The sequence below is a fragment of the Phytophthora infestans genome, genomic scaffold (genome assembly GCF_000142945.1).
Source record: "Phytophthora infestans T30-4 supercont1.1 genomic scaffold, whole genome shotgun sequence".
NCBI lineage: Eukaryota > Oomycota > Peronosporomycetes > Peronosporales > Peronosporaceae > Phytophthora > Phytophthora infestans.
Genome location: NW_003303758.1, coordinates 3,433,252 through 3,572,769, shown reverse-complemented (window position 1 = coordinate 3,572,769; position 139,518 = coordinate 3,433,252). Strand labels below are relative to the sequence as shown.

Below are 139,518 nucleotides of genomic sequence, written 5' to 3'. Positions count from 1 at the left end.
TGATGTCATGTAGCAATAAATTATGAGTATTTACCTACTCAAACTGGAACGGAGCTTTCCGACAGTGAACCTGATTGGGAGCTGCTACGACGGTTGCTGATAAAAAGTGCCCGTAGTGCGCCATGCTGTGAATACGCGTCACGACATAGAAAACTTTGTAGTTCCCGAAAAAGAACTTGATAAATGAATTACTTTGTTTAAATAATACGTGATAGAGATGCGTCGGTACGTGTACAGATCTTGTGTATTTTGCAACAATACAGCTTCAAAAATATTGGGTCTGAAGTAGGAGATCTCAAATACGGTACTCCACACGTTGCTCGACCCCCTAACCGCGACGATGTCTTTGCTTTTAAGCTGTACTGAAAAGCTGTTTTATTTATATCATTTAATTTCACGACGAGCTTAGCCAAGTGCTAAACAGCATAGTTTAATCATCAGGCACAATGCAGTTGTGCTTGAGGGAAAGACACTGAGCCGTTCGCCCCGTGAGTAAGGGGTAGCGCTCCTTAAAGAGCCGATTCCACCCCTCGCCGATGCTTCCTCCGCAACCAAGTAGGCCCAACGCTTGCGCTTTTCCAATGATCACAGAGGGACCGACAGGATGACCGACAATTTGTCGACCAGCCACCCAATTGAAAAGCTGCTGCTCGGCCACCTCAGAAAAAAACCGGTTTAAAGCCAGCACACAATGACCTTCCTTCTGACTCTGCATTCAGCCATTTCAGAATTGTTTTTTGATAAATGCCAGTAGCAGTGGAAACAGCTGCAGCAGCGCTGCCTTTATCTATGGCGTGTAAGCGTTAACCATTGTGCTGGTTTGGAAATTACAGCTACCATGAAAGTCGCTGCTTCTCCACCACTAGTTTACAGAGTTCCCGCCAACTTAGTTACTCTTCTCGCCAAACTATAAAGGATTAGTTTGTATGGGAGCTCATGTTTATTGTGATTATACGAATGGGAAACACAAACGCGCACCGTAGTCTGCTCACTGGTCAATATACCATGGCCTCTAATCGACCAAACGGCTTCAAATTGACAGTTTCCCTCTTACATTCACTTCTAATATCTCATTCATGCCGTACGTTGCCCAGGCAGCTCTGGATATTATCAAAAGTACTGCTCTTTCTCATTGTTGAAGTCGCTATCCAAGGCTCACGTAATAAACGTTCATTACTAACGCCACAGTCCAACCAAACGTGAAATTGAGCTCAAGCTAGACGGAATACGTAGGGTTTAAAATTAATTTTCAGAAACTTCTAAAAAGCAAAAACGTCGTGGCCGTCCATGGCTCCTGAAATATGGGCAATACGGCCCACCGCCCATTTTTTCCTCTCGATCGTGACATACAGAAGGGCAACTGGCTTTGTCGTACCACCAGCATTTATTCTGCCAGACAAAATGGTATCTCTCGGAATGTTATACAAGTGTGATGTGCAAGGCGAAACGTATTACGACGTCACCATTAGGTTTAATAAACGGAATTCTTTTTGAAGATTCGCATGTGCTTCTGCTGCCTCTGTGACATGCCTTGTCAAACGACCACTCCTGTTTATTTCAGACGGATGCTCGTCTCGGTTAAGATTGTCGATTCCGCTGCGCGCCTACAAACTTGCTCGTCTTATTACCTCTAAACGCGACGCATCTCCTACAACCACTAGATATGCTTTGTTCGCCACGCTAAAAGACAACATTCATCGACTGAAAAGAAGCCTTGTGGAAGAAGGTGACGACAGTATCGTTCTTTCAAATATAACGATGCACTTATGGTGGCAAGTCTGATTTGGCGTGGTGCAAAGATTGGCAGTAATTTAGACATGGGCTCAAGGCTGGTGGCCTCTTTCCTCTCAATAAGGTGAAGATGAACTCACGACTAGCAAACTTGACGCGCAACGGAGCACACCAGCATGTCGAGCTGACGGTTTGGCTACAATGAAGACAATGGATAAATATGAAATTCTAAGGCTGTCTGCGACTCCTAGCAAGAGAAGCGGCAAGACGCGTAAGCGGGTCACGGTAGGCTGGCACTTTCCAGCACAATAAGAGCTGCAGGAAATTAAAGTTGCAAGTGCTCCCTCGCGCAAAAGAAGCCAGCGCATTCAAATATTGTAGTACAGAGCGAAACTATTGTTGCATCGATGTTAGTATAGCAAAGAGTGATAGTGTGATCTTAATGTTGCTTCAAGCAATCGGAAAGGACACAATGTTTGGTATACTATGGTAAATGATCTCCCTTCTGCATCCTTTATAAATCCGGTAGCATATCAATGGCCCTACCGGGTCCTTTAAGCTAACAGCAGAAGGTTTGCCGCAGCAAAGGACAATAATCGCGAGCCTGGTCAGGTGCACAGCTGTAGAGCAAACTTCAAGCCCCAAGGGTGCGGTAGAGCCGACACCCCGCGTGCTATCCTTGCCATCTGCGCTGTCGTCGCGTACGCCCTGAAAACGCCGCTCGAAAACTTGTATAAACAATATCCCGGCTGATTGCATAGTCACTGCGCGTTATGCACTTTGACAATATGCCAAACCCGGATCTGACAAAATTGTTTTGGAGATCCCTCAATCGTACTAAATTTAGGTCTAATATTGTAAGCTCCAATCATAATTGCGCTTTTGGGCTATTTGATTCTGCGAAATGTCTAAGCAGCCCACGTAACTGGCATAAAAATAGTGGTTCGCTGGTTACCAAAACCCTATTGGTGTAGCCATTAAAGCAAAAGACCATCCATCTCTCAGAGTGCTGGTTGCACTTGCTGAACTCCACGCGGTGCAGTGGGACACTCCATCGCATGTACGGAGCCAGTGCACCACTGTCAGCGTGTTCAAGGTCAAGCCTTTCAGATTACGATAGACCACCGCCGCGAGCTACGACTGGCACGGTGTCATTATCTCCGCACCGAGGCCCCTTTGAAAGACTCTGATATTAGCTGTCATCGGTTGTTCCGATGCCGGCATGGCCCACCAACACGATCAGCTTTGAAGCTTGATGACGGCGAAGTGGACGGCGGTGAGGTCGCATCAGACGATGCTGCTGGGGGCGCTAGACGCGGGCATCTTCTCGCAGTCGGAGTTGGAGCAGGAATTGACGTCGCCCGTGAATCTTCACTAGATACTGAGGTAGTGATGTCGGAGGTGCTGGTTGAGGTAATCTTATTGCAGTCGCAGCTGGAGCAGGACTTGTCGTCGCCAGTGAGCTTTCACCATGTAGTGGGAGGCGTTAGTCAAGATGATCTTCGCGGAGCGGGAGCTGGTTACCACACATAGGTAGATCGATGTAGCTGTACTGTGCTCCGATATGTGCATAGGAGGAAAATCCGTCAGCCGTAGAGATACCGAGCGTGCCGATACTGCTTGATGGCGGAATTGCCAATCTTGCAGATCTTCTGGCGTTTAGAGAGCGGACTGGAGATTGGGTTGGACGACCGTAAAGGCACATTGTATTCGATACTGATAGATGCAAACCTGTAATGGAGGACGCGATGATCCTTCCTCTACGAGGACGGAGAAACAAAACACAGTGATTTAACTGCTGATTAGCATATGCATTCGCATGGGTCTGTGATTTGACGTTGACAGGGCATGATCTATCCGCGACCAGCCAATTGGAGTTAAACTCACAATAACGGCTCTGAACTGGCCACATTCCGTTTTTGGGATACTACGCATTACTACTCACTCTACACATCATTTTAAATTAATATATGAAAAAAGCACACAGTATTTTAATAAGGGGGTCGACAAAGCACATTTTTGGATTGTCAAACCTTGTATTTTCTGATGTATATCGCCTTCGTTATTGCGTTAAGCGTTAGGTTATTGCCAGCCGGCCACGAATTGACCATTCCCGTTACCGTACTCCATGTTAAGCGTAAATGAAGAATTGCAATGAAACCCGGCAAGAAAAAATAATTTACACTCGTAATTAAAAAAACTCAAAAACCGTCTACGAACCAAATTTCTATTTTCACCCCGCCTTCGCGCTCTTCTCCATCCTACGTGACATTCCGTCTCCTCTTTCCTCCTATGAATTTATCCCTGCATTACACAAATTTAATTTCCGATCGACATGTCGACGCGAGCGACTCCAACAAGATATCGCTTCCTAACAATAGTCCTGCAGAGTTGAAGTGCATGTACCGGCATACACAGCGGTTGCTGTGCATGCCGCACACATGGACGAATGCCTTTTCAACCCACGTGGGATGCGTCTTTCGCCTTTATGGCGCGCTATCAAGACACAACCCTTCAAGGCTAAAAAAAGAACTTCGACTAGTGCTGCGGCGCGGGGCAACAAACTTCGGGCGCGTGAGAAAGTATCATTATTCCCAGCGAGCTCGACAAATAAAACCGACGCTTCGTTTGCACACATGGCTAAAACAAATTCTGAAAGGTCCAAGGGGCAACAAAATAGATATCCGCAAAGACAACACAGTCTGACGCTCAATTATCAGTAACAGCTCTTCGGATGCGTGATCGCGGTTTTCAGGTGAAGGTGTCTAAGTAGGTAGCGACACATAATCGATTAATTGCACCGGTTCCCTACGTCAACCACCCTGCCATCTGCCGCGTTGAAGACACGGCTGTAATCAGCTTTGTCGACGGGCCATAATCTGATGGAACAAAAAAGAAGATAATCATGCAGTGTCTTAGGCGACGGACAGGTAATTCCCAATTCACACTCTGTTTTGCCGCTCATTGCTAACTAATTAAAATATGTAGACAACCATGTCGCTATTCGCGACGTTCACAATGTCCTAGCTCAAAGCATCTCGCCGAGGCCGGCCTAAAACGGAAGACAGGTTGGAGCTGCAGTTGGACAACGTTTGTCGTGACAAAGGCAACACTGCGACGATATGCGTCGATAGATCACTCTGGTCCAAACTGTCCCGTTCCAGACACAACAAACGAGACGCGGTTTTGATGCTTTCCCCGAAGTGCTCATGATGGATGCTACTTCAGCATCAGCGATGCCCGCTATCAGAAGTTCAGTTATATGATTCACGATGTCTTTGGTCACGTAAGTAAACGACATTTTGTGTGACTTTACAGCTATGAGTGACTTTACCAGCGGGTTGTGATGGTTGTGTGGCTTTTACTAGCTTATGTGCTATTTGTGGCTGCATGCTTAATAATGTCAACTGGATATGATCAGCATTCGTTGATGGCAAACTCGTGCAGCGTTTATGAGTGACGCGCTGAAGTCTTTCAAGACGCACAACGACTCGTGGTATTGAGTGCGCGTCATTATCACCGACAAGGACTTCGTAGAATTTTCGCTTTTGCGAGATGCCTTCCCAGGCTCAAGCGCGCAATTGTATTCTGTCTTGCCGCATCTGCTCGCAAAGTTAAACAAAAAATCTCTGTCGCAAAACCTGTTTTTACAAGCATCTCATCGCGATATTGCCGGCCGAGAAATCCCTGAAGCAAGCCTGCGAGATGCATCGATGTTAGGATGATAGGCTGTAAGGAGGCCTTGGCAAAACAATCTAGAGACGAGCTTTCGCTCACAATGCAATAGGGTTTAGGTGAACGTACAGTATCGGCCAACTCAATAACGACTTTTTATTTTAATTTGAACTAGATTCCACTAATGAAATGTAATCGTCCAAAGCCATCGGAAATCCGTGTACCCAGACATTTTTGTGCCAGATAACATGTCCAAATAGTATATGAGCCTGCAAATCTCAGAAAATTGGGGTTTCTATCGCACGAACCGCGCCAAAGTGACCACCTCAGCGTCTAAGTGTATGCGACTACTTGTAGTAATATTACAACAGTCGTCATAGCTCTAAAAACACCGTATACATTCAACTGGATGACTTGTCGCAATAGCCTTTTGTTCAGCTCGTTCAGGTAGCAAATATCGGATGTAGCATACTTCTGTCACTACGTCAGACATTATGGCGATGTTGTCTGTACTGTGGTAGTCAGGAGAACCTGTAAAAAAGGTTGAAGAAGATCGGATTGTTCATAAATGCCAGCTTGGTCGAAGCGTGCTGTCATTCGACCACTATTCAAGCCATAAAGGCGAATTCCGGTAAGTGGACGTTTTAATGTCGATATCATGTTGTACATCAAGTGAAGGTGACCAAGGCCAATTGTGTCTTGCGGATATTTTGGCAGAACGGGCCATTGGTTCTCAAATTTACAACACAAATTATACGATTCCTCATATTAAGTTTTTGACTATGCGGCGAATTTTCGGTGGCGCGCTATTTCTCTCATGCATGTACATAGACTTGATGTATGCGTTTCCAGCGATAATCCGCGCCAAAACGGCGCACAATCTTCCGCGGGATAGCCTTTTTCTCGAGAACGGGATAGTATTAGAATATAAGCCACCGACCAAGACAGCAAGCTGTTCTCTTGATGTTTTGGACGGGGTTGCGCGCTATGTTTTGCCTTTCTATCTATATGAGCTACATGATTTTCTTCTTGATTACTACCCTGGGCCAGAAAACCCAACCACTGTCCACTATCTACCGTACTCTCAAATTCAGCTTTAGTCTTACATGAAAGATAATTACACGAGCAGCTAGCGAAAGTGTCCTCGTCGACGTCAGTCTAATTTCATTTTGACATTTATTCGTATTAAATGGTTTTTGCTTAAAACAACACAAAATCTTTGCACGTAGAACCTCAAACGTTACCTTCGTTTTTGTTTTAGCTAATGCCGTGTTTCAGTTGAATTTGCAAAGAAAGCAAAAAATCGAATGAAATTAATATTATTCCTGTAAATACCTATAATCACGAATATATTATTGAAATAAAGTCTGAAACTGAAAAAGAAAATTTGAAGTTCATTTCACATCCTTAATGTGGCATAAATTATATCAGTCGATTTTAAAGCAGCCATTTATCAAAAACGAGTACCAAATGTTGATCACTGCCAATACGATAATGACGAACTTCGTGAGGCGCTTTCATAAATTGCAAATTCCTAAATGCATACGACTGCTGTTAGGATGCATGTTTTTTTCTGCATCACACATTGATACATCTTATTCTAAATAGAAGACTACCCCAATACGAGTTTTAATCCGGGTAGAGCTCATGTATCTTAGCACCATTGCTTTCAGCGGGGCTATTGCAACTCTTGCAAGCGATAATGTGAAAACTTCACATCTTTGCGCTGAAAAGATGCTTTGATATAAGTCAATTTTACATCATGGCACCGTGTTTTTAGAATCAGCATTTGATCTTCAAGAGCACATATTTGTAGCACTTTTTTTATTCGTAAAACTTCGAACTGAGGTATGCAAGAAGTGCCTGGAAATTTAAAGCTCGTAAGTAAAACGTGCTTCTACAGCTTGCAATGGCTAAGTTCGCCAGTGACAGATTAGGGATTCTAGCAATAACCGCTATTACTGTACTGCGTGGACACGGTGCGAGGGTCACCACCAAAATCCAACAAAGACGGTGGAGATAACAAAGACGAGTGCCACAATGGCACAGTTACTGAATGTAAATTCTAGAGTGTGCACTTTAGGAGAATGCGTTGGCCAAGAAAAAATATTCTTCATGATGACGTTGTACGGCGCGCATTCCTAGAAACAATACCCACCATGTTGCAAGGTGTGAAAAAATCATGAATGCGTCGTTGCTCCCGAACTTAATATGATTGGAGCTGAACAGTAGCAAGGATAACCGAATAATCCATCGCCCTAATTGCTGCTACAGCTGGTAGAGATTTACTGAAATTCACCCTTTGGTCCAAAAGAGATATTTGTTTTCCCAGTTTTTATTATTCGGATAAATGTTATCCGTGGCCGCCACAGGCCATATTCTTATGTGTTTTTGGGATGTTCACGGATATTGGTTATAAGAGTTCGAACGATTTATTTTTGGTACGAAGTGGTGTATTCATTTGCATATGGGTACGCACGAACGCGTTCAAAGAGATAATACCACCACATTTTCTGTGATACAAGAAATGATACCGGAGATAATAGGTTTATCAAATTATAGAAGACTGAAGAAACCGTCTTCTTCCAGCGCAAGTATTTACAAATTAATCAGATAGAAAGTTAGGGTTTTTGAAGTCGAGTGCGTCCCTGAAGAAACTCTGGATTAAAATCCATGGAATGTTGCTACCTCTTCTTTATTTTCGATCGCACCTTTGCGAGCCGTCACTTTACCGCTCTGCTTTGCATCGCCGGGAATTTCGTTACAGCCTCATTGACGTGGAGACGTCCTGGGCAGAATACAAATTGGTTTTGTACTAGTACACTTTGAAAGTCATGATTCCTCTATTAAAGAATTGAATTTACACTTGTTGTTCGCAGCTGTTAATACTATCTACAAAAAATCATGTCGTAGCAAACATTTACAAGATTAAGAGCACATTATACAAGCAGCGGTGATATTAAAACGTACAACGATCGAAGTAGTGCAAATACTGTGCAACCTTTTCAGGCTCTTAGCTTTGATCACCAACACACCTCGTTCGATGCTTTAAAACAGGGAGCCCGAAAATGCAATACTTAGATTAATACATCGATGGTAGCTGAGCAAATTAATAATTCAATTATTTGCATTACTCCGCAAGTCACGATTGTAGTTCAGAAACATTATCATCTCGAGACTGGCTGGAGATATTCGCTTCCGTAGATCAGACAGCACCAGCTTAGTAAGAGAGAAGAAGCGCTCACACTCGTTGAGCGTTGGCGGGATGTACGCGACGTCGACGTAATGCGCAGTTGCGTTTCTTGAACGCCGCTCTCACAATAGAACATTCTTCGGCGGCTCTTGAAGACGACCGTTCGAGATCAGGCGACCTAAATTCAGCGCAGACTAACTTTTCCGCGACGCTCAGCGCGCCCCCATGCTGTAACTTGACTAGACCTTACTCAAAAATGGGGCTGTTCACTTAAGTTACCGTTGTAGACAGCCATAAATTAATAATTAAATTAATGAAAATTAGACATAATTTTTATGCATATTATTTTTTCGGGAACCCTGCCTTAGAATAATAAGAATGTTAGCAAGGTAAAAACATAATGTGAGTGCTTAACTAGAGCACAGCACACCCGGTAGAATCATCAATCAGATTATATGTGCTCTTGCGTAGCACTTGTCGTGATCACACAGCTTCCGCTCTTTGATGTACCACCAAAATGACTTCTATGCTTCACAAAGACATATAGATGCCGCGTATATTGGAGTTAGTATAATAAACACTGTAATTTAATCGAGCAATTCTGTTGCGAGACCCTTATAGTTCATAATATCAGAGAAGCGCTTCTTGGCGACTCACGTTTCCCTTGTTGTGATCTGATACTGTATCGTAGCTGACATACCGCGTTGGGCTAGCTTCACTAAACACCTTTGCCACCTTGTGGCGACTCACCTGCAGTGTCGAGTGAGGGGCGGGGGCTGAATAGACGGGCAAGCCTTCGTCGCTTAATAACTCTTTTTAAGTGGTTGGATCTATATATATAGCGATAAATCGCGAAATAGTCAAACAAATTACGGTCTTCCCCAGATCAGGTTCGTAACTAAAAAAAGACGGCAAACCTTGCGAGGACAATAATCCCTTCGATTGTCTTATTCCAGTGATATTCTTTATGAGCTCCTTTGAACTCCGTAGCATGCGCTATACGTGCAGCTCTCAAAGCATGTCGCTTGATGTTCATTTTCACATAGAGACTGCGTCAAACATTTTCTATATCTAAATAGTCAACTGCAAGAAGCTTAAAGGCATGGTGTCTTTCGAACCGCTGTCCTGTAGCCTGCCAGCATCGCAATATCAAACGAGTGACGGATTGTTTTGGTCAAAGCGATCCTTCGAATCCTCCACAACCACCTGAAAAAGTGGCGAGAACATCCTTATACATATATCCCATTTTTGCGTGGCCTCGTATTCGCTCGATCTCAAAACCAGGATACCAGTCTAGCCCTGTTGCCGCGACCGAAGTAGCAAACTGGACGATACAGTCAATGAATCTTCAATTGTGCGATAACCGCCTTCTTGTACATACGATCAAAGGAGAATAACGTACCGCGGGTGGGAGAATGTTACGTCTACCCATTTTTGTACACACGCTTCGACTTCAACATAGAAAGTGACGGCATCGAGCTCGGACCCGCGCTCTCATTGCTACTTTTTCCCTGTTGGGCTCGCTGTGCAATAACTGTCATTACAATAAGATTCTGCCAATCATTATACTCGCAGATGCAGCTTTACCCAATCCGGTACATCGTATAATCAGTAGTCAAGAATATATATATTAGAGTCCGAGGCATCCTCTTTCTCTACAACCGCACTTCTTGTTTGTGAACTCTGTGATCGTGTCTTCTGTGGGAGTTGACAGTACTTTCAGGACATCAGAGAGAGGGAGAGAGTAATTCTTTATTAGTAGGAAAAGCTCAGCTAAAGGAAGATTAGCGACATCTGTCAGCTCCTCACTGAGGTTTTCGGACTATCATTGAGAACATAAAAAGCATGGGCACTGCAAGCCACTACCACGCCCCCACCAAGACCGACAAATCCTTCGAGCAGTAGAGAAAGATCGCTTCACCAGTGCCGCGCTTGCCGCAGAGGTATCTCAACAAATGGGTGCGACAGTGTCATGCGATCTTATTCGGGACAGGATTCATGCTGTTGGACTACACAGGAGTTCAGAGTTTTCACCAGCTGTACTTTCATCTCTGATACTACCAGCTACTTTGGCATCGAAGGGATTTTGATGGCACCTCAGTTGTGTCAATAATCGGAATGTCACATGGATCCGACAAACTGTGTCACCACCTGGCTGGCGATAAGTTTAATAACTCGACTGTTACTTCAACGGAATTTCAATTAACGTCATAATGGAAAAACTTAAATTATACGCTTTTTTGCTCAGCGGATGCCATACGCCCGACCATCGTAATACAGATAGTTGAGATCACGTCGTAACATTTACAATAGTCTTTTTAGTGTCTAGAGCGACGTAGTGATAAGATTTGACCGTTTTATTGGTGCCTTATGTGGCCTCAGAAAACGAGACACAGAATAAAACAAGAGCAACATCAAGGACAAGTACAGGTACGAGCCCCCCCCCCCCGACTCTGAAGTCCTAGAGCCAATCGGCCATTATAGAGAGGAGCAGTATGAAGGCTAGGTCATTGGGCAGTGCCGAGTCACGGGCGAAGTCCAGGCAGTCGTGACACGGAGCATCCGCTAAACGGTAGAGCCAAGGGGATCTAGAGCACGTAGCTCAAACATCCTGAAGAGGAGGTAGGCACGATGATGAACGGCCGTGTCTTCGACGTCACCCAGCCGTTCGCTCGAGAGCTGAAGATGGAGCTGTCGAGGCATGGGTTGCAGCCTATTATATGAAGTTCGACAAGCTCATTGAGGATAACGGCCTCACAGTCATGCTGGACCGGAGCATCGCTGTCGACAAACAAGGCCGCCAGAGGATGAAGCTTCGGTACAAACTGCTGCTAAGTAACGTGACACCTGAGATGCTGAAGGTCGATCTGACCAGGTTGGTCAAGCTGACCCATCGTGAAGCGAAGGTGAACGACCTTGCCCTGCACGACTTGATGATCGCGCGGGCTACAAGGTAACCGCAATACCATCTCATGCAAGAAGAGATGAAGCAAGCCGCTGGTTCTCGACTTAAGGATACCTCCGCCGTTGTAGTGTAAAACATGCAATGTCCAGCAAGGCAACGCCAACAGCATCCCGGTGATCAAGGAAGTGGATGCAGTGCCGGAGACCACAAGAAGCCACCCCGCGATGGATGTCTTATCTACAAGGGCACGCACTTGGCGCGAGACTGTCCAACTGAAACTTCTGAGCGGAAAGATGAAGTAGCAAGGCCACCCATCAAACTGAAACAGTCAAACGTGTCACAGCTGACGAACCGACGTATCGGACCGCACTTATTAATAGAGTGATGAATGTTCCGTTCTGCCGGACACAAATTCGGATGCGAACATAATTGGCCGGCCTGTGCTAGACAAGCTGGTCAGTTTGGCAGCGGGCCTGCACATGGTGCAAGTGAAGCTACCTGTGCGCGTCATGGCGGCCGGCAGTAACAAGATGTTCTGTCACGAGAAAGAGCATCTGAACCTATCGATTGTAGCCGCAGCAGGGCCTCTAACGCTGACGAATATCGATCGTTTGGTGCTTAGTGCTCCTGAGCAGGAGCTGCTACTGAGACGAGAAACGCTGCAGTCGATCGGTGTAGATCGCGATGGTAGTTTTGAGCAGCGGAATCTGGAAAAGGCCGACGCAGAGGCAGATGACGTACCTAGCGAGCACGTTGAACAGCTTGGTGCAGCTGGAGCTGATGAGGTTAAAACGACACTGGAAGCAATGGTCGAGGAGGCTGTCGAGGCAGGTTTTGATTCCTCGCATGCCGATGCCCGTCGCGGTATTGTTATGGACTACTCTGACGTGTTCCGTTTGTGACTTGGACGTGAGGAGCCGGCCACCGTTTAGCCACTCGAGGTGTGGTTGGTGGACGGTGCCCGGCCATATCGTAGCGGTCCACGTTGCTATCGCGAGGTACAGCGGCAGTTCTTGAGGGAGTACGTCCACGAACCGGAGGACGCAGGACTGGTAGAGCGCAATAATCATAGTCGGTGGGCTTGTCCTCCACTACCAGTCACCAAGCCAGGTACAAGTGAATTCCGGATCACGATTGACTACAGACCGGTGAACAGGATGACAGTGCCTATACCTGGTGCTGCCCCGAATCAAGCAGTCGGAGCGCAGGCAGTAGAAGGTGCTTACGGGTTTAGGACATTCGATTTCCACAAAGGCCTCTGGCAAATGCCATTACACCCGGCGAGCCGCGAGATGTTCTGCTTCGTAACAGAAGACAGCGTATTCACACCGACACGCGTACCTCAGGGAGCTAGCGATTGGGCTGTCCATTTCCAAGCACCGATGAATGATGTCCTAAAACAAAGTTGCTTTTCAAGAGCGGCCTGGCCTGGATCGATGATGTACTCCTGTTCGCTGAGTTACCGGGTGCGTACTTGCACAATCTAAGGCCGTTTTTCGCTATCCTTCGGGAGTGCAAACTGAAACTGAATCCCAAGAAGTGTAAGCTGTTCGCACGCCGTGTGAAATGAAGCAAAAATGTTGTTGGCGGCGAGGGCGTTGATCGTGGTCCTGAGCGTCTTACGGCGCTCCAGAACATACCGCTAGCGCCACCAGGAGTGGTGTTGCAACATTTTCTGTGCGCATTAAATTGGCTACGTGACTCGATGGTGGACTACTCAAGGACTAGCTGTTGTATGAGACGCTCAAACAGGTGAAGAGGGCCTGTGGTCACCGAAAGTCCCAGCTGAGTAGGGCTACGCTGAAATGGACTGAGGATGAGGCAGCGGCGTACAGGCAAACCCTTAAAATGGTGGAGCGTTCGTGCAAGTTCGCTTTTTCGGATAGGGGTGCAACGCTACGCATGTTGTCGGATGCCTTACTCACTGGTTACGCTCTCGTGCTAGCTCGAGTGCGTAACAGGCAAGAGGACGTCCCCGTCGACCAACGACATCATAAGCTTTTGATTTGTCGTGGCGGACTGCTCAAAGGTGCGCAGAGGAATTGGTCCATTGTGGAGAAGGAAGGCTATCCTATAGTGAAGTTTTGCGGCGATTTGGACTACATGTTGACTAGAGAGGAAGGCTTCCATGTCTATTGTGACCATTCCAACTTTATCAACATTTTTGCACCTGACCACAAGGTGAAGAAGCATGTAAAACGAAAGCTGCAGCGCTGGGCCCTGACTTTGGTAGGCTGTCGGTATACTGTCCACCACATCTCCGGAGAGAGACCTCGGGGCGGATAACATCTCGAGGTGGGGGCAACCCTCGTTTTCATTCGCGGGCAAGGCTCTTGCGGTCACGCGTGTCACCACCAGGTCAGCGCTGAAACTGGCATGGCTGAGGCCTCTGCAAGATGATCAATTTGTTTGGCCGATTCGCGATATAATCGTTCGAGCACAGAAACAGTTTCGGGCTACAGCACCTGCAGCCGCCACATCGATAAGTGAGACGACTGCAGCTGGTGGCAACCTACGAAAGCAAACGCTCTGGTGCAGAGGCCATTTCTTGTGGTTCATTGTGGACCGCAAGGTCATCGCGGCGTGAATGTAATAGTGGAGCAGTTGGAGCGGCGATTATCACTGGCTGACTAACGGCCGGCTGTCCCGCGATTAGCGAATTCATGCTTACTGTACAAGCATGTCAAGGTGTACTGGTGATACAGCGCGACTGGACGGCTGAGCGATCCACTGCACAGCGGAACGAGTGTCTACTGATGGATTCCCTCTACTAGGGCGAAAGCTACGGTACCTCCAAGTACGTTCTCGTACTAAACGACGAGCCCACACATTTCGTAGGACGGGTAGCAACCGATACGGCGGACAGTCACACCGCTGTGGCAGCGATACTTGACTGAACCAAGCGCTTCGGTGCGCCACCGTCGTGGATTTCGGATAACGGCTCGCACTTTAAGATTCAAGTGATGGCACGTTTAGCAGAGCGAATTGGTGCTGGCCACCACTTCGTCTCAGTTTACACTCCGTGGATCAATGGGACTGTCGAGCGGGTAAGCCGCGACATCAAGTACTACACGTAATCCTACTTGAGTGCCGATTGGACACTCGGAATTGGATATAATTGCTACCCGTCGTTCAGGCCAACTTAAATCACACGCTGGTACCTTCGCTCGGAAACGGTGCACCCGTGGAGCTTCTCACTGGGCTTCCTGCAGCCTGCAGCCTCGATACTACGTTGTTGGCCCCTCGAGTATCCACTCGACCCTCCTCAGAAGCTGCAATCTGTCGGGATTCCATTTCATCGTCTGTCGCAAATACGCCAGGTTTAACCTTCCGTAGTATGGTAGACCCATTGGTACACTTTAAATCACGCCCACGTAAGAAAAACAAAGATTTGTTAGCCGTGTGGACTCAGAGCGCTGTTCGAGAAGAGATGCTCGTTCCCTCCGTTCGGTTTTGTGTGCTGTCCACGCTCATTTCCTGTGCATATGGTCCCTTTACGTACCCCTCTCTTTCGACGGCATAGATGAGTTCCCTTACTAACTTCTAATCTGAATAATTGCTACCCGGAAAGCGATAGGCACTGCACTATAGTAATCCGTTAAAAACTAAGAGTGGGAAGATTGTTTTCCGGTGAAAAAACTAAACGTCCGCTTCGCCTATAACAGCCCGTGTTTTTAAAACTAAAAACGGCATTTCAATCACACCATTACGTGATGGCACACATCGCGTTGTTCTTTCCAGATAAATCGATATCCTACTTCGCTTGTGGTAAGATGGAGCACGCATGATTTTTTTGATTAGGAATTACAAGTAGCAGACACCAGCATTAATCATGCAATAAACGATGCAAGCTACGTCCTCAGTAGCTAACACTCTATGCCCTTATCTCCCTATCCTCTCCTTCACCCTTGTTGTCTCAGATCGTGCTTGATGATAACCACGGCTACCCTACTGCAGCCTCCATAGACTTCGGGAAAGTCAGGCTCAGCCGTATCATTTACAAAGACACGGAAACATGACCGACCAGATCACTACTCCAAAAAGTGCTGATGTTGAGTTACCAGCACAGTGAGATGCCTATAATATTGCAGGTCATACTATCACCACGAAATGTACTGCCAAAAGCCACTGATCATGCTAATAAAACCAGGAACCACGAGCGTGGCGGTCGTAGGAAACTCATCAGTTTCAACTGTTTAAGAGCGCCGGATACATGTCCATGTACAGTCCAGCGGATACTTCGTCGATCACTTCTACTAGAAGTAAAGTTATCGTACTATATTTCTTTGGAGAGGCCACTTGGCGGGATATTCAAAACCCAAATTCGTGTCCTTGCGCAACCGCTGGACGACACCCGCGTCGTCGACCTCGCTCGAATACGTCTTTCGCCTCTTTGACGCGTTTGCAGGAGCTTAAAATTTCGCCCGTTTCCTCAGGTGATCGAGATTGGCCATCGCTCTTGACCATCTGGCTTGCCTGTGTCGACGCGTCATCCAGGCTCCGCTCCCCACAGTACGAGAACGATATTAGGTTTCACCGCCAGGGTCTCCCAAATTTCCGAAGCCCCCCCCTGAGAAAGTCCTTTCTGCTCACTGGTGCCAAAGCGAAGTACCGGAAATGGGTCGGCGCGTAAACGCTGCCCTACCGGGATGCAGCCAACTGGGTTTCCACTCATCAGCTTTAGTGAGTGGACGTCTTCAAATCGCTACTTGTCGTCATCATTGTTTATACCCCTACGTCGACCATACCTGCACATTCTATCTGTTTGCACTGGATTGTCGTTAAGCACATAAAGCAAGATGGCTCGAAAACACACTGATTTGATTGATTGATGGATTTGACGCTAATGGCTACCCGTCGCCAATCCCATAGTAGTGCATAATTATAATTGAATCCCGAGATTGATTCTGTAGTCGCGACTGTATTGAATATCCTCAAGCTAATAGCAAGGCACTGGGAAACAAATACGCTTTTTATACTTTTCAATCATAGCTTTATCTTCAGTTATATACGCAATATATTTCGCATTCTTAAAATTAGTTTTTTTTCGTGTGCAAACGCGGATCACTAAGTGTTGATTATGCTCCGGCGGATCGGTGGATACGACCAAAGTGGAAGACCAGATGAAAACATTGTAGCAAAGTGCATAATGTGCAACATAATGAGAAATGCTCTTATCTTAGTGGTGGTGTACCGGCCCTGTTCAAGGTGACACTGGCATAGCTCGCCGAGCGGGGTAAACGTACAGCTCGTGCTGTCTTATGGAGTTGCAAAGAAGCACTGTGCATTTTTTAGCAGCTACTCTGTGCGAACAGCCCAAATATATTGCTTTAGGCTCATACGTGCAACACTTTGCTTTGTATATTTTGAGAGACTGCCATGCGCTAATTATACTTGGGTTATGCGTGCAGAGCTGAAGCAACGCGTCAAGCGAATTCGGGTTACGTTATGAAGATTTCACTCGCACACGAGGGTTACGTCAAATTAAATTGTAGCTTTGTGGTGATAATATTGCATCTCAAGGGGTGTCCAAGAACCACCGATCGCAAGAAACGCGAGCACAAGCGTAGCAATTTCACTAACCGACACAAGATATCGGTATCAGTGGCAATAGCATAAAGCAGACGATGCGAACGTTTTTTACCCGACTCTTGGTGACGACGCCAAGAACCAGCGGCAGTAACTGGTCTACAAAGGTCGCCATTTCCTTCTTGATATTAGTTTTGCACACGTCATCAAATCTTGCTTTGTTATGCAGGCAAATTGGCCGCTTAAGCTGTTTTCGGGGCAAGACCGCCGCAATATGAAGTACTGTACCCGGGCCAGGTCAAGGTTTTACACCTTGTTGGATTATCCTTGTCGGCATTCGCTTATGTTGGTATCCCAAGAGTCCACTAGCAATTTTGTTTATTCTGATGCCTAAGACCGTTATTTTTGAACCACTTTTAAACACGTAAGTATGTATAGACATTTGTTATCGTACACTTAATTTCGTTAAAAGCTACTATCAAGCAGGTACTCGCGCAAGAACGTTCTTCTATCTTCACTTGCACCACTTTAAAGTCGTCCGACGCATCTTGGTCGTCATTGTGCTCTCCTGTAATCCATTCCTTCGTAACAGGGTCGTGAATGGCCATGCTGTAGAATTATTGCAGCCAGAATAAGTTCAATATTTTTAACTCTTTTGTTTTGTTTCTTAATCTCACACGTATTCGTTTAAGCAGCGGAAATCTACCTTTGAGACGACCAATACAATGTTCAACACAAATTCGTATCCCACTTGTCTTGAAGGATGCGATTAGCACCGAAGACGACTGGTAAGCCGAATCGCCAAGGGTGTAGTCACTGTCTCAAAAACCGATCTCGTTCCCAAGCGCTAATTTACAGTTTCTCCATACACGGTTATCATGAGTAGACCCTGGTCAACCGGTATTTTTATAGCGAATACGTCCAAGATGGTCGCAAAGAAAAAATAATTAGTGAGTTATTAGCATAGCATACTTTGCGAGAAAAAAAGTGTTCTCCATAATATTTACGCCGTTGGTAGATTGGAATGAGCGTCCTGTCTATCAAACCAATACAATGAAGAAAGCCAGAATTTTGTTTTATCCTTTCGGAAATTTCACAGCGCTCATCAACTTCTGGTCACTTAATCACGTCCGCTTTGAAGCTGAGCAGCGCACGCACTACACGCTTGGCTAAGAGGTTTCTGTTGTCTGTCCCCCGACAGACAAGAAGTCAGCGAAGTGTCCTTGGCTATCCATCAAGCCAAGAGCCTTAAGAAGAGCCATCACATGCAGCTCAACGCTGCACATTTGTTGCTTGTCGCCCACGCCCTGAAGCACAAGATGCCCAGCAATGAGTCGGCACACAGCAAAACAAAATTGGGTCTGGACACTCGGAAGTGGATATTGAACTCTTTCTTGAGCATCCGGCTCAGGTAGAAGTTAACTCGTGAGCGTGGGCGCTCAACCTGTTCCCGACGGGTGATGTAGCGCTGGGTACCAGTACCAGATACAGCGAAGAAAATTGAGACTCTCGTCCTCGTCACCGTCTTCTGCACCAATTGATATATGATTTCTCCAAACAGATCGAAGACCTGCCAGCACAATCTTCTTTCTACTCTTCGTCGGCATATTTCCGTCTATGGCCGCTGAGAATATCTCTTTTCCACCAAGGGCTTGAAAAGGTCGTCAGAGCTGGATATATTTTATTGGCTAAATTTCTTACCTTTTCTATCTTGGAAACACCTCTTGCATCCAAGTCTGACTACCACTAATTGCACGAATGCTTTGCCTATAACTTAATGTTTGTCTCTGGTAGCGACTTACCAATCGTTCTCGTAAAAATTACAGATCCGTATCTAGGGTCTTCATTGCTGGAAGACATATCCAATCTAGTACCAATCCCGCCGGAAAAAACTTAGGCGAGTCATACCGTTACGATTAGCTTATACCATGACTGTTCATAAAATACAAAGACTAACCTGTGCACACGTAGCCTTTTATTCGGAGTCTATACCAAACATATCATTTGTATACGTAGCGCTTTCACGTATAAAGCATCGCAATTTTATCGTAATAAATAATCGTTTGACATTAGAAAAATATACAGGAGCCCCCGAACAAATAGCCGTTTTCCGGAGAGAGGAAGAGCGCGTTTCAAAAGCCGTTTCTCGAACTACACAAGCTAGTTTATCGCCTAAATACAGATTGAAGCAATGACTCGTGCCTCAGCGCGTCTGTGGTGTCCCGGCGTGGCCACATGGCAAGGACGCGGGCGAAGAATTTTAACAGGTCTAACCCAAAACGGTACTATTTGCTTCTGCCGTGTGAACAGAGGTATTGTGCTGAAACGCGTATCGCAATGCTTAGATTGGCAGCCTTATGATATAGTTAATCGGCCATACAAGGAATCACGAGTAAAATTGAAGTCGTTGTTATCGTCCAATACCACGTACTGTTACCAATACGAGCTCTTGCAGAACAGTGCTATCATCAGTAAAAAATAGCAACACTAACGCGCACACATGTGGCTCTGTTGTATTGTAAACAGAGTCCGACAAATGTAATTTCACTTTGTTTTCTCCACATAACGACGGTCCTCTACTTTATCAAATGATCTTCTCGTGTCTACCGACAGAAATAAAAACGGATTATAACGTATGATGGAGGATATATATATAAATATATCTGTATCTACAGATACCGCTCCCACTTCTGCTATCATCACTTTCTAATACCCTGTTAATATCGATGCTTTACATTTGCTTAATTTACTGCGTACTGTATATATTTTAGGGCTAAAAATGGATCTTGCACCGACCTAAGAAAAAACACCCATCATATTTGATATAACACCCTGATGGGTTCTTAAGCACGCCACGTCATGCCATGTCACGAAATGCTGTGATCCGATAAGGTAAACGTTTACTAGGGGTAGAGTTTACAGTAAATTTAATGGCAGGAAGTGCCACGGATAGCATCCGTAAGTGCCATGACAAAGTGCAATGGCCATGTGTCATGCTAGTTTTTTTTTTTTTCTAAACATCAACTACAGTAGCGTTATCCGTCCGTCACACGAAACGCTTAGATTTTATAGCTTTCTCATTGGCTGCCGAGCGGAGTGAAGGCGGATCCGATTGACCAAAAAATACCTGCTGTCGAACACAGCGAGGTGGCACCTGGTGCAACCTTGCGTGACCGATGGGCCCGCCCCAGCCACAACTTATCAACTAACCATGCGAGTAGTGCAGCGAGTCCGTGGCAAGCGGAACGGAAGCGTAACAAGTGATATAGATTGTAGTTGAGGTATGCTAAAATAATATGTAATGGCCGCTCCGTCCGTACAGCGTGTAAGCCCGATGCACTACCAGGATAAAATTTCGATGTAACGTTATCGGTATTTTGCATACAAAGTGCAGTAACAATATTTTGTGTAATGCACCATCTTATGACAGCTTAATTCTGGATCGTTGTTCAATAAATGTCGCGTCCGATTCAGCAACTTCCGGTATTTACCATTAAAATTTAATTTAAACAAATTGATATTTGGTATCCAGATCCACGCTTGAAATGAGCGCATTTGTATCGCAAATATACACCATTAAAACCCAATTATATAGCGGATTGATTTAATAATACTCGCATTTTTCCAGAAACATCGATTATCGTAACAAAGTATGATAAAGCGACTCTCAAAACGCTTTTTTTTCACGCTATTTTGTGCTGAAAAGGCTGGATGTTCTGCTGTCAAAATCACTCAAGCTTTTAATGTGACTAGCAGCTTTCTTTTGTCTATTTGTTTACCACTAATTTATTGAGTCTCACCCCCGTCGAATTACAAAAAAATTAAAGACGGACAACTATTGTAAGAACCGGCTAGTTTGCCTTGACAGTTTCGAAATCAGCCGATTTATACGTTGATTTATAAACCTGAAAATAGCTAAATTGGTTAGCATACTCAAAATAACATCAGTATACTCAGGTTTATTCACGTAATAATGCCACCTATTAATAGTAGCAGCAAGCTTTACAGAAGAATGCCCATGTCAGACCTGATAGTCTTTTTCGGATAAACTCTCTACTGCTCTCTCTTCAACCTTACTGCAGAAAGTATTGTAGCTATCTCTTTCGTTATTAAAGAAGAATACGAGGTCCATCACTTGCACTTCTGCTCTGCTAGACTTTGTGACCTCTCTATACTAGCTGAGTGCTTGGACGAACGCCGTTGTCGAAGTGAGCAACTACATTAAGCCAAGTCAGACTGCACGCCAGCGAGATTGGGTTGCACTAACAGCAGACAATTTCGCGCTACTAGTTGATTCAGCCTATACTAACTACCAGAAGCGCACAAAGGACTCCGGCCCCTTTAAAATTGAAGTGTTTGTTCTCGCTGCGAAGAAGGAGCGCCACACGCTCCCAGGGACCCTGCGTGCTACTGCATCACGAATTCAACGAGCTACAGCTACTATCGATGGGTACTTGGCACAGAGGCCCAAGCTCCAAGTTGGAGAGATTGCCAGAACCCACTGGTCGATCTCCCATGCCCGCCAGCCAGAGAGCTGTATTCTTACACCGCCGGACACTGCTACCTTCGCTCAAGCTCAGCATCTCGACGCTATGCTGGCTGAAGAGAAGGTTGAAGAGGAGAGCGAGTACGGCACAGCCAATGTACGGATTCACGGGTCGCGAGAGATTCCAATCACATTTAACATACAAGAGTTTCGCAGAGTTATGCCGGTGCCCAACTACAACCTATTGGCGAGCGGGGTCTTTTCGTCCTTTGTGCCTCCACAGGAGCCAGACGAAGACGTCGAAGACTTTGATCACGCCAGTGATTAGCGCTCCATCACATTCAAGTAGGTGAAAACAATGCATTAAATCTAAAATTTGTCTCGCCACGCTCGATAAAATCTCATTTATTACCTGTTTCTTCGAACCTATACTCAAATCAATCGCTGGAATTCGGCTTCGTTTGACCTCACTTTTTTTAAAAAGGAGCAGCGGATACTAGCCTCAAAACCATGATAGTAGTAGCGGTATTGATACTATCGAGACTAATTAAACAGAGCTATGCTGAAGCTAGTTATCGAAAGTTAGGTACTCACAAATAGTACCCTAAAGAGTATAATTGTATCGTGTTGAAGATTACTACTACTACTACTCATATTGAAAACAGTACAACATGATAGCTGTATGACAGCTACTATTAGGGGGAGTCGAACATTAAGAAATGATCCAAAAAAATAAGCAGAGACGTGTCCAATTTGTAAGCGGATGAGAGCACAATTACTGAGCAGAAACAGTAAAAGGGAAGTCGAACATTGAGGCTCAATTTCGCACTTAAGAGACAATTTGCATTTTCTAAAGCGACGACTCGCACGGACACTACTGTGCCACAGTCTGTGGCGCCGCAATAGGCTACAGGGGCGCGTGCCCTGGTGCACTGTCGCCGTGCTATGGGTGCAGCCTTCTGTGCGGCATCTATCTCCAACATGTGTGCTGCACGCCGCGCCTTGGGGCACCCGACTTCTGGCCGGAGACGGTTGCAGAGTGGCGCAGCCATACACGGGCTCCTCCATTTTCATGCCGGTCTGGTCGGTGGAAGGGAGGATTATTTAGGAAATAAAAGGGCTAGCTCATTTTGAATGTGAAGTGAGCAGCTTGTTGTCAAAAATGTGAGCGTAATCCGAATGAAATTTGAGCACGTTTTTTGCAATGTTCGACTCCCCTATTATCTATCGGTATTGTGCTCACCTTCGCTTTTGTAGCATCTCCTGCTATATGTTTTATTCCTCCCTTCCGACATTACAGATACCGCTTCCACTTCTGATATCCTAACTTAGGATATATATTTAAGAACCACCCTCACCCTGAGGGTGGCTCTTAACCACTGCCACGCGTGCCATGCCATGGCACTAGAAATTGAACCATGGCATGGCGTGGCTACTAATAGATTTGCCCTGCCATAATACCATCATGAGAACTATTTTTAGAACATACATTAATGAAGATAATAGTAGCATGGCACATGGCCTTTGCCATGGCACTTCCTGTCATTTTATTTACTTTAAACTCTAGCCCTAGCAAGCGCTCATCCAATCGGATCAAAGCATTTCGTGCCATGGGCAAAGTGCAATTGCCATGTGCCATGCTACTATTATCTTCATTAATGTATGTTTCTAAAAATAGTTCTCATGATGGTATTATGGCAGGGCAAATCTATTCGTAGCCACGCCATGTCATGGCTCTCTTAACGAATAAAATCGCCCTGTCATCGTGCAATCATGAAAAATATTATCGAGAAACACCACATTGGCGAAGAGTAGGCGTAGCTGCCGCTGCTTCGCGGCAGCGGCAATGGGATGCTACTTATGATGCGGCTACCTTCACGAAGCCAAGGCTGTTCTGCCCTCGCACAAACGTCTTTTATACATCAGCCACTGGTTAATCTAGCCAAAAAGACCTAGCCAATAAATTGAGCGGCTCAAATCAAATCGCTTGTACAATTTACGGTTGATTTGGTTACAGAGGCCACCGCTACGTAAAGTCGATTTCCGTAAAGCACTTCAATGACTTTGTTACTGCATCACGTGGTCCACACCTCTGTGTGCTGAAGTTTTGTAACGACCAGTTTGTAATCGAGGACGATGGCGCCGATGACTATGAGTGACGACGCGTGCCGCGTGTGCGGCAAGGAGGATGACGAGGAGTTCCTGGTGCTGTGCGACGGGTGCGACCGCGCCTTCCACACCGCTTGCGTTCAAGGATGCACCTGCTGCAACACGAAACCGCGTAACAACTTTGCACGCAAGCCAGCGGTGCCCGAGGGCGACTGGTTCTGCAAGTTCTGTGCTGGTCGTATCCCTGCAGTGGGTACGTGGTGCTGCTATCCTGGATACTGCAACTTAATGTCGAAAACGCCGCAATAAATGGTGGATGGATGTCTTACTGTCTGTGGCTTTTTAATGGACTTTAGAGGACGGGAAGGCGCCTGTGTCTTCTGTTTTCGTGTGGGGGGACAACGAGGATGGACAGGTTTGTCATTTTTCCGGTGTTGAAGGCGATTAATGGCTACATTCTCGTAGTCGAAGTGATGATTGTTCGTGTATTTGACTCTGTATTGAACTGGTGATTGTGTAGCTGGCTCTCCCAGATTCGGACGCCAAGGTGATCTGGAAGCCCACCAAGGTGCACGAGCTGGACGGTATTGGTATCTTGGACATCGCTTGCGGTGAGACGTGCACGTACGCGCTATGCAATGATGCGAACCTGTACTCGGCTGGAACGGGCCTGAGCGGCCAGCTGGGCCACCAGGATATCATGCACGAGAAGCTGGTTCACTTCCGCATGGTGTGTTCTTGCTCTCAGAAAAACAGTAGCAGTCACCATGAGGACGGTACTCGCTAACTAGCTCCCTGGTCCTTGTACGTAGGTGGAGTCCATGACGGAAGACAAACGTTCCAAGGGCGAAGGAAGGTACGATTTTTTAAAGATTGGGTCTATAAATGCAATATCGTTTCAGCCTTCGACTGTCTGACAAATTGTCCTGCTGCAGATTCTCGCAGATCCACGCTGGCTCCAATTTCGGTATGGTCATCACGACCGAAGGACATGCTTACACGTGGGGAAATGGAGAACTTGGACAGCTAGGCCACCAGGAGAACAAGAATAAGAAAGTGCCAAAGAAGATTTCTGCGTTGAGAGAGCTTGAAGTGCCTGTTAATCTGGGTAAGGTCTGCAATTGCTGTGCATCGACGTGCCTCGCTATGATACGCTAACACATACATGTCCTTAGCAACTTGTGGGAGCGACTTTGTCATCATGACAACCAAAGACAACGGCGACGACGACCAGTTTAACACCAAAAAGCCGGGCGTTTTCATGAGCATGGGGTCTAACACTCAAGGGCAGTTGGGCGATGCGTCTAACAAGAACCAGTGGGTCCCGCAGCTGCTCAACAACGACGCTCCAGAATTCACGAGCGTAAGATGAAGAAGACGCGATTGGTCGATCAAAGTGAAGGCAGCAGACTTCTCACTCGGAAATATGTGAATGTGTAGCCTGAAAACCAGGATATCGATGATCCTGCCGAGTTCTTGCTTGGTCGCGACATCACGCAGCTAGCTGCCGGGAGATCTCACGCTGCCGCGGTCGTTGCTGGGTATGTTTTTGTTTTGTTTAAACTGTGAGCCCACAGTGTGGGAGATCTAACGAAATGTTTCTCTTCTCCAGAACCAAGAGCCTCTGGACGTGGGGCTACGGTGATCGCGGTATGTTTCTACATAGTACCATGTTTGGCTTTATTGTTAAAGAAGTACTCATAGTTGTTTGTCGTTTACCGCAGGTCAAATCGGACACCCCAAGCCAGCTCCGATTGCGGGCCAATCGAAGTTTTTCCGCTCTCAATTCCGTGTTCCTCGCCCTCGGTTTGTCCAGGTGTGTACATGCAAGTACGGTACTTTAATGGCCACAGCAATAACGTCGTTTCTTTACAGGCATTCAAGAACGACGTGGTCAAGCTCGTCGCATGCGGTGCTCAGCACACCCTCGTGCATTTGACGGATGGACGTCTGTTTGCTATGGGCGACAACGAGTTCGGCCAACTCGGCATTAAACGTGGCGAGACGTCGGAGGAGAACTGGGTGGATACGCCCGTGCATGTCTCCACGTTTGGGGCTGAAAAGGGTGTTAAGCAAATTGGCTGCGGCGACGACTTCTCGGTGGTTTTAACGACGACTAACGACGTGTACACTTGGGGTCGAAACCAACTGGGCCAACTTGGACTGGGCGACGCACAGACTGAGCCACTGGACACGCCCACGAAAGTGCCCGATCTCCCGCCCATTCAAAAACTGGCGGTCGGTATCAACCAGGTCTTCGCCATTGAATTCACCGACGGTACGGCAGTCTGAACGTCGTGCGTGTAGTGAGTGTCTTTAACAACTAACTCTTCTTGTCTTGGTTAGTGACGCTCCCACCCCCGATCGTCCGTGCTGCTGCCGGTAAGCGAGGAAGAGGTCGTGGCGCAGGAGCAAGCACCAAGAAAGCAAGAAAGTAAATACCGCAAGGAAGAAGAGCGAAAGCAAAGATGGCTTGTCGCTTTGTAGCAACTTAATCTGCTTCAACAAGCCTTAAGTTGCGCTAACTCATCTAAGTACGAAGTACGTTTTAGCTTTTTGTGCTGTCTCATTTAGATTCATCCGCCCCTTGTAATCATAGCGCTTCCCCTCTTATTCGTTGCTTGATGAACCCCCAGCACTACGCCACGTACAACCCGCAGCAGCAGCAACAGCAGTTCTATGCGGGGGCGGGGGCTTATGCGACGCAGAGCGGCGGCATGAGCGCTCCATCGTTGCACACGTGGGTGCCGCCGTCTCCCCAGGAACAGCAGTACTACGATATGCTCTTCGCCCACGTGGACGACCAGCGTCGCAACGCAATCAACGGACAGCAAGCAGTCGCGTTTTTTGCTCGCTCGCACGTTGACAAGACCATTTTACGCGAGGTCTGGAGCATTGCAGACGCCCAGAGGAGGAGCGAATTATCTCGCAACGAATTCTACGTGGCTATGAGACTTATTAGTATGGCACAGAGAGGAGAGCAAGTGTCAGTGCAGAGATTTTTCCAAATGGCAACGATGCAGTACCCACTTCCAGCTATGGACGGGGTGCCACCGCCTCAGCAGCAGCCGATACAGCCTCAAGCTCAGATGCATGCTCCTCAACAGGATTTTGGCTCTGTACATCAACAAGCCACGGGATCGCAACCAACGGGGCCATACGCTCTTACGACTGACGAGAAAAGCAAGTATAGTATTGTGTTTCAACAGTACGACACGGATCACGATGGATTCCTCATGGGGCCCGAGGCGGTGGCACTGTTTCAGATGTCTGGGCTCGATCGCAATGTACGTGCAACAAGGTTCTTGTTTAAAGAATCATGTCTTGACAACAATAACTATGCTGCAATTAGGTGCTGCGAGATATCTGGTCAATGGCAGATGTGACGCAGGATAGCAAACTGAGTGTTCAGGAATTTTACGTGGCGATGCATTTGATCGTTTGCGTGAGCAAGCGTGGGTTGCCCATGCCGTCGACATTGCCACGGGAGCTTGGTGAGACAGCATTTGGCTCAAGTGCAGCTGTACCTGGACATAGCAATCAGATGTCAGCACCTTCAGCGCAAAACGGATTTCCGGTGCAAACGCAGCACGAGAGCGTGCCACCACCCAAGCCTGAAGGCATGTCCGCTTTCGATTCGTTCGCTACTGTCGAGGATACTCCACTGCCAACAATAGCGTCCTCCACGCCACGTTCAAATTCTTTCAACCACGTCGATAGTAACACAACAAACAGCCTCACGGGAGGATTCAGTGAGCCTTCAGCTCCGACTCCTACTGGCGGCTTACAAGGTTTGCCAGCACCAGCCTCACAGGATTTCGGTAGCTTTTCGGCCACCCCGGCAGCCAGCGTCACGAGCGGAAGAGACCGTACAAACTCGGCGTCGTCAATGAACTCAATGTCCAGCTTCAGTGGCATGGCACCACTGCCACCTCAACCACCGGTTCAACAGTTTCCCCCACGTAATTTTGGCTGCCATGAGCGCATCCAAGCTCAACATTCTGGCTTCCAGGCACCCCAGCAGACATATCCAGGCTTCGGAGCTGAGAGCTTTGGGTCCTCGGCCGCTGCTCCGGAAAAGCCTTTCATGAGTGACGATGAGGAAAAGAAGGTGGTGGGACAGCTTGACCAACAGAACCAGCAAGTTATTCAAGCTCTAGCGAGTGTCGAGCGCAAGCAAACTGCTATCGAGATGATTTCCGAGAAGCTACGCGATCTAGATGAGCTGCGTCACGAGCTGGTGACTCTCGTCATGAAGAGAGAAGATCTACGCTCTGCATCTAATTCTACCTTCGCAGCAGGTGACAATGCTGCTGAAGAGCATACCAGACTTGCTGTTGAACATAGTCTGCGGAGTTTAGTGGAGAATCAGAAGCAGCTGATCCAGCAATTGCAGTGTGACGTCGCTAGACACGAAGGCGAGTTGGAAGAAGCCATACTGAGCGCCAAGCTACAGCAAAAATTGTCACTAGAGTCCCGATCTTCATTAATCGATGCAGCATCTCCAACTCACGACTCCGATAGGGCTGGTGGGTCCAAGACTTTCGTCCCTGCCCCGCTTTCGCTAGATGGATCGAACGCTTTACCGTCTCCTGTGGCAGCTCCCAGCGCCCCTTCTGTCTCGGCATATTCACCGGATGCGACCGACAGCAGCGGCTTCAATGCATTTAGCAACTTTGACTCAGCGCCGCGATCGATTGCAAGTGTTACACCCTCATCGACGGCTGGGGTTCCGTCAGGCTCGCCTTTTTCTCCCACGCCTTCTCCATCTCAAAATGCGACTGCGAGCGATAGTTTCACCGGGTTTGGAGACTTCGTCGCCCCGCCATCTGTTGACGCAACGTCGCCACTAGCTGCTACTGATGTCCCAGGGAGATCGCCGTTTTCTCTGGCACCGTCGCCTGCCGCCGCAAGTGATAGCGCTGGCTTCGACGCTTTTGGCTCGGCTCCCGTTTCAGCTGATGGTCCTGCACCGTTGTCCTCGCCAGCACCAGTTGAAGCCTCGCCATTCTCGCCGTTTTCTCCGTCGCCGTCGCCTGCCGCAACAGATGATATTGGCTTTAATGGTTTTGGTGATTTCAACGCTGCTCTGTCCTTTATCCCCGCGGCTACTGAAGCTCCTGGACACTCTCCGTTTTCTCCGATGGCTTCACCAGCCGCAGATACGAGCGTCAGTACGGTTTTCAGCGCGTCATTCGATACCCCGGCGAAGATCGATGCACCTGAAGGCTCACCATTCTCGCCTTCCCCATCACCAGCCGCGGCGGAGACCCCAGCGTTTGATGCATTTGCGGCCGCACCACTTTCCAACGATAGTGCTGCGACGCCTGCCAGCGCTACTGCTGCCACTGAAAACTTGATTTTCTCTCCAGTTGCTGCGAATAACAGCGGATCGAATACATTCGGTGACTTTGGTGCTGCGTCGCACGATGCAGCGTCGTCCGAGACAACGGTCAAGCAAGAATCGACTGGGAACTTGTTGTTCTCCTCGACTCCTTCTCCAGCCGCGGCATCGACCAGTAGCGGCCTTGACGCGTTCGGAGACTTCAGCGCGCCTCCTGCTTCGACGGATAGCACGGCGTCAGTCCTGGCACCGGAGAAAACGATGGGGAACTCGCCGTTCTTCCCAGTCGCTTCGGACAATAACGACTTCAATGGCTTTGGTGATTTCAGCGCACCTCCAGTGCACAGTGCCACGTCGTCTGCTCCTGATAAATTGACAGAGGCTTCTGGCAGCTCAGTGTTCTCGCCCGTAGCCAAGAAAAATGCTGGCTCCGGCTTCGAAGTGTTCGGGGATCTCAACGCCGCCCCAGCCTCGACTGACAGCGCTGCAACACCTTCCGACGCCCCAAATTCGGCAAATGTCAGCGGAGGCTCGCCGTTCTCGCCCGTAGCCAATGACAACACTGGACTCGGAGACTTCGGCGGCTTCAATTCAGCTCCTGCCCCGACCGAGAGCACTCCGGAGACCAAGTCAGCGGAGGTTTCTGGACACTCATTATTTTCGCCTGTTGCCACAGATAGCGGATTCGGAGATTTCGGCGATTTTAACTCAGCTCCGGTCTCTGCGGATAGCGCCAAACCCACAGCAACAAAGGAATTAACCGACAGCAACGGCTTCGAGGCGTTTGAAGACTTTAGTGCTGCCCCATCGGCCGCATCTGCCGACTTTGGCAGCTTCAGCTAATTTCTTTCAAATAAAAAGCATTTTTCACAACTAAAATACACAATAGGTTGATATCTGACCAATCGGAGTGCGTTATTCAGAAGTTGAAGCGAAGCGTCGTTCGCATTCCTGAGCGCAGGATACGACGTCATGGTGAGCGGTCCCGAGGCGCTACGCATCGCCATTCGCGATGGGATTCTAGAGAGGAAGGTGCGTAGATCTAGGCCGTATATCCACGCGCAAGTTCGCCGCTGTTTGCACTCCTAAAACCCGAAAAATTACAAAAATTACTGATAAAACGTGCAAATTTATTTAACTGTTAGCGTCGTGCAGGCTACTGGACCAAGCGGCAATTCGTATTGACACCCACGCATTTAATGTACTTCGAGTCTTTGGATGCTAAAGAACCTGCGAACTCCTTTGCGACCATGGAGATCATGGCGGTCCAGAAGAGCTCCAGTGACCCACAACAACGGATATTTACGCTCGTACTCTTCAAAAAGAAGAAAGAGTACCGAGCTAGGAGTGCAGAGGAGAGAGATGCTTGGGTGGAAGTGCTAGAGTCCGTCTCCGGGATGAAAGGGGCGGGTGCCGCCTCTGTACCAGTGAAGAAGGAGGAAGTACTGACTCGTGATGAGCCTCCAATGGGTGAGGACAGGGAGAAGGAGAGCAAGGCAGACAGAGAGAGTGGCAGTAGTGTCCAGGAAGTCAAAGACGTGGATCTACGAGCTCTCTGTGAACAGATGAAGAAATCTTTTTCGTGGCAGATCCAGATCAGCAAATCCTTCTCGTCGAAAGATGTCGCCGAGTTTGTGAAGAAGACGCTCCCGCATTTATCATCTACTCAGATCCAGGAGGTTGGCCAGGGATTTATCGACTTGAAGCTGATAATTCCGTTGAAGTCGCATGTTTTCGATGTTGCGGACCCGGGAAGGTTCAAGTTTGTGGAGATGGCAGTGCCGAAACAGCCCAAGAACCATTTAAGTATGGGAGGCCCATCGATCGCGAACCTTATGGGCAACCAACAGTTTAACGCGAGGAAATATGCAGAAGATTTCCTGCGCAAACATTCGCAGCTGAAAATTGACTCGCACTGCAAGAAGCTCGTAGCTCAGAAGGTCTGCTGCGTGTGCACTGGATTGAGCGATGGTGTGGACTTGTACTCACTTGTAACTCTGTCGTTCGCACGCTAGGAAAACACCATCGAAGATCTGAAAGAAGAAATTAGTGCAAACTACACGTCGTTTATTCGCGCGGCCGACGAGATCAAAACGATGGAGAACAGCGTGTCGCAACTGAAGACGTTGGTGCTGGAGTGTAGACGGACAATGCACACGTTGAAAGGTGTTGCATTGGAGCCTCCGCCTGGTACGAAGCAGGACACGAAGTGGTGTGGAATAACTGGATTGAGTTTGAGGTTTAATGTTTTTTTAACTGTTTAGAAAAAGTGGCACAAGTCGATTTCAAAGCAGTTGACAAGAAAGCAGACGAACGAAAGCAGAGCATGGCGTTGGACGAGTTTATAAACGATCTCGAAGTGCATCTTTACGAGAGAAACTACGAGCAATTCACTCAGCTGATGCTCGAGTACAAGCGAAAAGAGACGCAGGGGATCGAGTCTTCCACTGAGTCACAACAAGCGAAAGTAAGACCGGGTGTTGGGGTTAAATGGATTAATTGTTGTTTAAAACCAAGTTCTGTCCGAACAGATTGACGAGCTTCGACACTTGCTAGTCGAAAAACTGGTCGACGAGTTCAATGCGTCATTGCAGACATCCGAGCGTATGCACAAGAAGGAGAACCACCTCGAGTTCTTGATCCAGTTAGGAGAGACTCAGTTGGCAACGGAGATGTGCTTGCAGAATTACTCGGTTCGAATCGCTCTCCAACTGCGACACGTACCGTCCTATGGGAACGCTCTCAACTACATTATCAATTTCTCCCGAACTTTTTTCACTTCTCTCCTGGTGTGCTACGAGGACTACGAACACAGGTATGAGATGCTTGTCAAAAGTCCACAAATATCCTGAAGTTTTAACACCTTACTGTGCGTCTTTGTAGCTTTCGAGGACAGAAAAGCTCGCACTTTATCTCCTTGACTGTATGGATATCTTCCCAACTTGAACATTTCGCGAGTGAAGTCACGTATCACATTTTCCCGAATGATCCAAGTGCTTCCACATCGCGAAGCTCATCTGCAGCAGGAGATTTTTCGTCACCAGGTAGCTGTGTGGCCATCGACGTCTCGGAGTTTAAAAGTGTTGCGAAGTACGTGTCCAGTGCACTTCGATACGTGTTTTATGGGTCGCGGCAACTGGAACTGGCAGGATTACCCACCGCACACTATTTGGCACCGTATTTAGCTCGAGGGTTAGTGTCCTTTTTCACGAGCTATTGCGTTGCAGTCAAGAACACAATACGAGAAGAGATTAAACGGGAGCGGTGGGAAATGACGTCACGGACGATTCGCGATCCAGAGAACAAAGTGGAGCGTGAAATTATTCTGACGCAGAGTGCGCGATCCTTTTACACGCTGGTGCAACAATTTCTTCGCGATGTACAACGTGTGATGAATCCCTCGTGCGCTACATCGAAGTAAGGATTGGCAGCTTGTATGTAACTTGTGTGACGACTAACGTTGCTGTTTCTGTATATAATCACAGTCTTGCGGAGGTTCATGGCGTTGTGGTGTGGGAAGCCGACGAGCTGCTAGTCCGGCACAGTTTTGAAGAGCTTCAGTATTTAGAATCTCCGAAGCTATCGTCTTCGTTGCGACCGAAACATGTTATTGGTATCCTCACAAACGCCGCGTATATTCAAGATGACTGTGCGGCTCGGTCAACAAATATCCTTCAAGAGTATTTGCCCAAAGCTGCATTGCAGAATAGAGAGGTGGAAGCGAAGGTATGTACTAGTTTCTAGCGTGGTGGATAACTCGCTTTAAACTGACTGTAAATGTGACTCGCAGAACTCGGTTTTATGGGATAAACTCGTTACTATAGGCGTGAAGCGATGCGCGCAGTCGTTGATGAAAATGTCATTCAGTTGGCAGGATATGGAGCTAGCCGACGAGAGTCTCCCAGAGACTCCCACAATCTCATTATTTGCTGGTGTGGTAGCTAAGGAGCTTGCTGACGTCATGACGAACAATCAGCTCAACAAAGCTGTGAGGAATCGCAACTCTGCAGCTGATGACAACGACGTAGGGACGCAAGTCTCATTTGCTGGTTTGGTGCTTGACGCTTTACTTCGCGAGATGCTAGAAGATGAGTCGTGGTGGCAAAACTTCAGCGGCAAAGGTGGAGCAGGACGCAAACGATTGGGATACGGCGGAGTGAACATGTTCCTAGCAGAGATTTACGCTCTTCGAGACATGATTCCAGCGAACAAATGCGTGTTGGAGTTAGCGGGCAAGATCGACACGAAGATGATGGAGATTTACCAGCAGCTATATCCTGGGAGGAAAGACGTCCGTGCACCAGCAGAATGGACTCAAACCTACGCTAAACGATGCATCGCAGCGGCACCTTCCATACGGTAAATAATGAACCAACAGGTATGAATGATAAGCAAGTAAAGGGTTGATTCATTCACTTTAAAAAACCGGGGCTCGTTAAGCCAATAAGGCTGTTGTTTTGTACTGTAGAAAGACAGCTACGTCCTAATCTCATTTGCCGGCAAAATAAGAGACCAGCGAGCTGACTTGCACGAAGGGATTTTTGGGGTTCTTGGACTTTCCTTGGATCGCCTTGATAGCCGAGTCCACTTCTTCCTCTGTGAAGAGCTCGGTCTCTCGCTTTAGCATGCGAGAAATATAGCGAATACTAACCGTTCCCGACTCTTCTTCGTGATCTTCCACCAGGTTCAGGATCATGTTGCGCTGGAATTCTGGCTTGGTGGATGGGATCTTTCCATCTCGGAAGGTGTGCAGATTGAAGACGCCCATGTGCTTGGCAATGAAGCCATGGTAGTCCACCTCCAGCTCTTTCAAGACACCCGAACGGATGTCGTACACCATGCCGTGAATACGCGGAGCTCCATAAAGACCCATGCGACGCTGGACCATGTTGATCTTGAAGATGTTGAGGCATTGCTCTTGGATGTTCAGCTCGACCAAGCGACGCTCACGCTCCTCGTCCGTTTTGTACTGACTCAGTTCGTCCTTGTGCGTACGACACACGTCTCGAATGTTACGCAGCCAGTTGTCCAGTAGTCCGATCTGCGCGTTTTTCAAGGCCGCCGTCACTCCACCGCACCCATAATGTCCGCACACGATGATGTCTTTAACCTTTAGTTTCTCGACGGAGAACTGCACGACGGACAGCGAGTTGATGTCGTTGCTTACGACAAGGTTAGCGACGTTACGGTGCACGAACATCTCACCGGGGTTGAGACCCGTGATCTCCTCGGCAGGCACACGCGAGTCTGAACATCCGATCCACAAGTACCGAGGGGTTTGTGCCTTCGCAGTGCGCTCGAAGAACTCGGGATCTTTCTGAAGCACCCGGTCGCGCCACTTTCGGTTGTTCTCGAACAAATGCTGGAGCGAATTCGGATCGTGGTCGATGCAGCTATTGCTGTGGCCGTGCTTTAGAGCTCCCCGAGCGTCTCCCATGGTAGCTACGTGGTAAGTTGAGCGAGTGCGTTGCAGCGGAAAGAAGTCTGAATGAGCACCAAGCAGTTGCAAATACTTGCATCGCTCCAACGGATAGTGCGTTGTCAACCACCCCAGCTTCGTCCGTTTCGACTTATAGACTCACCCTTGCGGTGTGTCTTTATAAAGGCACATGACCTTTGTAACTTTTGCGATGTGCACTAGCCCTAAGAGTCTACACCCTGAACATGACGTAGCGAGTTCAACGGATCGTTTACAGTAATGCTTGAGTATAAGAAGCGCTGTCCCTAAATCTCTACAAAAAGCTAGCTACGAGGTTTGAATATGCAGATTACTCGATTTCCTTTGGCTTCATAGGGGCGAAGTAGGCAATGAGGTGCTTGACGTTCATGAAGGAATTATTAGGGTCGTCCATCTGGCCCTTGATCGTCTCGATCGCTTCGTCCACTTCTTCGGGGGAGAACAACTCCGACTCACGCTTAAGCATGCGAGCCATGTAGCGGATCCGAACCAATCCTGGTTCCCTTTCAAGTCCGTCTGGAAGATCCAAAATCAAGTTACGACGTCGATGAGCCAACCCCATTGTAGGTTCCCCATCGGGGAAAGCGTGTAGACTGTCCTCGCCAATAAGCTTGGCGTAGTATCCGCAGTAGTCGACCTTGAGCTCCTTGAGTGCTCCAGTCTTAACGTCGTACACGAGGCCATGAATGCCTGGCTGGTCGGGACGTCCAAGACGATGCTGCACCACATTCGTCTTGAAAATATTAAGACACTGCTGCTTGACGTTGAGCTCCACTGTGCGACGGTAACGAGCCTCTTCGGTTGGAAGAGCATCGAGCTCCTCCTTGTGGTTGCGGTGTACGTCGCGAACGGAGCGCAGCCAAGTGTCCAGGATCCCGATGTGTTTGTTCTGTATAGCTGCCTTCACTCCACCGCAGCCATAGTGACCGCACACAATAATGTCCTTCACCATAAGTGCTTCGACTGCGTACTGCACGACGGAGAGGACGTTGATGTCGTTCGTCACCACAAGATTGGCTACATTGCGGTGACAGAACATCTCACCGGGATCCAGTCCTGTGATCTCTTCTGCGGGGACTCGAGAGTCCGAGCATCCGATCCAGAGGTAGGGAGGATGTTGACCATCTGCAGTTCGGTCGAAGAGTGACGAATCACGCGCCATCAGCTCCTCGCGCCATTTCTTATTGTTGTCGAGTAAGTGTTGAATCGATTTCGACGAGTGGAAATGCTCCTCTCCTGTCCCTTTGCACTCTCCCAAGCACGTGGAAGCTGCTGTGGTAGCGCTCATCAGTTGTTGATGAGGGCTACTTGGGTCTTGTTGATCGGTCGGTTTAAAAATAATGATGATCTCTGCCCGGACAGAGGTCTTTGCGACAGCCATCTTAGCGGCCTAATCATCCGTGCTGTTGGCCTGCAGATTGTTCTGAGCGAGATTTGAAGCTCACAGTTTGAACTTCAAACTCTAATGGATTTTAGGGTGCTTCCAGCAGCTATTTACGCTGAACGTTGATGGTCATCACCAACATTTTTTCGATGGGCTGGATTTCCACAAAATTAAGTTGCATTATTGCCTAAAAAATACTACAAGTAGGTAACAGCTATTAACAACTACTTCTTATTCAGCCGATTTATACGTCGATTTATCATCCTGAAAATAGCTAAATTGGTTAGCACACTCAAAATAACCTCAGCATACTTAGGTTTATTCACGTAATTAAGCCACCTATTAATAGTTGCAGCAAGCTTTACCTGTGAATGCCCACTTCGACAACGGCGTTCGTCCAAGCACTCAGCTATGCCGACCCCAGTCTGTTTAAGAGTCAAAATAGGAGAGATCATAAGTCCAGCAGAACAGAAGTGCAAGTGAGGGACCCCGTATTCTCCTTTGATAACGAAAGCGATAGCTACGATATTTTCTGCAGTAAGGTTGAAGAGAGAGTAGTAGACAGCTTGCTAACTTACCCGAAAAAGACTATCAGGTCTGACATGAGCATCTACATTAAGCCAAGTCAAACTGCACGCCAGCGAGATTGGGTTGCACTAACAGCAGACAATTTTGCGTCACTAGTTACTTCAGCCTATACTAACTACCAGAAGCGCACAAAGGACTCCCGCCTCTTTGAAATTTACGTGTTTGAGCTCGCTGAGAAAAAGGAGCGCCGCACGCTTCCAGGGCCCGGCGTGCTACTGCATCAAGAATTCAAGAAGCTACAGCTAGTATCGATGGGTTCTTGGCACAGAGGCACGAGCTCCAAGTTGCAGATATTACCAGAACCCACTGGTCGATCTACCATGCCCGCCAGCCAAAGGGCTCTACCCTTACACCGCCCGACACTGCTACCTTCGCTCAAGCTCAGTATCTCGACGCGATGCTGGCTGAAGAGAAGGTTGACGAGGAAAGCGAGTACGGCACAGTCAATGCACTGATTGATGGGTCGCGAGAGATTCCAATCACATTCAACATACAAGAGCTTGGCAGAGTTATGCAGTTGTCCAACTACAACCTATTGGTGAGCGGAGTCTTTTCCTCCTCTGTGCCTCTACAGGAGCCTGACGAAGACGTCGAATACCTTGACTACGCCAGTGATTAGCGCTTCATCACATTCAATTTAGGTGGAAACAATGCATTAAAACTAAAATTGGTTTAGCTACGCTCGACAAAATCTACCTCCCACACACCCCTCTCTCCTCCCCATTCTTTTACTATGTACTGTATGCCGCCTCATTTACTCCTCCTGAACCATACCCGCAATGCTGAAAAGATTTATTCCATGCTCCTCACACCACAGGCATCGCTTCATCGCCACCTTCAAAACAAGCTCTGAGTAATGAGGGAAGACCAGATTAGCGTATTGTTGTATCCAGCTCTTCAGCCTGGCGAACATTACCTCAATTGGGTTGAGGTGTGGGCAATACGGAGGGAGATACAGCAGTAGAGCTCCTCATCTGTGCAAGGCTTCTTCAACCTCCTTGTACATGTGGATGACAGCGTTATCCATCACCACAATGAATCTCGGGAGCGGCCACGGGTTAAGGTGCTTCACGATTTGTCTGACGAACACTCAGTGAAAACGCTTGCGGCTGAAGGCTCCTCGCGTAGTCTCCCACGCTACAAAGCCGCGCACATCGCATGTCGCCAAGATTGATACACGCTTGCCTCACGTGAACGGCACCCGTACGACAGCTCTTTCATCTCTCTTTGACCATGCGTAGCGCCTCATTGAGTCCATCCCGCTCTTCGAGGTCTCGTCCAAGAAGATCAACTGCTCCGGGTAGCTGTAGAAGCATTGTAACTATGCCAGATATGTGTCCACCTCAAAAGATACAGCCTCCCTTGCCCGCCGATCAAGCACTTTACGATATAGCTTCAGCTTAAACCGGAGTAACCGAAGGATGCACGTTGCAGAGAGGCCTCGGTTCTGCTCAGAAAACCGCCGCTTCACCTCTGCAAGATGCTCCTCAACATAGAAGCAGGGATGATCCTTCGCATACGAAGCGACATAAGCTACAATGTCAGCAGGATACACTGGTCGAGCCTCTCTCTCCTTGGTTAACACATGCACAGTCTCCTCGATCTGGGCATACCGCCTCCTCACTGCTCGACTCGAAACTCTGAGGACGCGCCCAACCACCTTACATGGCACTGCGTAAGCGTAGTATAGCGGAACTGCGCGCCACTTGAAGTCTACTGAGTACATGGCCGTCTTGGACTTCAGTTCGAGGGAGAAGAACGCCGAATGACAGCGATTCGATTTAAATTGTGGAATTGAATGTAGGAATTAGACTAAGTACAAAATTTTACTCCGTTTTACATGGAACGTGAACTTATTTTTTATGAATGCTTTTTTAGGCATATTTAAATGTCCCCAAGATGACCATTTGGATCGGTTTTGACAATAAAACCAAGCCTCGGACGAGGCGACCTCAATAGATGCGGTTTTACTGGTATTATTGCCTCCCGTGCGGAAAGGGAGACAGTTTTACCAGTATTATCGTCTTATTCGCAAAATCTCCAAAGAAAGAGACGAAACGACAATCTCTAGATATCCTCGTCGGTCCTTTGCATTTCGGTTTCATGATTTCCATTTGACTCCATGCCAAGCTATCAATCTCCCGACTTTGATTCGTTGATAAAAAAAATCCGTTGAACCAAATTTTCCAGCCAGGTCGGGCATCTAAATCTGCGGTCGAACAGGCGTAAAACCTCTACATATCCATTGGTGTCATGAAAGGCGCAACTCCTCTGTATGACAGGTGTCAAACAGAGAGTAGTTTCGCCTGTTGAATGATCGACAGGAAAATTGTTAATGCTTGCAGCCAACAGGAATAAAATCAGTGCCGAAGCCCAGCGTACTTTTATCTCACAGCACCGTTTACTTTCTGCGAGCAACGACCCAAACACCTTTCCTCGCTGTGAGCAACTACCAAGGTCTGCCTCGCACCCAATGCATCCGATACCTCCAAGTATCCGTGACGCAATTAATGCATTCGAGCCTTTATCATTCTGCATCCGCGTTGGAATGAGAAGTCCGTCATCTTTGTGTTTGGGGTACGGCTGGTCAAAGCCCCGAGAACCCTTCTGCGGGGTCCAACCCTTTTTCTCCTGCAATTTTGATGTGTTTGGACGGCGAGGTATGCCGTGAGATGGATGTGTCCTTCCCGCTTTCGACCAAAAAACACTTCTGCTGCAACCAAACATTTTAAGAAAGCTCACGATATCACATCAGAAAAAACAGATGCGACCCGAGAGCGACGGCGCTCCCGTGAAAATGAACTTAAACGTGTTCGTGACTCGCAAATGTTTCGTGATGATCCAGCTCGCGTGTACTTCTTGATAGAGACGCTACGTATTGTGAATAACAATCTTCCTTATCGACTTGGCGAGTATGAAGAATCTATCGCCATTCGTGAGCTCGTCATCAAGGATGTTATGCAGGCAACTACTAATTCAAAAATTGTACGTCATTCGATAGTAAGGTTGTACGCGTCACCGAAGCGGGTACTGCTTCGGTAGTAAAGGAAGGGAAACTGCAGCTGAGTCGCGCTGGTTCTGCTCCAGCATTCACCGCTGTAGCTGATTTTTGGAGCTCAGAGGTGCAAAATGTTAAATGCCTTGGACTTCGATTGTTCATGATCAACGCGAAGTTCGAATTTGCGTCGGTTCTGCTTGGTACTAGTCACTTCGTACAGCATTATGGAGAGCGCCAAGGCGGTATACGGCGCTCATTTAAGCGCTGGATCGTAGACATATTACGCGATTTTGGATTTACGCTATGAGACTTATTCGGGGCTACTTCAGATGCAGGGCCTGATGTCAAGTGGATGATGAGTGAGGACCTCAAGCTCTAGTGGCAGTGGTGTAATCCTCATATGACTAAAACAGCTACTATGGTTGCCTGTGGTATGGTAACCGACGCTTCCACGTCTAAGAACCCTGCAATGACAGACCTGATCCGTCATATTGTGAAGACCATTTACACGGTGAAGCATGTTGAAGTAATGAACTCTTAGTTCGAAGAGCTGTGCGTCTATGTTAAGAGTAATCGAGCATCTCATCAGCTATTAGAACACCGCACTCACCTATTTTGGGGTCTTACTCGTGTGATCAAGAGAATTTTCGATCTGTGGGAGCCTTTAGTATTCTGGTACGCAGAACGTCTGAATAAAGCTCGAAGTGAAAACACGGATCTACCTGCTGGATTTACGCTGGGAAGAGATTATCAGAATCTCACACAGATTTTGTCGCTTCTGCAGCCCATAACTTAAGTGAACATCAAGAGTCAGGGCGAAAGTGCAAACCAGGTCGAAGTTTTGTTGACCTTGTACAAGATGCGTCTACAGTGTTGGATTGCTTTAAGGAACTACGGGAAAATCGCTCCAGCAAAACTCACGAATGACCTTCAGACCCGAGGACTTCACTGCATTGGCTACCTCCACTCGCTCACGGCTCCTAACGCCTTTCACAAACAAATCTTCTTCCGTTACACGAACCGTGAGGTTATGATAAATGTTCCTTTGTGTTGGAGATGCAGCTTTTCTTGTATCAAACATTTTGATGGGTTTTGAAGAAAATGATGTTTCTGTGCAATACTGATGAAAAGGGGCTGTCACTGCTGCTAGAGAACGACACTTTGTCACGATCAAGAAAATCGTCTACGACAAAGTGCGGGCAGTAATGATGTCAGTGGTAACAGCTCCAGACATGCGCGTTGCATCTTCTTAACACGAGATGGTGCCAGCACCTCATCTAACGCTCTTCTCGGAGGACCTGATGGTCTTTGGATATCTCATGACTGATACCCGCGTGGAGTCCGCACCCGCTGCCGACATAAACAGTCGCGTTGATGAAGAGTTAGAGAGGTGAGAGGCGACACCAACCTCTATTCAATTAATCGGCAATCGGCCGGAGACGATTCTGGAGATTTGGAGGCGTCAGGCAGAGAACAATAAATTTCAATTTCTTCCGCTGGTAGCACGCATTGTGTATGCTATTCCGTCTTCATCGGCACAGAAAGAGGGCGACTTCGGAACGGCTGGCCAGCTAGTAACGCTGCCAAGGGGGTCAATGTATCCTCATAACATCGATATGTCAGCTTTTCTAAACTGTAACAGGCAATTTGTGGACGAGGCTCAATGCCCCAAGATCCGTGAGCGATATCTCTATATGCTCATCCCGTCGAGTGTCAAGGTTGGGTTGGAGGACGATTATATAGACGGCTGTGAGCTGCTCAGCTCATATTTCTCTGCTGAAAGCGAAAACGAAATCGGTGATGACGAAGCGTAGGGTCCAAAAAGAACAAAGCTAACGTCGATGGCAAATACACGATATACATTTGTATTTCAAAGACAATTCCCTTAGCGTCTTGCTAATTAGATCACACCGCAGATGTTTGATCTAGTTTAACAATGCATTTCCGCTTTTTAGTAGCACTTCAGCAAGTTTCATGAGATCTTCTGCTCGTTTTTTTTTTGCACGTTCTGCTCGTCGCTACGGCGCTTTACCGCGATTTGAATTTGATCATGGGCTGTCAGTGCATGTCCTTTTACATCGCCTTTAGACAAGATCAAGTTTGGTCGTGAACATGCAGCTGCTGTCTTGCTGCTGACCAGACTGCGTCAGCGTGCAATGGTTCGTGCGGCAACCTTATCTTGTTCGGATCGGGTACCGCTACTAATGACTGAATTGATCTTAATTCAACCTTCGTTGCTCCTTTCGCAGCTTGGAGGAGTTTTGCTAGGATCAGAGTTTGTTCGTCTTCAGTTGCGGAATCAGCTTCGCTTTCTATCTTGATTCCCGTAGCCACAGACTTTGTGTATCCATCTTCCAAAACAAAACCGGTTGCGCACTTGCAGAACTAGTTTGATATTCTGATTGAAGCATCAGATGGGGTATGGCTTGCTGGTTAAAGCGCGCTTGGTAAAATTTGTCTGCGCGTTGAACAGCAGCAGTAATCGCAGTCGCCTAGCATTTCTCAATCGCTTGAAACAGATAATTCGTAAATGATTTGTGGGTAGTATTCTCCTCGCCATGACACCGCCTCACGATTGACTTTTTTTTTTCTGCACATATATTGGTGTGCTTCTGCTGTGCTGTAGTCTGCATCTGAAAATCGTCTAGGTTTTGCGGAAACAGTTTTATTAATTCATGACCTTGGTCTTCAACAGACGGACGAACTTCCGTACGAAGTTGGTCGATTGCAGCTGCTTTCATCACGCGCATTCGTTGCTCGAATCGTGTGTATAGCTGCATCTCCATCTGCTTCAATGTTTCGGCCATCCGTAAGTCGTGGACCTCGGCGTGCTGGGCTGCAGAGATAGCTCTCGCTTGGGCCTGAGCCACATCATTTGCAACCGAAATTGCCTAATACAATTGCGAGCTTACGTGCTACTCAATAGCAGCAGAATCGATTCGCGCGACGTATATCATCTCTGAAAGCACCCATTCTTGATTCGGCTTCTGCGCGCGCCTGCTGCACACGAGCCTCTGTGTAGAGTTGCTTCTGTTGAGCTTGTAGCTGCTGGGTGGTTTGCAGCTGCACTTGGTACGCAGCTAGGTCATGGGTCTGAGCCGATACGTGGGCTTTGGTCATGCCTAGTTTTCGACTGTTGGTGCCTACACTGGTGTCGTTTTTGTAGACTACTCACTCTTCACCGACTGTCGACGCCATGTCCTCGCACAGTTTGCCACTGGGAGGTCGCGCAATCTTGGCATCGTAATTTGTAGCTTTGGTCTCTGTAAAACTTAGGAGATTAACGGAAGGTCATCGACATTGGGTCGAAAACGCGGCCAATAGCAGAAATGACGTATATTAACCACCCGAATCTTGTTCCAGGAAGCTGGTAGGTAATCTCCTGTATCTCTATCCTAGTAAGTACGTCTCCCTCCGCTTAAATGCGGGAGATGGGAGATTAAAAAAGCTCGGAAGAAGATCTCGCGAGGTTTTAAATCTCTTTATTTTAGAAGAGATCAATCTTCGTCTCCTCTTCTTCTTGGCTTGCTTAAAACTGTGGTGTGATCGACCGTTAAAGCGGAATAGTGTCAATGAAAGACGTTGAAGTGAATCGTAAGAATGTTTGTCACTTCAACATTGGAGACAGGCAACATGAATCTGAAGGTGGCGGAGACAACGCGACCCAATGCCGCTTCGGACACGCACACTCGCGAGCGATTGGCGCTTGCCGACATTACTACCAAGGACCAAGCTCAGCATCCAAGCGACAGGTGCCAAGACAGTTGAAGCCGCGTAAAAAAGTGCAAATCAACGATCCATGGGCGGTACGCGCATCTCGTACCGCAACCAGGACTACAGCGGCGACATGGCTTCGTTTACTGGTACCGTTCGAACTAAGGTGCAGTGGAGGTGTCCGTCAGTGTCCTTCACCTGTCGCTTGATTGCTGTCCTTGATCTTGGGTTTGTAATGTCAGCAAGCGTCGGTCGCTCGCGAGTGTGCTTGTCCGAGGCAGCACCGGGTCGCGCTGTCTCCGCCACCTTCGGATCCATGTTGTCTGTCTCCAATGTTGAAGTGACAAACATTCTTACGATTCACTTCAACGTCTTACATTGACAGTATTTCGCTTTAACGACTTGTCGTGCTTTATAAATCGCAGTTTTAATTGTGTTGTTGCTAATAACGGTCACCGGAAAAATAAAATAAAAAACCATTATCATACCTACTACTTGTATGGATGTACACGTCATAGGCAGTGACACGCAAAACTCCAACAGCTTCGTTACCAATGACACGTTCCTACCCTCATAATTAATCATGTATACATCGTAACAGGACACAAAAGAACTTCTCCAAATTCTCGCGAGAGTAGAATTCGAACTTGTATAGGCAAGTGTTTCTTTCCAAGCGTTCATAAAAGTGGAAAGTGAAGACGTGGCCATTCTTACGTCTCCAGTTCATCTTCTTGCTGGAGCATGGCACGATTTCAGTCGTCGGGGGGGGGGGTCTCAGCATCGCGAGCGAGTTAGAGTAGTCGACTTGACAATCAACCTTGCTCACCATTTCGTAGCTAGATAGATTTCTTTACATGGGTAGTTGGATCAGATTTGTGTGCTGATACACTGTTGTCATCCAATTTAAAAAATACATGGAGATCCGGGCATATTATTAGCCAATTAGGCAGAGATGTGTATTTGAGGTATAAGAACTGTTGCCCTGGTCCTAAACAAATTAAAGGTAGTTTCTCCTTAGGCCTAGTTTCAGGCGGAGCGGACACATGCGTTTTTAATCTATTCCTCCAGCCTTCAAGAGTTTATTCGCAGTTTGATTGACTCGATGAACACAACAAACCGACACACAGCAAATGTCGAAATGCGTGCGTGTGCTGCGCGTTTGATATTTTTGATTGATCACACCCTTCACGCTAATTAGTCGTGCTTCGAAATAAGTCATGCCTTTGAAATTTAGTGACATCACAAACGTGAGCAGCTTCACAAATCTCACCAATACCTATCAAAACGACCGGTTTTAGATAGATCCCGCCGGGCTCATTATTATTGTATGCACGATTTGAAATTGGATCGGCTATTTTCACAAAACGGGCAATTGAAATCCCGAAAAATTGTGCTCTGACCTTATCTTTATAAATAGTCAGGGTCAGACTAATAAGAGTGAAGGGTGTAGTGGCTACTGCAAATATATGAGCTTGTATTAATTCTGTATACCTGTGCGTGTCAATTCTCCATCATTACGGCTCTTGCTGTCCAAGTAAAAGGAACTGACAGCGTTGTAAACGATGTTCATCACAATCTGCGCTTTGTCTCGTTAAACTCGTTGTAGATGCTAGGGTTATAGCAAGCTCATCAGAATAGCCATGTCGGAGCGACTAGTGAGAAAATCTGTCCCGCTTAAGGGGTATAATCTGACGCTGTACTACCCCATTTGCAATCTCAGAAGTTTCGAGGTCAAATGTATTGCTTTGTGTTTCTTGAGTGGAGTGTTTTTTTTTTCTTCATACGCCCATAGATTTTGGAGCTCGTGAAGACGGCAACATACTGACTAGCAAAGCGAGCGATACCGCTGGATGGGAGTGCGTCAGCCATGAGCTGCGTCTGCTGGTGGTGCCAATGTCCAACAAGAAGCCAGTGGTATCGCGACATGGAGAGCACATGAAACTCAGAATCGATGGTAGCCCAACGTCTCAGCACGCGGGTCATGATACATGACGTGAGTCTCGTTTAGGAACACCTCGTCGTCGAGCGGAACGAGCACCTCGGGCGACGTCTGTATGTAGATAATACCTATGCCGAACCTGGTCATTGGCAGGACTACTAAGTACTACCAGGTGTAACGAACCAGTTAGCTACTAGTTGTTTGTCGACAGCTTGCAATAGGACGACGGAGTCTTTGGCCTAAGGCCACTTCTAAGCAGAAGCGTGTTTTATTGATGTATGTGCTGCAGGTTTACCCAAATTGCTGAGCTCGGATGAGAATGAAACTGAGTGAAAACGGTTGGTGCAACGTGTATAAGATATTAACCAATTAAAATATTCAATACAGGGTCGATCGTGTTAAGCCCCCCCCCAACCCACCCCGCTTCGTGGATGAATAATGAAGGCTACGGGCGATGTACCCACGTTCCTGCGGCTCGTAGACTCACAATAGAGCCCGTAATGCTCTCGTTGAGCGCTGATTTTCTCCATCTCGCTCGTATCGCGTGGTAAAGCTCTCCACGTGTCCGTACAAGCCATCATCACGTCGCTGACATCCGACAAAGAGTATCTCGCAGCAAAACTATATGAAATGAAAGCTTACGGACGCGACTACGCGAGTATCAATAGCCGCAAGATAAAGTCGTGAAAATAGAAACAGCTATATACTCCATCACTAGCCGCAAGATAAAGTCGTGAGAATAGAAACAGCTATATACTCCATCTATATACTCCATTAAAAGTCAAATATCGCCTCGAAGCTACTGGACGCAAATTCAGCGAAGGTGAACTCCCTTCACTCCCGGCTGCCCGGAAAGGTCCCGAAATGAGCTCTTGCCAAGTTCGACACTAATACCTTCCCCACTATGGACGCTCTCCAGAGCGATCTTTAGCTCACATTCGAATTGCCTCAGAAATAATCCCACGTACGGGCGAGATTCTTCGACCTTCGGCAAGGCACGAAGTCGCGACATCTGGTGCCGTGCGCTGTGTCCATGCCGGCCGTGTAGCCTCCCGGTTCCAAGCATTTGCGATTTGGTTAGGTAAGTTTTTTTTTACTTTTAACCAGTGATAGAAAAAAAATGTATTGGCAGCGATTTTTACTGAAAAATACCACTGCAGCTTACACTGCAATAGTTCATCCTCATACTGTACAACGCTTTATTGAAATTGATCAAAACTGCAGTTAGTTATTGCAGTATTTTCCGCTTTGCAATACATTACTTTTGACACAGAAATAAAATATTAAATACCTGAAGCAATCCGAAGATCCTCATAATGAGTGTTGTTGGGCACGAACCGCTCTAGCAAAATTAACGTAGCGAGCTACGAATCATAGGTAGCTCTTCAGTGTACCCTAGGCCTGATTCTTCTGCTCAAACCAAAACCTGCACTGCAGGCTATGTGATAAATGCCAATCCTGCTAAAACCTATCGTGTTCTTATTGTTATTAGTCTTCTTATACGTTCTTGGCGTACCATCTGCGTTTTCTTGGGGGACTCCTCAGTGCAGTAGGAATGTTGAAGCAGCCTGCAAGATTGTTACAGTAATGCATTCCTCGCAAGCAATTTAATATCTGTACCGAGTTCCCATCGGCAATATCCGCTCTGCCACAGTTATGGGACACTTTTTGATCGATGTAAATTAACATTTAGTTAACTAAAAAAAGCAAACTGAAAGTTTGCTTGTCGAAAAGAAATAAGATGTAGTTTGTTTGTGCTGTTTATTTATCTAGCGCTACCACTAAAGCGATAAATTTACGTTTTCCATCGACGGATATTGTTTTATCCGTCGACGGAAAACGTGAATTAGTTCCCGTTTAGCCTCCCTAGCCTCGGCTGTGACACGTCTTTTGTCATCCTTGGCTTGAGTCGCTGCAACTCGTTTCTCTTCTTTTGCTCGAGCAGCAGTCGCTCGCTCTTGCTTCTTTAGTGCTGCTGCGACTAGGTTATTGATTCGTTTTTGCTCCCTTTTTGCATTTTGCACCTTTTTTGTGCTTTTAGCTCCTTTTCAGCACGTTTTGCTTCCTTTTCAGCGGCCTTTCTCAGCAAATTTTGGTAATTTCATCATTTGTCATTAAACAGCCACTGCTCACAAACTCATTTTTTTAAATCCATTCGTGGTCATTTTGTCGGTGTCCGCTCTTCAACCAGCCAATCGTTCATCGATGCCACTCGCACTCTGTCTACATTATCTCCCATGCGCTCAATTTTCTTTGTCGTTGTGGAGGATATGCTTACCGCAGGTTTCAATAGTAGCTGGTTCATCCCCAATAATTCCATCTATCATTTTAGAACGACTTAGTGGGTAAATACCGGGGTTTTCAAAGCCATCTACGATATGCGCCCGAGTTAAAGCTGACCTGAAAGCCGGAACCGCGGCAGCAACAATGTTGGATTCGTCAACCATTATCCAGTCGTGTCAAAGTCCTTGGGCATATCGTTTCAGTACGACGACGTGAATGGATGGTCGCTCGACCAGGAGCAGATGATCAAGCAGATGTTGGAGAAGTTCCAACTGGATAAGGCTGCGCCTGCGCGCGTGCCGATCGGAGGTGAGCACGACGGTGAAGACGCTGGTGACCTGCTACCGAATAGTGGTGCGGGAACGCCAGGACGACCGACAGTGCAGACGTTCCAGTCGTTGGTAGGAAGCTTACTGTGGATTGCTTGATGCCCCAGACCGGGCATCGCGTTTGAGTGCACCGAGCAATCAGACACTCGCATGCCCCGCGCGAAGGAGACTGGCGTCTGGCAAAAACGATCGCCAAATACCTGAAGGGTACCATGTACTACAAGTTCGCGATGAACGGCGACGAGACCGCGATGGGTAAGGATGGCGTGCTCGTGGAGGCATATAGCGACGCGGATTACGCTGCGGACAAGACCGAAAGGAAGTCGGTAACAGGTGGTGTGCTCATGGTGGGGGGCATAGTTGTCGGGTGGATCTGCAAGAAGCAGAACTGCGTGGCCTTGTCTACGATGGAGACCGAGCTCGTGGCCGCTTCACAGACAACGACTGCGGTGCTAGGCATTATCGAGTTGTGTCATGAAATCGGGCTGAAGACGCGTACACTGTCGGTACTACACGTCGGCAACTAAGCTGCGATTGCGCAGATCGAGGGCGAGGACACATCAGGTCGTGCGAAGCACATCGACGTGAAGCTCAAGTTCGCTAAGTTTTTTGTTAAATAGACGGTGATGCGGATTTCGTACTGCGAGTCCAAGACAATGCGAGCTGACATCCTGACCAAGATTCTACCGGCGCCACACCTTGATGAGCTGCGTGGGCTTGTTATGCTCGTGGATAAGCACGATCAGCCCGGGAAGGAGTGTTGAAACTCGCAGAACGTCTACGACGACGGCAGGTGCGGAGAATGTGCGGAAGCAGCAAGAGGCATCAGTTAGGTCAACTTCACAAAGAGTCGTACTCTAAAGCAGTTAGGAAACCAACATTACATATCCAGAAGCATCCAACGTGGAGCTTTAACTTACATTAAAATACACCAGCCCTTTATTTTCCATCCTCGTGAGCAAGCTACTACTTCAACAAATAGCTTGACCGTGCATTGGGTTTTACGCCACGTCGTGCCTTCACGCACGCAAATTACGGAACAGCACGGACCTCAGAGGAGAATGCAGCCACGAGAGAGCACGTAAACCAGGGGGGGGGTCGGGGCTGAAAAATATGCCTACCCACGATATACAATGCCACCGAAAACAAGATTGCAAACCCCCTTTTCAAAAATATGTAAAAAGCAGTGATTGAAAAAAACCCTATACGACGTATTTTTTTTATTGCAATGTATTATATTATTGTGTTGCTGTATTCAATCACTTTAAGGCAGACTTGGATGTATACAGTTAAAATTATCAGCTGAAAACGGCCCAAGTCTTTCAGCTTGACGATCTTCATGTCCTTAAAGGACTTGCTCACCTTCTCGCTGGTGCCCGTTACGAGCAGATCATCCACATACACGCCCACGAGCGCCGTACCGTCCAACTCGACCTTCACATACATGCAACTGTCCGTGTAGCACTGGCGAAAGCCCAGTGACACCAAGATGCTGTGCAACAATAGATTCCAGCGTCGACCGGATTGCCGTAGGCCGTACAGACCTTTTGTGAGGCGAAGCTCGAGCTTTCTCTTAGTCCCCACGTCCAGTAACTTTAGCAAGCTCTCCGCGACCTCCATACCTAGCGGAATGTGCAGTAAGATCTTGATGTTGGTCTTCTTGTCGGCCTTCACGTACGCACTCGGTACATCCCCGTGTCTGGCCGGAACGTTTCAGATCCGTGCGGCAACCAAGATCAATTTACCGGACGCCATTTCAAGTACTGCAGAGAATGTGAACATGTAGTCGACTCCGTACTCCTGTTAATCGCCACGCGCCACCAAGCTCGCCTTGTAGCGCTCAATAGTGCCATCCGCATGCGTCTTCAGCTTAAAAACCCACTTGGTTCTGCAGCAGCTTTGCGTTCCTTGGGATTCTTGATGATCTCCCACGTACCGTTCTGCTCGAGCGCCTCAATCTCCTCCTGGATCGCTTGCTTCCACTGCTCAGCGCGCGGATCCTTCATCGCATCGTAATAGCTCTTCGGGTCCTTGACGACCACAACATGCGCTCTAGCAACAGGCACGTGCTTGCCCCCCCCCCTCACCCCCCCTATATCTTGTGCGTGTCCGTGCTGGTCGAAACATGTTCTTTCCCAACTCCTTCCGACTCTGCAGCATCTTTGACCGGTGCCTTCTTCTTCTGTCTGGTCTTGGCCTTCCTGGCCGACCTTCTTTCCGACTTGCCATTCGACTTCGGGCTCTTTGCCGACCTCGCGGGTACTGGTACATCGACTTGTAGTGCCGGCCCCTTCCGGCTCGAAGCCTCCTCGCGCTCCTCCACAGCGCAACACAGATCCGGGTCCTTGCGCTCCAGCTGCGCTTGTAACTGTGCGTTCTGCTTATTATACAACGTCTCGACGTTCTTGATGTGCTGTGTAGTGATGACGATCCTATCATTGGGTAAGTATATTTTGTACCCCTTGATCTCGTCATTCTTACCGACAAACATTTCAACCTGCGCGCGCGGTTTCCATGCCTTCTTTCCTGGGTCACGGTACGCCGTGCACGGACTATCAAAGGACACCACGTCCGACAAGCTCGGCACAGTACCGGTCAACATCTCCAACGGAGACTTTCGCTTAGTATTTGCACTGCAAAAGCTGCGGTTCAACACATACGTCGCGTACGCCACCGCATCGCCCCAAAAGTACAGCGGAAGTCCACTCGCAAACAGCATGCATCTTATCATGTTTAACACAGTTCTGTGCATCCTCTCAGCCTTAATATTGTAAGCTTGGTTCTTAGCCTCACTGATCTGGCGTCTCACGCCCGTGGCCTTGCAGAATGGGTCAGCGTTAACGTACTCCTTACCACCATAGGTCGGGAGCGCGTGGATCCTTCAGTTGAATCTTTTTTCGAAATACACTAAGAAGTGTTCAAACCTCTTCGTCGCTTCGACCTTGTTCTTGGCCAAGAACACGCGCACATAGTTGGTCGAGTAGTCGACAAAGTTTATCAGATATCGGCTGCCACGGCGGTCGTTAGGAGTCATCGGCCCTTTGATGTCGCTGCCAATGACTCTACCAATTATATCTATCGGTGCGTTGGATCCCGTGTCCTTCTTGGGCTGGTTATTCTTGCTCTGCTTTCCCTGCGCACAGGTCAAGCAGTTCGGACGGGTCCTGTCCGTCAGCAGGATACCAGACCCGTCGGTATCAGCCATGCGCTCCACGGTGTCGTACGCAATGTGCCTCAACCTCTTATGAAACGCTAGCAGTGTTGTTTCAGTTACCGCGTCACCGAGTGCTTCTCCGGCTTCGCGAACTGCAGCATTCACCACGTGAACGCGTGTCTCCGTGGTCTTCTCACCCATAATGTCTACCATGAGAACGCCATTACGCCTGTGTATCTCGAGCACACGTACGCGATCTTCTTCTCGTACGGCGTAGCTCTTGCCGTCGTGTCGTTCAAGATACACATCACGGTCTTCAAGTCTTCCGAAGCTTATGATGTTATCCATCAGGTTATACGCGTAGTACACCTCGGACATGTCGATAGCAACATCCTTGCCGTCGACAATCGTGCGTAACTTAACTGTACCAACCTTCGTGACGTGCACCTCACCGCCATTTGCAGCTCTGCACATCTTGTCACATGCGACCGGATCGCACAAGATGTTCGGGTCCTTCACAAGGTGTACGCTGGATCCGCTGTCCATGATCTACGAGTCTGAGCTTGAAGCCGCCTCAGTTGTCACAGCCAGCGCGACCCTGGTCGATGCCACAGCACCTCCCTTGTTCTTCTGCGGGCAGTTAGCTTTCAAGTTCCCGACTTCTCCACATTCATGACAAGTGCGTGGTTTACCGCTGCCAACACGAGCGACGAATCCGCCACCGCGTCCGTTTTGGTCACCGTTGCCACTTCCATGGACGCGACCACCTCGTCCGTGGCCACCGCGATTGCTCTTGCTACACCCGTTGCCGTTGCCTAACTTTGCTGTGTTGGCTTGGTATTCGATCGCGAACGAAACCAGCTCCGCGGCTTGCTGCAGATGATCCGTGCGCTGCGAGTCGAGACGCGTCAACATCGCCCTCTGAAGGTATGCAGGTGCGGACTTGCATAAGCACTGCAAGACGCATTGCTCGGAGTTACCGGACCGCTCAGCCACGTACACTAAGTACTGGTAGTGTTCGGGCCATGACCTAGACGATATCTTCTCCTTCGCCATCTGCTCAATGCGCTTAGCCGACGGAATCGGTGTCATGTACAGCACCAACATGCTGTTCATGACGTATTCAAGGGAGTTGGAGACTGCTGTCCAACCGGGCAGCATCTTTTCGAAGTACATTAGCGCTGTGCCCTCGAGTTTGCCATTGAGTGCGAGTATCTTGAGCTCCTTCGGCCAGTCTCCTCCGCTCTTTTGCTGTGCAGCACCAAGTCGCTGAAGGAACCGCAGCCCTCACGCCTTAAATTTGGCACCGACGCCAGCATATGTCTCCTTCCCCGAGAGCTTCGAAACCCGGACCACTCCAGGTCTCTCTGTTTCGGGACCTTGAATCTAAAGTGCACCGGTGGTACGGCAGGCTACGCCACGTACGGCGATGCACTTCTTTATGCGGCAACTGTGGAGGCGGCGGGCGGCATGCGCAGGTGTTGCGGCGGCTGGTGTTGCGGGGACGTGCGCGGAGGTGCAGGTGCCGTCGTTGGCATCGGTGTCTATTCTCATCCGACGATCGCTTGCTCTGATGAAGTCCGTGAAAGCGCTGGACCCGTCGTACGAGTTCTCGGAGAGTGGCGTGCGCGTCTCTTCGGCGCGACCCTTCAGTTGAATCTCAAGTCTCATCTGATTGGCCATAAAATCTGATTGTTGCTTTGCCAGCCCTGCGAGGAGCGATCCAGTCGCTCGGTGCTCGCATCGGAATTCCGACTGCCCCTTGCGTGAGCATCGGACGCACTCGAGACTGAGTGCGGCCCTTCGAACAGCTCGAACGGGTCTGGAGACACGTTAAGTCCGTGTACGTCGGTATCTTGGATCCCACGGCTGGACTTTGCTGCTGCGAAGTTTTGTCGGGTACGCTTGAGCTCAGCACCTGTTGAAATAGTAGCTTGCTCACGAGGATGGAAAATTAACCCCTCCGTTACGAGGGCAAATCTTGAATGCACAGACTATTTTTCACATGCTTGATATCAAGCATGTTAAAAAAAGTCTTAACGTAAATTTTGTATAGGAAAAAAAAGACCGGTGTCTGTATATTTGTATAAGATCCTGCAATCGTACGTATTATGGACCCACATGCTTTATATCCAGCATGGTGAGTAGATTCCGTAAATCCCCTACGCGACATCGTGCATGTGCAAATGGTTGTTTTATTGGGAATGAATCGTTTTTGACGGAGTCACGTGCAGAACGGCTACGAAAGCAAATTTGCGTATTGCATCTATTTGCTAAAAGCAAGTCATTTGGGCTATTACTTACGCAACTTCACTGTTTCCTACTCTTGGTTCTCTCTCTCTACCGCGTCGTCACCCCAGTTTCCGCTGTCTCCTTCTGACCACTATCAGAATTTTCACCACCCTCACTTCCCTCATTGCCGAGCCTTGCGGCCTCCTCCTCATCCCCACAGTCCCCCTCCTCTTCACGACCCCCTTGTCTTCCCGTCCGCTTTTTTGGTAGGGCTCTCAGCTGGATACTGCGGTCGTGGCGCGGCTGTGGGCGCTCGCTTCCATTGCGCCAAAGTTGGTGCCAAATGGAGAAGCAAGTCTGGTTGTTACTTGGGTAATGTGCTTGGCGCACCTTGTCACACAAGTAGGCACTGCATTAAACGTGTTAGATACCAGTAGTAAGAGCGATAGAGCATAGCAACGTACCGTTTGGAGCCTTTACTGCATCCGGGACAGTACAATCGCGTCACCTGCCGCTGTCTACTGCTTGTTTTTCGTATAGTACAGACCTTGTACTGCCGTTGACGCCGCTTTCGAATTCCATTCTCCTCCACCCACTCGTCGTCCATCTTTAGCTGGTGGGTGGACGGTGGAACATCGCCATGCAATGGTGTAACTGGTCTAGGTAAGTGCACCTTTGGACACATACAGTAGCAGTTAGCAATGTGAACAACCAGCAGAATAAGCACCTTCCTTACCGTGTCTGCAAATTCGGCCGACCCCACTTGTAGTAGCTGGGTTTGCAACTGAGCGATGAAACCGGTTAGTTTGAATGGTCCTCACAGAATAGACGTTCCTCTCAAGAAGGTGTAGCGAACTTTGTATCTATTAGATTAGACAAATCAGACCCTTCTACGATGCGCCAATTGTCAATAATGTCCTTCCAGCGTTCGGCCTCCTCCTTACTTCGTGGAGATCGCTGTCCCCCGCGACGGTTTGTTGTAGAAGCTGCACAAACTGCAGGTGTAGAACTCGGTGAATCGCCAGTTTGAGGGTGCATCTAGTGACAGTTCATCACTCGTCTCCGTGTCGCTCTCGCTTGGGATCTCATCATCCATATCAGCTCCAAAATTATCCGTGTCCTCGTACCATTCAGCTGATTCAGTGTCTGAATCATCGTAATCCGAATCCAATGCACCACCATCAAAGATGGCATCATCTTGACGAAAATCTTGACGGGAATAGAGAGGAGGCGGGGTTGTGGGAACTGTAGTTGTGTGAATAACAGTAGCCATATTCAGTGACCTTGCAAAATCAACAGTAAAATACAGCATGCTGTCAGAAATAAATCTCGCACATGCTTGATATCCATCATGTGACAGTGTACCTGGAAGCCGAAGATCGAGGTGGCGTTAGCGGTGAAGTCTGTTGCGCAGAGGAAGCACCTTTCGATATCGACATGGGTCCACGATGTGCCTGCGTTGTGTTTGTTGCGCATGGCGGAGCTGGCGACGTGTTGCTATAGTGCAAAGCGCCACCAATAGACGCATCGCTACAAACAATTACAAACATGAAGTGTGAGAAACACATCGTACGCAAAACGCATAATCTCCTCACCTGACGGCTTCTTCATCAGCAGCAACGTGTGGGCTTGTTGTCCGTGCAGATTTGTCAGCTCTTGAGCTCTTGGATTGGGCGCGCTTACGCGTACCTTTTGCTTTGGCCTTGCCAGGCGCCTTTGCCGGTCTTTTCTTTTTCGCCGCCTGCTTCGGTGTTGTGATCTCTGCCGCTGTCGCCATGTCAAACTCAGCGTCGTCATTTCCTTCGTCTTCTCCCGTTTGCACGTAATCTCTGTCTCCGCTGTCACTCCCATCCTCATCAGCAAAAGCATCATCGGCAGCAAGCTTTCCTGCATACAGTGCTGTGACTGGCGCCGTCCCTTTCAGTCGCGGCGCTCTTGCCACCCAATTGTAATACTCCACTAGTGCGCCCTTCTTCTGGCACGTAGCTGGAGCAGGAGGCTTGCGTGAAGCCACTGTCATCCTAGGCCGTCTTCCTGTCGTTGCTGACGTAGGAGCTGAAACAAGCGGTTCATCCGCAGCTTCGTCGCCAAAGTCAGCATCGCGGTCACGCGTACCGTCGACATACGCACGGTGCTCTTCAAGCAGGCCGGCGCGTTCTGCGCCTTCCTTCCCCATGAGACGACGCAGGAACGCCTCCGCTTCAGCGCGCGTGACGCGGCGGGGAGGCATCTTGGTCCCGCGTTTCGTTTTGGAGAATGAATGGATGGATCAGAGGCTTCTCGTTTTGAAGCACTGTCTTTACGACAGCGTATCTCCAAGGAACTTTCTCTTGACAGTTAGGACCCCAAGTTCTGCAACCTATACCGCGTTACCCCAACATAACGAAGCTCTGTAATCTTGAATGGGTTGTGACAATCAAAGTAGTGTCAGACCGAAGCGGGAATTGCAACTTCCCAGCAACGTTTGCAGGCAAACACAATGGACAGCTTGTCGTTTCGAACGTTTAATCATTAACCCTTTCGCGTCCGCCTTGCGCTGTATAGTATAGTGACCCTCAGTCACGCGCGTTTAAAGGAGCCGAAACGGCACCTTTTGCTTATTCCACCTTGCTGTAGCCATTGTGCAATCGGCCATCGCGCGATTGATCGACTTATCAAAAGGGACTGTTTTGGCTCCTTTTAGAATGCACAGTGATTGGATATTAGAGAGCACTTGTGCATTCCGGTAACATGCTTCCTAAGTGACGGGGGGGGTAAGGACTGATGTATTTAATGTAAGATAAAGCTCCACTTTGGATGCTTCTGGATATGCAATGTGGGTTTCCTAGCTGCTTTAGAGTACGACTCTTTGTCTAGTAGTTTCCTAACTGGTGCCCTTGCTGCTTCCGCACATTCTCCGCACCTGCCGTCGTCGTCGACGTTCTGCGAGGTTCAACACTATTTTAATATGAAAATAGCGATTCATTTAATGTTGCATCACTTTACTGCGCAGTCGTCACTTGTCGTTTATCCGATCGTTAGATTTTTTGTTCCGTTCAACAAGTGTTTGATATCCAGAATGCTCATCGCAGCGAGCGCGTCTGTAGTCGTGTACTCCATCATCCCGGCAGCATTCTTGCCACATTTGCCGGGCTTATTTTCGTCAATCAAGATCATTCGGCCATACGTTGTCTCGGCAAAAAGCCGCAAGTTCTTCTCGAACAAACTTTTGTTCTCAGTATTCGGCATATCCCCAACGTCACTTGGCTGGTCAAAGTGGTCCGCTTGAGTGCTAAAGTTGTTTGTTGCATCGGAAGTCGTGTACTTCGCACCGGCGCTTACCTTCGTCGCTTTCGTTGTTCCCGATTTATTGCTTCGTAATAGCCCCATCGTTACCGCTTTTCGCATTGGAAAGTGAAATTCCACGGGCGGAGTGGCAAATCCGTTGCCATGGAAGAGATAATCTGCCACCATTGTCACGTGCCCACTTGGTCCTGACTGGTACAGTTGCTGTAAGACACACCCGAATGGACAACTGGTAGTGGCAACGTCGTCCTTCAAAAGCTTTTCGTTAAATGGGTCGATACCCAAAGAGTCGATCACCGCACCGAGGTCCCAACCAACGAAAACATAGCGTCTCTGGATCAAATGTAGCAGTCTGTTGTTGGCCACACGCTTGTAAGGTGTTGCCAACATGACGAGGCCGAAGAAACCGCCTCCGAGCATCATGAGCGAGAGCAACACAACGAAATCGATCATGATCTCGCTGTTCCAGAAATTCTCGAGAGATGGTGCACCACCAAAAATTCCACGACTGGGATTCGGGGCGTTCACCATGAAGGATGTTCCTCCGCGAACTTTAAGAAGCACGTACAATAAGAAACAAAGCATCAAGCTGTAGACCTTGTAGCTAAGAAACAATGTGCTAGCGTCGATATACCACTCGAGGATGTGCTGGTGATGGGGACGAATCATCTTCATGGCTTTCAAAGACCGCGCTCCCAGTTTGAGAAGTAGTCTGACCGCCGTGTGGAGAAAGCACATGAGCCACGTCATCCGTGTGATAGCAGAAGCCATGAAAATGAAGTTGTCCATCGTGATATGCATCGAAAGCATCCACTGTCCGATTTCATAGACACTGTAAGTCATGCGAATGCTTACTAGGGCATCCAAAATACTCAGCAACATGTACAGCCAGTGGTTAATCCACACGTCGGACGCCATGATAACTCTGCCTTTAAATCGAATGATCGAGTTCTCATCGTCCGATGTCCAGACCGACAAATTCATGAAAGGAAAAATGTACTTGAAGTATCGTCGAACCCCAGCGAAACGCAACTTTACTGGCACGTAATTGACGATTCTCAGCTTCGCTAAAGTGTTAAACACACCTCGAGCAACGAGAAGTAACGTGACAAGACCATAAGCGTAGGTAACGATCAGAGTGAACCACCCCGTGTTGTCAAGAGCCACCTTAACTTCGGCTTGCTGGTCCAGCGATTCTGTCTGGAAGAGACCATAATTCGTTTCGAAGTCGATAATTCTCGGTACAGCGAGACATTTGCTACTCTCAAAATGGATGTGGTAGCTTCCGCCGGCCCAAAACGCCTGGTGTACCATCAAATCCGTCATGTACATGAACGACGCTGGCGGTCGACCAGTGCAGCGTAAGAACGGCATGCCAGGGCGACCAAAGTCTCCTGGAACACCGTTTTGAACAAACCTTTTCTTACTGAGGTCGTCAAAGTTGTCGAAAATGTAGCGGTGGCAGTCGTCGGTCGAGTTGTTGTTAGTGTAAACACACTCGGTGAACCACTCAGGATTGAAGTTGATGATGTCGCATCTTGGAGCAGAGATACTGTGGAAAAAGTATTGTGAGCGTCGCGCTCCTGTGCCCCAGAAATCATCGAAATACACTTCAGCGTGGGTCACGTTGATTGAGTTAACGCGCATACATGTGCTTCGGTCCTCTCCGAGGTTGTCTGGACTGCGAGTTGGCGCAGAAAAGAACCGATAGCTTTCACCCACTCGCGTCAAGTTGGTCAGCACGTCGATGTCGAGGAAATCGTCTCGAACGAGGTTGTAGTTGATACGCCGCTCCATCAAACGGGCTCGCATTTCATCGTAGCGGCCAGTGACCAGGACGATCAGCGGATTTTCACGCAAACCTGCCATCAGCGTTAGAACTGTCGATGCGAGGTTGACGACCAGCACCAGAGCCTTCCGCAAGGGAAGCACACGGAGCTCATGCCCCATGGCTGTTCGAGTAAAGCTGGCTGCTTTCTTGTCGAACTTAAAATGAACGCTTCACAGCAAAAGCCGTTTGAAGATCTATATGCAGCCTGGGTTGGAGTTGGAGGTACAGTGAGTAACGATCGCTGAGTCGCAGGATAGTCAGCTAAAATGTGTATTTTGAAAGAACTCACTTCGGACTGTTCGAACCTCAAAATAAGTGATAAGTTTGCGGCAAGCTGAGATGATCCACTTACGAAGCATAATCAAAGTGTTGAAAAGCTTGGTTTGTCTTCTACGCATTTCTACCGAGCATTCCTTTGCCGAGTCGGTAGCACATTGCTACTCTCACCTCATGAGGTAATGCCCATAGCTGTTTGTTGATTGCCGACATGTACTGACACTTGATCGTACTATTTTATACTTCGAAGTACGGGCGTAGTAATAAAAGCGATCGCCTGCTTTGCTGCACTGTCATCTTCACAACGGCGCATGATATTCGGATCAAAAAATATGAATAAAGGACTGGCTCACTCGTTACCGCCACGTACCCACGAGATATTACGTACTTAGTATCTCTTGGCATTCTTTTCGTGCTTTAATCTGCACTTTCCGGTATTCAGTTGACATGGCAGACATTCATTGAGCGGTGTCTACGAACGTTGACTCCTGGTACGCACTTTCCACTCCAGCGTAGCTTTTAAAATAAAAAAAAAATCTTGAGAAAGACACTCGCCACCTCAATGCTAGAGGACGCGTGCTCTAGCTCGGCGTTGGTCGCTCGAAAGGTGGTGAGTGCAGTATCAGCCGTGTGCTGCTTCGCTTCGAAGAAGCATCATGAGCGCGATAAACTTAAGACACTTAGAGGATCCAGATTGGCTCGAGACAGTGCAACGGAGCTTCGTTGGGGTGTTGCTGCGGCTGAAGAAGAAGACGACTACGGGCCTGGAAGCGACGACGAAGACGTCCTCACGTCTCTTGGGGCGTCGTACCGAGCGTGGCGAGTGTATCATCGAGAGAAGCGCGCACACGATTACACCAAGAGCAGGTTGGTGGACGCAATCCGACGCGAAGCTGGACTTGTGAAGCTACTAGCGCGTGTAGGTGAAACTGCAGAAGGCATTGAGCGTACGCTGATGAGACTGGAAGATCTTGAGGCCACTGTGGTGAGCTTGGAGGAGAAATACAATGCTGCGGTTGACGGACAGGTACTGAGTGAAGATCTAGCGCTGGAGCTTGAAGCTTTGCAATCACAATGTCAGATGCATAGCGATCGTCTCCACGAAGCAAATGCAGCCACTTCACGCTGGAAATCACAGTACCAAGAAGCACGATCGGAGCTGGCGTCAAGTAGCTTGGAGAAGGAGCGGCTGAAAGGAGAGCTCCGAAAGGTGAAGAAGGCTGCGGTGCTGGCGATGAACCGACAATACGTCCAACTTGACGCGAATGGAGCTTCCCAGTCGTTGCTGCGTGCTGATCGGCACCATGACAATGAGAACAAGAAGAGGTCGTTTAGCAGTGACGACATCTCCTAAGCTGTTGTTATATCTCAACCGACTGCCAGTCAACTAGCCGTGATGCAGTCTTTATTGCCGGAGTCGTGGAATACTCAGCCAATAGTTCTCTGCTGTAAAGTATCAGAGCTTGTCCCAGTTCTCTTTAACGGTCGTTCTTGGCCATCCAGCATTTAACAAATGTCCACTTTCCGATATATAGCACATTTAAGATTCCAACGTCTGCAGCAAAGCATTTGCCGTGAGCTGCTCATCTCCACCGCAGGACTCATACATAATCTCAACAAGATCTTGGGCGAACCCCATCGCGACAAGCTACGCAAAAGAGAATTAGTTAGAAGATAAAGACACGATGCAAAACCGCCGACGTGACTTGCTCGTACCCGATCGACTGCGCCCTTCGAGTCACTGGCTGTCGTATCCATGTTCAGGTCATCAACGTCAATGACAGCGTCGCCAAACGGTTTCATCTCTGTTGCCATGGAAGAAGATACCGGAACAGGAAGAGAAAGCAGTCGCAATGTCGCCACCGGGTTCTCATTAAGCTGATTCAACGTCTCGGACGAGAAACTCTCCTTTAACAGCAGCAACGCTTGGAACGAGTCCGTTGCAGCCACTTCTCGCAGCTTCCTCACATTTTTATCGTGCAATAAACTCCGCAGCGGAGCTACCGACGGGTGTTGCGTCATTAAGTCGACGTTGTCGTCATTAATTGATTCGTGTTGACCAAACTCCGTGCTCATTTTTCCCTCTGCTAGCAATGCAGCAGCGTTCAAAAGATTATTGCCACTCTGTCGCAACGCTTGAGCTGCCAACTCTGTCGAGAAGCCCATGTCCACCAGCTGAGATCGTAATAAATCGAAAGTCGGGGAATCTACTTGCATTTCATTGCTAGAGCTCGGTTTAGTACCAGGCAGTGGGGAATCTGGTGCAAACACGAAAAAGTCCGACTCTTTTAATGCGTTCAAGTCCACGACGTCTGGATCGGCCAGAATCTGTCCTCGAAGTAGCACGAAACAGTCTTCGAGGTCCGCAATCGGTGGATGGCTAAAAATTGCAGCGTCTCCGCTGCGATATAGTTGCTGCCGTTGCTGGAGGATCAACCTCTTCAGCTCCACTACTCGCACACTGTGCTCGCCGGGTCCATGACGCTCTACAAGCAGCTCGCGGCCGTCGTCTGCGCAACGCACCCGCAGCACCAACATCTTTCGTTCCTTGTGATTGTGATGTGTTGTACACAAAGATATGACCGTTTTCTGACTTGATCCGAGTCAGTCCAAAAACATTGAGGAAGACACCTCGAGACTTCCTCAATGCAACTCGAGTCGAGTTGCGCTACTATTGCAAATAGTAGGTATTAATATCTGCCGTACTTGTTGGCGGCAAAGTTCTTCTGCCATTATTGCGACGCGAACTGAACCACACTGCTCGTTGTCGACACTGTGTGATGAATAAGATGTACTTCAGTAGAGTGGGAATCGCGTGAGTACTACCAGGTGGCGCTGCCACGTACGTGTCTACCACTTTCTCGGTTTCTTTTCACGTATCTATTCCATACAATGGACGTGGGGCAACAAGATTGGAGAACCTCGTAGAGATGGCACGTTTAATTAGCCCCTGTTGCACTAATTTACTTTGGTATGATGCCGAGATGGCTGGAGTGGTGGACTTGCTTTGGCGTCGTTGGCTTGGCTGGTATGCCTTGGCCGAGCTGTATAGTTTGGAAATCTTGGACAGGCGAAGAATATACTTGTGTAGTACTAGTCCGAAACGACTCCGACGACACCGGCTCGGTGCACCTCCGTAGAGATACTTTCCTTTGCCGCGTACTAGTATCTCACACCCTTTGACGCTGAAGTTCGGTGGGAAGACAAACATGCAAAGCGACAAGCAAAACGAAATTCTAACTAACCGCTGAAGATGGACGAAAGAGAGGCTGTCAATTACTCAAAGAGCTGTCGGACTGGAGGCGGGGGTGGTAGGCATTGAGTGGGCACGGCACGCTCGACAGACGGAGTTGTCAATGCGAAGGTGCGCGCGAGTGTCCTGCCGGGCGTCACTCTGGCCATGCACGACTGCATAAACTCGTCGTACTGCATGTATTGGAGTCGTTCTTGCAAGTGCCCGTATTGAATGAGCGAGTTAGGCGCCAGTAGCACGCGATCGCAGCGGCCACCACCAAGCTGCGCGAGGTAGTTCATGATGTCGCTCATGACGGACTTGGGCGATATACTGCCTCGCGGCTGGGAGAACCATTGCGGGTGGCCATCAGCCTCTGCGTTGGCCGCCATCACGAATTCCTCGAGTGCTTCGTTGTCCCAGCTGAAGAGAATAGCTGGGTTGTGGTCCGTCACGGTGATGCCGGCCAGATACGCCTCGATCTTGGACGCCAGCTCTGCGTCGGGCAACGAGAACCCCTCAAAGTCGGGGCCAGAAGGACTTCCGTTTCCTGTAAATATAAAATGTTATGCACAGTTAGCTACTCAGTCGCTCTACTACCACATCGAAGCTCGTACCGTTGGGCTGCATAGTTTGTAAATGTGTTTGGCTGCTTGGCTGTGGTAAGTGATGAGCTGCAAGTCTCACTTGGTCTCACGTCCGGAAAAGCGATAATGAGCTGCAAGTCTCACTTGGTCTCACGTCCGGAAAAGCGATAATGAGCTTTAGTCCGGATGGCGCTGATCGAAGAATGATGCAGAAGGCCGCGCTCCACCGGCGCCAACGGGGTGAGGTTCCGGACAGGTGGAGCCGTGGTGTGGAAGACCAGAGCACACGTCACACGATTCAGCATGGCAGGGTTCAGCAACAATCCGGTGTTTTGAGCGCAGCAACTGAACAAAATCCACGAGATGTTGGCCGACAAAAGCCGCAGGCGCGTGACGCACCGAGCGTTAGTTCAGCTCGATATCTTCCAAAAAAAATTAGCCGTTATCCGATAGTCTGCAAGCAGTGGCCAGTGGGGCGGACCATCGCGTTCATCAACTCGCATTTTCATTGTACATGTACCATGCCAGCGGAGAGGGCAGTCGGTCAGCTTTATGTCACGCTACGCACAGACTCGTTTGACAAACGAGTGTGCCTGTCGGTGAGATACCGCGCCCGAGCCAGTGCTGGTTGTGGAAATGGACAGCGGAGTGCTGGACGCAAGACGTTCGTCGAGGCGACAGCGGGTGCTGGTAAGGAGGAAGCACTTCCAAAACGGGCAACAGATGCCACCGCATCTTCACCTGCGTTTTGGCCTCATCGCGGAAGTGTCTTCAATGGGAGGAAAGTGCACTGTGCACACCGAGATGCTGTACATGTACAGTGTACAGTGTACCTTGCCAGAGCTTTAAGCGCACGAACTTGTGTCGCTTTGGCAACAGTGGGCTGCTACAGGTCACCTGTCAGGTGGGATTGCTGTCCTCGGGTCATCATGGCCGTAATGGACCTGTTCGTTAAGGCGCGCTGCCATCGTTGTGTGAGCCTCATGACATTTCTTTTCTACCAAATGAATAAGTGATTGAGACTCGTTGCCGACAAACAGACTGGTTAGCCAAGAAGAATCGACTTACAAATGCTTAGATACATTGCATGTAATAACTTTAAATCAAGTGTTGCATGTTGCCGTCTTCTATAGATCCATCTTCAGCAAGCTATGGTGCTGGAGCCCAGCGTCCAAAATGTAAAGTGTAAGCAACCGTTGGCAATTGAAGTATGTGCAGCGCCTAAACTCCAGCAAAATTCTTCTGTAAGCGAGTGGACCCTCCGCGAGGTGATGCCAAAGATTGTTACCGGAGCTAAAGGTGCCCCTCCTTCAAATGAAGAAGCGCCAAGGCTTGTTTTGTGGACAGACATGCCCAATGAATTACTGCGATCGCTGGACGTATCAGCCACCGCGAGTTCAAGCTGTTCAAGCTTGAACGCTGCTGTCCTGAGTTGTGCTGTCGTGGTAACAATATGGTCAGTTGTCTCCGATCTGTAGATGAACGAAGTATAATACCGTACAGAAGCTGTTGAAAAAGCATTGTCGATACCTTTGCTTGTCCGTCTCTGAAAATAAAGGTAGCGCGGATGAACCTGTCGAAGGAATGCTATCTGCGGGGCACTGGATGGGTGAGCAATGCTGGCTATTACAGATGCATACGTTGCTGATTCGGTAGCAAGGCGATGTATCAACCCTGAAGCATCTCGTCGCTGAGCATTTTCCGACATCAGTGCAGTGCCGTCTCGACAAGACCCACCGAGGACAAGAGCGATCAGCGTGACACTCTTTCATGACGAAATCCGATGAAGAAGAATTTTGAACGGAGCCATGCTGAGGCAAATTTCGTAGGTGCGGATGACTACATGTGCACTGTACATTCACTTATGACAGACATCCCGTTGACGATACGGACACGATTTACTGGACTCGATCAAAATTGAATTAACAAAAGCAGCATATTAATACCAAAATTTGGTATTATAAATTATAAGAGCTTGTGAATGGTTTTGCCAAAAGCAGCATATTAATACCAAAATTTGATTATAATTTATAAGAGCTTGTGAATGGTCTTGCCAAAAGCATGGTCTGAATCTTGCGCAAGTCCCCCGATCAGGTGTCAGCCGCTGTCCAGAATCTACTTCAGTGTCCACCAGCGTCTCCACGTCCGTGGCTTATGGACTCAGTGCTTTGGTAGTTTTTCTCGGCGGTTGAACCACCAATGCCGATTGGTCCCAGATCCGGCCGCTGCAATTACAGCTCAGTCTCATCGACTACTGGGCGGGCCCTGTAATGCTCAGCATGGCGAGCTAGCCACACGTTTGCACCATTACAGCACCGAAGTTACTGAAGCTGCGAAATTGTTCACGATGCTCACAGCCTCCACTATAATAGATGACGGGCTCCAGTGCATGTAGAGTCTACAGTAGAGGGTGACCACTTCGAAGTACCTGTACATGTAACGCGTTTGAACATGTGGAGCGACGGGTTGGGATTTGACTTGAGCGTCACAAGCCTCAAGTTCTTCAACAGCAGCGTGAAAACAAAATGGCTCTCGTGCTGCCAAAAGGGCCATACCGCTTTGTTCCTTTTTTCGACTTTGAGGACAGCCGCAGGATCACTGTTTGTAAAATAACGCTATTATTATAATACCGAAATCATGAAGCAAGTAGAAGTACCGTCGTCCACACAGCGCACATAACGGACACGGCCAGCGTGACTCGTTTGACAGAGGCTCGATCTCTTTTTAAACTTGCTTCGGTTGCTGGAACGAGACCAGAAGTTTGCGTCGTGAATCACGACTCGTGATACCCTCCATCGACAGCAGCGCTGCAGCTTGGACTTGAGATATGTGTCGCTGGGTCCCAGCGGCTGCGAGCATTCCAAAAAAATAATTGACCAAAGATCGCATTTGCCATGTGAACGAATGGCTGTGACGTAAATCTTTGAAGTCGAAGCGCCGCGGTACCCACATCGATGGAAGTTCCATTGGAAGGGACATAGCTAGCCACGTAGTGGCGCGGCGCTTCAGGCGCCAGTGGCGCCTGAAGCGCCAGCGCAGTACTGTTGCATAGCTCCATACAGCACGGAGCGGCGAGCTGTCTCCTGGTCCACTGGCAGCTGCATCTCTCGAAGATATACCCCAATTCAGCAACCTTATTCAAATGGCATTCGGTTTCAGTATGCGTTTCAAATTCGCACTCGGTCTCAGTTGCCATTGACAACTTGCCAAGAGCGCTTGCGTCCTTTCAGTGGTTTTTCGCACTTAACGCGTGGTCCACCTTGAAGCCATACGTTGCCAAAGCCCGGCCAAGTCAAATCCCATCTTTGTGGAAAAAAAGCATCGTTCTTTGTCACGGCATACCGCAATAATTCGACCTTCCATAGATTTTCCTTTTCTTGGAGCCTGTTCATTAAAATTCCCTGTATAACTTGATCCCTTCGCTTGGTCTTTTCGCAGGCATTTACGCTGCATATTCCAGCACGGCTCTGTGAGCATCATAGTCCCACCCAACCCGAATCCGTGCATGATGAGCACTGCCAGTGCTGGCCATTGGACTTAGAGCTCACTTTTGAATCGGCGCTGTGAAGCTTACCTTCACTCTTCACTACCAATCTACACACACTCATGACCGAGAACGTCGTGCTGAAGCTGAGCTATTCGGGCGAAACGCACCGTGTGACGGTGCCGCTGCGCGCCGTGGACCCCAAGAAAGACCTGAGCTACGAGCTGGTGCTGGCCAAGGTGCGCGAGACGTTCCCGCGTCTATCATCAAACTTACGCTGGACGCTCGTCTATCGTGACGACGAAGGTGACGTGGTCACTCTCTCACACGCATTCGAGTTTGACGAGGCATGCCACGTGCTGCTGGCGATGACCCCCGAAAACGACGACAAGCTTCGCACCCTGCACTTCTGCGTCCTTCAGCGCGTCTCATTCCGCGAGAAAGTGGTCGCACCTGTGCTGCAAAAGGTAATGGAGCTCGCCCGCCTGGCGCGTGAGCATCTGCGCAATAGCGAGCTGCTGGAGAAGGGCCGTGACTCGTTCGGGCGTCTCGCTGGCCAAGCCGGCGTGGCCATGAACCACATCCGCAACAGCGAGCTGCTTGGTCGCGGACGTGACTCGCTAGGTAACTCTGCTGCGCATACACGGACGTTACTGCTGTCCGCTCGTAGTGGGGTAAGCACCCACCTCCGACGAGCTGGCTCAGCCGTTGCGGCTGGCATCGAACGCCGACGATCGTCGAGCGGTTCAGTCAACGAGTTTGACCCAACGGACTTTGTCAAGTCCCAATCTGTCGCAGTCTCCTCACCGCTATCATCGGAAGTGGCGGTGACCGTGGATCTACGCCAATCTTTTTCATCCCCGACGCCCCAGACAGATATTATTACCGGTGACAGTGAAGAGAGCGATGAAGAGCCTCCTGCTCTCGTCCAGGTGGGAGGTGGTGAGCAACATGTGCGAGAAGCGGCCTATGAGTCGGACACCGACACGCTATGCGACGACGATGACCGCGAATGGGACATTGTCGACACTTCTGGCACTGCTGAGGAGGCCATTGCAGAGACTGATGGCGAGTGGGCCCGTGAACTCGATGTGATCCGGGATATCCTCGTGGATCTGGACGAAGAGCTCTGCTGCGACCTTTTAACCCAGCACAATGGCGACATCCAGACGGTTCTGGTGGAACTGACCAACAAGTAAAAGATTTAATTGTCCTACCTAGTAATTAGCAAAATAAAATTGTGTTCTATCCTTCGTTTTGGCTGTTCATGCTGGTTGACTTTTTTACTGACCGTATTTCGCCCTGACCGGATCTTATGAACGGAGCTTTTTTTTGGCATTGTCTTGCATGATCGGATCTATGAACGGAGCCAATACAATTTTCGGGTTAAAGACTGAAGAAATGTACCGGATTCTATTCGGGACTACAACAAGACCATTGATCTATTTCTGTTGGATCTTGTGTCCGTACGAGGGAAGCAGGAGAACCACTTACTGTCAGACAGAATCTATTATACTCACCCAAGGTATGACACGTCAGAATACGCATGATCGACGTAAGAAAAAGCGCGTCCATAGCCATAAAGTGGGGGCAAGTATAGGTCATGGTGCCGAGCGCCTACACACTTCACCTCCTCAAGCGGCCATCAGCATCGACAGCACCACCTCTGAGGGCTATAACCAACCGCCTTCTACACAGAGTCAACCCGTCTTGCGCGTCAAGAAGAAGCGCGGCTCGAAAACGATCAAATCTACAAGGGTTTCAAATATACGAAGTCGTGGGCGTCTACCAAGAATATTGTGTACCGGTGTAGTACGTACCGTACGTCACGCTGCAACGGAGTGTTAAAGATAACACCCCACGGTGAATGGCGCGTGTTAGGTGACCACAATTGTCGTAAGACGTAATAGTTAACGGGTCGTTAAGGAATGAGACCGGTGCTATGAAGAAGATGACCGATCGTCTGGCAACGGAGGATCCTGGGATGCCCGAGGAAGCCATTTTAAAGCGTATTTGTTCTGAGTTCTATGGGACCAACCGCGAGGAGCTTATCGAAGGGTTAACTGAGGAGCAAGTTAAATGCCGCGTCCGTCGGGTTCGCCGCAGATACTACGGTGGAGACATTCATGGAGTAGTTGAGATACCGCCGTGCTCGAAGGTCAAGGACTCTGCGATCCCGTTTTTTGTTTCCATCTCATGACTGCCCACCCGGAACCGAATGCGCCACACAACCGTATACTGGGGTGGGCTCACCCTGCTCTAAAGGAGCTTCTACTTTACAACAGTGTTTCAATTTTTATTGACGGTACTTTAGATGTGTTCCAAGGGGCTTCTATCAGTGTCTGATCGTTATGGTGGATGATCCGGCTCGGAATATGTACACTCCGGTGTATTTCGTACTCTGTACATCCATGACCGAGACAATGTACGAGGACATCTTGCACCTAATACACCGCGACACCGGCAAAAAGTTGTATCCAGCTGAAGCTGTCTGTGATTTCGAGTTCAGCCTAATTTCAGCCGTTCAAAGTCAATTCTCCAACGCCGAGGTGGTAGGATGCTTCTTCCACTTTAAACAGGCAATACGTAGACGAATGAAGAAAGAACGTCTTACGGAAGACGAGATTTTGATTGCTATGGAACCTGGTGTACTTGACATCCTAACTGTAATCGACCCTGAGCTTGTCGACCCAAAGGGTACTGGCTGGGTTAAACAAGAGATTAAACGGAAGTGTGCCGACAAAGGATGTGTGTACTCCGCCCAAGAATGGCGTAGGTTCTGGCTGTACTTTCGTAAAACCTGGCTAGAACGGTATTTTATTACGGAGTGGAATGTTTTCGGCATCATGAACTCGGTAGTTGCTCGTACTAACAACCCATTGGAGAGGTTTAACCGCGAAATGAATGCAGCTTTCAAGCCCCATCCCAATCTGCGCCAGTTTGTTTCAACGATAGGCCGAATGTCAAGTGCCTACGCCAGAAAGCTGGCCAGCATCACACGAGGGCTACGCCGGAAGAAACAGCGGTTACCTCGTATAGCACTTCCGCCGGTACCTGACTTGACTGAGTTTGAAGTGCCACCTGACTCGGACAGCAACGACGCCGGTTTTGAAGAGTCTGATGTTTCCCTTGACTCACTCTGTAGTGAAATTGATGACAACCTGGGCCTGGGTGGAGATACATCGTCGGACGAGGAGTCTATGGGTGATGCTACTGATGAGGCGCTTACAGGTGCAGTGGCCGCCATAAAAGACTCAGAGCAGAGGATCACAGAGGCTGCGAATGTGTACGACAATTCATTGGACTGGGATGGAGATCAGGAGGCTGACGAGGAGAGCAGCTCAAAAGATGACTAATGGTACGTTGCTACAGAGCAACGATGAGCTTAAACTACATGACTGTACTTTTGAACTGGTAGCTTCTTGTATACAATTAACACACCATTTTAAGATCGGATGTTTGCACTGACATGATGATTTGACCGGGAAAAACATCCGGGCATAAGGTCCGGTCAGGGCGGAATACGGCCAGTAAAAAATTCTACGCATTATGCTGCCTTATATTACTGGTCATCGGCTAGGCACGGGTCTCGAGCCGGGACCCATAGATCGCCCAGGAATCATAGCACTCATACTCATCGTTGCTTGCATCCCATTACCCTGAGAATGTCCACCACTCGCTGCCTTTACTTGACCCAGAGCAACACTACGGCAACGTGACGCAAAATTGAGAGAACACAGCGTCTCCCACGCATTCCATTGCACTGGACTGACATTCACGAACATAAGCACCTTCGAGTTGCCACTGAGCGAGTCTTGCAGCAAGAACGTGAGCTTGGAGTTCCGATACGGCACGTGTTTACTGTTCGCACCTAATGCTGCGATCACGTCTCCCAAAGCAGACAATGAACGATTGATATTCTGCGCTTCTTTCAGGCGTTGGCCACTTGCTGCCGTCTTACTGACACGCTCGGATCCAGCCAAGTCGATTAAATGCAACTTGGAAATTCGCCGTCGAGTATCGGACTTCATTCCAGTCTCAATGACAATGGACAACACGAGATGAGAACGACTCGAATGCTCATTGAAGTCGTGCGAGCCAACACTGCGATGGGAGTGACCCAAGCGCATGAGATCGAGCACGTCGCCCTCGTTAAACACCTCCACTTCGATCAGGTTTTCAACATACACACCGGTCTTACCCACGCGTACATCCAAGCCTTTTGCAAGAGACACAACACCGGGTGTGCGTCCACCTCCTTCGAGAAGATCCACAATGGACTCGTTATATACCTCCAAAATACTTAACTTCATGGAGCACTCGAAGTTCCCGGCAGCCATACGGTCGTCTCGGATGGAGAATAACTCACGGAGTGCTCGGAAATTGACACCTCGATCACTCTCCGGTCCTTCCATGGTGTGGGTTTTACCTGATCCAGTTTGCCCATACGCGAAAATGCAGACGTTAAAGCCATCCAGTGCACTCACAACCAAAGCACGAGTCTGCTCGAACACTTGCTCTTGCGTGCTGTCTGGCTGAAACACGTGATCGAACTCGAAGGCGTGCTTTTGGCCCACCTGGCTGGCCTTGTCCCCAGCTTCACTACCAACGAAGAGATCGAGACTCTCATGGTCGTTATCGCGAAAGAAGACGGCTAAAGAGGATTGTTCGCTCTTCATCTCCACCGGTTGGATGGGACGCACTCGACAGAAGACGCGAATGTTGCCTTGCAACTCCATAAGGCGGTTATGCAACTTCCGTCGAGCCAACATCTCTTGTGTGTACAGCTCGGCAACCCGTGCCTTCTCCTCGTTTGCCTGGCGTACGATCTCGGCGCTCTATAAGATGAATACGTTAGTGAATGATACACCTGTCGAGCCAAAATGCGGCAACTTACAGCTTGTTGAGCCTCGTTGTAGGCTTCCATGCGCTCTTTCTGGATGGTCTGCGCTACTGATGCCAGTTTTATCTCGGCGCTTTCCAACTCTTGCTTGAGCGCCATTGATTCGTCACCACGGCCCTTCGCCAGACCTTGTTGTGTCTTCAGCTCTCGCTCTATAGCTCGGAATTCGCGCTTCAACGCACGCTGCTGATCCTCCAACTCGCTGATTTGAGCTGCACTTGTGATCTTGTACTCCTCAAAGTGCTTCTTCAACTCCACTTTCTCCGCCGTTGTGGATGTCAAACTGGACTTTGTAGTCTCAAGCTCCTTCCGACGTGCTTCTGCTTGAGCAGCTAAAGTTCCAAGCTGCGTCTGAAGATCCTGTTCCAGTGTCTCTTGTGCGGAAGTTTGACTTGCTCTAAGCTGCACGATATCTTCCTCCAACGACACAACTCTCGCTCGTTCATCCTCCAGCGCTTTGTCCTTCTCGGCGAGTTGTTTGCTAATGGCTTTAATTGTTGCAGTGGCTGTCGCAGTAGCACTGGCAGCTGCAGCTACAGCTTCGTTATTCTCCTTCATCGATAGATTTTCTTGTAATCGTTGAATAGTAGCTTGAGCAGCCTCAAACTTCTTAGTCAGTCCTGCTTGTTGCTTTGTAGCTTGCTCTAGTTGCTGCTCCATTTGGGCCCTTGCACTCTGTTCGCTAGAAAGCTGACTTTGTAGACTCTCAACACCCTCCGTTTCGCCGAGCTGCTCCTCTTTCAGTTTTGCTCTAGCAACAGCTAGCTCTTTCGTGAGTGTCTGCTGTGCTTCCAGTAGCTCCTCATGCGTTTTAGTGCTTCCTTCCATCCCCGATCGGGCCAACGATAGCTCGTTCTGAAGTGTCTGGTTCGCCATAATAATTTCCTCGCGATCTTTCGTGCTCTCCTCCATCTGCTGCTTAAGCTCACTCAATTCTCCAGTTAACTCATGGACTCTGCCCTTTGTAGCTTCCAACGCTTTGTCACGACTTGAAACTTGTCGTTTGAGATCATTAACTTCCGTCTTCATACTCATGACAGCTTCGTCATCTTTAACCTTTTGCTCTTCCATCTCCTGCACTTTCCTAACCCGTTGATTATCCCCACTTGATGACACAGACGTGCTCGCTGAGTCTGTAACAGGGTGACTGACCTCTTGTCTTGGTGGATAAACTTGGGCTTCAGGAACTTTATACGACGCCTCATATCCATGATAATAACCTTGCACTTGTTCTCGGCCCCAGCCTTGATGCGTCTGCGCCGCATACTGCACGTGATGATCCTGCCCGTTCTCCTGCCAAGCCGTACCACTTTGATAGCCTCCAGTATCATAATAACCCGCTGGATGAGGATCTCGGAAGGCGTGAGCTTTCACCTGCTTATGCTTCATTTCTCTGTAAACTTGTCGGAAATGGTCGTCGCTTGGATGATCCCATCGACTCTCACCCGATATCTCGTTGTAATAATATGGTTGGCCAGTTTCCGTAGCTGTAACATGATACCAGCCATCAGGCAATGGAGCAACCAGCGACTCCCGTGCGATCCACATGAACGCAGCGTCGTGTGTAGGATCGATCCCCAGTCTCCGTGAATGCTCCTCCACTGCAGCTTGGAAAAGCGCGGGATCCGAAGCCTCCATGATTGCAGATTCATCCGTTAATGGTGTAGAATCATAAGCAACTGCACTACCGTTGCCTGCATGCCAAGACGCTGCTGTACGGGGCAACGCAGCTTGAATATTTCCTCCATTAGACACTCGACTGGTACTTGAGGCCACGTACTCGTCTTCATGTCGAGATCGAGTCGACCTGGACGACGGCATACCATGATGACTCTCGCTGAAATCTCCTCCTTGGAAGGCCAATTCCAGTAGTGGCACCTGCCGCCCTGAGTAGACGACGGACGACCCTCGTGGAGAAGGCTGCGCTATTCGAGGCAAGTGGTGCTCTTCTGCCATAATGGTATAATACTAGGAATGGCGTGGAGGGACACACTTCAAGGTGCGCCGGTTCAAGGGAAATTCAAATGAAACGTACAAATTTGGTGTTTGAAATTCAGAATATTTACGATACGTTGCCACTCTCTTCTTAAAATTGTTGGTTAGAACATTTGCGTGGCTCTGATAAAGTCTGCGTAAATGACGTAGCAAATTGCGACGATGAGCACGAAAATGGTCGTGTACAGCACGATGGTGTTGGTGATGATCCGGCGAGTCATGCGCTGTAGGATCCGTCGAGCCTCGGTTGTCATTGCACCCGTCTCACGGACCTATACAGCGATAAGAAGAACAAGAGGGTTAGTGGGAAATGCCTTAGTAGCAGTGACTGTGTGGAAGACTTACCTTTTCATGGGCTCCTAGGAGACTTTCACGCTGACTGGCCAACGTATCTAGCACAGTAATTCCGACCTCTTCAGTCTCGGCAACAATCCGATGCGTGTCTTCAAGCTTCTTTGAGGACCTACACATCCACAAGGTCAGGCATCAATACTATGATAACCTCAAAAGCAATGACTAGGGTAGTAGTTATGAATAGCGTACTTGGCTAATCGATCGTTGTTCTTAATCAAGCGCTCGTACTGTGAAGTCTGGTATAAAATCACAAACGTTTGTTGTCTAGTGCAGATACCGACGCCTCAAACAGTTTATCTCACCTGGTTGGCAGTGCTGGAGGTAGTTTTGCCCTCCCGTGCCATGAGCTGCGCGCGTTCCAAGTCACGAATAAGCCCTTGCAGCTCATCTCGATACATATTGACCTGTAGCATTTAGTCATCGCCTCTTAAAAGTCACTCATATCCGTGCTCAACATGAAGAGGAGATACCTTCGCCTGCATCGCCTTCCTCAGCATCGGCTGCCTGCCTCGCACCTCCACTGTCATGAGCTTCATCTGTACGCACCGGACAAGCAAAACAATTCGTTCACTAATGCCACAATCCTGTCGTCAGCTTCCACACGCCACTCACACAGCGCTGAGCTTCCACCACACGAGCCTGGGCGATCTGCGAGGCATTTGACATCGCGCTGGCTGCAGACGACAGCAAACAAGTACAGGAATTGTGCAAGGTTAGCAAAGCGTCGCCGGCTTAATACTGCAATCCCATGGATAGAACCAACCATACAGCGCATGATGCGGCCTACTCACCTCCTCCACGCAAAATGTCACTGATGCTGTTGTTGATAGCCATCTTGCTGTCCACAAAGTCCGCCTCCAGCGACAGGAACTCGGCCGGGAGTTCGGCCGCCATTTCGATTCGGGATCAGATTTTGTCTGTGAAGCTAAAAGCCAATTTTGCGATACTTCTAAAACTGCAGATATTTCGTGATGAAATTTTCAAATTAACGCAATAAATAAAATTCAGGAAGCCACAAATTTTGTGGTTGGCTTTTAAATTTCGCGAGAATAGATTTCAGTGCAAAGAAAATATTTGGCTTCAACCTTCGGTATCATTCTTCACCATACATCGTGATGGCGTGGCCCTTGGAGGCAGAGCCCACGAAGGCGGAGGACCAGCTGGTGTGTGCTATCACCAGCAAGCGCTATATGTGTTCTCTGCAGCTCTAACGAGGGTCGTGTATTCTGTCATCGTTGCAGGTCTGGTTCGCGCTCTACCTGGTGATCTACCTGGCGTTTTACTTTTTCACTAGCCCATTTGTGGGCAACCGGGAGTTGCTTAACTCATGGACGCCCTACGTCTACGTCTCTATGGTGCTCTACGCATGGCTCATCTCCGCTGCTGCGCTGCACACGCCCGTGCATGCGCTGGGGCTTTTAGACTCTACCATCAAGCAACCGGTGCGTCGAATGGTTCCCTGACGAAGGAGGTTGCTAAACTCACTGGGTGTTTTTATTCGTGCAGATATCACTGCTGTTTCCCTTTTTCTCGGCCACTTTCGTCTTCCTAATCGTACTCGAGGTGCTCATGGCGCTCTTCCTTTCGCGAATTACCAAGAAGTTCGGCTTCGCCTGGACTGTGGCGCACGTCTCGTAAGTCTAACAGCATTCTATCAGCTTTGCATTTATCATTGACGTAAAATTATTTTTTTTGTGCATTTGTAGCTTGGCTCGTTCTTTCATGAATGTGTTGCGCAACAGCGCTGCTATCAGCGTTGCCTGTGTGGCGGTTATTGTGCACTGCGACGCTACATACGATTGTGCTGCGTCTGCGGATGAACCAACGACGTATAATAGCCACGCCTGTGCCCAGATTTTCTCTTTCGTCCAGTCCGACGACGTGGAAACTCTAGTCCCTGCCAGGTACTATCGGGATGAACGTGCTGCTTTCCTTATTAGAAGAACTAACCTGGCTGTTTGTCCATGTGCAAATGCGTAGTTACGGTGGCGCGGTTTTAATCTGGTGTATGGGAATGTTCCTTGCCATTACGAACTTTTTCTTGGAGCGCTTTAGTGGAATCCGCATGATCGCGTCCTTCGGGTGGTTCTCAAATCGTGTTGAAGACGAGATGGACGAGCTGTCCGAAGGAGAAAATGGCCACGAACTGTTGCCACCGGAGCAGAACTTACCCATGGTTCCTTGGTATTCCATGCTGTTGTTCGACACGGTGTTTGATCTCCTCATCTCTCTCAAGATCTTTCTCGGTCGGTTCGATATGCGCACGATGCAACGTGCCTTGCATCCAAAAGACGAGGACTATTGCTTTGATCATCTCGCTGAGAAAGACGAGGTGTGGCTTGACTTTATGGCCGACTGTGGAGATGGCTTCAACAGCAGCTACCAGATTGCACGCTTACTCGCTCAACCACAATTAGAAGTGGACTGCCAAGTGCCAGACGATAAATCGAGCGATGGAGATACACTCGACCAAGAACAGGCAAGTACAACGAAAACGAAGACTGTCAAACGAGTGTTCCCTCGAGGCGACGCTCTTGTGATCGGCGGAGATCTCGCGTATCCGCACCCGGACGACAAAACGTATGAAACGCGGTTGTTTCGGTGCTTTGAGTACGCCATGAAGCCTCCATCTTCTTACCATCCGTCGGCCATCTCAACACAGAAGAAAACTCCTGATGGCTGCCCGTCACTGCGTGAATACGAAGGCCCCAGCGTGTTTGCAATCCCTGGAAACCACGATTGGTTTGACGGTCTCAACACGTTCACACGATACATTTGCCAACGAGACTGGCTCGGTGGATGGCTGATTCCGCAGAAAACAAGCTACTTCAGTCTCAAACTTCCTCACGGCTGGTGGCTATTTGGCGTGGATTTAGCTCTGGAGAATGATGTGGACACAGAGCAGTTCGGCTTCTTCGAACGAGTTGTGAAGACACAAATGGGACCAAATGATGCAGTAATTGTGCTCACACACGAGCCGCGGTGGCTGCTGAATGTCTACGAAGACAGGTCAAACGTCGACGTCAAGCTCTCGTATCTGATCGAGAACGTACTCAAGGGTCGAGTTGCTGTACGACTGGCAGGAGATATCCACAACTACATGCGGTATTCATTGGTGGAGGAGAAACACACGCTCAAGCGTCCAGCTTCCATGCAGTTTGATGCGCCCCGACCGAAAATGTCGACGACGAATCTTCCTCGCCGTCACTCGTTTTCATCTCCTGTTCACAAGCACTTTCCGCACATGAAACACGACGATCTTTCAAACGAAGAGCGACAAGCCAGGGATGCTGAGCTTCAATCAGATCCTCCTGCGGATCTTGAACGTTCTGCGGAACACTTGATCATCTCGGGAGGTGGTGGGGCTTTCTTGCATCCAACGCACATACCCAGCTCGAATTTGGCGTCCAATGGTGGGAATTACAAGCAGAAATTGTGCTACCCACCAGCGCACGTCTCCAGGTACGTTACTGCTTGACCATGTCTATATGATAGCATTGCTCACACTGGCACTATTTGCTTGTTGGGTATACCGTAGGCGCTATGCGGTGCTGAATGTGTTCGGCTTTCGTCGCCTGAACTGGCGCTTCGATGCTATTGGTGGAGTTGGGTACTTTGCACTTGTGTTCTCCATGTTTCCTCGCTGCTCAGTCACGTCCATCTATGCGCAAGCGACGCGTTGGGACGCAGCAGCGCAGTTTTACCTGGAACTCGTGCACTTGCTGTACGACATGGTGACGACTTCGTATGTGTCGCTGACATGCTCTATTGTTATGCTCGTGGGGACGATCGGGTTTGCGGACTGCACGACACTGCCGAAGAGATGTGCGTTGGGTTTGGCCGTGGCGTTCTTTCACTACGTAGCTGCCTTCACGATTCTGCTGGTCTACGAGTGTCTTCTTGAAGTGGCTTCAGTTCGTGGCGCTCTTGGTCGTGATGGTGAGCACACGCTCTACCTCTTTTTCAGCAGCACGCTACCTGACCTTTCTGGAGTCCGAAAGTACGATATCTTCGGTTTATCCTCGCTGTACGGGGACTTCATGCGTCTCTGCATGACCCTCTTTGACGGTAGGTATTAGACAGCTTATCCTCTTCTGACGACGACTGACGAAATAACCTGATTGTTATCCAGTACCGGAGGTGGTGGCGCTGCATCGCAACAAGATTTGTACGTCAGGGTTTGAAAGCCTCGGACGCACGGAGCTGTGGGCCTACTACGCCAGCGTGTTCCCGTACTTCTGGGTGTTGGCTACTCCCGTCGTCAGCTTCGTCTTCGGCACGTACCTGTACCTGTCACTCAATATCTTGGGATGCCACTACAATGAAGCCTTCTCTTCACTACGCATCGCAAGCTACAAGAACTTCCTCCGACTCCATTTCGACAAGGAAGGTCGACTGGAAATATTCGCGTTTGGGGTGGACAAGATGCCGCGTCGATGGTGCAGGTACGCGCAACCGATCTCTTGCAACAAGTAGCTCTGATCGATGACTAACACAACGCGTATTACCTTGTAGGGACCCCAAATGGAGCGGAGGCAACGGACCGCGGGCGTCGCTGGAACGTAACTTGCCGTCGTTCAAATGGACGCGTCCGAGCTACTGGAAGCCGCTGGTGACCAAGGTGGACAACATGCTGCGTTTGGACTTCGAGAACCCGTCGCTTGACGCCAAATTCAACACGACGGACCGCTCCAACGTGCATCTCATTGACCGTGTGCTGATCCGCAAGCCAACGTCCTAGTCGCGCTTCAACTTGCCAAAAAATGGCTACAATCATTCCGCTATAAACCTCATAAATACTTACAAACATCAAGAGGTGTTTTCTTCCCTTTTAAAGGTTTTTCCAGTAAAACCTCGCTGCCCGCATTGGTAACTGCTTTTCACTTGGACTCAGTATGCTCGTTGGTTGGTGGACGCCGCACTGCGCGCGCACTTCAGTATCCTCCGTCATTCGCGAATTGGTGGTCTTGGCCCCATCGCAAACACTCTGCAATGGTGAAACGAAAGAAGCATGACAAGGACAAGTACTACAACCTGGCAAGGCAGCAGGGCTACCGCGCTCGGTCGGCCTTCAAGCTCATCCAGTTGAACAAGAAATATGATTTCCTGTCCACGGCCAAGGTGTGCATCGATCTGTGTGCTGCCCCCGGTGGCTGGTGCCAAGTCGCAGCCAAGTACATGCCCGCATCCAGTATCATTTTGGGTATCGATCTACTGCCCATTCGCCCTATTCGTGGCGTCAAGACCTTCCAGTGTGATATCACGACAGTCCGATGTCGCCAGATCATCAAGCAGGAGATGCAGAGCTGGCAAGCCGACGTGGTGCTGTGTGATGGTGCCCCCAATGTTGGTACTGAGTACTCCAAGGACGCTTACGTGCAGAACGAGCTGGCTTTGATCGCATTGAAACTGGCAGTAGACGTCATGGGTCGCGGAGGTACCTTCGTGTCCAAGGTCTTCCGTTCGCAGGACTACAATGCGCTGCTATGGGTCTTCAAGCAGTTGTTCAAGAAGGTGAGCGCTACCAAGCCTCTGTCCTCACGTAACGAGTCCGCCGAGATCTTTGTGGTGTGTGAGCAGTTCCTGGCTCCTCACTCGATTGACCCCAAGCTGTTCGACCCCAAATACGTCTTCGATCAAGTCGACTCGCAGGAGAAGACGATCACTATCTTCCACCCCAAGTTCGGCGACCGCAAGCGCCACCGTGAAGGTATGTTGTCTTTCTGTTTGTGTACATTTGCATGTCGGCTGCATTCTCTAGAGTCTCTAGTGGCCTGTCCCCATTGGTCCCTAGCGCTACTTGTAGCCAAGAGCAACATCAAGCGTTCCCAGTGCCTGCACATGCTGCCTACCTTCTTTCGGGAAGGGAAATCTCCTCTTTGCTTGCAGTTTGGGGCGATGATCTATGACATTCCCATTGACATATCTTCTGTACCAGCACCACGATATTAACGCCACATTTTTTTTCATGCGATCAGGTTACGACGAGGCATTGGGCGTGACTTTGACCAACGAGTGCAGTGTGACACAATTCATCGATGCGCACGACCCGATCCGACTACTGACCGACACAACACGCGTTAAGTTCCTACCAGAGGATGATGTGTACCGTGACCACAAGGACACTTCCATCGAAATCGTGACCTGCCTCAGTGATCTCAAGGTATGTATCACACCATGTTTGGCGGCGACGATGTCCCGAGGAAGAGAAGGAAATGAAGATTTCAAAGCTGAATATTGTCTGAGCCCCACTGTTGTTCCGGCGCCTGATTAATTTCGGGAAAACCCACCGGAAGCCAGTGTTGTGGCGTTGCTGTCAACTGCCCTTGTGCAGTCTGATCCTTCTCTCCACGGCATCACTGTCGTCATCCCCACATCACTAGCAATCTCAATTGACTAACGCTGTAATGTTGTTTTTTGTACAGGTGCTTGGCAAGTCTGACTTTAAAAGCCTTCTCAAGTGGCGAACTCGAATGCTGAAGTACAAGGAGGAGCTTCTCAAGGCTAAGAAACCGGAGGAGGAGAAAGAAGAAGAAGAGAAGCCTGAGAAGGAGCCCGAGCGCGAGCTGACCGAGAAGGAGAAAGATGCCCTTGTCCGTGAAGAGCTGTCTCAACTGCGTGCCAACGTTCAGGCCAAGAAGAAGCGAGAAAAGAAAAAGGTGCGTTGGTGTTTCCAAATGTGTGTGTGTACATATTGTATGTCGAGTGCATGTGGGCGCATCCCAGTAGTCCTTGTCATAACTACTCGTTTGACATGTTGCGGACTAACCCTCCCGACTCCCGTTAAGCGCCCATATCGACTTCCGGCTCCCTATCCTATCCTTGCTGCTTAGTGCAAGTGACGGTCGATTTGGGTTGGACATCCTCAATTGGGTTTGTATTTTTGCATGTCTGTGCTATCTATTGGCGGGAATCCAAAGCCCCTTCCAATTCCATTTGGTCGGTTTGGTCCTTGAACAGACCGGCTATTGAAGCCGCCAAAACTAACATGCAGCCTTCAGCTGTTGAGGCTTTCCGTACCATAAAGCTCTCAACCGTTCTTGTGCTCAGACATCACTACAGCACTTACATGTTTGCATGTATTATGCTATTACTTCTTCGAGCAACCTACTAACCAGGTGGCATGATTATTTTTACAGGAACGTGAACGCAAACAGAAGCTTCGTATCCGTGCTGCACTTGGTATGAACGCTGACGGCATCGACGTTACTGAGGCCGAGTCTGCTTTCAGCTTGAAGGAGCTGAAATTGTCTAAAAGCAAAGTGGATGAACTCGAGAACGCTGGAGCTGATTCGTCTTCTGATGAGGAACTTCAGTTCGAGACGTCAGACGAAGAAGACGAAGATGCTGGTCTTGAGGACAGTGACGCAGAGTATGACGAGTTGCTGGAAGCTTCGATGGAGAAGGCGTACGAGCAGTTCCTGACGCGTCGTGGTGATGACGTAAAGACCCGCAAGGCTGTGAAGCGCACTAAGGTCGCTAAGCGAGCTTTAGCTGGTGAGGCTTTGGTGCAAGACAGTGAGATGTTCGACGGAGACATGAAACAGTACCAGAAGATGATTAACCCCGACGAGGTATGTGCTGTATGCGTGGCGTCTGCATGTGCGTGGCTCCCCCCATCCGTGTTATCTGTTCCGGGTTCGATCAGTACCTTCGCTCAGTTGTCAAACATGGGGGAAAGCAACGTGGAATGCCTTCATGTCTGACTGTGTCTCTAGACTCTTCGGAGTTCTACGGAGATGCGGTCCTTTGTGCATCCGAAAGCCCGCACTTGCATGTATGTTTATTGGTATATACTCTGGATCGCTAACTTAGTTTTGATTTCTCTTACAGAGTTCAGATGAGAGTGACGACGACGAGGATGACTTGAACGTGTCTCTTAAGGTTCCTGAGAAGTCGAGCGCTGCGGTAAATCGCTGGTTCTCGGACAACAAGCTCTTCGATGGCATCGACGACAAAGAAGAGCTAAGTCTGCCTGAGATGCCCAAGACGGATAAGGAGATTCGTCACACCAAACGTAAAGCGGCAATAGAGCGAAAGGAACGCCGTGAGAAGAAGAAGCTCAAGAAGGAGGAGAAGGAATACGAGCTCGAGTTTGGCACGGAGTTTGACGTTGCTGCCCCTGCCAACTCTGACGACGAAGCTGCTATGGCTGCCGAGGCGCAAGAAGAGAGCGACGACGAAGCTACGGCGGAAAAGAAGGCTCTGATTCGTTCTGGCATGGGTGCTGCGCTCAAGACCGACAAGGACTCAGACAAGTTCGAGGTCGTCGCTGCCGGTGAGGAACCGGATGAAAACGCTTTGCCCATAATGGACGACCGCAAGTACGACTCGGATCACGAGGAGTACGACGCTGAAGACCGTGCCAAGACGCTTGCTCTTGCTAGCATGATGATCCACAAGTCGAAGGCTAAGGATATGATCGATGCCAGCTACAATCGTTACGCCTGGAACGACTCCGAGGCTCTGCCTGACTGGTTTGCCGATGACGAGGATAAACACTACCGTCCCCAGATTCCGATCCCGAAGAATGTTTTGGCCCAGATGAAGGAGCGCTTCATGGAGATGGCTACCAAGCCGGTGAAGAAGGTCGCCGAAGCTCGTGGCCGTAAGCAGCGCATGCAGCTGAAGAAGCTGAAGGCTGCAAAGAAGAAGGCGACGGACATTGCCAACCTGCCCGACATGTCGACACGCGAGAAGCTAAAGGCCATCGACCGTGCTATGAAGGGAGCTCGCCTCAAGAAGGAAAGCAAGGTGTACGTCGTATCCAATCGCGGCGGAAGCAGGACTGCTGATGGCAAGAAGATCGGCAAGGGTAAGAAGGTGAAGATCGTCGACCCGCGTATGAAGAGCGACAAGCGCAATGCCGAGATCCGTGCCAAGCGTGGCAAGAAGCGGAAAAGATAAACGCGTTTTATCCAGTTTTGCTGTGCACAAACGCACAGACGCCCATTAACTTATCAGAATCAAAGGTAAAACACGATGTATCATGAACCGCTTCATCTTTCTCTTCCTAAAGTTGCTCGTTGCTCTCTCCATTCCCACGCTTCGTGTTTCAGTGGCTTGGTGCTTTGTACTTCAGCCGAGAAGCCGAGACGCTCACTCGACTCACGATGCAGGAAATAGTACGGCACCTTTGTCTTCTCTCGGTGTCTTGGCTGCATCGGAGACTGCCCGTGGCTTGCCTTGTGCTGCTGGAACACTGCTTGACTGATCTTGTTGAAGCTGCACACCGGACATGGCGTCTCACTGGCTCCTCGTTTGAACTCGCGAGTGAAGGCTTGCTTGGTCGCAAACAGCGGCATCGGTAGAGTATTCATCCGCTTCTCAAACTCTGGCACCACTTCCTCTTCGAACACACGCTTTGGGAACAAGTGGCCACACGTGAAAGCCTTGACGTGCGTCTCCAGTGGATCGGTCTTTCCAAGAGCTTGTGCTGAATGAGGAGTAATGGGGACTGCACCATGCGATAGATCGTTCTCGACAACGTTGTTCTTCACGAGATCCAAGAGTTTGCGAGTCGGTGACTCCGATTCTGGATTTTCATGGTCCTTTTCCAGAAACGACACGCAGACTCGGAAGAGGAACTGACCTGAGAATGGAAGTTGCTGGCACTTGTACACCCACTCTTTGTCGCGGTCGTCGAAACCTTGACGCGGTCCGCTTGATGTCGATGTTGCTGATAGAATGGAGTCCACAACTTCCGAGAAGAAGATCTGCGCCAGCAGCGACGAGACGTGCTTGAACACGTCAGGATCGATCAGGAAGACCTCCAGAACAGTGCGCTTCAGACCGTATTCGAACCACTTGACCAGGATACGCGCAAGAATAGCGGCACGGATCTGTGTCGAAATGACTTCCGAGCTGTGACTATGCACGACCAGCGAGTTTAGAAGCTGCAGTAATTCTTCACGCAAATGTTCTTGAATGTCAGATTCGTCAGATACGGCGCTGCCAACCGAGTCGCTCGACTGCTGACGACGGCGAGGGATCGAATCGTCAGATGATGCAAGTGCATTTGATAAAAGTTGTGAGTTGTGGGAATGCAAGCGACATTCAAGAGCCTCCACGAGTTCCCCGTGAGCTTCGTAGATACAGGCCGCTGCAGTCCAATTCTCGTAATCGATACAGCGAGACACCATGATAGGTGGACGATACTGCGCTGCTAAGTCCTTCAGAAGCATCTCCAACCTCGATTGAGAGAACTCTTCGTCTCTTTCTGCGTCATCGTCTTGTGAGCGATAAACTCGGCAATTCAAGTGCAGAAGGAGAGTGAGGTACAACTCCACTTGTTCTTCTGATGCCACCTTCGTAAACTCGGACGTGGACACATCGGTGTGCACTCCTGGCTTAGCTGATGAAGACTCCTCTACTGCAGCATGGACGGCGTACTCGTTGTTATCTGGCTGGTCGGGGTTAATCTTGCCTGCAAGTTGACGGCAAAGCTGTGGGGAGAGAGCAGCTAAGTTACGCTCCAGCCAATCTCGATGCTGGAGAATAGCAGGTGGGTGCGCCAACAGAACTTCCGCTTGAACTTTGGTCGAGAATGACCGCAGAATTAGCCGACTGGATGGAGCTGTGAGCGCTGCAGCGTGGCCCGAGTCCAATAACGAGCGCAGCAGCTTCTCAGATACTGCTAGGGCCAGTCCTTTGCTGATAATCTTCTCAAGCACATTTGGCACTTCGTCACGTCGAGTTGCTACCAGGATCGCCTTATCCACGTGCTGCTGGGAAAGACAGAGATCCACAATGTCTGTGGTCATGTAGTCTCGGTTGGTCTCCAAAAACTCTACCAGCCACGCCTCTCGCTCTTCATCTTGAGCCTGAGTATGCCCCCGCTCAGTATCAGTCGATGTATCTTTCTGGAGTTGCTGCTGGAAGACCAGATCCACCAGCAACAGAGCAACACGTCTTCTTTCCCCTCCATCATACACCGAATCACGCACAGGCTTGGACAGCACATGTTGCGCATAGTCTATAGCACTCTGGACACCTCCCATCGCTGTCAGCTGCTCCACAGCACTGGACGGCATGATTCTGGAGACTTCAAAGAGCTCGCGTACCCATTGGACCAGCTCGTTATCTGCAATTGTACTGCCGTCGATCACATTGGTGTACAAAGTATTGGCGACCACCTGACAGAGTGAAGCCATGTCGATACCTAGAGCGTAGCCAATGGACAATGCGTCACGAAGAGCGATGGAGCGCGCACACAGCGCCTTAAAGAGCGCCAGACGAGACCATTGTGGCCGACATTCGTACACGTGGTGCTTCGTTTGCAGGATATATATGATCTCAGCCTCGCCAGACTGGCTGCCACCCACGGAGCTGTTCGAGCTTCGCGCCGTGCTCTGGACGACTCGCTCGATTCTCTCGTTGCCATGAAGCGCTAGATAGTGCACGATATGCGCTCTGACAACGTCTTCGTCCATGCCTTGGTTCGATGGGAGCGAGACCCACGTTGAGATCGTCTCGTTCGACTTGGAGGTGCGTCCTTGGAGCAGCATCAAATCCGTCGAGCAATACGTCAACTCGACGTCCACAACTTCGTCTTTATCGTCGTCAGAACGTGAGTCGTCCTGCTGGTCACTATGCTTCTCATCCTGCTCTTCAGTATCGGCGAACGACGCAGGGAGGAGATCCGGGACTTTGTATTCACCTTTCAGTCTCCAATGGAAGTTGGAATAGAGATTCGCCGTCTTCTTGTTGCAATCATACAGCGCCAGAGACGACTCCGAGCTCAACACTCCGTTAATAGGATATAGACACACTTGCGGCGAGTTCTTTTTGACACGTTGAGGTCGGAAGTCCATGTCCTCCAGGAAATGCTCTGGGAAGGTCTTGACGACAAACTTGGGAGCTTTCGAGAAACTGAAGGGACTGGAGCCGCCACTAGTGTTGGTGGTCGTGAAGTTCGTCTCGCTCGAAGACAAAGATCCCCCAGTCGTCGTCTGGATCTTCAGCGTCGACGTAGCAGTCTCCGTCGCCTCGTTCTCCTGCTTCGTCTTCACTTTCTTGGGCGCTGGCTTTGGTCTTGCCTGGAACTTCTTCTCCAACACAACGCGATAATACCTCACTCCGGTCCCACCTGCTTCTCTCTCCTTATCGTCAATATCCTCCGTCTTGGCTTTCACCAGCATGGAAGTTCTGCGTTCCTTTCTGAAGTTTTCCTGAAGTAAATCAATACTTACAATGGTCCCTGCATTCACCAGCTCACATCTGCATTCCTCTGCATTCTCCTCCACATTGACGATCGAAATCAAGCTCTCCGTCCCACCTACAAGGCAATAATTCTTGCCATTAAGCGATCTCCACCATCTGACACACGTGATACTCCCAATACCCGGAGCGAACTCGAGTGTACTCATCTGTTCGTCGTCTCCTGCGACTTGAGAGTGATAGCGAGCCCCATTGAGACCCCCGTACTCGTTCGTAGCGCGTAGATATGACGCCATCTGTGTCGTCATAGCCGCCTGGTTCACGTTCATGAGCTCACGGTGGTGTGATGTGGGCTGGTACGACGCATCCAGCATGGCACGTCGCTGATTGGCCACTAGTGTGAATATCGGCACCAGGTGCAGTCGATTCTTGCGTTGCGATAGTGCAGCGAGCCAATCTCCCTCGGGACTGAACTCCAAGGCCGAGAGTCGCTCAGCTTTGCCTGCTTTTTGTTGTTTGGGCGTCGAGCACACAGGGAACATCCAGAACCGAGTGCGCTGATCTTCTTCGATGGTTCGGACCAATAAGAAGTTCGTTTTGGCGTCCGCAGGAGCCATGGAGGTGGTGGAGGAGCTGTCGCCTCGGGGGTGGGGAATGGTCTTGGGAAACTCCTCACTGATGGCGAGCGCTAGCAGCTGCTTCTTCTCCAGTGTATGCACGGCCATTGACGCGATCTTGAGCGCTGGGATCGACCCATTAGACGCCGCGGAGGAGGTCGGGAAGCCGAAGATGCGGCGGATCTGGAACAGGTTGCTGCCGTCATGTGCCATGATTTGACACCGGGCTTCAATTTGGAAGTGCCAGATAGAAATTGAAGCTTGTGTTGCTTAAGTTAGCGTACGTCAGCGCAGTAACTACAGCTTGGACCGTGAACTGCTTGAAATACATACTTGAACGGGAGACAATTGTCTGATGTTTTGACGATTAAGTTAATGCTTAAATTCAGCTTAAGGTTTTATTAGAAATATACACTTAGACGAGAGGAGTTTGATTTCTATGCGGCAGAAACCCGCGAGTTATGATCAGTCCTCCGCCAATCGTCCATTGCTCAATTTTGCTGCATCATGAGCTCCTCATCGACCCAAGCTAACGATGCGAGCGTTCCGCAGGTGGCACAGGACGCGGTTCTTGTGCGCTCCGAGAATCTGGAGGGCAAGAGTGCTCATGTGCGCGGCTACGACTTCAACGAAGGCGTCAACTACGAGAAACTCATGCAGTCGTACGTGACGATGGGCTACCAGGGCACAAACCTGGGCGAGGCCATCGAGGAGATCAAGCGCATGCGTAAGTGGCGACTGAGTGACGATCCCGTGTCCCCAGAAGAGCATGACGAGGAGCGCAAGGACACAGAGTTCCGTAAGACTGTGAAGACCAAGGTCTTTCTGGGCTACACGTCCAACCTCATCTCTAGTGGCCTGCGCGAGACACTGCGCTTCCTAGCGCAACATAAGATGGTGGATGTGATCGTGTCATCGGCTGGTGGTATCGAGGAGGATTTCATCAAGTGTCTGGCTCCTACATACATCGGAGACTTCTCCTTAAAGGGCGAAAGTTTGCGTCGTCGTGGCATTAACCGCATTGGCAACTTGCTGGTGCCTAACGACAACTACTGCAAGTTTGAGGACTGGATGGACCCCATTCTGGACAAGATGTTGGAGGAGCAGAAGACGCAGGGCACAGTCTGGTCCCCGTCTACGATGATTCATCGATTGGGTAAGGAGATTAACAACGAGGACTCGGTCTACTACTGGTGCTACAGGAACAACATCCCCGTCTTCTGTCCGTCGCTGACGGATGGATCGATTGGCGACATGATTTACTTCCACTCGTACCGTAACGAGGGGCTTGTGGTCGATATTGCCAGCGATATTCGTCGTATGAACGACCACACCATCCGTGCTCCTGGCAAGACAGGCGTCATTATTCTCGGCGGCGGCATGGTCAAGCACCACATTCTGAACGCTAACCTCATGCGCAATGGCGCCGACTACGCCGTGTTCGTCAACACTGGCCAGGAGTTCGACGGTAGCGACGCCGGTGCCAGGCCCGACGAGGCCGTGTCGTGGGGTAAACTGCGTCTGGGCTCCAAGCCAGTCAAACTTTACGCTGACGCTACACTGGTGTTCCCTCTAATCGTGGCGGAGACTTTTGCTAAGGATTTCCACAACGAGAAGCCAGAGGAGGCTGCCAAGAGCTCATAAACCTTATAAAAACCTGTGCTTTATCCACCAGAACGACTTCGGGTTCTCAAAAATACTCAAGTTTTGAGTAGTGACTGACTGTTCTTATTGGTTTCTGCGTCAACGGCAGGTGGGTGAGAGGCCACAGGAGAGCCAGCAGCACTCGGGAACACTGTCTTCCTAGGAACACAAAGCAGTTCCTGCTCCAGATCTCCGTAGAAAAGCTCCTGAAGGACGTTGAACACCGTATTCTCCATCACACTCGCAACAATCGCCTGGCAGTCGTCGCTTTGCCGGACGTCGTGGTACAGAGATTCTCGCGGTTGAATGGCCTTGGCCCCTTTCGAGGTAGAAGCGTGTTCAACCGCCCGATCAGAGCGCGGAAGCGGCACGAGCTGCTCTTCCAGGGCCCCTTGGATCACACTGGATGTCATTACGTCCATCAGTAGTGTCTCCATGACGTCGTACAACACATCGCGGCATTGTGCAGTGTCAGACTCGTTTTCAATGAAGGAGGCTGAGGCAGTACCAGGATTGCTGGTCTCCGTACGACCTCTGCTATTAAGTCTTCTACTCGCCTTAGTTGGAGTGGGTGTGTCTCTCGTACTGGACGAAGCAGTCTTTGCATCTCTGACAGTGGGTACATGCGAAATCTGCTTCGTAGTCGGCAATGGCATTTTCTTCAGCTCTTCATAAGGATAAATCCTCTCCATCACATCCAGTGGCAACACGTGCGCGTATATCCGGACAAATAGAGGAGTCGGCTCCAAAGCAGTGAGCACATCCAGATGACGACTGTCACTACTCGACATCATTCCAGTTCGTTCTGGAGATCCCCTGCGAGTTGATTGAGATTGCAACAACACTTTTTGCGAGCTGCTATGACTACTGCGTTGTAGCGGTGTCTGCGTGTATGGAGTGTCGCTGCTGTTTAGTGTCGCCAATTTCGCCCCCGATCTGCCACGCTTGTCAGCAACTGCTTCTTGTGTTGCTGTAGAGCGATGGATGATGGACATTCGAGTCTTGTTGTCGTAAGCTCGACTCGTATTCGTTGGCAGACCTCTGGAGTGTGTCGGACTTCGTGACGCTGCGTTGTTGCTAATACTGTCCGTGTGTTCTTCACTGTAAGTGATCGTGCACGCAACGTCGTGATTGACCACAAAGGCGTCACCTCCTGCAACAACACTAACTCGAATAAGCGACTTCTCCCCAGGTCCAAGCTCACCACGCTGCGGCGAGAACAAGACGGTCCCATTGGCAACAAGTGGATGCATCGCGTCCCATTCGAAGACAAAACTGCGGGGGACAACGCCGGGATCTTCCGTATCCTCGTTTTGCAGAACAAGAAGCTGGTTGACTTCTGAGTGCGTTGAAACATGACCAAAGTCAACGTAATCAGTTACAAAACACGCCGGTAGATCTGAAATACTCAGCGCTTGCTTCGTCGGCGGCGCTGTTGAAAGCCACAGCTCTCTTTTCATTTGCTGCAGTGTCCATTGCTTCGGATGATACCCCGTAGCGACGATAGTGACCTCCACCATTTCCTTATACCCTTTACCCATTAGACCGTGAGCTTTCAGCAGCAATGGGACCTCTATGGTGCCCACTTTGATCGGATTAAACTCGATATCCAGGAATATTGAGCTCTTGGCTGCAATAATTTCAGAATTGCTGGTACAAGTGAGCACTTGATAGCCGTAATTTGCAGCGTTTACCTGGTTGAACGAGACACTTCCAATGTCTAAGCGTAGGGCGCTATCTCCGCGATTAAACACCTCAATTTGCTGCACTGGCGGTCTACCCATTCGAGAATGCGATTGCTCCCGTTGACCACTGTAGTCTTCACTCTTTTTCCTCGAGATTAAGGCTAGAGGAGGCAGGAAGTCTTGTCGAAATTCGCCAATTGTTACTGGAGAGAGATGAAATACTTGAGTTGGTAGGAACATCTTGGGCTCTTTGTTCCTCAGTGTTCGGCCTTGCAACTCCAACACCACTTTCTTACCTTTGTCGACTTCTAAAAACAAGGGCAGGTTGTGTTCACCGTCGAAAGCCTCTGAGCTGTAAGAGTACGAAAGGGTCAGGAGAATGCTTTGACGTGGCAGCAGAGTCGCTCGTCGAGGCGAGATGCTGAATACTTTACTGTCAATGATGGCGTTCAAGCGTAGTTCCTCAGCTGATGGAGCACCCGTCTCAGCCCAGTGTTCAATCTCCACAGTGCCCTCTTTCGGAAGGCGTAGATGATACTGCACAACAAGACTGCCAGGGTTCCGTAGCTTCAGGAATACTCTTTCCGTACGGCTTCCCAAGGGAGCAGGAGAGAACGGGAGAGCGAACCGCTGGGTCAGATTCTCTTGTCCAAGATCGTCGGATTCCGGGGCAGCAGATTCAGTTATGACTGCTGAACTACCTCGTTTCTCCTCCTCTTGTGTTAACGGTTCGGCAAGATACTCATTGATCTCGTTGCATCGGAATTGGTACCAGGCTAGTTGTGTCGACAAGCCAGGCACACGCAGATCCTGAATTTCGATAGTCGGGAAAGAAGCTTCCGCTTGAATGATACATGCAGCTGGCTTGAGCTCAGGACGCCCCCAGGTATCGTAAGGAGATGATGTTTCTTGGTTCCCAACAATGCAGGATACCTCGAATGTAAACAGTCCGGCTGATGTAGGGAAGAATTTCGCCGTGATCTTCTTCCGTGACTGCGCTGGGATACAACCTTCAGCTTGCGAAAAAACCAATTTCCCTTCCGGAGTTGATGCAGGTTCATCTTCATCGCTACTGGCCGTATCGTTTTCATCGCTTTGTCGAGATTTCTTGTTTTTTACGACCATCGACTGCTGCAGTGAGTACATGAGGTCGCAGTCCGCTGTGTTCTCGATGAAGAACGTCTGCTTCGAGCTGGAATTGACGAGAATTGTTTCGAACTTGAGATTTTCCGGCTGGAATAGAATCGCCCCTGTCGTTCCCTTGGTTTGCACTCGAACAGTGAGCTCTTGAAGTACTGGGATCTTCATCTTGAGGCTTTTGCGCTGATCTAGTGGCACACTGATGGACTTGACAGCCACAAGAAATCGACTGGCATACTCGCGGATCTCGTTGGGCGTAAAGGAACATTCGATGGACGTTGATTCTCTCCCGTTGAGTCTGCCTAGCTTCGGTTTGACTCGGAACACGTCCTGGTGTTTCGGTGGTAATTCCCATCGATACACAAGCGGAACACGAGAAGTGTTGATCAACTCTAACTGTCTTACAGACTGGAGACGTATAGAGGTAGGTTTGACGTACACTTTGGCCTCGGAAGAGATTAGTTGACCTGCTTCTACGTCCTGGAAACTCAGTTGCGGTAGAGCACAAATACCTGTCAGCTCTAAGACTTCCGGCTTGGCCCGCGCATTATTCACTATACATTGAAGAAAGCACGAGTACTTTCGCACGTTGCGAGGAGTGAATCGTATCGCCACGAGATGGAAAGACTTGGCTTCAATATAGCCACACATGGGTTTGCACGAGAATACTTCAGCCGGATCTTCGACAAACGCGAAGATAGCAGGAGTATCGCTCGCGTTCTCGATCATAATTGTCTGGAAAACGCTATCGCCGAGGTAACAGGGCGGGAAATTCACCTTATTCTTCGTCACTTGGAAGCTGATCTTCGGTAGAAATTGCTCTGTTGGCGAGGCAAACGTGTTGCCGCATGTCTTGGCCACTAAACACCAAGGAGGGGTAAACGTATCGACATTTACCAAGCGGAAAGTGCGGTTGGACTTGAAGGAAGCAAATGCTTCCAGCTCGGCGAAATAGTAAGTATTGACTCGAGAGGGCTGGAAGGCAACACGGAATTCTGCTGTAGCACCAGCGGCGATGTCACTACTGGGCGGGAATACTTGAAACACTGACTGGTCATCACTCGAGGGGCCTGGTGCCACGGCTACTCGCCATGAACAAGTCACTTTGCTGTGGGTATTGTTGGTCACTAGAAGGATCTTTTTTGATGGGAATTGAACGATCCCGCAGCTCCCAAAGTCCAGAAACGCACCAAGAATTATTATCGGGTTGGCCTTGTCCTCGATGCTGATGAAGTATTCACAACAAACCTCGACGTCAGCCAACGAAGCTTCTCCGCTTCGAGTGAGGATTCGACTGGGGTGAGGGAGCTGCGATACGGATGAATCGGTATCGTTGGTGTCCAAAATTTCATCACTTTTTGATCGTTGGAGTGCGCCTTTGAGGAACAAAGCGTCACCATTCTCTTCGTGATAAGTCTCCAGTTGATCCGGTGAAAGGCGTGCAAGACCTGCTGCAGCACGAAGACGATACGCGTCGACGTGGGCCTGTTGGAAAGGAGACGGACGCGTTTTCTCGTCGTATCCAGTCCCCAGGACATCCACGTACTGTGTACTTTGATGTCGGACTAGCAGGAAAAACCGGCGATAGAAGTTTCCAGAGTGAGGCGGAGAGAAGTAAATTGTGATGTTCAGGTCCAAGAACGGCGGGATCTTGCCTGTGATTCGGTCAAAGCAGAACACACCTTTCGACTGCGCATCAAAGTGGAAGAAAATCTCAACGGGCGACTCGTTCCGCAGTGTAATGACACGCGATACGACTTTTTCTCCCACAAGAACGTCGTGAAAGTTCACGGACCGCGTAGGTATGAAATTTGACTCCAAATTCTTCCGCCAGATGCTCAGTGTGGGGCCAATAGCTCGACCTTTGCATGTGATTCGGACTCGATTGCCACCAGGCGTCAAGATATCGAAGTGGTCGCACGTGAATGTACCTGCGCTCAACGGAGTGTACCGCACCTTAATCGTAACTGTCGACTCAGCGTCCACGACACCGCTCAACGGCGAGAAAAAGAATCTGGGATCGTGATCACGCTCGACGCTTTCAATACTGAAGCTGGCACGCACTAGCGAGCGGTTCCGTAAGATAAACTCCTTCTCCGTCGGAGCGCGGCTTGTATTCGGTGCACCAACCAGCACCTCTCCATAGTTTAGCTCTGTCTCTGAGGCTGACAAATGCGTAAACTTACTGATGCCACTGATCTTCATCGTTTCTACCAGTACGTGTGTCGATGCATACGACTCAGCGGTGTCTGGCTGCAACAAGTAAGAGAAAGGTTAGATCATTTTGAGCTTTTGAGCAACATACGCGGCGTTACCTTGACAATACAGGTGGTGGTGGTGACGTATACAGAGGCGGTAGAAGGACAGAAGCTCGCAGTGAGTTCTATACTCGTCCCAGCCTTCACTCGTCCAAACTCCGGTCGAACTGCGAACGGTCTTCCATGTTCCCCTGCTGCGGGCACAGTCCAGTCAAATAAAGCATCGATCTGTCCACAGTTGTGCAGCATGAAGCTCTGTAGTGTGGTCTCTTGGGTAGGACAGAAGCCAAAATCTATGCCGTGCGGGATCTCCACTTGGAGTGCTGCAATGCGCGCCACCACGGGCACTCGAAAGCGCCCGGAGACTGCAGCGACGCCGCCCTCGATGAGATGGACGTGGAAACCCACGAAGTCGTCGTATTCCTCGAGTTTAACTGGTCGAAAGGCCACATCCAGCGTCGTGAGCATGCCTGGACTAAGTGTCATAACGGTGGGGAAGTTCATGCTGAAGTATTTGGTGCGCGGAAGCTCGTACTTGAACTTGATGGTGCGTTGTGACACGTTGCGCACGGTGAGCTGCCGCACATGCTCACCGCCCGGCGCCCAGGACCCGGCTTCGAAGCGGATAGCGTCGCCGCAGTCCAGTCCATACCGACGGCGCTGCTCTACGCGATCCAGCACAGGCCGCGCTTCGACTTGCTCCATCTTTGCGAGAGTTGATCACCGAGTGCGACCTCTCAAGATCTGTAGATCGCGGGATCGGGAAACCTTAAAAAAGCTCTAAAGTTAATCTTGAAAAGAAAAAAAAGACTTGTCCAATTTGGCGTTCCAAAATCTAGAACGCTTACGTGAACCACAGACCAGGAGCAGATGAGCATCTTCAGTTGATCGACAATAAGAGTACCTTCAGAGGTGATAAGCGTCGTTTAAGCTGTCAAATCGCCTTGCTGCTGACTCGTTTAAAACGAGGCGTTACAGCGGTTGAAGTGGCAAATTGTGAGACACAATTGAGCGCAGAGCAGCAAAAATAGTCTGTCGATGCTGATATCGGCGCTCTTCGACCAGAATTGTATTGACCTCGAGCCGGAGTTCCCGCAGCTCATGTCTCCAAACACTTCTCGCTCAAGCTCAAGGAATTGATGGCTCGAGGACAGCAAGCTAAAGGAAGAATGTCGATTTGAATGGCGGACGGACAAAACACCACCATTCAAATCAGCCCCAATTCCAAGTGAACTCTCCTTGAAAGATCCAAGCACTTGGAGACCAAATGCGACTGCCCCGAACATCAGGATGACACCCTCTTCAACCGATTGGTCAGCAATTCGGTGGTCATCTCCAGATCCCGCAGGAAAGAGACACAGGTGGTGCGACTGCTAAAGTTGAATGCTGACGTAGTCGAGACAATTAATGGCTTGTGATTGGTTAAAAAACAGATCATTTATAACAAATCAGAGTGCTGAAAAGGAGTGGGACGATTGCCCCATTTACTTGACTTCAGTATTGGCGCATCTCTCTAAAAATTGTCAACTTAAGCAGCTTTTGTATTCTTACTGCAAAATAATGCTGGGCCCGAAAAAATGGAAGCGAAACGTATTAGGCGCCCCACGGTAACTGCTAGGTGCTACAGACACATTATGCCTCCAGTTTGGTCCGCCCTTTTCTTCTAATCTGCCTCCAGATGGTCAGTGGATTTTGGTGCCTTTGTCGAGCAGAAACCCGACGTGGAGGTAACGTGAATGTTACTGCAGCTGCAAAATGTTGCACCAGTGCGTTGTTCCCTCGTTTCTGCGACGTGAGTTCAGATTCCGCCTCTCCCTTGACGTTTATCATCAAGCATGACCTCAGGTATTTCATTTAGTTTGGTTGCTTTTGTGGGCGAGCTTAAGACATTTATAAATTATATAAAGCAATAAGCCTATCATTCCTCTTAATTACCATTTAGGGTTCAATTAAACAAGCAAAGTCAGCCCAGGCACAAAGCATCGGCAGCCGTAATCGCCAGCGCTGTAGGACAGGCTTCTTGCGCCGACAATCAAACCACCACTGCGACGACACTTGCCCTCGCTGCTCGTCAGTTCCAGGGTCGACGTGCAAGCAGCATGAGCGGCGTTGCCGGGGGCCGCGACCAGCGCGCAAGCAGCGAGACGGAGATCGAGTGCGACGAGCTGCAGCCCATGGGCGAGGAGGAGGCAGGAGCGGGCTGGCGGAGGCTAGTCAAGCTCCCACCACAGCCGTCACTGGCGCCCGTGGCCCCTGCGTTCTCTCTTGTCGACCTTGCCCAGAAAAAAGAGCCCGACGCAGCCGACGAGCACGCGCATGAGCACGCGCACTCGACGCTTGCGGGCCACGTCATGTACAAGCTCGCCGTACGCATGTCATCGCACCACGAGAGCCGGCTGCTACAACACATTTCCCGCTCCATTTTAAGCCGAGGAACAAACAAGGTGCGAATGCGTAACTGTGGAGCATTTTTAAGTCGTTGGCTGTGGTGACTGATGGGTGGACCATGCCGTTATGATTGTAGCATGGGGATAGGAAGCCGAGTTTCCTTTTAGAAATGGACCCGGACATGGTCGATTCCAGCCCACAAGCCAAGTCGATGAAGACCGTCAGAAGCTCCATCCCAGGACTTTGGAGGATAGAAGACGGCGCCAGTCGCAGACAAATGGACCCTGACGCTGCAGCATACCCTGAGACTGCTGGACGACCCGCTTCTGCGGCCTCAGCTGCTGGCGCATCTTCATCTTCATCAGGTACCGGCTCCAGTATCTTGCCGCCGATGCCGCCGCTTGTATTCTCGCCGACCAAAGGAAAATCACAGAAACGTGCTCGCAGCATGACGCTCGAGCAGTACTCAGATTGGAAATATTGTGGACTACGTCCAGGTCTTTCCGTGCGGGTAGTTCGATGCGAGACTGTGAGCTCCATGCCTGCTGTCACCGAATATGTGCTGCACGTTGTGGATCTACACACTCGTGTATTCTGGATCACGAAAAAGCGCTTTAGCGACTTTTACTACCTTCGACGCAAAGTACGCGGCATGGTCCGCCGCGCGCCAGAAGCCGACGATGAAGAGAGGGATTATTTACGCTTCCTACTGGACCTTCCCTTCCCGCGGCGACGATTTCGACCAGCCAGCACTGCAGCAATTAGTCGCGGCTTGTGCGAGATCGAGGTCTTTTTGAGAAACCTGGCAGCTTTAGAGCCAACGTCGCGCTTGCAACGCAGCATTTTGATGGAGCTGCAGCTGGAGATGTGCTCTGCAGAGTTTGTGTCTTCGTTGGAGAAGATTGACACGACAGGGGAACCGATTGAGCCCAAATGGCTGAGCTACGATCTGTTCCGTCGCCTTAACTGCGAAGGAGCAGTGGAAGGTAGTACGTGCTACCAGTTCTTACATGCATTCCGTAACCGCGCAGCAACGGTTGAAACAGCCGTGTGCTCTGAATGCAACAAGTTTGAGGGAATTGCGCTGGCAGCAGCGGCCGTCAAGGACCTGCGGAATACCGTGACGAGCATTGAAAAGTACATTTCAGAGAATCTGGACCCGCAGTACGCCGATACGTTGTCGTTACTGGATCAAAGTGTCGATGTGTCGTCTGTGCTGGACGACTGCGTGTTCCACGCGGTGGAGGACACCATTTTGGTACCACTCGAGAAACAGGTGAACTTCCTCGTGGGCTGGACGGTGGATAAAGAGGCAGAACTGCGTCTGGCGCGCAATATTGAGCGCTTGAAGTGCCGATCTCAAACTGAGAGTGGTATCCCAGAGCACTTACAGTCCGACGAGGACTGGGGGCTATCGTGCCACCATCTGAGCATGATTGACGAGCGAACGCTACCTATGGACAAAATTCAGGAGCTGCTGCGTGCGGCACTGGAGATTTTTAAGAGCTGCGGCGAGAAGAACTTGGAGTGGCGAGAGAACTCGGCTTTGACTGCAGACGACTACCTCCCCATCCACATCTATGTTGTTGTGAAGAGCGGACTGAAGCGACCGCTAGCTACTAAGGAGCTGCTGGGCGCTATGATTCACCCGTCATTGATGTTGGGCGAGGTGGGCTACTTCCTCACCATGTTTGAAGTCGCACTCAAGTACATTGCCGACATGTAAATCAAGAACCAATTTTGCAACGCAAGCGCGACCAGCAGCGCCTAGCGAAGATTTTTTTCTATTCAAGTCTAGAAAGTGAACATAGTACAATAGGGGACTCGACAGGACGACTAACTTGAGTCCGAAAGCTCTGCACCTTAAGCGTAAGTACCCAACGATAACTACATGTCCGTACCATACTTTATCAAAAACATGTTCATAAGTTGCGTACAAGAATGACGCAAGAAACGCTGGTCGTAACTTCCTTTCAGAATGAGACGGCTCCATGGGATCTAAATGTCAAGTTGAAGACAGCTTCAACAAAAAAGATTTATTTCATCCAACCATAGCACGCCATTTATCACTCCGCATTCAGAATTGCGGAATGCTAATCTGCCATGCTGCGTCGGCCATCACTCCTGCTCGGCGCCGTACGGTGCATCTCGTCTCGCCAGCTGCGCATTCCTGGTGCTCAGTCACTAGTGGGAGCAGTAGCTCGCTTGCCATGCCTGCAATGTGGCCTCCAGACGGAACTGTCGCTCTCGCGCTCCTCCGACATTAGCGATGTGCTGGCTGAGCGTGCGGACTGCGGCAGGAAGCAACTACCTCTGTCCTGTTCCAAGGTCGGTCATAGTTTCGAAACGTTTCTATTAACAGATCTTTTCTTGACAAGATGTGTATGTCAAAAAGGAATGCGCCGACACGCTGCAGAAGACCAAGTCCGAGGTGTTAGCGCTGTACGACAGCATGGTCGAGGATGTCGAGTACTCGGCAACACCCGAAGCGTCCAAGCTCTTCGCTGAAGGTTAACGATAGATTGTCACATAGTGTATGCACAATCGAATATTTACGAACGAGCTGATGCAGTATTGCAGGCGAATCGACGGGAGAGCAGCAAATGGCAAGGTGACAGACATCTGACGTCATGGACGGACTACTTGAAACTCTATCACCCTGACAAACGTTGGCTGGACGAAGTGAGGGCTTTGAGACTGCTGTCGTCGGCCTATTCGTACGTCATGACGCTCAGCAGGTTCCTCCCAGAGTTAACGGACCAATTCCAGGCAGACACCACCAAGAAGCTCGAGTTTCATGTGGTCGGAGCTCGCGCGGAAGCGATGATGCCTCGTTATCTGTGGGACGAGCTGTCGTTCTTCCACCCTGGACGTCAGTTCGCTATAAAGCTGATTGGAGACCATGTGCCGGTGATGTCAGCGCGGAAGAAGACACCCACGACCAGAAAGAACGAAAACGAATTCATCCAACTGGAAATGATCAATGGACTCTATCACGAGATTGAAGCAAGGAAGCTGGGAACCCCTGACGCCTTTGTGCTGTATAATCCTGGAGTCGGTCACCCTCATCTGCGCAAAAGCTGGGAACCCACTCTGACGGCCGTGCTGTTATCGTGCAAGCCTGTGCTTATGACGTCGTTCAGTCTGGAGGATCAACAACGCGACGTTGCTGCGTTACAAGACATGATGGCAAACAGCCCAGAGTTGAAGAACTTTGAGTTGCAATTCCGATGTAGAGCGAAGCAGAACTCGTTCCGCAGCTTGAAGTATCAGGTAGATTCGTCCAATGTTGGCACTCCTATCCAGACAAACAACCGCGTGATGGTGGTGCAGCTAGCTCCGATCACCGAGGTGAGATCGTAGGCATCATGACGGATGATAAAACCTCGGAACGCATGGGAGTGGGTTGGGTAGGCATCGTCTTCATTGCTTACATACTGCTACTACTATTTGCTCGCTCACGTTGTCCTACACGCTGTTTCGTTATTGCGTTTGCTGCAGCCACTGTCGTACAGCTTCTCCTGGAGTCGAGTATGCTGTCCCTGGACTTCGCTCACTTTGTACGTAAGAAATGGCAACGTAGAATTCATCCAGGTGCATTTTCCAGTGTTGATCGTCTTCATCTTTTGTTCCGCTCGCTCCCATTTCCTGATTCTTGTTAAGGTTCTGCATTACTCGCCGAAATATTGGGCGCGAGTCACCTGCAGCCTTCCCTGCTATATCCGCCATGAAGCGCTCAAAGGTGACCGCTGTCATCCCGACTCGAGTGTCGTCTCCTCCGGCGTTAGTCTCTGCAGACTTCGCGTAGTACTCGAAGAGTGGCCAAAGGATCGTCTCAACTTCAATACCTACAAAACACAGCTTCAAAGTCGCGGAAATCTCACTCTCAGCCAGTAAGCCCAAGTCGCCGAAGAAAGACAAAAGAACTTCTCGAGCTGAGAGCAGGAACTCGGGTTTAGTCTGACTGCTCGCAAGTGACCGAGCGTATAATTCGAGTGCACACGAACCCAGCAAGAGAGTGAAACCCTGAGGTGTCAACATCAACAAGCCACCTTCTCCCGTCTCGTGGAACCGGTCGAACAGAGATTGAACGAAGTCTTTGGACAGGAAACTCGGATGCAGTTGGAGATCACTGAGCATGCGGAACACTGTAGACGAGTTGAGACAGTACTGATTACCGAATGCAGCGATACGTTGGCCGCCGGAGTATTGGACGAGAAGTTTGAGCAGCGGCTTGTGGAAAGCCAGGAAGAGATCTCGCACTTGAGGAGCGAGATGCCAGTTTGCATACGTCTCCATCGCAAACGCTGCAGTTGTTCCAGATGGTGCGGTTGGTTCAGCACTACGCGAAATTGAGTTGCTCGATTTTACACTTGTAGCGGTCGAGTGGACTGGTGATCCCGGAGGAAGAAGCGGTTCACATTGATATTCGAGCATTGTGGAGCTCCCAAGGCTTCCACTTCGAGCGACACTACCCGTCGAGCCGTTATCACTGGGTTGGTACGTGTGTTTGAGCGATGCCTTCTCCATGACGGCGCGTTCTACGACAGCCGTCTCGTGTTCTAGCACTGCAAGTAGTTTTTCCTGGTTTTGAAGGATGTCATCGCTCAGATGACCCGCCCACGAAGTTCGTGAAGGACACAACACCAGACTAGTACCATTTTCACTAGCACCGTTGACAGCTTGGCCATTACTCGACGCAGCTACAGCAGTGCTACTTGCACGACCTTGAACTGCTCCTAGAAGCGACAGCAGGCTTGCCCAGAATCGTTTTAGCTGTTCGCGCTTGGTGTTGCTGGCCGCGAAAACTTCATTTAAAAACCGGTTCAGACCCGTCACGAAGTCCGGAAAAAGAAGACCTCGCTCCACTGCGTAAGGAGGAAGATGGCGAGCTAGTCGATCCGCTAGTGCCTCCCGGTCGATGACTTTCTCCTCAAGTAGCGACGAGTACTCGAGTATACGAACAAGTGAAGACATCGCGAGTCGAGGCGTTGGAGTTTCGCCGTTCATGCTACTTCCTTCTCCACTGTCGGCTGCTGCATGAAGCTGGAAGAGCTCGCGGAGGTTGTTTACGGCGACATCTTTGCACAGTACGAGTACGGAAAACGGCAGTACAAGTCCGTCCCACTCGACGAACGAAGCGAGTTGCGTCTTGAGTGCATGAGCCTTCTCCTCGAGCGTAACGTGGCGCTCTTCCATCTGACGGTAGCGCTCTTCTTCACGCAGGAGCTTCTTCGAGAGCACATCCACGGTGATCCGTTTATCCAGCGAGAAAAACTGGAACCGCTCGAGATCGCTACGTAGCACACGGCTGTAGTCATCCAGAGACTTGGAGTACTTGTCGCGTTCGGCAGCTTTTAACTCAGCCATTTCAACCTGCAAGCGGAGCTCTTTCGTGGCAGCAGACACGTGTGTTTGCGTCCTCCATTGTGACAGTATTGTACGTAACCATGCGCGTTCGGCATCACGAATTACTGTAGTGACGAATCCATGCTTCACAAGCTGCAGTTCCGATCCGCTTTCTGTCAATTCGCCAGTGAGACGTTGAATTTCATCGCGAGAAGTTTGAAGTTTCTCCTCCAGCTTCGTCTTCGCACGTGATAAGGAGAACACGCATTCTTTTGCCTCGGCCAAGCTGCTTTCCAGTTGACGTACACGCTCGAGATTCCCTCGATTATTATCACGTGTTGTAGCGAATTGCCACTTGGACAGGGCTCTACAGATTGCAGCTTTCCTTTGAACCGTGAAGACTACCTTCAGTTTTAATAACCCCAGTTCTAAAGCTCGGGACAGGATTCTATGCTCTCGTTGGATTGCTTTCCAAGTCGTAAAAGTTTTCGCAGCTTGACGGTGTTCCCAGTGGTCCATAAGTCGATCCAAGTGCATCACGCCAAGCAGAATGCGATACGCTTTGGACGCTTTCTTCGCAGTGTCAAGACTTTGCTGAAGCTTCTTTGTTGTTGCAGTATGATGAGTCACACGTGCAGCGTGCTTGAGTTTACTGAGAGCTGCAGCTTTTAGTTTCAGTACACGACTATGGTCCGCATTTGATAGCAGCGTTAGCGCTTGAAGACGGGCTGAAGTCACGCTTCGAGCTGACTCGGACAACTGGAAGAGCGCAGAACGAAGTGTATCTCGTCGTTTCGAGCGCAAGAGTCCGTGAATGACCAAGCCTCGCATACGTTGACGTTCCTCGAGCTCTCGCTCCCCCATGACGTGGTCTTTTCGCTCAAGTTCCTCCACTAGTGACTCGTTCTCAGCCGACAACTTTGCCATCTTTTGGAACTTGCTCGTCTCGGACGCAATCTTGTCCAACAGATCTGCCTGTAGAGACTGGTTTTGCTCCATGAGTTGCTTGGTTTGCAGCTTCAGCTGCTCTTCGCTCTTACTGGTGAGCGTGAGCTGGTCGCGGAGTGTCTTGACGAACTCGTTGGAGCTGAGAGCTTGCATCTCGCGCTTCTGCGTTTCTTCCTTTAGATTGCGGTTCTCTCTTTCAATGATGTCAAGGTGGAGTTGTTTCTCGCTGAGCTGCATCGTCTTCTCGTTTTGCAATTTCTCACTAAGAAGTCGAAGTTTCTCCTTGTCGACTGCAGAGTCATCATGAGCCTTCTCCACTTCAACTCGCAGCAAGTTCTTCTCATGTTGCAACGTTTGTTTCTCTTGTTGTAAGAGTTGCTTGTCCCGTTGCAGTTGCTGCTTCTCTTGCTGCAGTTTCTCAAAGTCCGATAAAGGAACAGAGGGCACAGTTGATTCAGGTGATGGATGTGAAGACGGGGTAGACGGTCGTGACGTCCGCGATCGTCTAGAAAAGGAACCAGACTCTCGACCGTCTTCACTCACAGGACTCATAGACGAAGCGCTGTGCATCGAGTTGTGTCGTTGAAGACGAGACTCTTTCTGTTGCTTCACAGCAGATTCCTCACGACGCGAAGGCGTCGCAACTTCAGCTTGAAGAGTCTGTAGCAAAGTGTCTAGTCGAGCATCGGAAGCTGCACGTTTGTACTTCTGTAAGCGTGTAGGTGAAGGCTCATCGTGCTTGCTGCTACTCGGTGTGACGACGTTTTCTTCTGCGCGTTTTAAGTCTTGCCACATTTCCCTGCGCTTCCACTCATCTAGAAGACGTGACGAACTTCTCTTCGTGTTGTCGGTTGAATCCCAGAACTGCGTGGGTCGAGATAGACCTGTTTGACCGTCATCACTGCCATTGGAATGCTGGACGGAGAAGACCTTCGTTGTGGTGGTGGATCGAGGGGTTATGAGGCTGTTGGCGCGCTTGTAAGGTGATGTTGATGGCGACAATGACGTCAGTGTCGGAGATGAATCACTTCGACCACTTTTGTCGAGTGGAATAATGTCCGGAATGGGGTGGATCATTGCTGACGAGGCACTATTATGTTCAGAGTATGAGTTGCCTCCTTTAAGAGCTGTGAGTCCTGCAAGCCTCGGAGACGATATGTTCGCCACCGGTTCACCAGTAGCGTCGACTACCATGAGGGACGCCGTTGTGTCTTCTTCTACCGACAAACTCGACGAACGAGACGCGGTCCTCTCATTATCCTCTTGACTGTCAAGATGTTGTAGCGGCGCGTTGAACTCGCTAGCATGTTCGTTATGGGAGTCCGGGAGATAGTCATCCAGCCAAGCGTCTTCAAAGTCCCCATCGCTGATGTCTCCTTGGCCGTTGTCTCGGGACCGATCAGAGAACGCATCGTCACTACCAGCTTCATTTTCCTCGTCGTCGTTGTCCGGTGCAGTCTCCCAGGCCGGACCGCTTTCGTCATCCGGAGGATATTGCTCCTCATCACTCGAGACCCCATCGTGGAGATCTACCATGACTTCAAGTTACGAAAGCCAAGTCGCAAAATAGTCTTAGCACAAAGCAATCACCTGATACCATGTTAAGAAGGCCAAACGGACGCAAACGCGTACAAATGTAGCCATTCAAAACTTCTCCTATTTATACCGGCAAGAAAGATGCAGGCACACGCTGTACACTAACTTCACATTTCTTGGTGGATAATGGACCCAGCTGACACCCTGTTACATGTTAAAAAGGCGAAATGACGAGCTGTTACCTGCGTCGATGCTTAAGCTGAAATCCGTCCAATCATCTAAAAATCTACCACGCACAACCAACTTGCTTGAAGCAAGCCGAGGAGAGGAGCCCTGTCGCTCTCTCGCGCTAGTGTTGGTGTGTACTTAGATGAGCTTTTTGCTCTTGAAAAACTTCTTGAGGTACATAACCTGCCACACGCCCATGCCAAGGAGCACGACGATGGAGAAGAAGCTGAACCAGAGCACGCGCGAATTGGTAGACTCGTTCGTGTTGCGCATGGTGGCCTCGCGCTCGCGCATGTAGAGCATCTCGCGGTGGATCTCGTCCACTGTGTCCTCCATCTTGCGCAGTTCCTTCTCGACAGGCATGAGGTGCTCGCGCTTGGCCACTTCCGTGTAGTCTTTGGCCTCCACACCGTGCTTAAAGTCGAGCATCACACGCACGGGCTTGTCGTTGCTGTTGACGAAGCACACGGCATAGTTGCCACCAGCATCCGCAGTGAACGAGAACTTGTGGATATCGTCGGACGACGTGTCGATGTTAGCGTCCTGCTTGAGGAACTTGCGCAGCGGGTCCGTAATGGCCAATGAGACGCCCGATTGGCCACGCACGCCGCCGATCACGTTGTAGTGAACCACCACGAGGCTTCCCTGAGCTACCTCGTCGCTCAGACACTTCTCAGCGCGGCGTCGGATGTCAAATTGCACGGCATTCAAAGAGACGGCGCTCAGCGCCAGCACTAGCAGCGTCAATAGCGACTTGATCATTGCGACCTTGGCGGTGTCCCCCTGGGGTAACGAATTTGGATTTGTGTAGCTTTGAAGCGATAGGACGACGTCACTTGACCTGAAATAATGAATATGAGATAGAGAAGGGTTTATGTATTGGACATCATTTTTGAATTTTGGACATCATGGACGAAGTGCCGCGAAGAGACTCGCGCGGTGGCCCGGACAGGGTGCGCACCAACGATATAAACTATGTGGTGATGATTGTGGGCTCTAATGCTTAATGTATTCGGTTTTGGTGTTGTAGGAGTGGTTTCAGAAGGAGAAACAGCGTATCGAGGATGAAATTCGAGAGGTTTAATTGCCAAAATTTGACTCCTCAACTTAAACTTTAAAGCTTAAAAGCTGTTGTGTGCTCCAGGGGATGCAGGAAGCCGTGTCAAACGTGCACATCTTGAACCAGAACATGGAACACCTCAACGATGTGGTTCGTCACTAGACTCGCGACTAACAACTTGTACGATGCTCCCTGTAATTGATTGCTTCTTGCTATTGACAGGGCCAAGAGGTTGTCGCTATTTCATCTGTGTGGGTGGGGTTCCTGCGTCAAATGACTTCATCCAGCGAGAAAGCGCTGTAAGAGCATGGACCGTGAACGAAAGCCACGTTGGCGTAATTTATTGCTTTAGCCAACCCATTAGAATATGTGCCTATCATCTACTAGTGTGACTGCACAGCAATTTGCTGCTGTTGTTCTTGTTGCAACTTGGCTTTTTCTCGTAGTGCAGCAAGAACCTTTTCCTCAAATGCCAAGTGTTCCTTCAGTGAAATTGGACCCCCAGGCAGCGTCACCACGTTGCGCTTTGACGTTGACTTCGTCGTCGTCTTGTCTTCCGTGGACGTGAAGCCGTCCGTCTCTACGATGTGACCTTGGATCGAGACTTCTCGCCAGCAGTCCTTGTGTCCCTCAACGCGTACAGCATTCGAAGCTGCTACAGCTTCAGTGAAAATTACCTTCGCAGACGACGTCTTCATTTTGATAGACTCGATCTCGCCATACGACCGTAACTCTCGACTAAGCGTGTCATCTGAGTGCGAAAACCTCTTTTTATCCCACTTGAACGTCACAGTGCGTTGTGATTTCGGAGCACCGTGTGATTCTTGGTTTTTATTCAGCTCAGCTCGCCGCTTCGCTTCCCGAGCTAGTCGATCTTGCAGCTCTTGCTGGCGAGCCAAGGCTTTCTCACGGAGCTTGGACAGCTCAGTCTTCTGCTGCTTTGCACTGGGTTTCCTCGTGCGCTCGAAGCTCTGTTCCTTACGCAGCAGCTCTGTAATCACCAGGAATATAAACGTCAGATCAATCGTAAATACTGAGTAATTGTAGGGGAAAATGAGCACGCACCATCCCGCATCTGCCTACGCTTGCCATCGAGCTCTGCGTCTCGCTCGCGCTGCTTCTTTTTAGCCAGCAACTCGCGCGACAGCTTCTTGTCATAAGCCTCTTTCTTCTTAGGATCCAGTAGAATGTCACGCGCGTGTGTCAACTCCAGAAATTTTTGTACTGCAGCATCAGCATAGTGTTAGAAGAAAAGCAAGGTTATAGCTTTATTCTCCGCGTACCGTCGCCGCCGCGGTCAGGGTGGTGCAGGATGGATTTCTTCTTGTATGCACGGGCTACCTGGCGCTCATCCGCCGCCGGCTCGAGTCCTAGGATCTCGTACAGGTCCTCACGGAACCCATCGTCGCCTGCCATCGAGACTACTGTGCGATTATTGTAAATTGAAAGGCAACGCTGTGTGATTCGGCAAAAATCCCCAAGAAGCGCGATTGGATTGGTTAAAATTGACCTCTACATGCTCTCGAATAGAAGCCCAGCAGCCATTTCGACGTTTCCGTTGCAAGTCTGCAACGCTTGGATCGCCTTTAGTAAAAGCAAGCCAGCACACGTCACAGATTTCAACAACTTATGCTAAAGCAAGAAGATATTTGCAAGAATTCGTACCCGTTGCTCCGGAAACCCCAAGCCTACAAGCTGAGCGATCTTCTCCTGGTCGCTCTGACCTCCCGCTGCAACTGGAGCTGGAGGAGGCGTTGGAACCGCAGCAGCAGAAGTTGGGGTGGAGCCTGGAGTTGAAGCCGGAACGGGGACACCATCAATTGTGGCTGGAGGTTGCGCAGAAGCTGCACGGTTCTCCGACGTAGGAATTTCCTACCGCACAGAAGTTCCAGTAAATAACTATAACGAATGACGCGGTAGAAAATATCAGACACGTACATGCTCCGGCAGGAAAGAAACCTCGTGGAAGCTGTCACCTTCGTGGAGACGCAAAACACTTTTGCTCAGATCAATGCAGCACTAGTTGCAGGGGGAGAGAGGATACACGCTTAGCTCTCAATAGATGATCAATATCGGGGCATGCGTAATGGCGAACCTGATGTCGCTTGAGCATATCGAGGCCGAACAGGAAGTCCACGCCCTGCTGGTCCAGAATCGTGAAGCTGCAGTTATAGAACTCGTTCCCGATCTTGAGAGGAGCCATGTGCACTCGTCCAATGATCTTAGCCGTGCCAACACCGACTGCCTATTGTACCAAAAGCTCAAGCGTTAGATATTAAAAGTTGCTGTATAAATCTCACAGATACAACAGCACCTGGCCAGCGAAACGTTTGTCTACGAGCCTCATGATGCCACATCGCTCCGCACAACTCTTCAGATATGAGAGGCCAACAGAAAATCAGTACTTTTGGTGATACAGAGACGATTTGTGAACAAGCAATAGTGGTTTTACCGACGACATGATGGTCGACTGCGCTCCGGAGTCAACGAACGCCTTCACTTGCGTTCCGTTCACCTCGCACGGAATGTAAAGCATAGTGATATGGCCAAATGCTTCAGGCATCTCCTCAATCGCGATCTCCATATTCTTCTGGACATTCGATAGACGAATACGCTCGGCAATTTTGGCCTGGGCCTCGGCGTCGAAAGGGTTCCGTTCCAAAGCTTCAATCTCCTGCTGCTCCTCGAACTTCCGCGATGCAGCTTCCATGTGCATCTGCATCAACGCCATACGCACGTCCTAAATGAAATAAAGAAGTATCAAAGTTAGCTGGAATCTCTACTGGCAATAGCACGGAGATCCACGCACCGACACACTCTTGGTCTGCAGTGCCGTGGCCAACTTCGGATTCACTTGTTGTAGCTGTAGCACAGAATATCGCTAGCCTTAAATATCCCAAACTCGTTCTACACAGCCCCATATCCACTCACCTCCACCAGAAGCTGGGGATTCTTGTCCATAATGTCAAGAAGTACCTCCGGCGTGGGGTTAGCCTGTCCGGAGACCATGACCGTTGTTAGAGATGTCACCCTTTCTTTTTAGCTCTCCAAGAAGCTTTTCTTACTGGAATGTCGTGCAGCTTCATACCCGGACGAGTCGTGAATCCCGCCGCCGTCAGGATATCAGGTCTTGCAGCAGCCGGTGCAGCCGAGGGATTACGCATAATGACCAGAAGATCGTCCTCTTTCACACCCGCTTGCTCAAACTGTCGAGTGCGCAGTTAGATTCATCTCATTTAGCATGCAAAAAAAAACGCAATTTTCCCTCGTGATACTTACCGTTTGGTCAAGACGCAAGGGATTACCATTCAGCATCAGCACTTGAGCATTCGCAGGGATACCAAACTACAAGGATGTGCGCAAGTTAGCGTAGCGAATTGGTACATCAATGGAGCAGAGCTGGGCTCACCTGCTGCTGCAACTGCGGACCCACGGATCCGAGTTGCTGCGTGGGCTCCGCGGTGATCTGCGCCACTTGGTCGCCGTCAGTCGATGTCACCATCACCTGCATTCTTGTATGATCTTGCGTGGAAGTGTTCTCTTTTTGATACGGACAGGGTGTCATTGCTATACTCGCTTAAATACGAACGCCAAGACGAATGTCTACTGTATCGATAATAGATCAACTGTACCCGACGATGACTGCGAGGTCAACTGTTTGGCTACGAACCTATCTGACCACGGCTTTCTACGCGATAGATGTCCGTAATGACGATCAAGTCGTCGGTCAAACACATCCTGTGACTGATATTTGCTCCAACAGACCGCGTACGCACTCGTCCATCCACTCGCCATCGAGAGAATGAGGCGTGCGGTGCTCCACAGTCTTAGTTCGATTGGCGGGGAGGCCAGCAGGGGGCCAGCCAGCATCATTCCACGACTAGTCGTCGTATTTTCATTTCTCGACTTCGCAGGTTATCAGCAAGTACTAAAAACAGGAGAACAGTTCCCTAAACGATGACCACAACTTTTCGATGTACAACACTAGAGACGTCCATGCAAATGCAAGCCTGCCGAATGTTCTGGTGCGTCACCAAGCAGCAGTTGATACAGGTCTACCCGTGTCAATATTAACTTCAGCATTGTTTGGGTGCAGGCATAAATCCACGATCAGTATCGTCCTCAGACGGGAACTGGGAGATTGCACTCCGAGTCGAGAGGTTCCAGTGCTTTACGTTAAGCGTCCCGCAATATTCGGCGGTGACTTAGAAATCGACCTCGGTGGCAGCGTTCACCCAGTGCGTATGCTTCCAGTATCGGGCAAGGATGTACGCAATCTTCGCTTTGGACTCGTATACGGACCCAAGCGAAAGCGCATTCGGTTCCGCGCACCTGATGCAGCGACATACGATAATTGGGAGATGATTCTCGAAGTTGCTGTCGAGAAAGCGGCAGCGGAGCGACCAACATTCCCCTCATGGCCGTATCCTGGCACATCACCTAGCTTATCAGCAATAGAAGACGGATACACCTCGGAGGAGTTCGGCTTCAGCGATGGCGACGGCTGCGACGAGATCAAGACAAACCCCTCGCGGTCTAAACTACTACAGCCACCGCAGAATCCTATGACTGGCAGCTTTGTGGACTTCATAGACCCCCCATCTCCACGAAAAACCTCAAGCGACGCAGGCAGCACTGAGGACGCCTACGACCGCATCCCTTCGACCGAGAGCGAGTATGCGATGACGATCATGCCGCTTGCTCGAGAGGTCGAAATAACACGACCCATACCATGTCCCGACAATTACCCGTACGTCAACAGTAAGGTGATCGTACAGAAGGACGCGACCCTTTCCAACCAAGAGCCTCAAGAAGAGGTCGTTTGGAGCCCCAAGAAGCCACAATTCGAAAAACAGTTCGCCACTCGTCTTCAGCTCATTTCCAGCAACGGGTTGGAAGCTGCCAAACTCTCCGTGGGTGACTACTTGACGTGGGTGCGAACAGGGTTTGATCGCAGAGACGAGCGAGAAAAACTCAAGCGAGCGTAAGTCAAACAAAGATTCTTGTTGAAGTTGTTTTTAATCAGATTCGACTAGCTTTAGCTTCAAGTGAAAATCTTTTTGGCCAATCAATGGCGATCTGACAACTGACAACAATAGCGACTATATGCTCAGCATCATTTACGAGACACTCGATGCGTCGCTTCTAATCCAGTTCCGACAATGCCCGGGCCCATGGAGTTCTACGTCATGGACGAGGACACTCCGCTGCTGCGGCTGCCAGAAGAGTCTCCGCGCGACCCGGAGCTTGCCTCGTACCCTGTGGCCGTCAATAGCGGAGACTCGAATTCCATGCGTCGCAGTCTGCCAACGACTGAGCTAGAGCTGAACGTGGACAAGATATCGTTTCTCTTCAGCCCCTCAGCACGACACGGTTACGGCAGTCCTCATAACTACAAGAGCTTCGCCGACGTCCCGCTCAACGGATCAATGCAGGACCGCGATGAACTCAACATGCTGGATCCGTACTTCGACGTGACCCCGCCGCGTCTCCGTGTGGCTTTCGAAGGTGCAGCACCAGAGGAAGGAGGAGACTTAAGCTACGATGGATTCCGTGTTGCATTGGAGACACTAGGCATCCGATGCTCGGACGACTCGGTGTTTCTAAAGCTGGTGCAGAGTATTGACAGAGAGCAGAATGGACAGGTCTCGTTGCAGCAGTTTGACGCTGCAGTGCATCGACTCAAGTTGATGCACATGTTCGACGAAGGAACTGTACAAGAGATGAGAACTGCGGGCTACCAACAAGCAGCACTATCTGTATCCGACTTCTCAAGCACCAGACTGCAGAGTTTTGCCTTACGACAGGAGAATTTACACGAGTTCTTCACTGCACATCGACCCGAGTGGGTGAACGTGCGTTGGATCAACTTGGACGGACGAGATAGTCTGAACCTCAAGAGATTGGCTATCAAGTATCGCCTGCATCCTCTTGCTATTGAGGACACGATCGAGGGTCATGAACGACCCAAATTTGATCGATATGATGGCCATCTGTTCCTTGTGTTCCCAGTGCTGAGGATGCAAGTGGCAGACAAAGGACTTCCTTTGGAACGCAAGCGCAATCGACTGTTCTCAGACACAGGAGGGGTACCTCTGCCGACTTTTGTCAAGCGCATGTCGTTCCACCGAAGTATCAGTGCTGCCACGGACGGCACCGAAGAGGACGACGAAGAGCCTTTTAAGCTGTGGATCGAGCACGTATTTATCTTCGTCGTGGATAATGACACGGTCATCACAGTCAAAGACGGCGGCGACAGTGATATTTGGGCCGAACTGAACCGCCGATTGGCTGTGCCATACTCCAAGCTACGGCATAATGATGCAAAATTCCTTGTGTACTCGGTGCTCGACGTGATCGTGGACCAGGTAACGAGCGTCGTTGACTCGATCACGGAGTGTTTAATCGCGCTTGAGAACCAACTGGAACAAGAGCGTCATCGCTTCGAGTTGCGCTCGTTGAGGGTATTGAAGAACGAGTTGTTTCGACTTCCTCGACTGCTTAAAGCAGCACGAGAGGTGCTGAAGAATATCATCGAGAGCAAAGATTTCGACGCTACAGTGACCGACTACGTCCGTGATGTTCACGACCACGTGGTTGTTGCACTTGACGATATCGAGCAGCAACTGCAGATGTGTCGCCAACTCACGGAAGAATACCGAGACGCCAAGGCGAATCAGATGAACTACGTCATCTACACACTCACAGTAGTGACGACAGTTTTCTTACCTGGCCAATTTCTCACTGGGGTGTACGGCATGAACTTCGACGACATGCCCGAACTTCATGAACGGTATGGCTACGCGCTTTTCTGGATCTTTGCGATTGCCATCGCTGCTGCACTGCAACTGTACTTCCGCTACAAGCAATGGATTTGAGTTACTTCTACACCTGTGTGCAAAATACGGGGTGCACAATAAATAACAAAAAGAACTACCAATAGAACGCCCGAACATCCTTAGACTCACAAATGGATACATTTCGTCTTGTCTTACGTTTGTATCATGGTGCAAGTAGCTCCTGCAGAAACCCCTTCTTCTCCGGAGACTCGCGGAACAGAGACCTGCCAGCAAGATAAGTATGTATACCTTAGGTTAGCTCAACTTTACCACAAAAAAACATTGTTCTGCCCACCTCACGAGTGCAGCCAGCTCTTTCGAAGAGAACGCGTCTAAACTGCCGCTGTTGAACTTTTCGCGAACTGTTGTGAGCGGGTCCATCTAAGAAATACACATACAGTCAGTTGCATTCTGCATATTTGAGTAGCGAGAAATCAGACTTACCAGGATCGCTGTGAGTTTTGATAGCCTCCCGATGCTTGGAACATGTTTAGCAGCTTGGGCAGGCGAAGCAAACATCGTTTCAGACTACATACACATACACGTCTACTTGTGAGCACATCGGTTTTTAATGCTAACCGAACGAGACCAGAGTGTCTTACCTCAACTAGCAATGACAGCAAGTGGTGGAGATGAGCTCCGGTGTTTTCGGAAATTTTCTACAGCACACATTATGAGTACAAGGGTTAAGTTTGTACATACTAAAGCTACACACCGTTTTAGTGAGCACGCCATCGACAAAATTCTTCACAAGCGGCTCGAGCATTCTTGCCATGACTTTGTTGTAAACTGCTAGCGGAAGTCCGTCGTGCCACGATGAGCTCATTCCGTTTAGCTTGTACAGCACACTTTTCAGGAAACTCTCCACACGCTCCGCATCATACTCTGAGTCAAGAGCACCAAGCGACTTCAGCATCAGCATAACAAGCACACAGCACTTGAAAGTTAGTTCACACCATCCAGCTAATTAATTTTTGTGTCTGCTGTCGTACCGGTAGAGTCTTCATTCCGGACAAAACGTCCTCAATTTGTGCCGCAGTGTATGTAGTCAATGCCCGCTCACCAGCGTCTCGGAACGACGGGATCATATCGATCATAGTTGCAGTCTGATCCAGCGGCGCTGGAAGCCTACCACAGCGTCGAGCAGGTTAGAGTTAAGCAAAATGCAGCAACACCTCATAAATACGTACTGGTGCTTGTAGAGATGTCCAATTGTCACCATGTGATACGTGATGTACAGGCAATCGTTATGATAGAGCATACAGGTACGCGGGTCGTTCGTGATATCATCCTCGTAAAGCGTGGGGACAATTGTGCGGAACAGGACGAAGAGATCACGAGCTGTCTGGAACAGCAAATTTGCACTTGGAGTCCCGGAAGTGCAGGCCTCAACTAGCGTTTGATGCGCTAACTCGACCACCTCATGCGCACAAACCGTCACGCGGTAGTTGGGGACCTGGAAGCAACTGCTTTCCACCTCATCCGTGTCCGCATTGGCGAATGAAACACTCGACCCACTGTCTCCCTTGCCGGTGCCTTTGTCTTTCTTGCCCGAATCAGTGGAGCCAGTGAGACTGCACTTCTCAGAGGCACCATTAATCTTCACCGAGTCTCTATAATCACGACGCATCATATCTCGTCCGTTGCTCAAGATTACTTGACGGCGCTTCTTCGAGTGTAATCTACGAACAAAGCAATGGCTGTGTGAATGACAACATACTGCCGAATATAGCCAAATCGAGTTGCAACGTACTGGTTGAGTTGGTCGACGAAGCCTCGCAGTTGGCTATTGCTGCACGCCGAGAAGCCGATCGCCACCAGCGTGTTCTCTAAGCTCGTAATCTAGAAAAAAAGCACTCAATTAGTCCAGACCTGTCTTCCAGTTATCGCACATGTGCACTTACAGCAGTTGTCAGGACTCCTCGATATGCCTCAAGTGCCGCAGCATCCTGAGGAATTTTATCCTGTAGCAGGTTCATGAGCTGAGCTTCAAGATTACCCGGAATCTTCCACATGAAGTCTCCAAGTTGATTCATAAGCTCAGCATTGCCAGCAAACAACTCGGCATGTACAAACTGAAGCACTCCCACAACGTTGGCGCATTTGCTCTGCACCTCCGCTATTTCACTCTCACGTGGCACATCCTTCGTATTCTCCACCACAATTTTAAGCGTCACACCGCTGTCATTTCGCATCTGCTTTAGTGTTCCACGTGGCATCTGCAACATCGGTTTGATCAGGTGCTGGGAGATGGCCTTGGCAATGTCCTTCATCTTTGGTGTCAGGATATCGAGCACTTCACATGCCTTCCAGAAGTCATTGCGTCGTTCTTCCACCGATATATTCGCCCCCTCACATCCATTCTCCGAGAAACCAGTCGTCACCTTCAACGCGTTATCCTTCCACACCGCAGTGCACGAGAAATACCTCGTGAGTTGATTCAAAAGTCGGTTCTTCTTGCTCAGCAGCTGCAGCTTCACGACGCGAATGATCTTCCTGTCATCCACACTGCCTCCTTCTCCTTCCTCAGCCTTCACAAGCTCGTTCACCAATCTTTCCACTTCCGCGACACCTTCAGCTGCCGCAACGAAACGCTGGTTGTCAATAGCTTCGTCCACATCTCCCAATAGCCGGTCCATCTCCGTAAGTTGCTCGATAAGTGTCAACATGGTCTTGGACTGCTGCACCTGCTTCTTAAGCCGCTCTCGCTGAGTCAAAGACAGCAGCAGCTGCGCCTCGGGCGCCATCTCACCGCTCTCATCGAGCTGCAAGCGGTCCACGGCGTCCAGCAGCGCGACGTTTAGGCGACGCATTTTTTCCTGCAGATCCGACGCATCGACGTCGTCACCGGCCAAAGGGAATGCGTGTGACGCGCCCCATTTGGCCGCGATCTTGACGGCCTCATCCGCTGTGATTGAGGACTCGGATGCGTAAAACGAGCGCAAAGCTTCCACCACATCACCCCGAACCTGGATAATCTCCCCGTGAGTCTCCTCGAGCTTCCTGTGGACTGTCGACAATCAGCGGAACGCTAATTGCATCTAGATATGAGTGCAAGGCACGCACCGCGTTAACGTGTCGAGCGAAGCCATCAGGGTTGTAAAAGGCGAAAAATTTGGCCGGGTGGAGGTTTAATGAAAATGGAAAAAAGTTACCAGAATTTTTTCTTTAACATTTTAAGCCACCACGAAATTGTCCACCCTTTCTTTCTCCAAACGTGTTTTTTTTTAACAACGCTGAAGTACTTTTTTCTGTACTTTTTGTCTCTTGCTGTACATTTTAGTGTAACATTCCAAACTAGAAATCGACTCGCTAAATTTCAATTTAGCGAGTCGACTTCAACCTTTCTCAGATTTAGCATGCCCAAAATAGCAAAATCAAACTACCGAACTGGGATTTAGTATAACTTTGAATGCTGGGCACATACCCAAGCTTAAATTCGCAACCCAAAATCAGAAGCAATACTTTATTTCATATTAAAAAGTATCTTAGCTTATGTATTTGAAGTTTCCGACTTTTGCGAGAGCTGCTCACTCTCTATTTTGCTGCTGTCAAGCGCAGGTCCCGACGTTACCCTTCGGGGGGGGGGGTTCACAAGCGTCTCCGTATCCCATCAGGCGACAGTGATCCGGCATAGGCCACAGCGGCCCTCGTGTCCTGGCTTTTTTGCACCTAAACGGATCGCCAATGGCTCATTGGAGGCACTGCGGAGCGAAAGTCCGGTTATCCGGTACCCGTGAATTTCCAGTCTTTGACCATTCGTGCTTTACTTGGTGGTATTTAGAGAGTCAGGATAGAATTAAACTTAAAAAGAGTAAAATATACTCTGGGGCAAGGGGCTGATAGCCCGGACATGTCAGAATTACTTTTAGAGGGCTAGGTGACGTGTAAAACTAAGGTTTTATGACTAAAGCCGTACTTTTACCAAACCCTTACACTAAAATGTGCCCTTTATTGTTAACTTTATTTCTGACTTTGCTGCCAATAATTGAAATTCCACTTTGATCTTGTAAACATATCTTTGAAGCCAAATCTTACTTACGTATGGCAATCTTTATTTATGGAACTCTTATTTAAGGTCTTTAACGCCCATCATAAATCGGAGTTTTTCAAACTGATTTTGACTCAAGGGTTTAGCTAAGGCATCCGCTATCATATCATTGGTGCTACAATAAGTAACCCTGATTTGCTTATCTTCATGTTTATCTCGTGCAAAAAGATGTCTAATATCAATGTGCTTAGTAGAAGAGTGTCTGCACGGGTCCTTAAGAATACTGATTGCGGCCGTATTATCACACCAACAATGAGTCGGTAGTAATTGCTCGTAGCCTAATTCTTGCAGTAGTAATCGTAACCACATTGCTTCTCTTACTCCTTCACTAGCGGCGACTAGTTCTGATTCCGCTGTATTAAGACTAATACAATCTTGCTTAATACTCTTCCAGGTAATGCATGCACCAGCGAGAATTAATACATATCCTGTAATTGATTTCCTTTCTTCAGATGCATTCGCAAAGCTCGCGTCTGTGTATAGCTCTAGCTTAATAGTACTATTACCATTGTACTCAATGCCATACCTCGACGTTCCTTTCAAGTACTTTAGTACTCGCTGAGCCGCTCTCCAATGAGTCTTATTATAGCAAGATAGATATTTACTAAGCTCTCTGACAGCATTAGCGATATCAGGTCTAGTTCCCCTAACTAGGTACATTAAGGACCCAACTAACCCTCTGTAGTCGAATGACTGTGCCGCTATTTGTTCGGGTGACAATGTCTTTTCCTTCTCTAAGACCACAGCTTTTGCTTGTGGTGTAGGTGCAGTATTGCAGTCTCTCATCTCAAACTTATCTAAAAGGTCGTTAATATACTTTTGTTGAGATAGGCGTAGAGTCTTATTTGTAAGGTCTCTTTTAATCTCCATTTTAAGCAGGTAGTGCAACTCACCCAAGTCTTTCATAGTAAACTTGTCAGACAGCTTAGCTTTAAGATCATTTATAGAACTTAGATGTGATCCTGCAATTGTCAGGTCGTCCACATACACACACACTATAAGGACGTGCTGAACCCCGTTTATCTCCCACCGTTTTAGATACAAGCAATGCTCTTTCTTGCATCTAAAAAAGCCTAAGGTTTTTAAGAAGGTATTCAAAACTTCATACCAAATTCTGGGTACCTGTTTCAGTCCATACAGGCTCTTCTTTAATTTGCAAAGTAGATTTTCAGTTCCTTTGCGAAACCCCATTGGTTGCCTCATGTAGATGTTTTCACTTAAAACTCCGTTTAAAAACGCTGTAGATACATCCATTTGGTGTAGATGCAGCCCTAATATTGTGGCTAATGCCAGTAATAAGCGCAACGATTCATATCTTGCTACAGGTGCAAACACCTCTTTATAGTCAATTCCATACAATTGTGTATTTCCTTGCACAACTAACCGTGCCTTAAAACGGTCCACTGAGCCGTCGGCTCTGTATTTAACATCAAACAGCCAATGACAACTCAATGGCCGTCTTCCAGTAGGAAGGGGTACTAATTCCCACGTTTTATTACTTAAAAGGGCGTCATACTCTGTCTTTATTGCACACTCCCACTGCTTCGCATGTGGGCTTTTCCTGGCCTCCTTAATTGACCTAGGAATAGGTATTCTGGCTGTCTTATTAATAGCTACAGTATTTAACTCTGTCACGTAGTCGTTGAGCCGCACATTTGGCAGTCGTCGTCTTTTAGACCTACGAACAGCACCGTTTTGCACTCCCACTTGTCTGGGTGTCGGTGGTCGAGAGACACAATCTGGGCCAGTGGTGTCAATATCCTGCACTTCAACTTCTAGATTAGACCTAGTTCTTTTACCTAGGCCTTGAATTACCTTTTCTTCTTCAACGTTGACGCTACAGTCCTCGATAGGGAACGATCGACTGATCATTGCTTCAGTACCAGCTGAGCTAAACTTTACATCACGGGCAATAAGGTATTTATTAGCCTTAATGTCCAGGAGTCGGTACCCTTTATGTTTAGGCGAAAATCCCAACAACTTACATTCTATAGCCCGATCGCCTAGTTTAGGATCCTTTCGTTTTGACTTTGGTATATGCGCAAAGCAAGTGGAGCCCCAAATTCTTAACCCTAACCCCTTTGGTTTATGGCGGTGCAGTAACTCATAAGGGGTTTTCATTCCCAGTCTAGCCATTGGTAGTCGATTAGTGACATCCACCATATAAAGTAGGGCCTCAGGCCACCATTTAGCAGCCATATTAGCACCCCTAATAGCACACCTAACACCAGCCATCATGGTCTGGTGGGCTCGCTCAGCACTGCCATTTTCTTCTGGAGATTCAACATTAGAGCTTTCAAACTGTAAGCCCAATTTATCGCATATTTTGGACACTTCAGTGTATATAAATTCTGTTCCACCATCAGTCCTTATTCTTCTGACCTTATAAAGAGGAAATTGACACGACAGCTTCCTCAATAAAGACTTAATTTTCCCAGGTACCTCTTTTAAGGATTTTACGATAATGTACCACTTATAAGCAGTGGCGTCATCTACAACAGCCAATGCGTATCGGTACCCAAAAGATCCGTATAAACCGTTAACTCTTAATCGTCCGGTTGAATCCATATGAAGTGTATGTAGTGGTTCATTACTCTTATTTCCCACCAAATTTCTATATGACATTCTTTTGTCCTTCATTTGAGCGCACGTTTTACAGAAAAACGAGACCTTCTTAAGCTCTGAATACGAAATATGAGGAAGACCCTCAATTTTCTGGTTGCTGATAGTCCTAATTAGACGTTCCTTACCGACATGACCCAGTCTTAGGTGCCACTCCTTTATAAGGTTAGCTAAGTTACCACTCTGAGTGCTAAACACACGCCTTTTAGTCGGTTTAATACTCGGTAAGCTGCTGCAAAGAGCAATTTTTGGTCATTCCCTATAAAAAATAGAAATTCACCTGATTTTGACTGAAAGTGCCTAAATCCTTGTCGAGCTAAATAGTAGGCACTCAACAAGTTACTATCACACTTACGGTCAAATGAGACATCACTTAGTGTTAATACACTCAACCTCTTTTTAGGGTTTAAAACGGTAAGTTTTATTGATCCCTTTAGTGAGCTATGAGAAAGCTCCCGTTTCCGTAGGTAAAAGTGTGGCCCTGACTCGGTTTTAGGCTCCCACTAAGCCAGCTTCGATCTGATGTTATAGCTCGGCCTGCACCAGTATCAACCACCCACATATCATCGGTCAGTTTTAACTTCTTCAAGGCTCTCAAATAGGAGTGATGCTGCTACGTACCTCCTCTTCGATGTCGTCCATTTGTAGTGGGGACCTGAATGGGGTATTCGGCACGTTGCCACCATCCTCAAAACCTTTATGGTAGGCGGGGTCCAGATCCTCAATGTCGTCCATCTCCTCGTCCTCAATGCACTCTTCCAGAAGAGTCTTCCCACACTCATTTAGGCGTTTTTCCCCTTCTAGCACCCCGATTTGAGGGTATTAATCGGGGTTGTCTTCGCCTTCTTGGCCTTCTTAGCACCCGGTGCAGTGTTGATATCGGTCCTAAAAAGGGGTCCACCTTCGCGGTTAGGATCCCTATCAGCAATCATCACCGAACAGTCCGATTTAAAGTGTCCACTCTTGAGGCAGTAAAAACACCTTTTTCCACCCTCACCTGCACCGCTTTTTCTCTTGACCCCGACATTGTTGACAGGAATCGCTTGGGTTTTATCCATTAAACCCACTTCTTTCTTGGATCGGTCACCAAAGGTCTTGCGTAAGTCCACTTCGACCCTATCCACCGTGAAGTCCTCTTTCTTCATGGAGATCGCTGAAGCCCAAAATTCACTTGGGAGTTGTGACAGGACTTCAATGCACAGCCAAGACTCGGTCACCATGTCCTGGCCGAGCAGCTTCCGAGACTTTCTGTTAATCTCGTTCTTTGCCTTCTTAAGCTGCGCGAAAAGTGTCCTTAAGTCACGCCAAGGGCTACGCAACACCTTCGACCAGGCCCGGGTCAGCTCAATCAGGCCCGCAGCGTCACCTTGGCCGAAGTCCTTCTCGAGAAGTCGAATGACTTCACACGGGTCCATGGAGGACACCACATCGGGAAGGGTAGAGAGAAAGAAGTTTGGAAGGACCTGATTGAGCAGGTTTTGTAAGTCGCCCCTTCCTCTCATCCAGTGCATCACGTCCCACCGCGCCGAGAGCGCCTCTTGCTCGTCCATTTTGGTGGTCGGTGGTGCTGGCTTCTTAGGATTGTCCCGCAGGAAGTCGGTAATGAGCACATTCGCTTCAGGCTGTTCCTTCTCTAACAGCTTCGTTTGGTACATTAAATTTCTCGAGGCCACCACCAGTCTTAGCAATAGCAGCCATTGAGAAGTACTTGAAATGTTGCTTACACACGTAGTTGGTAGTTGCCGTCAATTTTGGATATGAGGTGGCATCACATGGCCACCTCTCCACCACATCCCTCGGCTTATCTTAAGTTGGGTGGACGCTGGCCTCTTTCCTTCAGCCATTGCCCTTATTGACATTTATCCAATCAAATAGACTATTTGATTGCCTTTTAACCTATCATATTGCACAAACCGAGTATACAAACTCAAAGGTATTGCGTCGCAGCACTCTAAGTCTCCACTCCGCGAGGAGAAGGAGACTCGACACTTCTATCAGAGTATCTTCGACTCCTCGGATGAAAAGGAGGAGAAGGAGGAAGAAGAGGAGGAGAAGGAGCTAGAAGAGGAGGAGGGTGCTATCGCTGAGCCCCGGGAGGTCTCGAATGACCTCGACCAGCAGCAGGAGGAGTTCCAAGCTGCCCAGCGTGTGCGTGGGGGTTCGGTGGTGGCACCCGTCAGCCAGGGAGCTACCATCAACTCAAGAGGGTATTGGCCTCCCGAAGAGAGCTCTGGGGCTGACCTCTTCTTAGGGCTTCTCGTCGCTCCTCGTGGCCTTGTGGGCGGCCACACTTCTAGGGGCATCTATGAACGAGCCCTTGCTCAAAAAGAACAGTTGTTCGTCGACAACCTGGAGCCTGCTCGGTGTGTGCTTCTCGCGCCACACCGCATTCCTCTTAAGGACATTCACGACTTGTCGTAAGAAGCCTGAGACCCGGGGTGGTCTCTATCCTCTTTGGGGATACCCCTGGGTTATGCCCGAGAACTGTCCCACGTGGAGTTCTTGTGAGGACATGTTCTGGGCATGGGTGGGGACTCTTAAGTACTCACCCACGGAGTTACGGGAACCCCATGAAGATCAGCTGCTGTCCCGCATCCTGGACCAGCGTGATTTTCGTGATAGGTTTGCCCACTTGATCAGCAAGCGCATGCTGCCAAGGGACACCCTGAAGCGCGCGGCTTCTAGCGCTCACGATGAGCGCGGGTACGGAATGTATTCATCGTCCGTACCCCGTTCGGGCAAGAAGCCCCGGACTACTTATGAAGCTGCCACCGCTTCTGTTCCCAGATTGCGACAGCCTTCGGGCAGTCAATCAGGAGCCGTTCAATCGGCTCCCACGAGTTTTCGGAGTGGGCGTAACCCCTCCACTTCACGAGGATCTGTCGCTTACCGCGACGCCGTTGCTCCTGGAGGATCCGCTCCACGTGAAAGTGGATCTCTCCATTCCGGTCAAGCAGGGGCGGAGGTGCCCTCGAACGAGTACGAGTACTCGGCGCCTCCCGAAAGCCACTCTCGTCCGAGTGCTCCGACTGCGGGTCCGACACAGGGCCCTGAGGTTGACCGCCTCCGTCAACGTGTCCTCGTGCTTGATATTGCACTTGGCCTTGGGACTGGCGGCGATGCTGCCGCCCAGACCGGGAATCAGGGCGAGCTCGCTCGTCTTGCGGGCCGCCTGGACCTGTTGGAGCGAGAGGTCGCGAGCCTGCACCTGCGGGTGGATCGCCGGGCCTCTTCGTCCGATCTGGACGAGGCCTTTCGCATGATCCGACGGATCGAGGCTTTGTTGCCACGTCCGGAGCCGCCTGCGGCACACTCCCAGACGTACGCGTATGGTGCGTACCCGGCGTACTCAGCGTACTCGGCGTATGGCGCCGGGGTCCATTCGTATGGAGCCCATCCGGCGTACGGTTTTGACCGCAGCCTTGCCGTCCCGACCGAGGCTTGGGTGCCTGCTCCGACGACCTCGTCGACGCCTGTGACCGGCCCTCGCTTCGAGGAGCTGGGTCAAGGGGGGTCTGCGAGTCAGCAACCCCCTGCGGGTCAAAGTACCGCTTAAGACGTCCAACATAGAACGTCGGGTGCGTCGTCATTGACTTTGGAAGGTCGATGGTGTACGACGCACCATGTCTGGCCAGGACCGCAAAAGGTCCGATGAAGCGGTGCTTCAGCTTGTTGCTGCCGACAGAGCTGACAGTGTCAAGAGATAGGTTCCTCGTGTCTAGCAACACCACGTCCCCACCCTCAAATATACTTAGGTTTCCTCTTCCCATGTTTGTCTGAGTACTCCTTTTGTTTATCTTGGGCCGCTGCCATGGCATCGCGGACCCTGCTGACAATGCTCAGCTTGGTATCCATAAAGGATGCCACCTGTTTCCGCAGCGAAACTGGTCTCACATCCGAGACCTGGGAGGAAAGGGCTTTCCGAGCCTCCCCCCCCCACTTAGAATAGAGGAGTCAGTGTCTCCTCGAAGAGTGAGAGGCACTCTGGGGTGGCGGAAGCCGTTCAAGTAGAACGGCGTGAACCCCGTGGACGCGTGCACCGCGTTGTTGAGCGCAAACTCAACAACTGGAAGCTGCGTCGACCACGTACGTGGTGCTGCCGCGCACACACTGCGCAGAGTGTCCTCGAGCACTCGATTGACGCGCTCTGTTTGGCCGTCTGTCTGCGGATGGTCCGCAGTGGACATCCGCAGACGAGTTCCCAGTAAAGGGAACAGCGTTTTCCAAAACGCAGCCGTGAACCGCGGGCCTCAGTCCGAGACAATCGTCTCCGGGAGACCGTGATAGCGGAACACGCCATCGACGAACAACCTTGGGGTTTGTTCGCCCGTAACAGTGACGGGAACTGGAGCAAGATGTACCATCTTGCTCAGCCGACACACGAACACCAAAATTCCGGTGTTGCCGCGCCCGTCGGCGGGAAGCCCAAAGATGAAGTCAAGACTCATCGACTTCCAACAGTCAGCCAGTACGGGCAGGCTCTGTAGTGGAGCCGAAGAGTGCCCTGCGGGTTTGACCCGCTGACATGTTTCGCATGTCTTAACGTATCGGGCGACCCACTTGTACATGTGGGTCCACCAGAAGGACTGAGAGACCGACAGAAAGGTCTTCTCACGGCCCAAGTGGCCGCTGGAGGGCGCGTCATGCGCCTCCGCGAGGATATCGAACTTCAGATCCTCGTCGTTGGGTACGACCACCCGTGGGGGATCAGTGGGCTCCACCCGGTAATAGAGGAGGCCCTCCTTCAACTCATATCGGTGGAGCCGTGAGCGCTGTCGCGACGAGAGCCAGTCGGACTTCGCGCTCATTCCTGCTGTGAGGAACTTGACGATAGGCGCGACAGCCTTTGGTCCCGATACACCATGCGTATCCGATCATATAGATCCGTTGTCACCCGCGTGATGTGGGCCAACTAATAGTTAGGACGCCGAGAGAGGGCGTCCGCAAGCACGTTGAGCTTACCCGGCTTGTATTCGACGCGGAAGTTGTATTCCGCGAAGAAGGACAGCCACCTCGCCATCCTTTGGGAGAGGTGAGGCGAGTTAGTCGCCGTCCTCAAGGACGCGTGGTCTGTGTAGATCACATAGGACTTGGAGCCCAGAGGGTGAACACGAAACTTTACAAGGGCATATTTCATTGCCAGGAGCTCCTTGTCGTGGACAGGGTAGTTCCGCTCGGCGGCTTTGAGCTGCCTGGACTGGAACGAGATGACTCGTTCGTGTCCAGCCATGTCAGCCTGCAGCAATGCACATCCGATGGCGTAATCGGAGGCATCGCAGACGACGCTAAACGGCTTCGTCTCGTCCGGCAGGGCCAGGACAGGGGACTCTTTGAGACTGGCCTTGATGCTGTCAAAAGCATCCTGGTGCTCCTGTTCCCAGCGCCAGTCGACGTCCTTCTGAAGGAGGCTCGACAAGGGCTTAGCGAAGCCCGCGTACCCTGCGCTGTACTTGCGAAGGTAGTTGGCCAAGCCCAACCACTTTCGAAGATCCTTCTGGGATCGGGGCGTTGACCATGCTGCTATGGCCTTGACCTTGTCTGGGTCATCCCGAACGCCCACGTTGCTTACGAAGCAACCGAGAACTTTAATCTCTGGTGACGCGAAAACGCACTTGTCGATATTGGCGTAGAGCTTGTTCGCTCGCATTACGTCCAACACTCGACGGAGGTGTCCTAGATGCACCTCCATGGCCGTCTTGCCTCCTTCGGCACGGCTATGGACGAATATGTCGTCGAAGTACGTCTGTACGAAGGTACGCAAAGGGCGGATCAGTTGCGTCACCAGGCGATTGAACGTCGCCGGGGCGTTAGACAAGCCCTGCGGCATGACGAGCCACTCCCAAAGCATGCCGCTTGGTGTGCTTACCGCGGTGAGCGGGATGTCGCTCTCTCGCATCAGGATTTGGTAGTATCCGTCTACCAAATCCAGCGCACTGTACAGTACGCTCCCGGCCATGTTGTTCAACAACACACCCTTTCGTGGGATCGGTGTTTGGGCCGGCACCGTTGCGTTGTTCAGCTTGTTATAAGCGTGAACCAGACGCCACTTTCCGTTCGGCTTACGAACGCAGAAAGTCGGCGTGAAGTGCGGGGATTTCGACTCCCGCACCATGCCTGCCTTCGCTTTCGCGGCGAAGAAGGCATCAATGACCTCGCACTGTTCGCGCGGGAGAGGCCATTGCCTCGTGACACAATACTTTGTGCCGGGCACGAGATCAATCTCGTGCCGGACGCCTCGATCCGGTGGGAGTTGGGTCGGTGGGTGTTTGTTCACCACGTCCGCATACTCCGTCACCAAAGGATACACCGGATCCTTGGGGCTCTTAAGAATCTCAGAGCCCAAGCGTGTCTGACGCGGCTTGTTCAGGTCCTCCAGGACGTTCTCGTCCAAGACAGAGGAGGAGTTCAGCTCCTCCCGAGTGGCCTCAGGTCTCATGAGTACCATCTCAGCAATCTCTCCAGCCTTGAGGTTGGTCAGGAAAGACTCAGCCGTCATTTCCTCGAGGTTCCGTATCTCTGCAACCTCTGGCAACGGTTCCAAGTGGACACCAGATGCCTTGACGGGTAAACCGGTCTCGCCAGCGAAGATGTGATAACACGCTTCCACCGGCCTTGTCGGAGGAGCCCGGGCCCTGGACTCCGAGTCGCTTGAAGCGACGTTGTTGACGACGAAACCGTGATTTTGAGCTTTGCTGCCCACGTCTAGGGATGTCGGCGCTACGACATCCAAGGCACTCGTGGCCTCGTGTGGTACTGTGGTACCCACACAGGAAGCGTGTTCGACGCCTTCCTCTTCAGTTAAGGTCTGGGCGACCGCGTGTGGAACTCTGTTACCCACTCTGAACACGCTGTTCTCAGTGCTCGTGACAGCTGCAGCTGTCTGCGGAACTAAGTTACCCGCCGGTGGACCTAAGTTACCTACTTGACCAGCGCCTCTTCTGGGCGCTGCCACCATCAAAACATCCTCGGAGTCGTCATATACGTCGACGACTCCCAAGCACCTGCCGAATGCTTTGGTACTCTGGCAGCCCTTGCGGACCCCCGGGTCCTGACAGAGGTGAGAACATGACTCACCAATGCTCTGTCGGACTGCGCAGGGCGGCTGGCACCGATTGCCTTGCCTCACCAGTCGATCCAGGGCTCGTGCTTCTCAAGCCAGGGCATGCCCAGGATCATATCATATGGATCCATATCGAAAACAGAGAACTGTTCGAGGCTGTTAAAGTCTTCAAACTTGACAACCAGATCCACTTGGACGTTGGGGACAGTGACGACCTTCCCGTCGGCCAGTCGCACTGACACCGTCCCGTTGCCCTTGCTTTCTCTCAAAGCATCGGACAACTTGTTGCTGTTACGAGCAACCGTCTGGCGGCGTGCGAAATTCTTCGACGCCCCAGAATCGATTAAGATTCTAAAGGGATGATCGTATCCCCGTACACGACCGTGTACTACGATCAGCCCGCCGCTGCTCTTCGCCGATTCGAGAGTTCGACGACTCTCCGGAGCTAAGTCCCAGTGGTACGCGTCACCCGCGCACCCCTCACGAAGCCTTAGTTCTTCCCCAGTAGGGAGCCCCGCCCCTACTGGACTCCGGCGTTTCCCTGTCCCCGGAATCCTGGCTTCTGCCAGCGACCCTTGAGGACGGGCTTGAAAAAAGTCTGGCTGTGGTGTCTCTCCGCGGGACGGTCATGTTTGAAGTGGCCCATCTTCCCGCAGCCGAAGCAGCGGATGTCACGCTGTTCGGCGGACCCGAGTTCCATATGAACTGGTCCGTTGGGGCTTGTTCGACCGGGAGCCGACAAGGAACTCCCAGGCCACGCTGAGGCCGGCGTACGCGCCTGGCGATGGCTGTACTCTTCTTGAAGAGCCACTTGAATCGCCTCTTCAAGGGTTGACTGCACCCGGAACAGCTGAGTGCGTGCGGGGACCACTCGAAGGCCGTCCATGAACACATTCATCTTGATGTGTTCGTTGAGTGGGTTTCCCACTAGGGACGCCGTGAGCTCCCGTATCTCTTGCACATACTCGTGCAGTTCGCGCCTCCCTTGTTTACACGCGAGGAAGCTGGCGGTACTCGTAGTTCGCCGGGAGGAATGCGGCTCGGAGCTGTTCGCACAGCTGAGCCCAGGATGTGAAACATCCAGGGGATGTTGCTTCCCGTGTGTACACCCGACTCTTAGCACGGCCGCTAAGGTTGGAGAGTGCAAAAGCAACGCGCAGTTGCTCGGTTGAGATCAGAGCCGCGTCCATCGCGAGCTCTACTTCTCGGACCCAGAAGTGAAGGTTCTCGCCTTCCTTCCCTTCATACGGCTTAACCTTCAGCCGTCTTGGCTTCGGGTGAGGCGGATTTGCTTCCGCCGCTGGAGCCTGCAGGCTCTCCCGCACATGCGCGATGAGGCCCTGCTCGTACGCGTCGAATGCATTGACGCGCTCGAGCTGCTCAGCCTGTGTTGACACCACCAGGCTCTGTAGGGCCTCCATCCCGAAGATGCCTGCCATCTTCCGAACCGACTCGAGCTGAGAGTCGTTCACATGGGAGAAGTCGTTCCTATCCATGGCAACGAACTTCGGAGAGGTTCAGGTAGTCTACCCGCGGTGGCGTGGATTGACTACGAGTGCTACCAAGTGTGACGGGGTCACACAGCACCTTGCGCTAGAGGAAGTTATCTTCCGAGAGTATACAAACTCTCAGTGAACGGCGGTTCACAGGTCCCCTCTTTATTTAAAGAGAGCGAAGTGACCTAAATAAGGTAGATTGTAAACTGAGTATATTTATAGGTAGGTTAAGTTTGGGTTTAATACAAACTATAAGTTACCTATAGAAATGCAATGTCGTTTGACCAATGGTTGGCTTTGAACGACCTTGGTACCCTTTACCAAATATCCCGGAGTATGACGTGTCATACACCTGAAGTGTGAAGTGTCACACTTCACGTAACCAGGGTACACTTAGGGCTACGTACTCCTTTACAATTATCGCAGAGATCTCGGAGCTCCCGCTTGAGCTCGACACTCTGTGGGTACCTCCAACACCACCATTGCCTGCTCCAGTAGCCACGTCAGCGTCACTCGATGTACTGCTGACTTAACCGTGTTTGCCTCCGACGTCGCCTGCTGCTTCAGCGGCACCCGTGTCATTTCTGGCTGCGCCGCTATCACCTTCTGCCCTGCGTCTCCTCGTACGTCTTCACTCGCAGCGGACCCCTTAGATACCGACATCGAAAATGAAAGGGGAGGCTGGAATAAGGACGACGATACGGACCCAAACACCACCATCAACTTGATCCGTGCTTCGATGACGATTACCGAGTGTCCTCCTTTATCAACACCACCTGAGCGTCCTCCTTCGGCTCGCTGGTGGAATCACTACGACCCGGAGGCGCCTGTCGATACAAAGGCAATGGACACTGTACGCAGGCTTACCGGTCGTCAAGTTGAGCCATCAACGTCGCCTATATCGTCGGGTGAGCTGGGAGTGGCCGGATACCTTGAAGCACGTGTACTATTGCATTAACCAAGTGAAGGAGTGAAAGGCTGCTAATACGGACCTCTCCTTCAACGCGTTGTACGGGAACAACTTCCGCGATGCAGGGGTGTCGGACGACAATCGCTGCTTCTTGCACGCATTCCAAGGGGCTTTCTTGGCGGCCTTGGTCGTCCCGGATTGATCAAGATCGATTTATAGGAGCACTTTTTTTAATATAATAAGTGAGGTGTATTGTGTTACCAGCCGTGTCCAGCCTAAACTCGAATACCCATTCCCGACTTGCTTGCTTTGCCCGGTCGGGTTGTACCTACTCAGCCTGTACCCTGCTGCTTCTTCTTCGTTTGCTATGATGCTGCTTTTTCCCCGTTTTCGTCCCTCTCGCTTTGCCATTGCCTGCAGTCACCTTCTATCCAGTGCTCCACCATTTGACACTGTTCATGCCCCTGCTCCTCCTCGCTAGCTCCGTATATCGCACTTTTGCCTGTGTATCTATGGGAGCACTTCTGTCATTAGCCAGGCAAGACCTTCGACGACGGTGTCCTGGCTCGAGACATCGATGCCTTCTTTAACGTCATCCGTGCTGAAAAGGTTGCTCTCGATTACGTGGAGCTGTTCAAAGTGTACCAGAATTTATCAATGCCGTCGGCTACTCTCATGAAGAAATCAGTTCGTAGTCTTCCTCCTGGTTATTACCTCGTCCACGCGGCTGGTGACCTCGTGGAGCACTACTTTACCTTTGCGGTCCAAGTGATATGGTCATGTTTTACGATGAACATCGTGAAGATGGCCCGCCGTTTATCTTAGAGCTGCTGATCATACAGGGCTGGACAACGAAGGTGTACGCGATGTACCGCGTCGTGCAAGCTGAAGAAGAAGAAGTTAGCAAGAAGGCGAAACTCAGCCGCAATCATGTAGTCAATACATGTTGGCCTGGAGCCCTCTTTATTGATTCCGCGTTCCTCGTCGACGTTCTGTACGGCGCTGCTCATCAAAACTTGCGATTAAGTCTGGTACTTGTTTCAAGGTTCTTGATGGGCACCCACATAGAATTCTCTTCGCCCACCCACTCCACAAGGCATTCGCACCGTCGCTTTCGAGTCCGCTTGCCCAGCAAACATCGTACAAGCTGACCTACAGTGCCATCCGCGGGGAGAATTCTCTACCTGCCTAAAACGATGCCCAAAGTGCCCAAACATAACCAAACCTTTTATATAATTCTTTGAGTTTTATATCATTTCGTAGACATAAGTGCCTAAATCAGTGCTCAAAACAGCAGCTCTGAAGAGATACTATTTATAAATCCTACCTTCTTATCGGCTAATTTAAGGATCACTGATGTGCCTAATAAATCCGGGTAAACGTCTTCTCAACTTACCTTGAACAGGTAGCCATCTCGGAAACTCACTTCTCAATAATACGATTACCCACCCAGAACAAACAATGCAACACGACGATCACTAATACTACTACTACTACTACTACGAAGGAAAACACAAGGAAACGAAGTACTTCACATGCAGCAAGAGCGGTACAGCTAGCTGCAAAACCCACCTCATTTTTCCAAGAGACCGGCCGTCCTCATCTCAAAGGAAACCACTCATGATTGACGCATGACGAGATCGTAACCCGTGATGTGCACGAAGAGATGCGTCAACTCTTAGAAATTAGATCCAGCGCCGACTTGAGGGTAATGCCGGGGCGCGTTTGGAGCAACTTTCGAGATGAAAGGATAGCCAGCGTTCAGGGATTCGGTTTTTACCGAAAACAGAAAGTATTCGTATCATCAAGCGCTGTCGCGATGAGGCAACAGGTGGTGACGCATTTCGAGCAATTGAGTCACAGCAAATCTGCACCATCTCAGAGGATGATGAGCGGGAAATTCTCCAAGTGAATTTAACGTATCCTATTGAAGAAAGTTTCGCAGACTTGTTTGCTTTTGACATCCAGATCTGATTGAAATATCCTGGAATTTCTCTGTTCATCGATGCTATTTACAGTGTCACTCCCAAGCCGTTTACCCAGACACTCATCGTGATGATATATGATATTGCACGCGACTTGTATATCCCGTGCTTTTATATCCTGACGAACGCTAAAGATTATTGTTCATTTTGGAATGCATTTAAGTGGGTCATAATCCAGACAGACATGGCTTGCGTCCCAATGTGGTGGTGTGTATGACTTTGGGCGACCAGATCCAGAGTACACACATCGTTGGCTGTCTGTTCCACTGGAAACAAGCCGTTCTCCACAAGATGGTAGAGTTGCGGGTCTAGACTCATGAAATTGCAGTGGTCATGTCACCTGGAATCCTTGATCTTCTCACAATGATACCTGAGAAGAAGCTGCGCAAAAAAGAAATACCTTTCGTCATGAAGAAATTAAATAAGCTTACAGGACAACCAACAACAGGTGGTCGCAAGACAAAGTGGGCAGCATTTTGGAAATATTTTGTCCGAACAGGGTGCGATCTCTATGATATGTTATACTGGAACATCTCTGGCATGCTTGCTGATAACGTGGAGACTGTCAACAAAACAAACAATTCGTTGGAGTCCTACAACCGAAGACTCTACCCTAATCAGGCTGCTTTGTGAGCTGTTCACATATCGAGGGAAAATATTGCCTATTAAGGCCTGCACCACTCTGGCAAATCAATTCCGTCTGTTCTTTATGTCAGTATTTTTAGCCAATATAAATAGTTTAAAAATTGTATGTCTTGTCGCTCTTGCCATTTTACAACTTTCAGGCAGTGTTTCGTGATGGAGTGTGGCATCAGTGGGTGTCCACGACCTGAAACAGCGCTCTCCTGTTCTGTTTGCGATGGCGCTTCACATATGTGCTGCTCATGCGACGCACTCAGTATTCTAACTGTCGAATTTGTGCCGGATCTGTGTTTTTGCTCTGTTTCTTTTTTTTGAAAATAGCGCCTTATAAGGCTCATTGTAAGTATAGCAATGGAGAATGTACCATATGTGCCTTATACAGACCTGCAGAAAGTGCCCTAGTTCTGTCGAACGTGCGTTCTGGTTAATTAAAAAAGATGTATTACAAGGGTATCGTGGGATCTCGCCCAACCGAACTAATGCACACTCTCCATATGGATACAATGGGGAAAATAAAGACATCGGAGGTGTATGGAAGCATGGAATATGTATACACCCTGGCTGTTGTGGATGATGCCAAAACCTATAGATAGTCGTTTGCACCAAATATGTAAAAGAGGTGGCAGGTAAAATAAATACTTTGATTACACAGCTAGAGAAACAATTTCCTTTAAGGTCAAACGAATTCGAACTGATGAAGGAACAGAGCTCGTAGATTCAGCGATCTCTACCTACTGTGACAAACAAGGAATTATATTCCAAATGTCCAATATTGACTCACAGGAAGAGAATGGAAATGCTGAACGTACCCATTAAGTGCTAATAAAAAAAGCTCGATGTGCGTTATTAGGTGCTAGTATTCCGGCTAAATGGTTGCCGGGGGCACTTATGTATGTTACAGCAATCCCTAATAGACTTTTAGCAGCACGACTAGGAAGGAAAACCCCTAGGAAGCCCGTTATGGGAAAAAAGGCCACTCCATATATGGGAGAGCGTTTGCTATGCCCATATTCCTTATTCAAAAAGAGCCGATAAGAAGCTGGGTAGCCGATCGCTGGAATGTTAAAGCCTTAGATTGGCCAATAATTACAAAGGGTATAGGCTCTTGGATATCAAAAATAAGAAATATGTCATTGCGAGGGATGTGGGATTTGGTATTTCAACAGCCTCTCAACTTATGAGAAATCCTTCCCAACTGAAGCAGACTCTATAACGGGGTTTTAAACTGGCGGAATTAAAACGTTAGGAATATGTAAAGAAGTTTGTGAAAGGTAAAAATACCAACGAGGTCCAAAACGAATGTCCGTTACACAGTCGGAAAGTAACAAAATTAGGGAGAAACACCCATAAATAAGGAATCGGGTACCAAAATAGTGGGGGATGAAGAGAAAGAAAGGTTTGTACCCAAATAGTGGGAGATGAAGAGAAAGAAAGGTTTGTGCCAAGACCAAAACGAAATAGGAAGTCCACTTTGCGGCATAGAGACTGTTGGAATCTTCAAAGTCAACCCAGACGTTTCACCAGAACGAGACGTTGAAGTTGTCTAAGCCGCTGCCAGACTCAGGTCGTAACGCTCTCGCCATCGGAAGCGAGGAGTTCGACAAAATAAGGTGGTCATTAAGATGTCGATCGTGATGACTGTGGTGATGGGATTAAGAGTTCTATGGCGTTACCAGAGATCGACAGCAGTGCGAAGTGGATGAAGCAAGCGTGAAGAACTGGAGATTTACAGAAACGAAGGAGAACTCAATACATTTGCAGATTACAGAACGATGACGTCAGATGGAAAGGAAGACGCATCGTTCCTATATGTACGGTAATGTCGCAATGGTGCTTGTCAGGTAAGTACGCATGAGTAGCGAGATGTAGTGCCGGCGACGAAGCTAACGATTCAATTCACTTTCAATTTTAACATCAACTGCTCACTTGGTCTTCTATCTACGGCAGGAAATTCCCCGCGCGTTTCTGGAGCTGCAAAAGGTTCTGAGCCCAAGTACCGCACTCTACCGATTAGAAGACGTCGACGATGTCGGTCACGGGACGGCTCGACTTCACGGACCTCGATAGTCCTCAAGCGATGCCGCCGATCGCACGAGCAGAGCGAGCACACCGTCGAAACCTGGGATTCGTCCACACTGAGCTACACAAAGCAGTACGCGAACGAGTGCGCGAACAAGAAGCATTCCCCACGCCACCGCGACGACCACGGCGCAACAACACGACAGGAAGCATCGCAGATGCGACCTCACCGGGCATAGCGGCAAAATCAAGCCCATCTACCCACAGCACACAGCTTTCGGACGCAGAGATGATCGTGGTGCTAACGGCGCGCCTGGAAGAGTCCAGGGCCCGTATGGACGACGCTATGGAAGTCATCCGGATGCAGCAAGGTATGCTGGACAAGAAAAACCGGGCGGAGCAGAGACTCGCTGCACTCCAAGCAGCAGTTCGCAAGCAGCACTATGAGAGTCACGAGTTAGAAGAAGAAGTCGGAGAGCCCAAGCAGTCGGAGCGTGACGATGAAAGCTCCTCGGGCTGGGGACAGCAAGCATCTGCGATGTCCCAAATGACTAGTCTGGACGATCTCCATCGACCAACAATCGCACAACAGTCAACTATCACTAAGTCCTCAAATACCGGAATTACCAGACCAGACGATACGCCAAAGAGCAAAACGACTGGCTCTGCACCAGGTCGCACGAAGGAAGAGTGCGAGACGCAAGCACAAGAGGTGGAAGCGATCAACCCACCTGTCGAGCAGAAGCCGACTCATTCACCAAAGACCGCTGAGAAGTCTCCGAAGCTTAAGGATATTCACTGCCGACGGTTCAATGGCAAGGAAGAGTACCCTGGCCTAGGAGCTGGACTCGAAGATTTTCTGAACGAATTCGAAGGTGCAATCAGAATGGAAAAACTCCTAAATAAGTCCACGTGGTCAAGCCAGCTTAAGGCGCCAGTCCTGGGCACATTCTTGGAGGGCCAAGCAAGCCGGTCTTACCATGACTTCGTGGCCGACCGCGAGGTGAGCTACGAGGACCTAACGGTGCACCTGAAGAAAGAGTTCGGCTGCCACTTAAGCCAGTATGAGCTGGCTAGACGCATGGACGCACCTAAGCGACAAAACGATACGTGGAAGCAGTACATCACTTACCTCAAGTTTATCGAGCGCTTAATGGTGGGAGATCGATCGCAACTACTGCTTGAAACGGTCTGCAATAATGCATGCCCGGAGGAGAAGTCAACACTCCTCAGCAAGATCGACGAAACCAACACAAATTACATGGACGAGCTAGACAAGGTCGTCGATTTACTGATCCGTCTCAAAGGTGACGGACGGCGCGTAGGTAATGCGCGACCCGGAGGCCAAGGGAGCGTACCTCGCCAACCTCAGCAACAAGGACAGCACCACAGTAACGGCAACCCCATTAAGAAACGTGTTGGTCAAGGTAACAGCCCTAAACAGCAGAGGCAATCTCAAACCACTGGTCAGCAACGTCAAGGTTTGAAGCAAAATCACAACGCTCAAGCTAACGCAAGCGAGAAGACAATCACCTGCTGGAACTGCGGAGAACCAGGCCACAAGAGTTTGCAGTGTAAGAAGCCAAAGAAACAGCAGCAGGCCTCGGTTCACCAAGCCCAGCGCCTAGAACGCGATGCCGACGAAAGTGACGATGAGAGCGCGGAGCTATGGATGGCAAATGAGCATGGAGAAACGACATCAACAAACTGGCTGGTGGACTCAGGAGCGTCACACCACATGTGCTCCACGAGCACTCCACTGTTCGGCACTTCACCATCTGACTTGACCATCAGAGTGGCAAATGGTGGCCTGCTCCACGCTAACGTTAAAGGAAGCTGTATTATCCGCGCAAGCAATGGTTATGCTACGCGATCCGTTCTTTTACACGAAGTACACCAAGTTCCAGGTCTTAACCGCAACTTGATCTCAGTCACTGACCTCGGGGAACACGGGATCACTACTTCGTTTGGAGCATCAGCGTGTACGCTGACGAATCAACGTGGTGACATAGTCGCAATTGCTAAACGCCAAGGTAAAATGTGGATCCTGAACGGCGAGACAGCACGCACGGATGATAACGCAGCAGTGATGTTTGCGCAGATGACGAAGGCAACCTTACAGCACTGGCATGAACGTCTAGGGCACGTCAATTTCCAGGACCTCCTAAGGATGTACAACCACGGTTTGACGGAGGACATGGATGTCGTCTCAAAGAAGCTTAAGTTCTGCCTGTCCTGTGCACAAGCAAAGCAAACCAAGTCGAAGCAACCTACAGTAGATACATCTACATCCGCACCCACCGACCAACTTGGAGCAGTTATCGGCGTAGACCTAAAGACAGATATTCAACCGGACAGGAACGGGAACAAGCACATGCTTACAATTGTGGACTACGCATCGAGCTACAACAGAGTCTTCTTGCTGCAGACAAAGAATGAAGCGGCAAAACACCTCATGAACTTCATACCCGAATTTGAGCGCCAGTTTGGAGTCACAGTAAAGACGATCAGGTCGGACGGTGGTGGAGAGTTTCGAAGTCACGAGGTCACTAAATACTGCAGTCGACACGGAATCGTTCATCAAGAAACTCTTCCGAATAAATCTGCGTCAAATGGAAAGGTCGAGCGCATGCACAGGACATTGATGAACTCAGGCCGTGCCATGGTCTGGGCATCCGGTCTTCCAGAACGATACTGGGGAGATGCCGTCAAGTATGCCTCATACATACGCAACCGACTTCCAACAAGAGCAAACGCAGATTACAAAGCACCTTTGGACGTACTCACTGGTAAGCCGCCAAAAGTAGGCCACATATTGAAGTTTGGTTCTACATGCACAACGCACGTCTCGCACAAGAAGGCCGCCTCAGTCAAGCGCCGAGCGGAGAAAGCAGTAGTCATCGGGATCTCAGAGAACCAGAAGGGTTATCGTCTTCTTCTGCCTCGTACTCGGAAGATTATCGCTAGCTCCGACGTCCAGAACATCGAGAAGCTGGACATCCGCGAAAAAGAGACCCAAGAAGCACTGAGCCAACTCGGCGGTAAAGAAGAACAAACACCGCCTGAAGAAGAGCCTGCAGAAGAATCCGTAACAGAACAAACAAGCAGTGCCACAGGGTTGGTTGAGATCTCCACTCCAAATAGTACGTCAAAGTGGAAGCGTAAGAAACGCACTATCAACCTCAGTGAAACCTCAGACAGCGGCGAAGACGAGTACCACGGGCACCCTATTAGTGCCGGTGCAATTCGCCGTGTTTTCGGCTCACGTAAAAAGACGAAACGCCAAAGCGACTTCTCGCTACCTCAATTACTCATCGAAGAATTCGCAGGATCAGCAACACTTTTGTTGACAACAGCTACGCCACCTATGGTAACCCCACGTAATCTCGACGAAGCAATGCAGACTCCAGAATGGCCTCAGTGGAAAGAGGCTATCGAGAAGGAGCTAAAGGAACTTCAATCAAATGGTACATGGGAAGTCATCAAGTGTCCTGCCGGAGCAAACGTCGTGTCGTCAAAATGGGTGTTTCGTATCAAGTTTAACTCACGTGGAGAGCTGGAACGGTTCAAGGCACGATTGGTAGCTAGAGGATTTACCCAGCGTTTTGGTATCGATTTCGAAGAGACTTATTCACCGGTGCTGAAAATCACAAGCTTGCGATTTCTCGCGGCACTTGCAGCCCAGTGGAAACGAAGACTTCGTCAAGGAGACGTTCCAAATGCTTACGTCAAGGCTAAGTTGGATCGGCCAATCCTCATGAGACCCCCGAAAGGTACGCCGTGCACAAGAGACACAGCGTGGCTGCTACTGAAAGGCCTGTACGGCCTCAAGCAAAGCGGATTATTGTGGAACAAGGAGATAAATGCATTTCTTCTATCGCTGCAATTCCGCAGAAGTAAGCTGGATCCATGCTTATACTCTCGTCGCCGAAATGGGAAGCTCACTGTTCTCGGACTTTACGTTGACGACGTGATTATCGTTAGTGAAGACGATGCTGACAGCGATGAAGTCATGCTATTACTGGGCCAGAAATTCGACATCAAGGACATGGGAGATGCAGAAAAATGCCTCGGGATTTGTATCAAGCGCAATGATGAAGGCATTTTCCTACACCAAAGCGACACCATTGAGGAATTGCTGGCAAATATGGAAATGGCATCATGCAGACCGGTACACACACCCATGGATACGACGAGATCATTTGACGACAATGAGATGATGACGAATACGGGGTTGATGAGGAAGGCAATTGGATCACTGTTGTGGATCTCGAACTGTACACGACCGGATATAACCGCTGCAGTCAATTACTTGGCAAGATTTGTATCTCGGCCTCGACAAAGTCACTGGACGGGAGTCAAGAGAATTTTGCGCTACCTTCGTGGCACTTCATCATTTGGACTATTCTTTAAGAGTGGGCAAGGCGCAGGCTGCCAATGACGCGCGACAGTTTACACGGACGCCGACTGGGCAGGAGACTCATCGGATGCGAAGTCAGTATCAGGAGCAGTTCTTATGCTTAATGGTGCCGTTATCGCATGGGCTTCTAAGAAGCAGACGTCTGTAGCTCTCTCCACGATGGAGGCCGAGTACGTCGCAGCAGCAGTAGCCATGAAGGAGGCTATATGGGTGAAACAACTTCTCGTCGAAATTGGATTATGGACCAAGGACAAGACAATCGTGCTACAGGTGGATAACCAGTCAGCGATTAAATCGATGAAGAATGAGATAACCAGCGCTCGGAGCAAGCACATAAATATCCGGTATCACTTTATTCGGGATGTGATTCAGCGAGGGGATGTAATGGTGCAGTATTGCCCAACTCAGAAGCAACTTGCTGATATTTTGACGAAGCCACTACAGCGCGTGGCATTTCAGCGACTTCGGGAGCAACTACGGGTGGGTCAACTGGGCAAGACTTCGAGGGAGGCTGTTGGAATCTTCAAAGTCAACCCAGACGTTTCACCAGAACGAGACGTTGAAGTTGTCTAAGCCGCTGCCAGACTCAGGTCGTAACGCTCTCGCCATCGGAAGCGAGGAGTTCGACAAAATAAGGTGGTCATTAAGATGTCGATCGTGATGACTGTGGTGATGGGATTAAGAGTTCTCTGGCGTTACCAGAGATCGACAGCAGTGCGAAGTGGATGAAGCAAGCGTGAAGAACTGGAGATTTACAGAAACGAAGGAGAACTCAATACATTTGCAGATTACAGAACGATGACGTCAGATGGAAAGGAAGACGCATCGTTCCTATATGTACGGTAATGTCGCAATGGTGCTTGTCAGGTAAGTACGCATGAGTAGCGAGATGTAGTGCCGGCGACGAAGCTAACGATTCAATTCACTTTCAATTTTAACATCAACTGCTCACTTGGTCTTCTATCTACGGCAGGAAATTCCCCGCGCGTTTCTGGAGCTGCAAAAGAGACTATGTGTGTAAGGTTCTAGCGGTTGACAAGGGGAATCGAATTCTAATTCCTAAATCATTAAAGGCAGCACTGTCAGGCTCATATGCTAAGCAGGGGGGGGGCTCCACTCCGAATTGAGTACGATGCCCTTCTGGAAAATGGGACGTGGGAACTTTGTGACCTGCCTTAGGGAAGGCTTGCTTTATGGTGTCACTGGCTATTTAGTGTAAAGTACAATGCTGATAACACCATTGAGAAATTTAAGATTCGCCTTGTAGTGCAAGACAATACTCAAAAGTATGAGAAGGAGATATTGTCTTCAGTCGCCCGATACGAATCCTTGCGACTATTGCTGGCAATTGCCACAATTAAGGGCTACCATCTCCTGGAGATGGTTCACCAGATGGATGTTATGACGACATTTTTAACGGAGAGCTTTTTGAGGAAATTTACATGCACCAACCGTTAGGATTTCGGAAAGATTATGCCAAAACAGTGTGTAAATTAAGAAAGAGTCTTTATGCACTAAACCAGGCACCACGAATCTGATATTGCGTCCTGCATGCATTCCTAGAATCGCCACGATACAAAAAGGAATACTGTTTGTATCGAAATATGGGGGAGGTTAGTGGAGGCACATATACTGTAATAATCTGTGTGTATGTGGATGGCCTTACCCTGGCAGGATCACATCGGTCATCCCAAAACGAAGTGAAAGCTAATTCATCGGGTCGCTTTCGAATGAATGATTTGGGTGATCTACACTACGCTCTAAAAATGGAGATCAAAAGAGACAGTGAGCGTAAATCACTTAGCATTTCGCAAAGCAAGTACAATGGCGATCTGCTAGCAGAATTTGTCATAATGGATTCTGGAACAGATCCATCAACACAAGATAAAAGCGTAATTTTAGAAAAGGAAACTAAGTTGACACCTGAGCAAATATTAACACAGCCATTCGATTATAGAGGGTTAGTTGGCTCACTGACGCATTTGGTTAGAGGTACAAGACCGGATATTGCTAATGCAATACGTGAGCTAAATATTTTTCTGTCGTGCTACAATAAGGTACACTTAGGGCAGCTCAGAGAGTACTGAAGTACTTAAAAGGACATCGAATTACGGCTTAGTGTACGACGGTAACTGTGAGGAAGTTGCCTACGAGCTGTATACAGATGCGAGCTTCGCGAACGGTAATGAAGATAGGAAATCCGTAACTGGATATGTTACAGTACTTGCTGATGCATGTGTTACTTGGAAGAGTTCACGGCAAGTTTGCATACTACACAAGCCGAGCTAACTGCTTGCAGTTAAGGAGTTAAAGAAAGTGAATGGTTATGGCTCTTGATTAAAGAGCTAAAATTGAAGCTGGAAAAGCTAACAAGCGGCAAAAAGTGTTATAAAAGATCCCGCTAATCATTCCTCAACAAAGCATATTAAAACAAGGAGTCTTCATTTAAGGGCATTTTATGAAAATGGAGGGATTGTGATAAGATACTGCAACACGAAAGATATGGTAGTTGATGCCCGAACTAAGGCACTACCACAACTTCGGTTTGAAAAACCACGGGAATAAATGGGAGTGAACATTTTGGGAGTAATCATGATAGTTAACCAAAACTTAAAATTCTCAATAATATTGAGTTCGCCGTAACTTACGTGCGCATCATTGGGTGAAACGTATTCCTTCGTGTAAAGTAATGATATCCATTCATTTAATCCTTTTTGGTGGTATCATCACAGTTCAAAGGTCATTAATTGAATATATACCCAGTGGCTGAGATCAATGTAAGTTTACGTGCCCAAGACAAAATTTGAGGCTCCCAAGGTAACATTTGAAGTGCCTAAGGTAAAATTTAAAGTAACATTTAAAGTGCCCAAGATGGCATTTGAGTTTGAAGTGTCCAACGCGAAATGTGAAGTTGAAGTGCCCAAGGAAATGAAATAAGACTTGAGGTGAAACACATGTGAGCACATAGACTTAACGTCTTAATAACTAAGAGATTCGTTGCATGACAGTGATATTTAAAGACTAGACTAGCGCGGCATGAAATAACTTAGTAAACACAGCAAGAGATCCCGTTGATCGCGGCAAAAGGAGGGGAGGAGTAAGTTCCAACGATGGTTCGAGAGAGGCTGTGCTTGGTCGCCTCACAAGTGCATCTAGATGGTCCTATTCAGGCATAGCTTGAGCGTTGTAACTGTGTCCTTCGCTAGCCCCCCCCCTTGAGGGGTTAAAAGAGGTCAAAGACCGAGCTGAGAAATGCAAAACGAAATGTGAGCGAGAAGTGTTTTTGCAGCATCAAAGATGGCTAAAAGAACGGTTTATAAAGATTTATTCGAAGAGACATTTCTAAAAACGGTGTCTAATGGGAAGAGTCAAGTGACTCGTCGGAATAGTCATATCTTAAGATCTTTACTCATGTTACTAGTCGGAAGAGTCGTATCTTAGGTTTGACGAGTCACATCAAAGAT

General features: G+C 49.5%; 25 protein-coding genes across 25 annotated transcripts; 11 read left to right on the top strand and 14 right to left on the bottom strand.

The window, feature by feature from the left end:
- Positions 1-23,655: 23,655 nt before the first annotated feature.
- On the top strand, positions 23,656-26,182 carry PITG_00676 (transcription factor; the record flags this gene model as incomplete). Its single annotated transcript, XM_002909206.1, has 11 exons — positions 23,656-23,881; positions 23,985-24,061; positions 24,149-24,358; positions 24,441-24,484; positions 24,564-24,736; positions 24,804-24,991; positions 25,069-25,169; positions 25,248-25,282; positions 25,353-25,444; positions 25,504-25,906; positions 25,975-26,182. The coding sequence occupies 11 exons, from the start codon at positions 23,656-23,658 to the stop codon at positions 26,064-26,066; spliced, it is 1,641 nt and encodes a 546-aa protein (XP_002909252.1).
- A 3,762-nt stretch (positions 26,183-29,944) lies between these two features.
- Positions 29,945-33,335, top strand: PITG_00675 (uncharacterized protein; the record flags this gene model as incomplete). Its single annotated transcript, XM_002909205.1, has 11 exons — positions 29,945-30,004; positions 30,118-30,414; positions 30,463-30,912; positions 30,988-31,162; positions 31,237-31,439; positions 31,504-31,787; positions 31,856-32,389; positions 32,458-32,686; positions 32,763-32,960; positions 33,051-33,128; positions 33,222-33,335. 11 exons carry the CDS (start codon positions 29,945-29,947, stop codon positions 33,333-33,335), a joined length of 2,622 nt encoding a protein of 873 aa, XP_002909251.1.
- A 35-nt stretch (positions 33,336-33,370) lies between these two features.
- On the bottom strand, positions 33,371-34,421 carry PITG_00674 (carbonic anhydrase, putative; the record flags this gene model as incomplete). Its single annotated transcript, XM_002909204.1, has 1 exon — positions 33,371-34,421. One exon carries the CDS (start codon positions 34,407-34,409, stop codon positions 33,462-33,464), a length of 948 nt encoding a protein of 315 aa, XP_002909250.1.
- Positions 34,422-34,740: 319 nt separating this feature from the next.
- Positions 34,741-35,837, bottom strand: PITG_00673 (carbonic anhydrase, putative; the record flags this gene model as incomplete). Its single annotated transcript, XM_002909203.1, has 1 exon — positions 34,741-35,837. One exon carries the CDS (start codon positions 35,809-35,811, stop codon positions 34,741-34,743), a length of 1,071 nt encoding a protein of 356 aa, XP_002909249.1.
- A 20,154-nt stretch (positions 35,838-55,991) lies between these two features.
- PITG_00672 (uncharacterized protein) lies at positions 55,992-58,286 on the bottom strand (the record flags this gene model as incomplete). The annotated part of the gene is made up of 1 exon (XM_002909202.1): positions 55,992-58,286. One exon carries the CDS (start codon positions 58,284-58,286, stop codon positions 56,058-56,060), a length of 2,229 nt encoding a protein of 742 aa, XP_002909248.1.
- Positions 58,287-59,398: 1,112 nt separating this feature from the next.
- PITG_00671 (uncharacterized protein) lies at positions 59,399-59,797 on the top strand (the record flags this gene model as incomplete). Its single annotated transcript, XM_002909201.1, has 1 exon — positions 59,399-59,797. One exon carries the CDS (start codon positions 59,399-59,401, stop codon positions 59,795-59,797), a length of 399 nt encoding a protein of 132 aa, XP_002909247.1.
- A 186-nt stretch (positions 59,798-59,983) lies between these two features.
- PITG_00670 (uncharacterized protein) lies at positions 59,984-60,981 on the bottom strand (the record flags this gene model as incomplete). The annotated part of the gene is made up of 5 exons (XM_002909200.1): positions 59,984-60,091; positions 60,277-60,430; positions 60,509-60,618; positions 60,715-60,797; positions 60,906-60,981. The coding sequence occupies 5 exons, from the start codon at positions 60,979-60,981 to the stop codon at positions 59,984-59,986; spliced, it is 531 nt and encodes a 176-aa protein (XP_002909246.1).
- Positions 60,982-61,719: 738 nt separating this feature from the next.
- PITG_00669 (uncharacterized protein) lies at positions 61,720-62,415 on the bottom strand (the record flags this gene model as incomplete). The annotated part of the gene is made up of 2 exons (XM_002909199.1): positions 61,720-62,225; positions 62,293-62,415. 2 exons carry the CDS (start codon positions 62,303-62,305, stop codon positions 61,720-61,722), a joined length of 519 nt encoding a protein of 172 aa, XP_002909245.1.
- Positions 62,416-65,820: 3,405 nt separating this feature from the next.
- On the top strand, positions 65,821-66,996 carry PITG_00668 (uncharacterized protein; the record flags this gene model as incomplete). The annotated part of the gene is made up of 1 exon (XM_002909198.1): positions 65,821-66,996. One exon carries the CDS (start codon positions 65,869-65,871, stop codon positions 66,943-66,945), a length of 1,077 nt encoding a protein of 358 aa, XP_002909244.1.
- A 2,435-nt stretch (positions 66,997-69,431) lies between these two features.
- On the bottom strand, positions 69,432-72,470 carry PITG_00666 (kinesin-like protein; the record flags this gene model as incomplete). The annotated part of the gene is made up of 5 exons (XM_002909197.1): positions 69,432-69,451; positions 69,618-70,584; positions 70,644-71,733; positions 71,802-71,942; positions 72,430-72,470. The coding sequence occupies 5 exons, from the start codon at positions 72,468-72,470 to the stop codon at positions 69,432-69,434; spliced, it is 2,259 nt and encodes a 752-aa protein (XP_002909243.1).
- A 278-nt stretch (positions 72,471-72,748) lies between these two features.
- PITG_00665 (uncharacterized protein) lies at positions 72,749-73,892 on the bottom strand (the record flags this gene model as incomplete). Its single annotated transcript, XM_002909196.1, has 6 exons — positions 72,749-72,916; positions 72,990-73,107; positions 73,188-73,225; positions 73,301-73,402; positions 73,611-73,672; positions 73,790-73,892. 6 exons carry the CDS (start codon positions 73,890-73,892, stop codon positions 72,749-72,751), a joined length of 591 nt encoding a protein of 196 aa, XP_002909242.1.
- Positions 73,893-74,113: 221 nt separating this feature from the next.
- On the top strand, positions 74,114-77,739 carry PITG_00664 (uncharacterized protein; the record flags this gene model as incomplete). The annotated part of the gene is made up of 8 exons (XM_002909195.1): positions 74,114-74,161; positions 74,240-74,440; positions 74,505-74,632; positions 74,705-74,902; positions 74,979-76,460; positions 76,537-77,066; positions 77,131-77,443; positions 77,514-77,739. The coding sequence occupies 8 exons, from the start codon at positions 74,114-74,116 to the stop codon at positions 77,737-77,739; spliced, it is 3,126 nt and encodes a 1,041-aa protein (XP_002909241.1).
- Positions 77,740-77,990: 251 nt separating this feature from the next.
- PITG_00663 (rRNA methyltransferase, putative) lies at positions 77,991-81,905 on the top strand (the record flags this gene model as incomplete). The annotated part of the gene is made up of 5 exons (XM_002909194.1): positions 77,991-78,708; positions 78,977-79,161; positions 79,424-79,657; positions 80,138-80,572; positions 80,832-81,905. 5 exons carry the CDS (start codon positions 77,991-77,993, stop codon positions 81,903-81,905), a joined length of 2,646 nt encoding a protein of 881 aa, XP_002909240.1.
- Positions 81,906-81,910: 5 nt separating this feature from the next.
- On the bottom strand, positions 81,911-85,987 carry PITG_00662 (uncharacterized protein; the record flags this gene model as incomplete). The annotated part of the gene is made up of 2 exons (XM_002909193.1): positions 81,911-83,182; positions 83,246-85,987. The coding sequence occupies 2 exons, from the start codon at positions 85,985-85,987 to the stop codon at positions 81,998-82,000; spliced, it is 3,927 nt and encodes a 1,308-aa protein (XP_002909239.1).
- Positions 85,988-86,281: 294 nt separating this feature from the next.
- On the top strand, positions 86,282-87,418 carry PITG_00661 (deoxyhypusine synthase, putative; the record flags this gene model as incomplete). The annotated part of the gene is made up of 1 exon (XM_002909192.1): positions 86,282-87,418. One exon carries the CDS (start codon positions 86,282-86,284, stop codon positions 87,416-87,418), a length of 1,137 nt encoding a protein of 378 aa, XP_002909238.1.
- Positions 87,419-87,474: 56 nt separating this feature from the next.
- PITG_00660 (uncharacterized protein) lies at positions 87,475-93,206 on the bottom strand (the record flags this gene model as incomplete). Its single annotated transcript, XM_002909191.1, has 2 exons — positions 87,475-92,496; positions 92,559-93,206. The coding sequence occupies 2 exons, from the start codon at positions 93,204-93,206 to the stop codon at positions 87,475-87,477; spliced, it is 5,670 nt and encodes a 1,889-aa protein (XP_002909237.1).
- Positions 93,207-94,600: 1,394 nt separating this feature from the next.
- PITG_00659 (uncharacterized protein) lies at positions 94,601-96,615 on the top strand (the record flags this gene model as incomplete). The annotated part of the gene is made up of 3 exons (XM_002909190.1): positions 94,601-94,747; positions 94,823-94,945; positions 95,026-96,615. 3 exons carry the CDS (start codon positions 94,601-94,603, stop codon positions 96,613-96,615), a joined length of 1,860 nt encoding a protein of 619 aa, XP_002909236.1.
- A 377-nt stretch (positions 96,616-96,992) lies between these two features.
- On the top strand, positions 96,993-98,252 carry PITG_00658 (uncharacterized protein; the record flags this gene model as incomplete). Its single annotated transcript, XM_002909189.1, has 3 exons — positions 96,993-97,217; positions 97,285-97,399; positions 97,462-98,252. 3 exons carry the CDS (start codon positions 96,993-96,995, stop codon positions 98,250-98,252), a joined length of 1,131 nt encoding a protein of 376 aa, XP_002909235.1.
- A 120-nt stretch (positions 98,253-98,372) lies between these two features.
- PITG_00657 (uncharacterized protein) lies at positions 98,373-100,775 on the bottom strand (the record flags this gene model as incomplete). The annotated part of the gene is made up of 2 exons (XM_002909188.1): positions 98,373-100,605; positions 100,660-100,775. The coding sequence occupies 2 exons, from the start codon at positions 100,773-100,775 to the stop codon at positions 98,373-98,375; spliced, it is 2,349 nt and encodes a 782-aa protein (XP_002909234.1).
- A 2,270-nt stretch (positions 100,776-103,045) lies between these two features.
- Positions 103,046-103,744, bottom strand: PITG_00656 (uncharacterized protein; the record flags this gene model as incomplete). Its single annotated transcript, XM_002909187.1, has 1 exon — positions 103,046-103,744. The coding sequence occupies one exon, from the start codon at positions 103,710-103,712 to the stop codon at positions 103,089-103,091; it is 624 nt and encodes a 207-aa protein (XP_002909233.1).
- A 649-nt stretch (positions 103,745-104,393) lies between these two features.
- PITG_00655 (uncharacterized protein) lies at positions 104,394-105,426 on the bottom strand (the record flags this gene model as incomplete). Its single annotated transcript, XM_002909186.1, has 3 exons — positions 104,394-105,001; positions 105,076-105,234; positions 105,294-105,426. 3 exons carry the CDS (start codon positions 105,424-105,426, stop codon positions 104,394-104,396), a joined length of 900 nt encoding a protein of 299 aa, XP_002909232.1.
- A 96-nt stretch (positions 105,427-105,522) lies between these two features.
- On the bottom strand, positions 105,523-107,521 carry PITG_00654 (DNA damage-inducible protein 1, putative; the record flags this gene model as incomplete). Its single annotated transcript, XM_002909185.1, has 11 exons — positions 105,523-105,594; positions 105,676-105,882; positions 105,943-106,029; positions 106,106-106,255; positions 106,325-106,381; positions 106,463-106,750; positions 106,820-106,873; positions 106,942-107,004; positions 107,076-107,216; positions 107,290-107,355; positions 107,420-107,521. 11 exons carry the CDS (start codon positions 107,519-107,521, stop codon positions 105,523-105,525), a joined length of 1,287 nt encoding a protein of 428 aa, XP_002909231.1.
- Positions 107,522-107,967: 446 nt separating this feature from the next.
- On the top strand, positions 107,968-108,696 carry PITG_00653 (uncharacterized protein; the record flags this gene model as incomplete). Its single annotated transcript, XM_002909184.1, has 3 exons — positions 107,968-108,035; positions 108,107-108,490; positions 108,651-108,696. The coding sequence occupies 3 exons, from the start codon at positions 107,968-107,970 to the stop codon at positions 108,694-108,696; spliced, it is 498 nt and encodes a 165-aa protein (XP_002909230.1).
- A 488-nt stretch (positions 108,697-109,184) lies between these two features.
- Positions 109,185-110,888, top strand: PITG_00652 (CorA Metal Ion Transporter (MIT) Family; the record flags this gene model as incomplete). The annotated part of the gene is made up of 2 exons (XM_002909183.1): positions 109,185-109,622; positions 109,671-110,888. 2 exons carry the CDS (start codon positions 109,185-109,187, stop codon positions 110,886-110,888), a joined length of 1,656 nt encoding a protein of 551 aa, XP_002909229.1.
- A 293-nt stretch (positions 110,889-111,181) lies between these two features.
- PITG_00651 (centromere/kinetochore protein, putative) lies at positions 111,182-114,484 on the bottom strand (the record flags this gene model as incomplete). The annotated part of the gene is made up of 9 exons (XM_002909182.1): positions 111,182-111,211; positions 111,294-111,377; positions 111,452-111,508; positions 111,565-111,756; positions 111,842-111,977; positions 112,040-112,462; positions 112,570-112,691; positions 112,754-113,859; positions 114,424-114,484. 9 exons carry the CDS (start codon positions 114,482-114,484, stop codon positions 111,182-111,184), a joined length of 2,211 nt encoding a protein of 736 aa, XP_002909228.1.
- Between the last annotated feature and the right edge of the window lie 25,034 nt (positions 114,485-139,518).